Below are 144,179 nucleotides of genomic sequence, written 5' to 3' on the forward strand. Positions count from 1 at the left end.
CAGCTGCCCCTATTTAAGTTTCTTCTATTCGGATGAAGATATGAGATAGTTAAATACAAACAGAATCCGATTTTTAGTCTAAGATGCCCCAATAATGGTACGAATGTATGAATTCTTTTTGTTTTGTTTTTGAATGATATGATACGAGACAAACTCGAATATCTATGGGGAATATAGCGCCATGAGAGACAAACTTTTGATGGGATGAGTAAAAGACTTGATGAAAGAGATAGCTGAAGAAAGGTATCACAACATCCAAGAATGGATCTGAATGAGGTGAGAAATCAAAATATCCAGGAATAGGTCTGAATAAGGTGAGAACCAAGATGTAACATGGTTGTAATGGAACCAATATAAAACATGGTTGTAAGGTGTTGAATGCAGTATAGGGCAAGCAACAAAAAAGATTTGGAAATATTGATCTGGGAATTATCGTCCTCAGAGATGGAGAGATGCCATTCAACAGTTTCTATGGTTTCAAGCTTGGGTTTGAATGAGCAAAAAGTAAACAAAGATATAGACAGGAAAAGAATAAACACATTCTTAGAAGAGAAATAACTTATCAGGAATGTAAATATATTCACTCTTCACAAACATACACTTACCAACCCGTTATACTCAACCTACGATACTCATCTATGTCATCACGTATCTCTCACATAAGCGTCCATCTCTGGAGCATAAACGAGATCATCTCACAACTAAGGTTATCTCTAATGCGAATTCGCGAGAACATCCATATTCTCGCATCGGCAATCTCTCGCGCGCCGTTCAAACACGAAAGCATTAAGTACGGATACCCACAGTGAATGCTAGCTCTAAATCTATCTCTAGAGTTCAGAACCAACAAATTATCATCCTAGATAAGGATTCAAGAAGTTTATCTCTAAAGCACCCCAAATCCCCAGCATAGAGCAAAAATCCAGGATAATATCAACACAGATTTGTAAAGCAAGTTAAACATAACATTATAATCGGTAAATATACATAAGATTCAAGTAAATATACAAACAAAACCCAACCAAAGAGAAATACACAAAGAAGAAGAGAAATGAACCGAAAATCTCCCGGTTTGTCAGCTCCGTTCGACGCTCAATCCACCCCCGATCATCCGTATGCAACCTCCGAAGTTGTTTTCTAAGCTAATTTTGATCTAAGAATGAAAAAATGATGGAGTTGGGACTAAAACTTTCCCAAAACCATAACCCTAAAATGTCTCAAATGAAGAAATATAAAGAAAATTCTGCGCAGGTCCGCTCAGCGGACCCCCTCCGCTCAGCGGACTCAAAATTGCATCAATCCTCTGATTTGCTCCGCTGGAGCTCCGCTCAGAGGACCCCCTCCGCTTAGCGGATGACAGCAAAAGTGAAATCTTGTTTTCGCCATAAGTTGAGAACCGTAACTCCGAATTGCGCCCGGTTCGAAGCGTTGGAAAGCTTATTCAATGCTCTATCCAATAATGAATGAATGGAAACCAAAATGATAATTTGTATCATCCTTATTTTGAGCCTTATTCTTTGATGAATTGGTAGAATTTGCATTCTTGAAGCTTAGCCTTTGGTCTTTATTACTCAATGCTCCAAAGATGCATGAATACCTATAAAATGAATGGAAAACTATTAATTGGTATAAAAGTATATGAAAATACAATTATTCACAAAGTATACGTATTTATACACAAAACGGGGAATTATTCAAACGGTATTAACAAAAGTATCGATAAGTGCCACTATTTACATACACAAAATAAGTACATTTTGGCACTTATCATAAGGGAACCAAGATGAAACATGGTTGTAAGGGAACCAAGATAAAACATGGTTGCAAGGGAACCAAGATGAAACATGGTTGTAAGGGAACCAAGATGAAACATGGTTGAAAGGGAACCAAGATGAAGCATGGTTGTAAGGGAACCAAGATAAAACATGGTTGAAAGGGAACCAAGATAAAGCATGGTTTTAAGGGAACCAAGATGAAGCATGGTTCTAAGGGAACCAAGATGAAACATGGTTGTAAGGGAATCAAGACGAAACATGGTTGTAAGGGAACCAAGACGAAACATGGTTATAAGGGAACCAAGACGAAACATGGTTATAAGGGAACCAAGATGAAACATGGTTGTAAGGGAACCAAGATGAAACATGGTTGTAAGGGAACCAAGATGAAACATGGTTGTAAGGGAACCAAGATGAAACATGGTTGTAAGAGAACCAAGATGAAACATGGTTGAAAGGGAACCAAGATAAAACACGGTTGAAAGGGAACCAAGATAAAACATGGTTGTAAGGGAACCAATATAAAACATAGTTGAAAGGGAACCAAGATAAAACATGGTTGTAAGGGAACCAAGATAAAACATGGTTGTAAAGAGACACATTCGGAATAAACATCGGATAAACAGAGACAAATGAACCAAAGGGATAGATCTGTATTGGATAGATGCCAAGTAAGTTGGACTTGGATCTCAAGGTAAGAATGTTGTTTGCAACAAGACCTCAAAAAATGCAAATGAATATGAATTTGTTCCTATGCGTGATATTGAATGTTTCTATGCATGATGATTGATCAATGCAATCATTTATGACAACTGAGAGAGGCTCTTTTGTGCGGAAGAAAGGGATATCTGATTCCTCAACACATGGAACACTGCCAATAGCTCTTCGATCAAACTTGTAAACTTATAATGAACTGATGATCCTCGGAGAAGGACCCAAAAACTGCTTGAAGGTTCTCTTGAAGAAGATTTCCCCAGTTTGAGTGATTGATGTAGAACAAATTGATCCTGGCTTCAACTTGAATGAGTCTTGAAATGACATCTTTACTGTGCACTTTGAAACACTTGCCCCAGCACGAGTCTTGAAAGGAATATTTTGATAAACCAATCTGAGAATAGCTTGCTCTGAGATAAACCTTGAACAGGACCTTGAATTGAAATGCCCCTGATAAGATCATGGACCAAGTTTCGTCAACCGTTGGAAATTCCTTGATGAGGAATGCTGTTTACAAGCAAAAATGTTTGTTTAAAACTGGTAATCTAAATGCAAAGTTCATGCAAGTTTTTGAAATCAACATAAATGGAATTGTAAAGCAACGGAGAAAGGTGAAACATGGCACTTGAAGTGAAAGGTAAAGCAAATAGATCAAGACAAATGATTGGCACAACTTTTGGAGTCAGATTAATGCAGCCTTGTTCTAGTATGCTTTCAAAATAAACCTGGCCTCAATTAGGACTTTTAAAGGTTATAACGTGGGCCGGTTCACTGTTTCAGAAACAAAGGATATAAGGCTCAAAATTTATAGGTACCCACCCCTTCTTCGTGATGAACTTTCAACCTATGTTCAGTTAATTGAACCGGTGCATTCAGTTTTCAAGAGAACTTGGATTTGCAGCACTTGTATAACAATGATGATTCAGAAGCCAAGGAATTTATTTCGAAATGGCAGTCACTTTTCCTTACAACATTTTGTTGTTTTTGAAGATTTATTGACTTCTCTTTTTTTTTTTCTTTAGATATCCCTAACTTTTGCCTGAACTGTTTTATTTGAGATTTACAGTCAGCGGGATGCCTCAATTTTATTTTTGCCTAAGCCTCCTTCGTAAGTTTTGACTTAGCGAGCTTTTCTTGAATTTTTTTCATTTTTTTCATGCTTTGGAAAGATAGTGATTGTCTTGCTTAATAATTGATGAACCATCATCATCGCTTTTGGTTGACATCTCCAACATTTGTTTGACGTATGCGGAGGAAAGCTTGAGATTGCCACCTTTATTAAAAGGCATCTTAAATGAATCTCTTGTATTTGAATGCACAGATGAACAAAGTGAAAACTACCCATCCCCGGGTTAAAATTGCGGGTTTTTTCATTTTGAAAAGAAACTCCAACTTCGAAGGCTTGGAGGGGTTGTCAAGGGATTAACTTCCTTATTTCTCCAATGTTTGGGATTTGAAACAATGCTTGTACATCATCAGCAAAGTTTTATTCGAAATCACACTAACAGAAATTATGGGTATCTTGTTTTCATCATCCTCCCTCCAATCTTTGCATAAACAACATGGTAAAGAAAGCAAATAGGAGATCATATTTTTTTGTTTTTTGAAAGAAAAAGATAAAGCAGTAAATGAGAATAATTGAATCCAAATATGCAATGCTCATTTCATTAAAATTAACAGTAAGAAATAAACAAGTTTGAAATTCAACAGACATTACAATTGAAATAAATGCAAAAAGTAAAGAAACATGGCATATTGACTAATCAACAACAAGGATGAGCTGTCATGTCTGAAACACATGGCTTTAGGAGATAATCTGATTCTGACTGAAGATTCACTTATCAGGCACTGGAAAAGGATTGTTGATAATGTTTGGAGTACGAGCCGTGAAATCTATCACTTTTCCTCGGACCAACTCTTGCACTCTAGCCTTCAGTGCGTAACAATGCTCTAGTAAGGATAGTTCTAACTTTCAGACTGCGTTTTATCTTTTGTCCATTCTTCTTATTTTTTATTTACCACAACATTATTTAGTTTAAGTGTGAGAACAAATGGACCATGTCTCACAACTTCCACATTTCAAAATACATTATCTCTATGAAGATTATCATCTTCTCATTCCACAAAGAATACACTTCTCCATTAGAGGACAGGGTTTTGTTAATTGAATCGTTAGAAGTTATTTCCTTCCTATTGTGTAGTTTATTCTTGAATAGGAGTTAGACTCTAATTCCACTTAATGAACAAGTGACTCTAATCACAAGCAAATGAGTGAATTGTAAAGTGCAAAAATCATGATTAATTTGAAAAACTATCTTCTTTAAAAATAATTTATGTTAGTACAAATATAAATGTAGTGGAAAATAAGAGAGAAGGAAATAGAGAGGAAATAATTTATTCTTGAGATTTACATTATTAAATATCTTGAACTTTTACGGATATGCAGATGAACATTATTACAAAAACGAGCAATTTTACATAAGCTGCTGTCCAAAATCATATAAAGATTTTGACGGCTGAGCTCACAAATATAATAGAGATTTAACTATGTATTCTCAAGAACCAAACAAAGATTTTATACGGATATTCTCAAGAACCAAAGATATTAAACAAGAATATTGCACTCTTCATGAAAACAATTCAACACCAACACTAGTACAACTAAACACCTTTGATAAATATTTTTCATTCACTAGGCACTAAGAAAACTTTTAGTTAAAGAATATAAAAGGAGAAACGAGTGAGAAATAGAAAATGATAGTAGAAATCTAAATTCTGATGTGATATAAAATGAGGAGAAATCTCATTTATATAGGACAAAGTATAGCTCAAAAATAAAAACGATTATGCATATAAAATAATCAATTATGTAGTTCAACTAAAGGTTTTTAAATGGTGATGTAACTAGTTGTTTATAATCTATATTAATCGATTATGAGGCATAACAAACGAGATAACCAATTAAGCTAATGTGTTAATCGATTATCATATGTATACTACACTCACTAAGGGTTATCCAAGCTAGTAACCAACTAGCTACTAGCATAAAACATCTTCTAGCAATTTTTCAAACTTGTTTGTGTGAGCACTGTATTAGTATCTCATAAGATATTGTTATACTTTTATAATACATTTATCCCTTAAACTCAAAAACAGACGAGTTTTCACAATTCCTCTCTTTTACAACCTCAAAGTTTCAAGATCCATTGCTAAATTAACCATGGATTCAGCAGTACTTCATCTGCAACTTGACTTCTATCTGATGAGGTTTGAGATGACTTCTTTGTTAGACTTTATTACCAGAGGTTGCTAGATCAAAGATCTTCAATGACTTCTTCAAACACTGATTGACATTAGGTGTGTTATCAGCATCAAAACCACCAAGGATCATCTGCTACTAAAATCATCAACAAATGACTCTATTTGAAAGCACATAGCTCCACACTTTATCCCTAAAACCTAGGGTCATATGGAGAAACTATGAAAAGCTTTAGTTTCCAAGTCCCAGTTCCACAATTTGTCCTTTGAAACCTACAGAACTTTTTGTACACGTCAAGACGAAGAAGAAGATCGATACTGAGGCCAGTTTCAAAGCTTCCATGACAATCTTAGCTTCATGCATGGTAGCTAGGACTTAGGGGAACTATTTTTGACGAGGCAAACGGCCCAACAAGACCGGTACAACGCCAAAGGCCTAATGCAAAGTATTTTTGCAGGGGACAATGAGAAAGTAGTTTTTTACTGGAGGACCACACGTCGAATCCAAACCATTGCTCATCATTAGCCATCATATCCAATATGCAATCTCTCGTCTTCCACGTTGGATCCCAATATCATAATTTAAGTTGGCCTGCAGATCATAACATATACTTTTTCATTCATTCTTGCAAGTTACACCTCATTGGCTTCAAAAATTTTGGTGTTTAAGTGATAACTTAGTTGGCACACCCCGCTATGCCAAATTGTAGTCTTGCACCATCATATTCAAAACTTGTGTTTTGTCCTAGGTTTACTGCTCCACCTGGTGTCTACCAAATTGTTTTCTTCATCAATTTTTGGTTCCGTGTCGGAATAATCTAGAAGTGAATGAGTACTTCTTATATTCAATTCTCTCTTTACTCTTTTTATTTACACTATTTCCCATTCAAAAATGAAAATAGAAATTAGAACTGTGAATAAGAGAATACTTATTATCCATACAATACATAGCATGGGGATTTTATTCATATTAGTAAAGATCTTATTCAATACAGTATTGCACAATAATGATAAAACAGACCGAAAATTAAGAGTGCCAATTTTGTAACATTATTACAGGAAGTGTTTTCTTAATATAGATGTAATACTATATAGAGCTTTCAGTGGCATCAACAAGCACAACTTCAAATGGTTCAAAGGGTTCATTATCAGTAAGAATCAAACGTCTTCCGTTCTCATCATCATACCTACCAATATCATGACAAACACCAGGTGGAGCAGTATACCTAGGACAAAAGACAAGTTTATATCCAAAAACATGTTTCTTAATACTAAACAAACCTTTTAAAGTACCATCACCATATTCTTCAACACCACCAATACCAATCGAAAAGCTAGAAAAACCATCTCTAATTACAACCCATTTGGATGATTCAACACACTCTGGCTTCTCTACAAATACAATATTCAATCGTGTTATATCTGTGAAGATTATACCAGGACTTATTCCCGGAATTTGGAATTGTACAGGTAAACCTTTGATAACTTCAGAATAATCTTGAAGTACAGTAGTTGGACATGATGAATTATTTGTTTCGCCAAGCCTTACTCCACCACCTGTTGATCCAAAGATAGCTGGCATAATATAGAATTTTCCACCTGGAAAAATTGGGTTTCCATTTGTGTCTTTCACTTGTTCATCAGTATCTTGTGATAAGGTTATTTGATAAGAAAATAGGAAGAAAGAAAGAGTAATTAATGGAAGCTTCATGATATTCTTAATGATGTTGTTATGCTAATATTGACTATTGGTTTTGCAATTGGTGGCTCAAACATCTGTTATTTATAGTGTTAATTTGCACATGGATGTAAATTAATTTTACACCAACAATCAAATTTTAAATTATTACAATTTTAAATTATTACAATGGCATAAGAGAGTGTTCCTATTAAATTAAAGGGTTAAATACGTTTTTAGTCCCTATAAATATGCGACCCTGCATTTTTAGTCCCTATAAAAATTTCCTTCAATGAATGATCCTTATAAAATTATTATGCACCTAATTTCAGTCCTTACTGTCAAGCCAATATGTATTTTAAAATGATTATTTTGCATACATGTTCATAATGTTTTAAAAAGTTCCTGAAAAAAAAAAAAAACTCAAAATTTAATTTTTAAGTTGGGATTTTCATTACTTTTATCATTATTTTTTAAAATTTAAAAAATTCATATTTAATTTTTCTCGTTTTAAAAAATTCTAAAACTTGGTAAATAAATATTTTACAGTATTCTAAACATATATAAAAATAATTATTCAAAAATTTAAAAATTAAAGGGTAATTAAACAGTTTTTAAAATTTTAGAAAATAGCAGGGACTGGAATTGCATGCATAAAAATTTTAGAAGGACCATTTATTGAAGGAAAATTTTATAAGGACTAAAAATGTAGGTCGCATATTTATAGGGACTAAAAACGTATTTAACCCTAAATTAAAGTATCACGGTATCTTTATTAAATTTAGAAATCAATGGTGTTTATCTAAATTTTGATATGTATAAGTACTATATATTATAAAAGTGTTGCGTATAGGATTAACTGTAGAGTGTGTTTGGATGAAGCATTTTAATGAGGTAATGTAATGTTTTGAGAAAATTTAAAATGATTTATACAAAATTTATTGTTTGGATACATAAATGAAGAATTGTTAAAATGATGGAAAATTTATGGAGTATTTTATCTACGTTAAATTTAATCATTTTGAAATGACTCAAAAAACCAAAGAATTTGAAATTCCTTCATACTCACTCTATAAAATGTATTTGTTACTATTATTTCTTCAAATTTTGCAAATTAGTCCTCATACTTTTCAAAATTACAAAATTGACCCTAAAAATTTTCAAAAAATTGCAAATTAGTCCTTAATAATTTTTAAAATTTACAATTTGGTCCTTCAATTTTTCAAAAATTGCAATTTAGTCCCTACTTTTTAATTTTTTAATTTGGTCCAAAAAACTTAAATTTTATAAAAATAAGCCCAAAATTCTAACAATGAATTATCTTAATACTCCATCCAAACAAAATAATTTAAAAATGAATGGATTTCAATTGAATCATTTGAATTGCTTTAAATTTTAATTTCCTTTAAAATTTCCAATTACCTCATCCAAACACACTCTTAAGGTTCAAGTATACCGTTTTTTGATGAAGTAAAACTTCAAAATTTTCAATACATTATTTTAGCATTTAAAGTCAAATCTTCAAAGTCAGTGATTAAAAAAAAAACACAACAAAAAAAGTGTTTTCTAATTTTATTTATGGAAGAAATTATATTTTTGAGTATTGTTTAGCGGAGAAATAGAGTTTCATTAATGAAAGATAAAATTTGGAAGTGGAATGAATTAAGCTTAGAGAAAAAGTGAATGAATGTGTAGAGCTTTTATAGACAAATATGACTAACTTTTACCTAGGTTTTATATAAAGAACAAAGGTGAAAAGTTTTTCCTTCTATTTTATTTTTAATAAAAATATATAACTTTTTTCCATGGTTTGTAAAAGGAGTCCTGGTGAAAAGATACTCCTATTAAATTAAAACACAATGTATAAATGAAACTGTAGCTTACTTTCCTTCAAAACAGGACGATATCCTAACAAAAATCCATCCGATATAACTTTCACTAACCTCCATCATATCTTCTTCAACTTGTATGAAGTAAGGAAAGAAAACCTGAAACTCGTAAGAAAGCTACACAAAAATCATTTCCTTGACTTCTACACATTTCTAATGCGTGAAACATTTCCATCATGTTACAATAATGTTGTTATGGTTATTGTGGCGTTAAACACTAGAGAATTATGTTGTTATTATTGAGATTGAGATTGAAGTTTTTATATTGTTGTTGTCGTTATTTAAATTGATGTTAAATATATTGTGTTATTTTTTATATTAAGATAAGTATAAGTTTAATGTTGATGTTATTATTGTTATTAAGATCAAAGGTTTTTCTGGAAAAAAAAATTTATAATAGTTTTCTTGAGTTACGACATTTTTTCAACCATCACAAAATTGTGTCACGAAAACAACATCCATATCCTTGAACAAATATTTTTCGGCAAAATATCTTTTTTGGTCTCTTATGTTAACCTTGGGGTTTATTTTGGTCCCTTAACTTCAAAAAGTGTCATATTGGTCCCTTAACTCTTCAAAAGGTGTCATTTTAGCCCTTTTTGTCATATTAGCGTCTGATTTTGCGACCAATTTTTGAGTTTTTCCATCGCTAATGTGACAAAAAGGATTAAAATGACACATTTTGAAGAGTTAAGGGACCAATATGACACTTTTTGAAGTTAAGGGACCAAAATGAACCCTGAGATTAACATAAGGGACCAAGAAGGATATTTTTCCATACTTTTTTAGAGGACAACTAATATATTATAAATAGGTTACTGTAGGAAATTTGACATATAGCAACTAGCACTGTTAGTAGGGGTGGCAAACGGGCATGCCCGCGCCCGTTTAGCCCGCCCCGCAAAAGCCCGCAAATAAACGGGGCGGGGCGGGTATAGTTGAAGATGCGGGCCTAAAACCTAGCCCCGCCCCGCAAAAAAGTGAGGGCGGGGCGGGCAAAGCCCGCGGGCATTGCACCTTTTAAGCCTAAAAACATAAAAATTTATGAAAATGCACATGCCCGCAAAAGCCCGCGTTGAAAACGGGGCGGGGCGGGGCGGTCACATTAGAGGGTGAGGGCTTAAAACCTTGGCCCGCCCCGCACTAAAATGCGGGTAAAACGGACATGCCCAACGGGCCGGGCCCGTTTTGCCACCCCTAACTGTTAGTGATGTTCGTAAACGATAAACCCATGGGTATATATATATATATATATATATATATATATATATATATATATATATATATATATATATATATATATATATATATATATATATATATATAAAAAAGAAAAATAATTTATGAGTTCCGTTTGTATAGGGTTCCGTGAATATATGGTCCCGTTGTTACTTAAGCAAATTAACATATAACTTCCGTAGATATAGATATTATAGGTATAGTCTTATTTTATTTTTTTGCAACAAAATTAACTTCAATGTTTTTTATTATTTAATTTTTTAATTTAATTCTCCTACTATTTCTTTTATGTTTTCACTATAATTTATTTTTCATTTTTTTACTATTAGAAAAATAATCCAGCAAACGTATTTTTAGTCTCCCAATTATTATTTGTTACTACAATAAAAAATCCTCAACCTCCAAAAATTGAGTTTCCATTTGCGTCTTTCACTTGTTCAATGTCTTTTGATAAGGTTGTTTGAAAAGCAAATAGGAAGGAGAGAGGGTAATTAATGTATTGTTCATGGTGTTTTTAAGGATGTTGTTATGAAGATGTTGACTATTAGTTTTGCACTTGATGGCTCAAACCTGTGTTATTTTTCGTTTATTTGCATAGAAATCAATCATGTTTATCTAGAGTATGATATATAAGTATCATATTAAAAAATAAAGAGAAAAAAGTAGTTTGATTTGTGTATATGATGTGCCAGATATAACTTCGTTGACCATTTGGAAGATTTAACTCATTGTTTATATTAGGGATGTGATGCCGTGTACGTTTAACTGATTCATGCAAAATGGCGGAAGATTTGTTTAGCTGGAAATAATGAGTTAATTAAACGTGCGGAAGAAAAGCCATAAAAAATACTGACTTATTCATTTTAATTTATGGTTTTATTTGACTATGTCATGAAGAATAAATTTGCACAAAATAAAATCAATTTAATTTTGTTTGAAGTAAAATTTCTTTTCGTGAGTGATGTTCCATCTATCTTTTTTGGATTTACTAGAAAGTTTAAAGGATATTCTATAATTCTTCTTTTGTACTTAAAGAAAAATATGATTTCTTACGAGAAAATGAACTTCAAATAGATGATGTGTTGTACTCTAGTCAATTTCTTACATAAGTGAATATTAATTCCAGGCTTAAATGCACATTTGGTTTCTGTAAGTTAGCGAGTTTTTTATTTTTGTTTCTGTAAGTTTTTTTTGTTGGTATGAGTTCATATATCTTACTTTTTGCTTGCGGTTTAATCCCTAAAACCAAAATTCGCTGGAAAATCTGCAGGATTTCCTGTGAATTTTCCTGCAGATTTTGATTTTAGGGACTAAAACAAACGCGAAAGTGAAATATAGACGAAAATAAAAAAACTCGCTAACTTACAGGGACAAAGGTGCATTTAAACCTTAATTTCACAAGTGGACACTAGTGCAGAAAGTACTTTTTACATCGGACGAAAAGTACTTTTTACATCGGTCCTGGGCTCGATGTAAAGCCAGGCGATGTAATAAGTCTGAGATATTTTACATCGGGCCAAGGCCCGATGTGAAAATTATCATACCACATAGGTTGAGTTCATATGTCTGATGTGCAAAATAATGCAATTTTTTATAAAAAAATATATACGCCACATTTTATGTTAGTGTTTTTATTGGCTGATTGACATCTATGTTTGGTTAAAACATAATAGCAGTAAAACATAATACAAGTGTAATCTTGCAAATATAAAAAGAACAAAATAGGTACAAGCAAGATGTTATATGGAATGTCATGACATCAACTCCTGACATCGCGCCTGCAGAACTGGATGGAAGATTCAGTTTGTTCTCAACAGATACAGGATATTCGTGGAATATTTTGTAATCCTATGTGACGCAAATTTAAAGGTCTAAAGAATATTTGAAGAATCAGATCAGAAGATTGAAGATTCAGGGAGAATCAGATCAGAAGATTGAAGATTCAGAAGTTTCTAATTTAGGAGATAAATTAGGAAACTCATGATTAAAAATACCTTGATTGTTGCAGAAGATTTCTGGAGATTTGTAACAGCAAGGAGTGCTACGATTTGTAAGCCCAAGTCCAATTGGGAATAGGTTATAAATAGAAATCTTTGTAACCTAGTTTTATAGAGAAAACCTCGTTTAGAAAAGATGTAGTCATTAGGGTTTCTATAGTTAGACCATCCAGGTTGTGGGATGGCTGCATTGTCCTTCTCGAAACCTGTAGGTAAGAGAAGTGATTGTTCTCACTCGAAACCTATAGGTAAGAGTTGAGTATTGTATTCTTGATTGAAGCTGTGAAGCAAGATCAAGTTATTGTCCATTGTTAATTGTGTAAATAGCTGTTGCAGGGTTGTAACAGTTAGGTATCACTAGGGAGTGAGCAGAGGTTCTCTTGTCTTGAATGGATGTCTGAGATAAAGGTTGCATTGGGTAGTGACTAGGTAAACCAGAGGTTGTTTATATGTAAACTTGAGGTTGTTTACATAAAATAATACTACTGATAGTGAAATCTTCTTCCTGGCTTGGTAGCCCCCAGAGTAGGTAGTTAGACCGAACTGGGTTAACAATTAACGGTGTTATTTATCTTCTGCATTGTTTTGTTTGTTTAGTCATGGATATTATGACATCGTGTATAACACTGGGTTCAGAAGTGTTAGCTGTTCCTTTACAGAACCATATAAACTTTACAATCTGGTTATGTTGACTGAGCATATGTGATCCTAGGTCTCATTGACTCCTTCTTAGGAGTAATTAAAAATTGGGGGATCTTTCTGTTCTGCCTCTACTACATTAATAACAGATTAAATAACTTGACATCGTGAAAGACATCCGAGTCTGTCATACGAGAATTTCACATCGGTTTTCATCTTGGCCTGATGTAATAGATAGTGTTTACATCAGTTTGTACATCGGTTTTCAACTCAGTCCGATGTAATAGAGCGTTTTTTACATCGGTTTTCTCAAAGCCCAATGTAAAAAGTTTTCTGTTTTTTAGCATATAATGGTTGTTTTTCCTATTTTTCCATTTCAACCTGTAATTTTTTTTGTACCTAATTTTCCATATAAGATTCAAATACCACACATACCAAAGAGGTCACTATTTTACACATTTTTACCCGCAGCTCACAGACCACATTTAATTGTACTTAATAGCTAAGATATATATATATATATATATATATATATATATATATATATATATATATGTATTCATCAAAATATACAAAAGTATTAATCTAGGATACACAAGTGTACAAAATGATAAAAAAGGTTTACACACGGTTTACTACTACAAAATAATAACATAACAAATATCCAACCATTTAAGTCCTTTCGGCGCACTTGAAAAACCAACACGCATCCACGAGAAACATAAAGTTATTCTTTATATAACTCAAAGAAACATTTTACCCAACGGAGTTGCAAATCATACAAATCTTCTTGTGTCAATTCTGTAGGATCATTAAATACCTACAATACGTAAATAACAATATAGAGTTATTCTTTGAAAATTCACATTAATTTGCAAAACTCAAAGTAAATAACAAATTAAAGTTATTTTATTACCTGCATCCAAGATTCAATTATATTGGCAGAGACAATATCCAACATATTTTTGATCACATAGTATCCACAATCATTGGAGTTATGTTGTTTCCTTATCTACAAATGAAAGACATAATTAGTGAATAATTATCATAAAATTAAATATAGAATTATAATTTACATCACACTTACATTGGGCCTAAGCCATGTAATAGCCTTTTTTCTATTGCCATTTGCAAATTGATGAACCTCAAAAGCACTAATTCAAAAAAAAAAATCCATATAAAGCCACATAAAATATGAAATTACTTTTGTAACAATTTATGTATATATATATATATATGATATATACTATATTATAACAAAATTCACATAAAAGGTAAACTTACATTGAAATAATTTTCTTCGTGGCTTTATCAATATCCCTATGAAGTGAACAAAAGAAGAGCACAGTATTGTCTCTTGGACACATGACTATTAATTGCCAGTGTTGTCTGTACATGTGTATGGAAATACAAAAGTCACATAAAATATCTATGTTATCAAAATTAAAAAATAGAAAACAGAATTTTATAAAAACTTACCTATGAATAAGTGGTAGTAAGTGTCAAACTCAGTTTTACAACATTAACTTATCTTGTACGTATTGTTTAACAACTCCTATAGATTTCGACACATCATCATAATACATACACATAGCAGGGTCCATAAATCCATACACTTCTGATGTGGAATTATCAATACATACACGATGAATATACCTAAATAATTTTAAAATAAACATTAGATTCGAAGTGATGGAAGATATAACCTATTAATAGATATTGAAAGTAATAAAAAAAGAAAATATACTTACATGCACCAAACTTGCAGAGTAGACACGTCAAGACAATGAAAACGCATCAACAACTCTCTGATACACTTAGCTGACATATAAAAATTAGTGGCAGATTTACAATGACTTAAATCCATTTCCAAGTGTTGGTCAGCCATTTTCACAACCATGAGTAACAATCTCTGAACATTGTCAACTTCCACATCTTTTGTGCTTCCTTTTGCAGCTGAACAACTTCCTTTTCCGCTTCCTTCAACTACTTCCATTTTTCAAGGCATTTAGTATTATCTGTGCTTTGCGAAAAACCCATAGACTTAAGTGTCTCCATAAAAGATTGTTCCAATGCCTTACTCTCTTCAACCATCTTTTGATCAAAATCAGCTCTAAGTCTTGCTTCCAATTTTGATGAAAGTTGTTCAAGTTGTTCATTTACATATATATGTTGTCCTTGACGTGAAGACAACCTTCCAAAGTAAGTGCTTTATTTATGGTGCTTTCCAACACCACGAACACGACCGCCATGCTCAGATGTTCCAATGGTTGCTGTTAAGATATCGTTATGTCCATGTGGAATAAAGACCCCTTTTTCAGCTTCTTCAACTAAAGAATCCTACAAAATGCAAAAACCACAACTAAATTCAATAGTTATTAAATAATCACAAATATAATGATACTTGAAGTAATTTCCAAGTTTTACTGACAATTTTCTCCGTAACAGCTTGTGTAGACTTTGATGTGTATTCTCCTCCTTTCTTTTGTCGTGCTCTATTCCATAACTCATGGTGTGACGGTGGAGATGGACTACCATTATCATCTAATGTAGAATCATCTCTTGATTATATCCTTTCATTTTTAATTATCTCCTCGAGCAAGCAATATCCTCCACGAGATAATACATGTGGGTATACATTCCTAGCCATATTTTCCCTACCCTTTCGACTTTTTTCCTATTAATTATAAAATCAAACAGTTATCACTAAACATAATAAAAATGTTATTAAAAAAAACTCAAATATAACTCCTACTAACCTTAAATGCGGGTGTATCTCGAGACTTCAGAAATTCTTCTCATACTTCTTTTTTAATAAAATTATACCTGACACGTGCAGGAGCGAGATCTTTTTTGGGATTATTAACACTACAAGAAAATTAGTATTTTACGACACAAAAATTGCGACAGTTACTTGATAACTGTCGTAATTGGCAAATAGAGACAGTGGTTACGACGGTTGACACCAACCGTCCCTAAAATTCATGTCACGACGGTCAAATTAACAGTCCTAATATTGTTGTTACGACAGTAAAACAACCGTCGGCCCCCTTAACCTCTCATCACCCAATTTTCTCACCAAAAGCTATGTCACGACGGTATAATTAACCGCCCTAAAATTCATTTCACGACGGTAAAACACCCGTCGCGCCCAAATAAAAATGAGTTTTTTAATTTCATGTTATAACCTATTAAAAAAACATGTTTTTTATTTACATTTTAATAAGTAAAAAAATTATTTTTTAATATTGTTCTGTCCAGCTCATACGTTTTCCTTCTCACCCTCACCCTCACCCTCACCCTCACGAACTCTGAGTTGGAAATCTCCCCCAACCTCACAAACTGAGAACTCTAACTCACCCTCTAATCTCATGAAATCAAAAGTCACGAACCGAGTACTCAAACTTACCCCCTCGCCGTCATAATCTCAAACTGTGTCGATTACATCTCCGACGATTTCACGCCTTCGATTTCACCGTTGTCAATTTCACCCTCACCTTATCATTCTCCACTCTTCTCTGAAAATCGAGGGTTAGGGTTTCAACTATGACTTCGATTTTCAAAACCTTCTCGCGAAACCCTTATTTGTGAGAACCATTGACCTACTTTTCAAAAACCCCAGATATTGATGATTACCTCGCGTCGGAGGAAACTTCGAGGAGCCTTTGCCTTTTCTTTCTCTTTCTTTTTTTTCTTCATTTTCTCTTTTCTATTTCAATGATTTTAAACGGTGATTGAATTTTGTAGGAAAAAGCTGCTCTAGCTCATTATCGATATGTTGAGACTCATAAATCTGTTTGTATTCTTTTCTTACGACTTTTTCTTCTTTATTTTAGATTAATCATGGTTTCTTTAATTTTAATTTCAATTTCATGTTGCAGGTTTGACATATGGAAACAACAACAAAGATAATTCAAATAGGGCTCTGTTGTTGCATTTAATTTCTCTTTCATTGAAGGGTTTCTAGTTTTCTCTTTCTCTGAACGCCTCTGCTGTGGTCTTCATCTCAGGTATGTTCCTCATCATTGCTTTTGAACCCATGCATTGAACTATTTATTCATAAATATTTTCAATGTTTTACTAGAGAATTGGTTTTTGTACACACAAGTTTAGAGATTGAAGTGAATATTGTTTTTAGGGTATTTAGGGTCTGTCTTTTGAAGGTATTATTGGATTAGAAATGGAAAAAATATTAGTTTTGTTTGTGTTTGTTAATTTTAATAAGTTTCGGATGTGTTTGTTAATTTAATATAGAAAATGGAAGAAACATTTTTTACGGGAATTTCTGTTTGTGCGTTAATCAACCTTTAAAAACTCTTTGTTGATGGAGTTTCTTGTTTATATACAAGCTATGCATTTTCCTAATTCGATATGCCATAATGTAACTTTTGAATTGTTTCAAGATGGAAAGACTTTGCTTACTGAGTTGGAAGTTTTTGAACATCAAGTTGGACATCATTTTGTATCTCATGTTTGGCTTTCTCTCTGCAACACTCTCAAATCGATCCAAAATCTAACCGTCGATGATTCATCTGACGATTGACGATATTAAATACCTTGTGTTTGCCGGTGGTGGTAGAGAAATTCAGAGTTGTACCAAGTTAGTCTATAAATGAACAAATCTGGTTATAGAACTTTCAATTCAAATGTTCCACATATATAACATTTAGTACCGGTAATGGAAGATAGCAGGTGCATGGTCTCAACTATTTGGATGCAAGTTTATATTCACACCTCTAACTTACGTACCTAATAATGTCTAGTGAAATCAGTAGAAGGACTAGAGATTTACACTCCTCAAACCCATACTGTGAGTTTGATCGTAATTCTCAACCTAGATATTTTTTCTTTTTTATCAATACATTGAAATCAGTAGTTGGGGTTTACGGTACTCACAATCCACCAACCTCTTGTGCCGGATGCTAGTGGTAATGCCATATGGAGTGGATGGCTTACAATTTTCATTCTATGCTATTCCCTTATTTCATCTAGATGGAATAATAATGCTTTTTCAAGCCATGACATTTAATGTAGGTGAAGAATGGAGGAAAAAGCCAACTAGGAAGACTACTGACTGAGTTTTTCAGAATGTAAGGAATCAAACTTAAATAGAAACTGTGTTTTGAAGATTTGCATATTGCTGTTTTACTTGTTTACAAGCAAGGAATCTATTTCGCATAGTTGGATTTAACATTTCACCGTAGTTGATAAGATGTTCTTTGGAATAATGAATAAATTTGAATATATCTTCTAATAGTCATTTGTTTCTCTATTATATAGATAGCAACAAGTTTATTCATGGTCCCCGTTTTGATCCTCCGTCAAAAGAAAACGTCAAACAAATGATGCAGGTACTTTGTTGTTTCATACTGAGACCAAACTATAAACTTGTTTATAAATAAAACTGGATTTTTTATACTGTTAAAATGAATCTATGGGCTTGCTTTATATGAGAGTTTTGGTTCATTTGAGTGATGAATACAAAGTATGTAGTTTTCTCTCTTGAGAAACTACGTGCACACAAAAGTAAAAGTGATGCGGAATCAACATTTAGAATTATTATTCCTATAATAAAATTGTAAAGTTTGTAACAACATACCCAATAGTTATGTGACAGGATGTCACCATGCCTAAAAATTGTTATTTCTATTGTAGGTATTAAAGGGTTTTCATTGAAAACAATTGTCTTTTTGGATACCTTAATGCTATAACCCTTAATGCATTGATTGCTCCATTGTAGGTATTAAATTTTTATGTTCAAGGAACTCTATCATACTGCATTCACGTCTCTGATGCATTTGTGAGCCTTAGAGAATAGAGACAAGAGGTAAGTGACATTTCTTATAAAGTGGCTGAGCCTTGTGCTACTACCACTGGCTAACCTTTGCTACCCCATTTATTAACATTTTTTAAATTAGTTAGAATGTTTTTTATATTTACAATTACATACTCTAATAATATATAATAATATATATTTAGCTACCCCAAACAGGCTTATTTTCAAAAAGTGGTAGAATTAGGAAGGAATGTTGAAAATTTATTATGTGATTGATAAATTTATGTTTTGCCAACAATAAAAATATTAAGACAAGGCTCTAAAACAAAAAAATACGACTAATTTATTTTTCTTTATAGTTGCCCTCTTGGTAGATTTTATGCTAGATCGACCATTGCTCAGCCATGGCTACGACATTGGTGAGCTCTGTCGGTGGTCCTCTAATGTATATTTTTTCCTTTTATTTATCGATTTATGTGTTTATGATTCGCAATTTGTATTGATTTTGGTTTTTGAATTTGAATGATTATGCCTTTTTTAGATGTGAAGTAGTTAGGTTATTTTAATTGCTTCACTATTATTGGTTAGTAATGAAGAAAAACTTTAGTTATAGCAGCAATAGGTTTGATTTCCATTACGTTTTAGTAGTTAAATTATATATTTGTAGGAGTCAATTTCAATCCAATAGTTTTAATAACATAAATTCATTGTAGTATTGAAAGTATATATTCTAAATCATGGGGGTTTATGCCAAAATGTGAAATTTTTTGTTGTTATTGTGGTCATCCTTTTTTTTTTTGGGCGTGTTCATGTTTATGCGATGATTCTCTCTTATGTTTCTTGGTTGAATTAGTATTTTTATGTGTGAAGTGTTGGAATAGGAATGTTGAAGATTAAACATGTGTGTGCTTGTATGGATGTGCTAAACAGAGAGAGGTTGTATGAAGATGAGGAGTTTGTTCAGCACCAAGGGTAACTTCCAGCACTACTTGTATCAAAGGTATTATTATTCTGCTAATTACTTGATCTGTCATCTTTTGTTTAAAATTTTGCGATGTAGATGATATTTGAGATATAATAAGTATTGGGTTACATCCTTTTTTATTAGCCCAACTCCTAAGCCAACCACTAGAAGCCATAAAATTTTTCGTAGCCATAAAATTTTTCGTATCCATAAATTATCATTGTTGGATTTGGAGCTTGAAGGTGGTCTCTTGGTTATTGTTTTGGTATCTGATTTTGATATCTTCTTAAGCTTAGGTCCTTTATTACTTGGGGGAGCTGAATTCCAGTTGATAAAGAATCAAAATCTAATCGTTGTTCTTCGCTCATAGCTGCATCAATCTTGCCGTCATATTTCGCTTTCAGCCACACCAGTATTGTCGTTTTTGTCAGCAACCGGGGCTCACCAATCTAGCAATCGTCCTTAAATTCTAACGTCACCAATCTCGCTGTTGTTCGTAGATTCTGGATTCTCACCAATCTCCTTGTAGCTATTGTAATCTTAATGTTTTTAGTTGACAAGTTAGGTAGAAGAAAATTATTTCTATGAAGATGCATTAGAAATTTTATAGCTACAATTGTTTCAAGTTAATTCTGAATTCTGATGTATTCCGTAGTTAAAATATGTTTGATATTGAAAAATGTCTCTGTCTTTAGTTATTGAAATATGGAGATCACATATATTTCAATTTGAATGTACTAGTTAACATTTAATAATTTTTTTTTTTAAATTAATATATTTAGCGGGGGTTACAAACCTCCTGAATTTGTTTTAAAATTAAATGTAATATAAATAACGACAGTTTATAACCGTCGCAACTAGAATAGAAAAAAGAATTCATATAGAAATTCACGACGGTTTTTAACCGCCGTAACTTTCAATTTATGACAGTTCTTTACCTGTCGCGAATGATAACGACGGTTGGAGTGGCGGTTTTTGCAACCGTCGCAATACACCCTGGCGACACACATTTCTGCGACTGTACAATAACCGTCGTAGATTGCAATTTGCGTCGGTTTTAACCGTCGTAATCTGCTAAAATAGCCGTCGTAATCTACTAATTTTCTTGTGGTGTAACATATTCGTCTGTGAGTTGTGTCTTAAAACCTCTCCATCTCTCTCCGACATATTTAATCCATTCCTTCTTCGACGGATCCTTGATTTTATCATCCTTGTCTTTAACACACCAATCTGGAATAGTGAAATGAGCCTACACATACACTATATGGCATATGTTGTTAGTATATATGTGATTATAAAATATAATAAAGTGTTGAATTTAAAATACCTGAACATCAACCCATATAGCGTCTTTTATCCCATTATCTATGTCTTTCCACTCATCTTTCAAAATACAACATCTCTGCAGAGCAAGAGATGCTATGTAACTCTTAAATTTTGCAGCATTTTTACCAACACCAGTACATTCATAGGTTCTTCGATTAAACTCGACCTTTATCTTTTCACCCATTTGATGAACTTTGTCAATTTGTATCATCAAAGTTGGACCTCTAACTCTTTTTTATTAGGATTACCAGATGAAGAGGACTTGTCTGTTGAATCAGCCATGTATCTGTTTAAACAAAATAAAAATAATTAGAAATCAAATTAAACACAAGATAAAAACAATTAGACATAAAATTAAGCACAAGATAAAAACGATTAGACATATAATTAGGCACCAAATAAAAACAATTAGAAATCAAAGAAATGTCGAATTAACTTATAAAAAACACCTTACTAGTTCTCTCATATCCCTTCTTCATGATCTATGTGAATAGCATGCACATCATCCTCTACATTTTCTTCAATGAAGGTAGGCACATTTCTTGAGAAAGGAGGAGTTTTGGAAATATCAAGATTCACATCTAGATTTTCATCAATATCATGCACCTTTCCTTGTAGAACAACTGACCACCTTTTATTAAAAGGATCTGTGACATAAAAAACTTGTTTTGCTTAAGATGCCATGATGAAAGATTCGTCCGCATAAGCTAACTTGCTAAGATCAACCAGTGTAACTCCAAATTCATCAATTCTTACACCATTAAAAAAAAGAGCCATAATTTACTAAGAGCTTAAATATTTTAAAGAAATGGATGAACAATAGAAACTATATATATTTTTATGAACATGACTCTTAATTAATTTTTGTTAATTGCAAAGATTATGAGAACAATTATGTTGCTATGATGTATGTTTAAGTGTTCCATTATTAAAAAATCAAATTAGTTTCAAACTAGCTATAAGAATTTTCAATAATTTATCCTAGAGAGCAAATAAGCTGAAGCTGTTTTCATAAACTCTTACAAATAATATCATCTCCCAACCAATTCATTCCAAACAGACCCACATCCCATCGGTATTTGCTTCTTAAGTCTTATATTTCATTTAATTTATAATATCCAGCAACAATAAAGTTTAAAATTAATTAGAGTGTAGTAGTAGTTAAATAGAAAGCTTACAGAAAACGATCCCAAGAGTCTATCACGCGTCAAAACTTCAGCAGTCTTCACCCATATCTGTAAGAAAAATATTTAGACTCAATAGCAAAAGTAAAGTTAATTTAGACTAGGAACTTGTTCTCTCTCACTCGAACATTTCACTGAAAAACAGAAATTGATGTTACATGATATAAAACATAAGAAAAAGAGAAAATTGATGTTATATGATATAAATACCACTCTGTTGATTAGGGAGTGTTCTAATACTTCCTAAATGATTTGAAACACTCTTGGTCAATTCATCATGACCTTTATAGTTCTTCCATATGATTTAAGGAGTTTTACAAAATTTAGAGATGTTTAAAAATATTTTTAGGTGAGTGTGTGAGTTGCCTTAGTAATTATAGGTTTACCATTTTTGCTTTACAATCCATTGATCATTGAGACACGAACCATGCGAGCTTTCACACTTTCTATGTATCACAATCTTTGAGGTTTAAAGCTATCTTGCTTGATTCATTATTGATTATTCTATACTTCATTTGGGACTTGATTCTCTTGACTGATGTGACTTGATAAAGCTTATTTGATATAAACCATTATCGGGACTAGCAAAATAGGTGATCATGAAGGACTTCACCAAACTCTGCTTGAACTTAGGTGTTGCCCTTATTTACCTTGACTTTAAATCTTTATTTCACAGAAGCATCTCGGTAGAACATCTTAATCACTACTTCTTGTTGACAGGTGGAGACTTCAAATTATGCCATTAAACGATTCTAATCAGCAAACTTAATTTAGATATTCTTATGGGCATTTGCTCCACTCATAGAAATTGCAACGAACCTTACTTTTAGTTCCTAAAACAAACCACCTCAAAGAGAATGATTTAATCCTAAAAAATATTCTCTTTTTGAGTTAATGATCATTAACCGTGAGTCTATTTGCGGAAACACCACACGAGAATTAAACTCATCAATTCTTTATTAAATATTTCACGAATTATTTGCCATCCCGCCCCATGTCAGCTATCTGACAACACTGAGGAAGAACATCCCGAGTTTGGTCCAACTGAGCCGGATGAGTCTGCAAAATCTCCTCGTGGGTTGGTCTAGGCGGTGTTCCAAGTGCGGTGTGAGTCATGTATGGGAGTGACACTTTATAGTACCTGGTGATATACTCATCGACGCAGCTCCAGTCTACCTCTGATCTGGTCGCTTGAGCCTCATCAGAAACCATCAGATGCTCCTAGTCTGCAAAGACATCATCTAGTTGCCGACGAGTCATGGTGATAGGAGCGCAATTAGAAGGGTGGCGGGGTATTGTCTGCTGGTAGCCAAACTAACGCATGACGCGCTCTGGAAGATAACAAATAATAATGGTCGAACTTCCAGCCAACCATCCAAAATATAGGGCGATGTCATCCCACCGAACCGTTTCACGGTGATCATCATAGAAATAATATCGGACGTCCTCAGCGGCCATGGGGTAAAGACAACGCCTGTAAGGATCCGACACCTAGTTCCCTTTAAGGGGGAAGGCTCTAGCACGCGACATAGCCTCAGTGTAACCCGACACCTCTTCCTAGCCAATAATCCCAGGGAAGTGTCGTAGTATCCAACCTTGAAAAAAATATGGTCATCAAACATATATAATAAACTTTGAGAAAATGTAGATGGATATAAGATTGTTACCATTAAGAGGGTATAGCAGCCAGCCATAGTCCTTGCCTTCTACAGGCATCCCTCTCTGAGTCTGTGGTAGGTGTACGCCAGTGTAGCCGCTCCCCAGTTGTACTCATGAACACATGCGGTATCCAATAAGTATGTCAGGTAAACGACGTCTGTATACGTCGAGCTCGTATCCACAAAGAGCTAAGTTCCTATCAAATATAGGAAATAACATCTCAGCACCCGCTCTCTGTCTATATCCGCCTCTGCCTCATCACAACCAACCTCATGTGCTACATGAAGCTTGGCATCATATATCCGCTACAAGCAATGAAACCTCATATGCATCCCACGGATCCTCTCCACTTCCTCAAGTGCATCAGTAGGATCATCCCCTAGCTCCTCAATCAGCATCTCCATTGCTTCCTCCTTCGTCAGTCTACCGTGACCAAGGAGGGTACCCCTAATAGGTAAATGCAGGAGGCATGCAATGTCGTCTAGAGTAACGGTAATCTCACCGTGAGGAATGGATTATGAATATTTTGGTGATGTAATTTCTCTTGATTCAACATATTGCACAAATAGTTCACATAGACCACTTGTAGTATTCTCAGGGTTTAACCACCATCGTAAAGTTGTGATTTTTGGAGCTGCATTATTATATGAAGAAAATGCCACAAATAGTTTTTACTGATCAAGATCATGCAATGGCAAGAGCACTAATGGAGGTTATGCCTGGAGCTTATCATGGCTTATGTACTTGGCACTTGATGCAAAATTGCATGTATGAATATGAAAATGAAGACCAATTTAAAGAAGGTTGGAGAAATCTCCTTGTAAAATATGATGTGAAAGAAAATACTTGGTTGCAAAGAGTGTACACTATAAAAGAGAAGTGGGCATCATGTTACATGAAGAAAGTTTTTACATTAGGTATGAGAAGCACTCAACTTAGTGAAAGTGTGAATGCGGGTATTAAAGGATTTATGAATGTGAACTTGGATATAATCAAATTTTTTAAGCGCTTTGAGGATGTTGTGGAAGAAAAACGACATAGTGAATTAAAGTGTAAATATGAAGCGCGAAAAAAGATTTCAAGACTAAGGAACTCATATTTAAAAATCTTGCAACAAGTGTCTGAGATTTATACTCCTAGTATTTTTTATCAATTCCAACACGAGTATGAGTTGTTTGAAACATGCTCTGTGAAAAACATTGATATTCAACCACCCTTAATTGATTGTGTTATTACCATGGAAAGTAATTTGGGTGAGTGGCAAGTGTCATTTGATTTGAATAAGAATTCAATTTGTTTATCTTGTCATAAGTTTGAGAGTTTCGGCATACTTTGTTGTCATTGTTTAAGACTGTTTATTCACATGGATGTCAAATCAGTTCCAGAACATTATATCTTAAAAAGGTGGACAAAGATAGCTAGAAGTGAGACTTCAAGTAATGTTGAGGTTAACTATGTGGTGGAAGATGTTGACTTATCCCCAGCTCAACGCTACAAAGAGATTTGTCCTCGCCTTATTAGGATAGCCACTGAAGCATGTAGAAATCCTGAAGCATTCGGTTTTCTTTGCAAAATCACTAATGAATTGGATAGGCACATACTCAAGTTTCAAAATAATCCAATAAGTAGTTCTTAAGTGAATGAGTTTATTGGTGGAGTTAAAGAGTCTACTAGCAACCATGATGATTTGACCCAAGCAAAGGGATTCAAAAAGAGAGAAGGAAAAAGGAATTCAAAACGTCCAAAAGGCTGGGTAGAGCGCCAACCTCCAAAAAGAAAGAAAAATACTGGCTCTAAAGTTTCACAAGTTCAGGTATTATTTAATTATTTATTTCAATTGTTGTCTTTTGTCAATTAAGTAAATTCATAATTTATATTCTTTTATGTCATGCAGCATAATAAGGGGTGTGATTCACAACTTCATGGAAAAGAAAAAGACAATGAAATAGGTGATTCACAAACACAAGTTCAATATGAGGTGTCCAATGCAAGTGCATCTGTTTGGCTCAATAACTCTTACAACATACCATCCATGGTAAGTAAATCTCAATTTGAGTATGTAAACTTGTCAAAAAGTATTTAGTAATTGAGTGGTTTTATGTTTTGTGCAGGAAAATAATAACACAAGTCAATTTGGTACTATTAGTTTTACTATATTATTGATGGTAAATTTTAATTATACAAATTTTAATTTCTATCGAGGTGATTTTTTTCATATCTATATTTAAATTATTAACTTATATCCTTTTAATTATAGGAAAATCTTCATGGAAATGCTTCAGCATTGACCAATTCATAGAGAAGTGAAGAATTGCTTTCTATTGGTTTAATGAACTTCCTACTACATGTTAGTTTGTGTTTTATAATAGTAGTGTTTCCTGCTACATGTGGCAGTGTATTATTTTGTGAAAGATTTTTTAATTTGGGAAGAAATCTTTCAGAATTAATGAATTTATTATATTGTTTTTATTGACAATTCTTATATATGGAAGATGGGATTATGATTCTATCTTATTATAATAACTTTCTGCAACTTTTATTCGTTGATAAAAAAAGATTAGGATAATTTTCTACCATTTTAATTTTAAATTATAAACCCTCTTTTTAAAATTTTATGGCATGTTGATTTTCTACTGGTTTAATAAAGTTTCTGCTACATGATGGTTTGTGTTGTTACATTTTTTTGTAATCAGCAGCAACATTTATAAATCATGAGATTATGATTATTATTATCACAATTTTCATCTAACATTTTTGTAGATGAAAATAATTTTGTATTTACTGATGTAATATCATGTTTATGAGAAGAGAAGAAAACAATTGATCCTAAAACAGTTTTGTAATAAAAAGTATGTATGTATATATCAGTTTCTCTCTCTTCTAACTTTCTATGATAAATCATTTTCTCTCTCTTCTAACTGTTTTTTCTTTTCTTTTAATGTTTAACCATGAGATTAATCAAATGGTTTAAAATTGAACCGGAGGAAAAGCACGAGAGATAAGGCCGGAGAGGATCTTATTCCAATAAATAACTAAGTCTACATTATTATATTATATTTATTTACTATTTATAACAATATTGTGCGACCCGTGCGATACTACTTAATTATTTTCTTTAAACTAAAATATACATTTTTCGATGGGTCGATACTACTTAATTTGTATATATTTTATATAATTTTTTAACCATCACTATACTGTTTTATTTACTATTTATAACTATAATACTTGACCCGCGCGGATGCACACGTACCAGAATTTGTCTAATTAATTATTTCATTTAATTTTTCTACTAAATATACTTTTTTTACATGCCGTGACTACTTAATTTGTATATATTTTATATACATTTTAAAAATATCACTATACTATATTTGTTTTTGTTACTAATATTTATTTATATAATTAAAATAATATTTTCAAATACTATGTTATTAATTATATTTATGAAACAATTTTGTCTTTCTGTTTTTTCATTCTTATTACAATTTTATTTTTATTTTAAAAATAAACAACTTTGGTAAACAATTTGGTTTTTCTTATTTACATTTTTATTACATTTTGATACAAAAGCGTACGTACTATGCCAGAATCCGTGCAAACTCGCAAGTTATTTATTTTTTGTATGATTAAAAAAATAAAAGTAAATATATTTTAAATAATATATGAATCCGAATACGGGAAAAATGTATTTATTTATATTACTAAGATTTATTTATACAATTAAACTAATATTTTCAAATACTATATTATTGGTTGATATTTATAAAACTAACTAATTGCATAAATAATTTTATAAATAATGTCAAAACAAATTTAATATTTACATACGGAAAAATATACGATTTATCCAAATATTTGTAAATATATGAAAAAACTATATTTATGCTCCAAATATAAATAAAAATATTTATATTTTTTTAAAATAATAAACTTTTTGGTTAAACAATTTTCTATTTCTATCCTTTAATTTTTATTACATTTTGAAAACAAAACTGTGAGTAACACCAGTATCTGGGCGAATGCACGAGTATTCAAATTAGAATTTGTGCGAATCCACAGGTTGTTACATTTTTGTATACAATTAAAGAAAAGAAAAATAAATAAATTTAAAATTATGTATGAATCCAAACACGAGAAAAATGTGTTGTATTTTAATTATTTATGTAACTAATATTTTTATTTTAAAATTATTTTTAATTTAAGATATAATATGTTTTAAAATAATATATGAAAAGTTGAAATATATTTTATTTTTGGTAAGACAATTTTTTTATTTTAAAAATAGATATTTTTATTTTAAATAATAAACTATTTTGGTAAAACAATTTTTTTATTTTAAAAATAGATATTTTTATTTTAAATAATAAACTATTTTGGTAAAATAATTTTGTTTTTTATTTACTTTTTTATTATATTTTAAAAATAAAAATGTGCTTACCACACCAGTACCCGTGCGAACACGTGTATCCCACTAGTTTTTTTTTAGAATAATTATATATCAAAGGATATAAAATAGATGGTTATAAATATAGATATTGAATAAAAATAACAAGAATTTATGGCATTTGATTTTATTTGATAATTGTAATTATATGACTTAACCTATTTTTAAAATAAGGTGATTAAAAAAATTAAATTATTAGGTACAATTTTACATATTGATTTCTTATCATTAAGAGAAAATCTCAATTTTGAAAAAAATCTAATACTTTAAAACTTTGATCTAGTAATAAATTTTATATTTCTAATTTTAACATTAAATTCTTTTTCTTTGTTTTGGTTCCATAATTAACCTTTTTTCTAATTACAAATTTTTGTTACATTTCTTAATCAATTACTTTATTAATATTCTGTATATACATACAAATCAATAAAATATCTGAGAGATTTAATATAAATTTGATTTGAAAATATGAAAATAAGGTAATCAATAAAAAATATTACATACTTTATTTATTAATTTATCATAGATATATAATGATTTTCCAGTCAAATATCCTTATTTGGTTATAAATATTAAATACCTCCAATATATCAATATTCGCTTATCTATTATTTTAGAAATCGGTTATTATCATAGTCATGATTTTAGGAAAAAAGTATAATCAAATCAATTTTTTAAAATAATCCTAATAATGATAATTTATAAATTTATTCTACTTTTGCAGAGATTATTAAAAAAGAAAAGTTAATTTTGATAAGCATCAACTTAAATGTTAAAGCTAGAATTTCATATTTCAAATATATAAGTAACCACTTCTCGAAACTATTATATGTATCTTTCAATTCCTTTTGTTTCCATCCACTCCAATCTCTTTCACTTGTTGGTCTTGTGATATAATTTAATTATCTTTTTTTCACCATTCTCAACAACATGGACGTATTTGAAGATTTTGCTTTTGAAATAGGTTCTTGGCTACCAGCAAAGAGTATTTGTAAGTTCAAATCAACTTGTCATTCATTCTCTAATTTTTCAAAAGAAATTCTTTTCATAACAAAACAATCTCAAAATTTGTTTGAGAAAGGTGACACATGTTTTTTCATTCAACCTGATCCAATAACTCAGAGACACAATAAAAAGGTAGAGTTCCATTCTTTACCAAAATACCAACAATCTTCTGGTATTCCTAATCATGTTTTAAGTTTTCTCTCAAGTTCCATGTGTGTCTTAGATTCTAGTAATGGGTTGGTTCTTTGCCACATTATTAATGATGATCCAATTAATATTTTCATATGTAATCCAATTACAAAGTCTTGGTTTCCTATTCCTATTCCAGATTCACTTCAAAAAAACCATAAGCTCGCAAATATGAATATAATGTTAGAATGCTCTTTAGATGACTACAAAGTGTTTCTCTTTGAAAATACATCAGAATGGTTTCCAGCTTGTTATGTTTGCAATGTTTATCATGGGAAGGAAGGTGTGTGGCAAACTATGGAAAACAATTTTTTACCCGGTGGTAGGAGCATGAAGTTCGACATGCATGTGTTTCATAAAGGATCGCTTCATTTTATTTCAGATAGCGGATGTTACTTGTCACGATCAAGTTCGTTTTATAAGCCGTATATAATGTCTTATAATCTGGATAATGGGATCTCATGCATGCTAAAGTTGCCAAGACAAGCTCTAAAAGGTTGTCATATGAAGTGTAACATGGGCATATTCAATTGGGGTAAGGTGAATAGTTCTTATAGTTCTATTTGTTTGGTAAAACTAAGAAAGTGTGTCATTACTGTTTGGTTCTTAAAAGATTATGATTCAAGTTTATGGCAAAAGGTTTTGAAGGTAAGAGTGAGAGCGTTGGGATTGAGGGAGAAAGATCCTAATGTTACAGGATTTACCATTATGAACGGAAATCTTTTAGTTTTTTCGACAGAAGAAAAAATGTATACTTGCGCTTTAGATGATGAAAACTTTATGATGGTGGAAGAAATATGCCAACATAGCTGTGGATTTAACACACGCTTTATCTCCTACTCTGATACACTTCGTTCGTGTGGAACTAATGCTGAAATTATGCCCTGTTAGGAATTGATGATGATGCTGAAATTGCAACAGTTTCAAACTGATACAGCTTACGAACGAGTGTGTTGTTTTGAAAAAAAGTAAGATTGCGGAGATTTTAAAATGCGAGAATTTACAAAAATCAACTTTTCAAACAGATTGCACATGACAATCGATTGATCTAAAGGGGCAATCGATTGCTTTCTTTGAAAACTTGATATTTTACTTTTGAAGGATATTTAATGATAGCTTATGAAACATATAAGTTTAGGAACATTAGAGATGAAATGATGAATGATTTTCTGAGCTACTAAAGCTTATATACATATAAATTGTCATAGTACCTTAATATTCATGATTCAATCTTGATTTCCAAATATTATGACAAATTTATACTTGATTTTAATCTCTTTCTTCTTTGGTCTTTCTTCTAAGATAAATTTTTGTCTTCACTAAAACTAAGCTAAGATATATGAAATATTTTTCACAATCTCCCACTTTTTTATGATGATAAAATATATTGATGGGAAATTTTTTCTTGACACTTGATTGCTCCCCCTATCTTGTATATCTCCCTATTTCTTTTACAATTAATGTTTTTGTCTTTGGTATCCTAAAAAACAACAAACACAACCATCTATCTTCTCCTCTTTTTTGATGTTATCAAAAACAAAAAGAGTAAAATACAATGGAGTATAATAATATAAAGGAAATGTTACATTAGATAAAAGATACTTATCTTTTTTACAAAGATTTGATGTCAATGTTGATATCAAAGTAATGTTCTTCAAATTATATTTATTCAAATAAAAGTTTTAGAACTACCATATCATATGGTGTTATATCTTAAAAGATCATTCTTAAATTGATAATACTAGCATATGATCTTCAATTACCTACAAAATGATTATTAGTTCTTTCTAAGTATCTAATATTCTTTAGATGTTCTTAGGTTAGATCTCTTTCTCACTCATACATATTCACTATAAAGAATACAATAATTTCTTATGTACCAAGTACCAGGAGTATGGTGAAAAATGATAACTATTTTGCCGGTGCTATTTTAAGTAAGATGAAAAAAGGTCGGGGGACTGTGTTTTGGTATTCGAAATGGTTAGGAAATCAACCATTGAAGGAAGTGTTTCCAGAGGCTTTTGACATAGCTAACAACAAGAGCTGCAGTGTGGCCGATGCTGGTTTTTGGAGTGGCTCGGTCTGGAATTGGAACTTGGAGGCTTTGATGGACTGTGCAAAACCGGTTATTCAGAGGCATATGGAGGAAATTATGGAGCTGCTGGCCAATATTACTTTGAAAAGGGAAGCTGTCGATATCTATGAATGGTTGCCACAGGGATAAGGAAAATTTATTATCAGTTCATGTTACTTGTTATTTTCTGATGAGGCTTGTACAGGGTCTGTCATCTCTAGTGTTGTTGTGAAGGCATTGAACAATATGTGGAAGGTTGAAGCTCAAACCAAGTTGTTTTTTTTTTTTGTGTAGAGGGTTCTTCTTAATAGGATCTCTATAAAAGATCAACTTTCCAATCGTAGTATTCTTACAAAGGTAATTGATCTTAGTTATGTGTTTTGCTCGACGCAATATGAGAGTGTTTCGTATATTTTTGGATCTTGTTCTATTGCGGATTATATTTGGAGAATATTTTTTAGTGGATTGGATCCCTAAAAGAGTTGACTTTGGAGGAGTATAAGTCCTTATTCTTTAAATATGGGAAGGTAAAGAATAAAATGAAGAGGAAAATTGTGGCAGTGATTTGGTTAGTATCGGTGTGAAGTATATGGTCAATGAGAAATGATATTATCTTCAATCAGGTTGTCCCTTCCTTTGACAATTGTATGTCGGCCATAGCATTTAGGTCGTAGATATGACTTTCTTCTTTTTGCAAATTAATTGATTATATATATATAGTAACTTTTATACTTGGAACACTCCCCCTCCTTTGTTTAGGGAGGTAGAGGTTTTCCGTCTTGTTGATTGAGTGGAGTATCCATTATAATCCCTTTAATAGATTTATTGCCTATTAAAAAAAGACTGTGGTGATAGGTATATATATATATATATATATATATATATATATATATATATATATATATATATATATATATATATATATATATATATATATATATATATATATATCTGGGTACTTGTGCATGTGCGTGTGTGAGCCAACGGTTGAACAAAATAACCGCATTGATATCCCTTTTATTTTTATTTTAAAATAAATAAAAAAGAAAAGGCGCGCCTTAACGTTAAAGGAATAAAATATTTGAGGGCGCTGAGGTTCGAACCCATGAAAGCATGATAGTATCACCACGGTGAGTTCAATAACTATTATTATATCCTAACAATATTAAATTTTAAAAAATTAACGATGTCACCACGATGTTTGGAATAACCGTAAAAATTGGAAATTGTTATTTGTGCATTTTGTAGTTGTAACACCTCAAATTCTCCCCGAAAATTATAATACGAAAAATATCAGAGTATTTAAAATTTTCAAACAACACATTGGAGTATCACATATCAACATAAAACTTCAACTTGTATTTCATTCAACAATGATACATAGCATTCGAATTAACAGTCAACTATCAGCTTATCTCAACTCAGACAACTTTGAAGTATAATAAGTACCTCATATTATTCAACTTTGAAACAATGGTTATAATAACAACAACTAAAAACATCGACAACATAGAAATAACATTATAAACGACCCCCGAGTGCTACGTATCAGAGCGATACACCAACAGGACTCAATGAAGCAACAAACTTCCACAGCTATACTTGAGTACCTGCCTATTTCTCATGGTAGGGGAAACATCAGCAGCAAGGGTGAGATATCAAACTATATAAATAGGATCATGATAAATCATATATTAGGTAAAGAATATAAATGAATCACCGCCTCACACATCATCAACATAAACAGCACAAAGAACATCATCATTGAATAGTCATGATATCAACATATAAACATATTCAACAAGTCATCATATAAGCATCTTCAACAAGTCAACACATAGGCATCTTCAACAAGTCAACATATAAGCATCTATATCGTCATATAAGCATCACAATGCATAATCAACAACTCCAACCAACAACAACGGACAACGACTCAAATGTGACTCAACTGTGCATATGCATGTGGTACCAATTGAAGCTTCAGCCCCCGTCACCAATTGCCCAATTCAGAGGCACAAGGCATAAGCCTTCGTCACTAGTTTGCCAATCCAGGCCGTCACAGAGTATGCATATGAAATGTGACTCGACAAACAAGACAATACAGCATACTCATCACAATCACATATCGTCACGAGGCATAAGCCTATATCACAATCAATTACCATCTTTACGAAGTAATTCACGTCACCATAATATTTCATCTTCACTTAGTCACAAAATCATCATCACAAATATATACAACATCACGTAATACAAATCATCACAAAACATCGTCATGTTTCGACACATCATCGCAATTATACAACTTCGCATATAAACAAGTCATTACATATATATCCTCATGCTTCGGCATATGACAACAAACATACAACTTTGAGTATTAACAAAATCGTCATAAATATACAATTCACATATCATCAAGATTATTACAATTATCATCACGTTTCGGCACATCAGCACAATTATTCAATTTCACATATTAACAAAGTCATCTAAATCAAAACCATAATTTTCGATCAATTCGTAAGATAATCTCAACATGCTAATTTATCAAGTAAGCCGAATCAACTTCCAATTATCAACTAATTCAATTAGACATAATATTATTTATCAAGACAACATCATTGGCATAACAATATATTATTCTCAACATAAATATTCAACTAAATCACGATTACGATCAAATTCTCAAGATACCGTAATTTACCGATAAACCGAATAATTTATCCAAGTCTAAGTATATTTCTATTAATTAGAATTATTGAAATTAATTCTACTATCTAATTTAATCAACCGATTAATGATTATATTATATTAATTCCAATTTTCATTATATTCTATTCCTAAAATGTGTGTCAATTCCCATCACAAAACTAACATTTATTTATAAAGAATATTTAAATCAAACACAATTTCGGTCGATCCGTAAAATATCACAATTTTAACAAAATAACACCACCACGTTAATCTACTAATTAAATTTATACCACGTAAATTTTCATCAAATTCCAAACAACTAATTATACTGTTTAATACAGCTATTTCGGTCAAACGAAACTGTTTGGAATACATTTGTTCTATAATTTCTATTATTTCACAATTATACTTCATTATACTATACTATGCCATTATATACTTCTATTATATAACCATTATGTACTTCTATTTTATATAACCATTATATATATATATATATATATATATATATATATATATATATATATATATATAAATATATATATATATATATATATATATATATATATATATATATATATATATATATATATATATATATATATATATATATATATATATATATATTAAGTACCATATGATAAAGTAGAAATAGAAGAAAACAAATTTGCAGAATGTACAGGAACATCACATGGTAAAGCAACCTAATGGAATAGCATTAAGATAGATATAAATGATAACAAAAGGGACATCATACAGCAACGTAATTGGAATGAGCTGGTAAACAAAATAAATTAATTAAAGTGATGTTTCATTTCTTCTACATGTCAATCTATAATATATATACTCATTAAGGGGTGGTAAGCAAACACACACAAAGGAGTTGCCGGCCGTCACAGATAGAAGTGCCGACCGTCGCCCACTTCCGCTAACAGGTGCTAAACATTTCATTATTAATTTGTTTCAACAATTTTTCAAATATGCATAGCCTTTTCATATTAATACTAAATTCAATTTTTTTATGAACAACAACAGTGATAGAAACAAATTCAGCACAACACAATGACCAATTTATACCCTAAACCCACATTCAATCCATCATATTTACATATAGGTAGTAAGAATCCCCCTTACCTTAGATTCAGTGCAGCTTTAAGGAATTTCAATGGAGATTTTGAGAAAAATGGCACTTGAGAGCAACACCTAGGGTCTCATTCTTCTCCTCTTCACAACCCTAGCCTCCCTTTTCCTTTCTCTTTCTCGGTTAACTCTACTAGCTTCCTCTTCTATTTTCCAAAATGACAAGTGATACCACGTTTAATTTAGTCATTTACTTCATAATGGGCCTAATAGAAATACACGTACATATTTAATGATCCATAACTTAAGCCCAATATTATTTTCACACTTAATATAAAAATAATACTTCCACTTAAACTCCATTAAAATAAAATCCGATTATTTTAATATACCGACTTATTACTCAATGTCTCATATTTCCGGTCTAATCTTAATTACTCGGAAAATTCCCAAAACGCTAAACATTAACTCATTAATATTTTTAATACTAAAAATATTAAAATCTTCGATTAAATATCGATCTGTTATCCCGAACTAATACAGACTAAATCATCCCAAAATGCCAAAATTTCAATAAACATCTCAATAAATAAATAATATTATTTTTAATATTATTCTTCCGACTATCCGACTAAAATTCGACTTTAACTTAATAAATCCAAATACACCTCTTAAAATAATACCGACAATCATAATTCGACTAAATCCAATATTTAAATCTTTTAATAATTTAATTAACCAATTAATTAAATTCGGGGCGTTACAATAATAGTAAAAGAGAGTCGGGATAAGATGCCACTATTTTTCTTGATGTATATTCAACCAGGGAGAAATGTGGAACTAGAAGCAGATACACGCTTCTTTATCTCTCAATTTTTAGAATATCTAATAATATATATATATATATATATATATATATATATATATATATATATATATATATATATATATATATATATATATATATATATATAATTTTTGTAGGAGTGTAATGGTATTAATATTAGTTTTTTAAGGTTAAAGTTAGGGGTGAGTATATACTAGGCCAAGTAATAGGGACATACGACGTAGTCTACTTAGGTCAAGGTTGGACCAGACTCTTTTTTAAACATAAAAGGCTTATGCGTTATTATAAGATTTTTTAACTAAAAAGGCTATGTCATAGGCCATAAGAAAAGTCTTATACGCCCATCAGATCGACCTATATAAATAATAATGAATAACTTTATTATTATTATCTTGAATAAGTTGAAAAAATCTTATGAACAATGTCTTAAGTTGTTGTTATAAATTATTTTTATAAGCTCTCTTAATCAAATAGTATCACAAAACTTATGAAAATAGGTAAACTAGAATGAGTCAATGAAATAAATATTTAGTCTCATTGATCTTTAAATTTGTTAGTCTGTTTAACATTAGTTGAACTGCTTATTTAAAAATGTTCGATACAATAGACTTTTTAGTAGGCTAATAGACCAATCAAACTTTTGAAAATACTACTTCAGACCTAAAAACTAGTCTATGATAAGCTACAGACCAGACTTTGGATTTAAATTATTTAGTATGTTAAACTTAGTTTTGACAAAACCCAGAATTTTTGAAAATTAAGTTGTCTAAAAACTTAAATCGGCCTAAAAACTAGTCTATGATAAGCTACAAGCCACTGAATAATAGAATGATAGTTTCAAATTAAGTTGTTAGTTTTCCCACTAGAATTTTTGGAAATTAGAAAAAACCCTTGAAATAGTTTAAATTAAAATGGTCAGAGCAATTGGATATTTTTGAGATTTAGAATTGAGAAATTTTAATTTTTTTGTTAAATACAAATTCAAGGATTTATTGGAAATTTGATAGGTAATTTTTTTTAGTATATGTACATATTAAAGTAGTTAAAATTGATAGATATAACTATAGAAATATATTATAAATAACAATAATTTAAGGTATTTAATTTGATTTGGTTTGATTATTGTGATTATGTAAATTGACCTATACTAAAAATAGATTAAATTATTGGGGAAAATTATGAATAATTATTACTTATTTTAAAGAGAAAATCAAATTTTAAACAAAAAAGTTGTGCTTTAAAACTTTCAACTAATAATAAATTTTTTATTTCTAATTATAATTTATTGTTATATTAGTTATTCTTTGTTTTAGTTCCATAATTAACTTTCTTTCTAATTAAAAATTTCTACTATTTATTTAATCTTGGACATTTAATTATATTAAATGTTCAAACTTAAATTAATTGAGTTATCCGGGTAATTTATTTAAGTTGAATTATCAGATTTAGTCGGATTGATTTTTATAAATTCTAAAATTCCATGATGATTTATGATTGATGTAAAAATGATAAAATTTTATAGATTTGTAAATTTTTTTGCATACTATATTTATTAATACCATTTAAATATTTATTACTTTTCCAGTCAATCATCCTGATTTGCTTACAGATACCTCGAATATATCACTATTCCCTTATCACTAATTTTAGGAAGTGGTTATTATTAATAAATAGTAAAAAGGTGTTGATTTTAGAAAAATAGTTTAATCAAAATTACCTTTTAAAAAATTCCTAATAATTAATTTTCAGAAAATACTGTTTGAAATTTATTCTTTTTTTGAAAAAATATTTAGTAAGAAAATTTAATTCTGATAAGCAACGATTTAAATGTCATGGCTAGAGCTTCATAAATCAAATATATAAGTAACGACTTCTCTCTATTTGATACTTACATCTCCATCTTTTCTTTCCATCCGCTCAATTCACTTTTACTTGTTGGTCTTGTCTTATAATTCAATTCTTTTCTTTCACCAATCTCAAGTCTCAACCATATGGACGTGTTTGAAGAAATTGCTTTTGAAATAGTTTCTTGGCTTCCGGCAAAAAGTATTTGTAAGTTCAAATCAACTTGCCATTCATTCTCTAAATTTTCAAAAGAAATTCTTTTCAAAACAAAACAATCTCAAAATTTGTTTGAGAGAGGTGACACATGTTTTTTCATTCAGCCCGATCAAATAAGTCAAAGATACAATAAAAAGGTAGAATTTCAGTCTTTACCGAAACACCAACAATATTCTGGTATTCCTAATCATGTTTTAAGTTTTCTCTCAAATTCCATTTGTGTCCTAGATTCTAGTAATGGTTTGCTTCTTTGTAACATTATCAATAATGATCCTATTAATATTTTCATATGCAATCCAATTACAAAGTCTTGGTATCCTATTCCTATTCCAGAGTCACTTCAAAAAAACCATAAGTTTGAAAATATGAATATAATGTTAGAATGCTCTTTAGATGACTACAAAGTGTTTCTCTTTCAAAATACATCAGAATGGTTTCCATCTTGTTATGTTTGCAATGTTTATCATGGGAAGGAAGATGTGTGGAAAACCATGGAAAACAATTTTTTACCCGGTGGTAGGAGCATGAAGTTCGACATGCATGTGTTTCATAAAGGATCGCTTCATTTTATTTCAGATAGCGGATATTACTTGTCAAGATCAAGTCCTTTTTATAAGCCGTATATAATGTCTTATAATCTAGATAATGGAATCTCAAGTATGCTAAAGTTGCCAAGACAAGCTCTAAAAGGTTGTCAGATGAAGTGTAACATGGGCATATTCAATTGGGGTAAGTTAAATAGTTCTTATAGTTCTATTTGCCTGGTGAAACTAAGAAAGTGTTGTATTACTGTTTGGTTTTTAAAAGACTATGAGTCTAGTTTATGGGAAAAAGTTTTGAAGGTAAGAGTGAGAGCATTGGTATTGAGGGAGAAAGATCCTAATGTTACAGGATTTACCATAATGAATGGTAATCTTTTGGTTTTTTCAACGGAAGAAAAGATATACAGTTGTGGTTTGGATGATGAAAACTTTATGATAGTCGAAGAAATAATGCTAAAATAATGCCTTGTTAGGAATTGGTGATGCTGAAAAGAATTCTATGTAATATAATTGTTATTCTCTCATATACAAAATTCAAGGAATCCAATTACTTTCATTACAATTGCATGCATTTTTAAGTATACTCATTAGAGTTTTCGTATTTTTTGAAAAATTTTAGTATTTCTTATTGGATTTAATCCAAATCCAAAGCATAATTATTTTGGTGTGATATTCCAAGCCCGGAGAGTATGTCGGATAGTTTTTTTTTAATCAAGTTGTATAGATGAAGAATAAATGTTCAAAACACGATTACAAAGGATGGCCGAAACTCAAGCCACAAAAAAAGGAAAATTACACATCAAATAGATTCTAAGATAAGTATAACAAAGGGTTTTTGCTAAAATCATAAAAAATGTGATTGGAATGGGTAGTTTTCCCTATATAAGACCATCTCCAAAGCAAAGCTTTGCAACTCCATGTGACATCTCTAGCATTCCATTCAACATCCTTGAAAAAAATGTCGTTCCTACATAACCATAAAGACCATAAAACGGCTAGCCAAGCACTTTGCTCCTTGCCTCTTTTGAATTTCAAACGACGACACGAATAAAACCACAAAAGAAAGCTTTCTTTAAATCCCACATTTTTGGAATGAGGAAAACCCAACCAACCGGCAATATCCTTCCAAATCCCTTCCACTTTTTGACAATCCAAGAACGAGTGACAAGGAGATTCGGGAAGGGAATTACAAAAAGCACAAAGAAGGTTGGAAGAAGATGGAACAATACCTCTAAAATTGAGCAAATTCTTGGTAGGAATCCTATTCGAAAAGCATCTCTATCCGAACGCTCGAACTTTCAAAGGAACATCATTCTTCCAAAAATGAGTAAAAACAACATCATGTCTATTTGTCGGGCCAAACGGAATTTGTTTCTTACATAGAGCAAGGTAACAAGATGAAACGGAAAACAAGTGATCATCAGTGAGCAACCAATCCGCTAAGTCATGACCGAACCGTTGCGGAAAATCAGCGGGAAGACACCGGGACAGCAGCCTCCTGTCTGCGCCAGTGTTTCTGGCCGCATCACTAGGAATTCCAAAATTGTTCCAGCCCCATAAACCGTTTCTCCAACCGCCCAAGCTCGCTATAGACGCATCCTTCAATAAAGAAGCATCATACAAATGAGGAAACCGGTCTTTAAGAAGCCCCCCTTCAATCCACTGAGATTTCCAAAAGGATGTAGTAAAACCTTGTCCTACCCGAAAAACACAAGATTTCGCAAAAAAGTCTTCCAAATCCCTACCACCTAACGAACAAATATCCATCCACCAAACCGAACACGATTCTTTCTTATCAATCTTTGCCCCTCCCTTCACCGCTCGTAAATTAATATCATCATACTGAGCCTTCAAAATTCGAACCCAAAGTGAGTCCGAGTCTTGTAATATTCTCCACCTACACTTATAAAGTAAAGCATTATTAAATTCTTCCATCCTTTTCAATCCAAGACCACCATTCTCTATCGGAAGGCAAACATCATTCCAACTAATCCAATGCGCTTTTCTCAACTCTTTCGAACCTCCCCACAAGAAATTGCTTTGGATGCTAGTGATCTTCCTTATAATCTTCTTAGGAGCTGTGTAGAAAGATAGACTAAATATAGCTAAACTAATAAGAACCGACATTAAAAGTACAATTCTCCCACCGAAACTCACCCATCTACTCTTCCAAGAATACAACCGCCTCTTGAATTTGTCCACCAAGGATCTCCAAGAATTTAACCTCCTAGGATTGGCACCTATCATGATTCCAAAAAAATTTGAACACCTTCTCTTCTTTCCTACAAGCAAGAAAAGTAGTAGCTACTTTTGGTATTATTATTTTGTATTTGGTTAGCATCGATTGTGTTTTTTTTTTTTAACACAAGTGATTATTGAAAAAAAATATTTACAATTTCTCGTAATTGAAAATATTAAAAATATATTCGAGTAAATTTTTCCATTGTTTTATATAATTTGGGTGATCTATTGTCACTTCTAGGAACTTTTAATTTCTTGATTTTCGTATACGTTCAAAAAGAAAAAGAAAAAAAATCATTCATTCTTATTCGTTCAATTTAAAAAATAATTATCATATTAGAATGAAATATTGATCTTCCAATATTTAACAATACAACGAAATATTAAAGTCAACTATTGAATGAGTATCATATTAAAAGGCCCTAATGATTAAAAAAAAAAGATCAGAGAGATGAAAAGATGCAAATACAAAAGAAGGAAATAAAGAACTGAAATATAAAGCGATAAAGGAAGGAAATAAAGGAAGAGAGAAATATTCTAACGCTTCCGACCGCGCCCAAAACGGAATTGCATAGCAAATTCACTACAACAAAACTGATTTTAGGCAACAACAGAATCGCGGCTTAATGTAAGAAAACCACGGCCTAAAGCTTTAAGGGCCGGTTCTCAGGCGTGGAATAACGGTCATTGACTATTTCTCCGGAGTGAGGTTTTTTCATTTCTACCCACGAGTTCTTAACACCATCACCTAACTATCAAAAATCCACGGTTTAAGTTATAGTTTTTTGGTTACGGTTTTCAAGTAGCAACATTAATTAACCGTTCCAAAAATATATGAAAAGGCAACTGTTATTAATAGTAATAGATAAAACTCGTAGTTTAATCTTTAATTTCATTTTTAACAAGGCACACATAACCGCACCTAAAACATAAGAAAAGTCCACGTTCTTTATGAAGCAAAACATGAAAACGTCGCCTATAGATTGAAAAACAAATCAAATGTAATTGATTTATGTTACTTCCATGTTGTGTACTTTAGACTTTTATAGATATAATAATATAATTTTCTATTGATTTATATGGTGATACATTTTCGGTCATATACCTTCACATTACACTAATAATTATTTGCCAATATACTAAATGATACGAAGCACAATTATAAATTAAAAAATATATCAATATGAAGTATTTTAATACGATGAAGTTTAATAAATTCTTTGAAATGTAAGAATAAATATTTTAAAAAGAAATTCAAGAGTTATGTAACTCCATTAAATAAAACATAATGGTCCATATTTGAATCAATGATGTTCTTTATCACGTCCATTGTGTTGAAGATCATGAGAATTATCATCTTGAAAATTATCATATAGAAGATCCTCGTCATCTTCATCATACTGAATATCCTCGTCGTCATCATATTAAAAATCATCATCATCTTTATCATAATGAAGATCGTCCTCATGGAGATCTCCATCTTGTTCATCTTGAGGATCCTCTTCATTTCTAACCTGTAAATAGGATGAAATATACTAATTTATTACTTGATAATGAAGTTACAATATTCAAAGCAGCATATGCGAAGTTTCAACTAATGGCTCAACATCCACGCAACAATGATCCAATTCAAGCAGTTGATTTTTTCTCGTTAATTTTTTTTTATCCATCCATAAGTAGAAAATTCAAACATTATGAGACAAACTATTGAAACCTAAACAATAACACATTAAAAGATTTTAAAACATAAACTTGGATGAAGACGAACATGTAAGATAATCATTTACTAAGATTTGAAGAAGACAAAAACGCTGCATAAGTTAGGGGTTTCAAAATGAGTGAGACGAGTCACATAGATGTTAGTGTTTCGTTTTGAGAGAGACGAGTGAAATAGATGTATGAGTTTTCTTTTGAGAGAGACAAGTGAAATAGATATTAGAGTTTTCTTTAAAGAGCGAAGGCTATAATGTACTAAGCGAGAGATAATTTTGCTAATATATAAATATGTAACAACTTTCCCCACGTACTGTTGGTAAGACGAACCGTGATAAAATGATTGAACTTTACACCCTGATTAACTAAAAGAACCATGGTGACTTAAAAATATTTAGAGAGATTGAATATTTTTGAGATTTAAATTGAGTAATTTAAATTTATTGAAAATTTGTAGTAAAAAATTTTTTAGAATAATTATATATCTAAGGCTATAAAATAGATAGATATAAATATAGATATTGAATAAAAATAACAAGAATTTATGGCATTTGATTTGATTTGATAATTTTAATTATATGATTTAACCAATTTTAAAAATAAGGTAATTAAAAAAATTACTTTATTAGGTAAAATTTTACGGATAATGATTTCTTATAATTAAGGAAAATCTCAATTTTGAAAAAAATCTAGTACTTTAAAACTTTGATCTAGTAATAAATTTTATATTTCTAATTTTAACATTAAATTCTTTTTCTTTGTTTTGGTTCCATAATTAACCTTTTTTCTAATTACAATTTTTTGTTACATTTCTTAATCAATTACTTTATTAATATTCCGTATATACATACAAATCAATAAAATATCTGAGAGTTCTAATAGAAATTTAATTTGAAAATCTGCAAATGAGGTAATCAATAAAAAATATTACATACTTTGTTTACTAATTTATTTTATATATATATATATATATATATATATATATATATATATATATATATATATATATATATATATATATATATATATATATATATATATATATATATATATATATATATATATATATATATTGATTTTCCAGTCAAACATCCTTATTTGGTTATAACTATTAAATACCTCCAGTATATCAATATTCGCTTATCTATTATTTTAGAAATCGGTTATTATCATTAAATAATAACATAGTGATGATTTTAGGAAAAAAGTATACTGAAATCAATTTGTTATAATAATCCTAAAAATGATAATTTATAAATTTATTCTACTTTTGCAGAGATTATTAAAAAAGAAAAGTTAATTTTGATAAGCATCGACTTAAATGTTAAAGCTAGAATTTCATATTTCAAATATATAAGTAACTGTTTATAAATTTAGAAGGTTGAAAAGGTGCCTTGGAGTGTGGATTAAGGAGGTTTTCGGGTGGTTGGACCTTAAAGTCATAGAGGAGGTAGATAATCTAAATGACTTGGATAATTCTTTAGTGGAGAATTTGGGAGATGAAGTGGACGAGTTGTTTAATTGTAGGTGGGAAGCTTCGAAGGAGCTTTGGCATCTTTTAAACTTGAAAGAGAGCATGCTTAGATTAAAATCTAGGCAACTTTGGTTGAAAGAGGGAGACAAGAATTCTAGGTTTTTTCATAACTCTATCAAGGATAGACAAAGAATAAATTCTATTTCATCGCTAGAAGGAACGAACGGTAGAGTGGAGGGAGTGGTAAATATAAAGGAGGTTCATAGTTATTTTCAAGAGTTTTTCAAAGAAGAGGATTTTGAAGACCCTTACCGGATCTTTTGGCTTTTAACCGGTTGAGCGAGGATGAAGCTTTGTGGTTGGAAAGGTCGTTTTCAGATAAAGAAATTAGAGATTCCGTGTGGGCGTGTGATGGCAATAAGAGTCCCGGGCCGGACGGTTTCACTTTGGAATTTTTCAAAGGCAATTGGGAGGTGGTTAAAGAGGATGTTGGTAGATTCATTTTGGACTTCTATGACAAAGCTAGGTTTGCTAAGGCTTGTACATATTCTTTTATAGCTCTTTTCCCAAAAGTGAAGAATCCTCAATCTTTGTCCGAATTTAGGCCGATTTGTCTTGTTGGTTGCTTGTATAAGATTCTAGCTAAACTTTTGGCGGCTAGGTTGAAGTGTGTTATAGGATCTCTTGTTTCTTGTAACCAATCGGCTTTCGTCCTGGGTAGGAGTATTTTAGATGGAGTCCTTGCGGTAAATGAAGTCTTGGATCTAGCAAAAAGGGAAAAGAGGATTTGCGTCGTTCTAAAGGTAGATTTTGAAAAGGCCTATGATCGAGTTAGTTGGAATTTTTGAGACATGTTATTGGTCGGATGGGGTTTGGTGCTAGATGGATGAGATGGATGGAAGGGTGTATTTTCACCAATACCATGTTCGTTCTTATCAATGGCAGTACTTCCTTGGATTTTAAGGAGGAAAAGGGTTTGCGCCAAGGAGATTCGTTGTCTCCCTTTTTATTTGTTTTGGTAACGAAGGTGTTAACGGCTCTTATAAGGAAAGCCAAAGACTTAGGTGATTTCCGGGGTTTTAAGGTTAGTGCCAACATTGAGGTGGACATTCTTCAATTCGCGGATGACACTATAATTATTTCGAAAGGAGATACCGCCAATCTTTGGAGTATGAAAGCTATTCTAAGAGGTTTTGAGTTGATGTCGGGTTTGAGGATAAATTTCAACAAGAGCTTCATTTATGGGAGTAACGTCGGGGATTGGTTTATAGAGGCGGCCTCTACTTTTCTCTCGTGCAAAGTGGGATCCTTACCGTTCAAGTTCCTTGGTGTAAAAGTGGGCGGTAATCCAAGGAATATCTCAATGTGGAAGAAGTTGATTGCGTTCTTACTGAAGCGGTTAGCCGTGTGGAAAGGTAGGAATCTTAGCTTAGCGGGGCGTGTGGTGTTGATTAATTCGGTGCTAAATGCTATTCCCATTCATTCGCTTTCTATTTATGAGGCGCCCGTTAAGGTGCTTGGTATTATTCGGTCGATTCAAAGCAATTTTTTATGGAGTGGGGGAGATCAAAGGAGATCGATACATTGGGTGTGTTGGGATACCGTATGTAAGCCTAGAGAGGAAGGGGGTTTAGGCATCAAAGATGTGAAAATTATGACCGCAGCGCTTATAAGCAAGTGGAAATGGAGGATTTTGGTCGAGGATGACGCGATTTGGTGTGGTGTTCTTAAAGCTAGATACAAAAATGTTAAACACAAAGTTCTCGTTGGTGATATTTCGGTAGTGGGTAACAAGGATTCTATTTGGTGGAGAGATGTGTTGATCTCCGATAATTACGAGAGGCTTCTTGATAAACACTTTTTAGGGGCGGTGGATGTTAGTGTGGGGAACGGAATTTCCACCCCGTTTTGGTACGCTTGCTGGCTGGGGCAGCAACCTTTGTTCGAGAATTTTCCGGAGGTTTTTCGTGTTGCGGAGGACCACTTAATGTCCGTGGCTGAAGGGGGCCTGTTTGAGGCCAATGGTTGGTCTTGGAAAAGGGAGATGATTGTGGCGCCATTATATGCTGCCTCAGGGACTACTTCGCAAGGTATGGAAACAGTGCTGCAGGATTTTTTGTTAATGCTTCAGCAGACAGTGTCGTTACAGCAGCACGCTAGTGGTGACATCTATGCTTGGAGAGAAGATGCAACAGGTTCTTTTCTGTCAGCCAGTGTTACAATCGGTTTAAAGCCAAATTGTCGGGTCCGGATATTGCTATGGTCACTGTTAAAGCGCTGAATTCTTTGTGCAAAGTTTCTGTCCCTTCTAAAATCCTTTATTTTGGTTGGAGGTGTTTACATAATAGATTAGCTACTAAAGATCAACTCCTAAAAAGGGGAGTTTCGGTGAATAGTGGCGATTTGTTATGTGTTTTGTGCGATAAGGAGGTTGAATCTTTAACTCATTTATGCGGTGATTGCGAGGTTGCTAACTGTATTTGGAGGAAGGTCTTATTCGTTTGGATAGGGACCGACCCGGATCTTTCTTTCGAGGAGTTCCTTAATTTCTTTCTCTTTTGCGACAAAGTGAAGGGTTTGTCCAAGAGAAATATCATGGCGACTATTTGGTTGGCTAACCTTTGGACTATATGGTTGAAGCAGAATGCTAATATCTTCAAGCAAGACCGTTTTAGTTTTTCCGAATGTATGACGGTTATTATTCTTTCTTCTTGGAATTGGCTTTTAGCTAAATACAAGTTAAGAGATCTTTGTAATTTTCATTATTGGAATATTTTATCGCTCGCTTGTTTCGAGCCATAGGAGTTTTCCTCTGTCATATGGTGGTTGGAGTATCCCTTATACTCCGTTGATTAATCCCATTGCTTATTAAAAAAAAAACCCCACTCCACGAAAATTAGAACCTCGTTGATAACGAGGTTATCGGCTTTAGATAAAAATTCAATAAGATCATGATAATTTTGATGATTAGATATTGTAAAATTCATTAAATGATATAATTGACGTGTTATCTAGATGAATTGAATATGTAATTTATCTTTTTGAATGGTAAATAAAACTTTTGATAACATAAAAGAAGGGAAACATGAATTTTGGTCCAACAACACGAAATGTATTTGTAACCTTCTCTATACTCCTGTAGTAAAATATAACTTCTCTGTACACTACTACAATAAACTATACACTTCAACATTGAACATAATCATCAGAAACACGGAAATTAAAATACCTGCCGCCAAAATGGTCTTCTAAGTTTATTAATAGTAAAGAACAGCAATCGTTAATCAACTCCAGCATACAAATGAAAGAAAATTGAACTAGAAGCAATCCAATAAAGAATACTAACAACAAAGATACACTTACAAACATAATAGAAACAATAGCTTAAAGTAAAATCAAATCGGTATTAAGGTACTTAATATAGAGAAAATACTAAAATGTATTATATATAGAGATAATCTCAATCCACCCCTTTAATCTCTCAACCACCTGGCGACATTTCAATTGTGCCCTTGCTGCCTTAGATGCACATCTGAAAGCACATTTTTTTTCAAAAAATTTGTTTCTTTCCGTAGGCGCATCTACGAAACGTGTAAAAACTGAGTGTTCCATAGAAGTACCAACGAAAGAGTCTGCTATATTTTCTAATCACATACATTTCACTCAAAAACTTAATTTTTATAAAAGAATAAAAAACTAAACTATAGTAAATTAAAGTAATGCAATTTAAAGCCAATAGTAAATAGTACACAAAAAAATACATCGTATAAATCGTCGGCCATAGCGTCGAATTCATAACCAAAGTAACATACATAAATGAAATCTAAATATAGATATCAAAAAAGTCACAAGCATCACTACTCTGTATGCCGGACATCATCCTGCGCTTCTCCTCTGTCTCTCGCCCCGCCTCCGCCTCCGCCTATGCGGCCACCACGCCGTTTGCTGGCTACGCTGCCTCTACTGTCAAGTGTCCCACCTGTCCTGAAACCATGTCGATGGTACATATACCTCATCTGTCATGTTAATCATACCTTCCACTACACGCCTGGCATTAGACCACTTAGGGAAGAAACCATCTGCAATGCCTTCCCGCCTCATGTCACCTATCTGACAACACCGAGAAAGAACATCCCGAGTTTGGTCCAACTGAGTCGGATGAGTCAGCAAAATCTCCTCGTGGGTTGGTCTGGGCAGTGTTCCAAGTGCGGTGTGAGTCGTGTATAGGTGTGACACTCTGTAGTACCTGGTGATGTATCCATCGACGCAGCTCCAATCTACCTCTGATCTGGTCGCCTGAGCCTCGTCAGAAACCATGGGATGCTCCCAATCTGCAAAGACATTATCTAGTTTCAATTTTTGATAATTTCTTGTAGTGTATCATGAACATCTGACGATTGCATATAGTCGTACATGTAAGCAAATAGATCCACACGTTTTAGAGGTATTTGACGTACGTATGCCTTAAACAGAGTGTTCATAAATTTTTCTTCTTTTAAACTTTATAAGAAGTCGAGCTCGCCCATTTTTCCCTTTTCCATTTTATTGGCGGGTGATTCCAGAATTTCTGCCATGAACCACTAATTTCTACTTTGCATGAACCACCCCCTTGTTTTTGCAGATTTTAGCTAGTTGGAATTCCTCACTATTCCACTATAAAAAGAAAAGTAATAATTTTATGAAATATTTAGATGATATAAATAAAGTAATATATAAAAATTATTGAGATATTTATGCAAAATAAAATTAAAATTAAAATCGATTGAAATACTTGAATGAAAGATTTTGAATCAACTCTATTGTTCTCTCAACCCTAGCTGTCATCACTTTTCTTCTTCTTCTGTATCCCTTAGAGAGGGGTGGTTTAGGATCGATTTTGATTCAAAATCACCCCTCCAAATCATTCTTGTTTCTCTATTAGTTAAATAAGTGATTTTCACATATATTGTGTTTTTTTTGTGATTTCGTCATTTTAGTGTGTCGTTGTTTGTTTTGATTTCCCGTCTTTGTGCGGTGTATTTTGTTTTTCTGTCTTTGTGTGCAGTGTTCATTTGTTTCAGGTTGACATATGAGTTTCGATCTAATGCAGATCCTATCTATGACTTAGGTGCCATTAACGCTACAAATCTGGAGACATGAATATTTCAGAAATTTCAATATAGTCATAGTTATATTGAGTTTGTTTGCAAATTCATCCTTTTTGTTTTTGACGATTCTTAATTTGTATTGCAACAATGTACTCTATCGATTGGAATGGATGAATATTTTATTTAGTCAAAAAAAAATCTTGACTAATTTAAAACATGAAATATTTAGTGGATAGTGTTAAAGTAAAATATTTGGTGTTTGTGAAAAACTTTCTTGAAATATGATTATTCAATTTAATGAAATGGTCAATTTTAAAATTAAATATTTGCATTTTAATAAAAATTAACATTAGAAGACTCAAATACTTTGCTAAGGAAATATTTATTTTCTTTTTAAAATCTGAAATACTAATATTTATGACATTTAAAATTAAGTAATTCAAATTTTAGAAACACGCAAGTTTAATGACTGATTGGAGAATTTTACAAGAAATATTTTTGGGACAATTATTTATTATATTAAATATAATAGGTAGATATAGATATATTTAGATATAAATATAATTTTATATTAGAAATAAAAAGAATTTAAGGATTTGATTTGTAATTTTGATTACTATTTGATTTTTTTTATCTGATTAGTGATTTAATAGTTGACAAATTAAATTATTGTGAAAAAAAGTTAAAAAAATTATTGATAATTATAAATTTTCAAATATGAATAAATAAACAAGTAGTTTCAAACTTTTAACTATTGTTTTAAATACTGTATTGGAGGTCGAATCGGCAAGAATTTTGGTTCAAAGTTTAATTGTTTCAACTGTTAAATTTATGGTTGAATTGTTTTAAGGTTAATATCATTTTACTCCTATCATATATGCGACTTCTGATTTTGTCCTGTGTAATTTTTTTTTTAACAGCACCCTTGCCATTTAAATATTATGTTCTTTTAGACCTTGGAGTAGGGGTGGCAAAACGGGCCGGGGCCCGCCGGGCCGCCCGCCAAAAATTGGCGGGTTGGGTCGGGATTTTAGGCTCGCCGCTCGCCAAAGCCCGCCCCGCCAAAACCCGCCGCCCGCCATACCCGTTCCGCCAAAGCCCGTCGCTCGCCAAAACCCGCTCCTCCTCCAAAACTCACTCTTTTTTTTAGTTAATTCTAGTAATTGCAATTCTTGATGGTTTATTTTATACACTTATTTATAAATATATGTAATATTTTTTAGAGTAAATTTGTTAAAAAAATTACTTTTATAAAAAATTGTTTTAAAAAATAAGTGAAAAGTTTAATTAAAAGGTAAAAAAAGTATATTAATCTATTAAAAAAATATAAATAAAAATAGGCGGGTAAGCCCGCCGCCCGCCAACCCGCCATCTTGGCGGGGCGGGCATGATTTTGATGCCCATTTTACTTGGCGGGCATGCCCGCCCCGCTCGTTTTTTGGCGGGCATAAGGCGGGGCAGGCGGCCCGTTTTGCCACCCTACCTTGGAGGAATTAAGTTATGTATTTTTATTTGTAATTAAAACTTTTGCTTCTAAATTGTATATGTTAAATAATCGTTAGGTATATTTAATATTTTCATTAGGTTAAACTATTCTACATTGAATAATGTAATATTATATTTACTAATAAGTAATATATTTTAAAATTCAATTAATATTATTTTACATTTATTATTTTATGTTAAAAATTAATTTCCCTTCATTTCAAAATTAATTAAATAGTATAATTTCATTAATTATTATATGTTAAAATGATTAAAAAATATAATAATAAACTGAAATAAATATTAAAATGTGTTTTGATGTACTATTGTTTTTAAAATAATATAGTTTATTATTTAAAAAAAAACTGAACTTTATTTTTAAATATATAATAATAAATTGATATATATTTAAAAATAAATTTAAATTTATTTTTAATATATAATAAGGAACTGAAATTTATTTGTAATATATATTATATATTTGTATAAATTAATATTAAAATATTTGAATAAATTGAAATTAATTTTTAATATATTATAATAAACTGATATTATTTAGATTTTACTATTCATTTTACTATATTTAAACAATAAAATAATCTAAATTTATTAACATTTTAATATATATATATATATATATATATATATATATATATATATATCTATATATATATATATATATATATATATATATATATATATATATATATATATATATATATATATATATATATATATATATATATATTTGTTATTTATATATCAAAATAATAAAAAAATTGACTAATATATCATACTAAAAATAAAAGCAACCTAAAATTATTCAGATTATATTATTCATTTTACTATATTTAAATAGTAAAATATAATAAACAATAAAATAATATTAATTTATTAACATTTTAACATATATTTGTTTATTTATATTTAACAATTATTTAATATATTATTGACTAACAAAAATACATTTTAGAAGCAAAAGTTTTAGAGAAAAGGGGTGATACACTGAAAGTGTAAAATATTTTTTACACGGTTAACTAATTACCACCATGTATTCAATTAAACCATTCTTTTATTTAATTTTTTTTAATGACATTACAGATTAATGACTTTCGATTAGATGAAAATGTAAAACTATTTTACACTGTCAATGTACAAACTTTTAACTCAAAGTTTTAACATATTATTTGAATATTACTGACTAACAATTATCTAATAATTACTAACAATTATCTAACATATACAATTCAGAAGCAAGAATTAAGAAATGGTCCGCTTTAATAAAGAGAACTATAACATAGTATTATAACTTAGAAGTTTATGCAGCTCTTTTGTGTTAAGTAATTTCTTTTTTATAAAGAAAAATATTTTATGTATTGATGTTAATATTGTCATACCCCAAAATTTGCCCTCTTTTATTCAATCAAAAGTCCCTCTATGCATCCTCAATGGTTCAGGTTTCAATGGCTTACTCAGGTCACTCACTTATATATCAAACTTCAATCCCAAGACTTTCCCATTCAAAGGTTCAAATGAGCAATAATCGACTATGTTGACCTAAAAGTCAACTATAGTCAAAGTACAGTCAAACTTCAAGATTTTTGGTCAATATCAAGTATGTGAGGGTATACCAATCATTTGATCAAAGATTGATCATGATTTATCAGTAGGAGCTCAGAGATGAACAAATACAAAAAGGTTCAAATTAGGGTTCCTCTAGGAGAAAGTCAACTCAACTTCGACTGGGCATAACTCTCTCATACTTTATCAGAAATTCCTCACCCAAAGCCTATTCTGAAGGAAATTAGATTCTCTACAACTTTGTCTCTCACAAGCCAAGGCTGGAAATGCATCGTTCAAGAGATATGGTCAAAGAGATTATAGGTCCCCCAAAAAGTCAACAAAAAACACCTTTTTGGGTCAAAGCTCGTAACTTGAGCATAGAAGCTTCAACTGAGATGAAACCAAAGGCATCATTTAGAGGACTCTTTGAACTTTCCAAAAAGTCTTTGGACATGGTCATAGGGCAAATAACAAAAGAGATACATGGTTTAGAAGTTGGGCGATTTTTAAGATGTGCATAAAACCCTAAGTGAAGAATTTTGAATTTCTTGAGTAATGGGCCTAAGATTTCCACTTCAAACATGGTCATGACTTTATAGGAGACCTCTAAATCCATATCCATCCTTTTATAATTTTATTTACTATTTATTTGAATTTTTGTTCATTTAAATATCAAATAAACTTATAAAAAATATCAAAATGAATGGATTAATTTATGTGGATCTTGTTTTAATCACCTAAGGGCCCAAACAATACCTTAAGAAAGGCCAAATTTCGTTCATGCATGGGGGGGAGGTGTTTTAGCCAAAATTAGAAGAAAAATGTCATGAATACTTATGCAAAATTCCAAGGGATTTGAAAGAAGAGGACCAAGCCCATATTAAACCCTAAAGACACTCATATATATTCTAAAATACTCAGCATGAGGGGGGGACGAAATTTTGGGAGAGGAGGCTGCCTCAAGAGACTCTCTCCAAACTTCCAAAAATCCAAGAACTAGGGCATAAGAAATTTCTTGGTCTCAACGAGATGCAAAGCCAGTGGAGCCTTCTATCCTCTTTCTGAGAAGGTATAAGGTAATTCTATGGGGTTTTTAGACACTGAGAATGCATAGGTTGCACGCAGCGTAAGTAATCTTTTCGTCAACATTTTTATTTTTTCGAATCTCTCATATTAGGGCGTTTAAATGTGTTTTGATGATTCTAATGAGTTCCTGAGACTATTCAAGACAGGTTTGAATGATTATTAAAGATCCTGGACGTAAGAATCTCAAAACGCCATTGGTGAGGTGCAAGCATGGAAGAGGTTCGGTTTGCATGCTCCAGGCCGTTTCAGACTGAAATATCGATACTATTAGACTCACCATGCTTCAATTAGAAGATCTGGGTGATCTCTTCGTTATAATAACCGTGGTTTGTTTTAGTTTAATTATGTGTTTATGTTATTGGAACATATTGAAACCATGACTTTGAGTTTGATTTTATACTTGATACAATGTTCCATTTGTTTCGAATTTATGATGGTTGTGTTCATGACATTTAGCTCTACAATTTTGGTTCAAATTTTGTTGGATTTCGTGGAGAATTGAGGAAGTTATGGATGAGTAAAGATGGAGGGATGGAACTCGATCATGGCCGCATGGGGGGGGGGGTTCAAGATTCAATATTGCAGCCCCATGAAGAAGACAATGTGTTGTCACTGCGGGATAGGCCGGTCTGAAAAAGGGCCCCGCGCTGACTTTTATGGTTCCAACAATAATTTAATGCTCGTTTTTTTGGTTATGATTATTCGTTTCAGTATTATTAACAAAAAACAAGTGGCAGTGGGATGGAAGCGTGAGTTTGCTGATGATTGGGACGTCCTGGGTTTGACCCATGCAGAGGACGTATGATTTTTGTGATGTTTTATGCGCTGATCCAGTGTAGCATCCAGCGACATGACACGGTAAGCCCTCAAGCATTGGCCCTTGGATCTTCATCAGAGTTTGATCCAACGCTGCTGGGAGCGAAGGCACATCATGCACCTCCTAGCTTGCCCACATAGGATCACAGCCAGGTTTCTTTATATAATTATTATTATTATTATTTAATTGTTTAGAATTTAAATAATAATTAAGTATGGTTTAATTCAATTTATTTATTTAAATTAGGATTAGGGAAACATAATCAAATTAGGATTAGGATTGTGATAATTATTTTCCTTACCTTTTTCTTCAAAACTATTCGATTTAATTTATTCTAATTTTAATTACAAAAATCACAAAAAACCTAAAGATCAAGGCATTAGGGTTCGTCCAATCCCATTGGTTTTTTAGCCAAAATATTAGGATTTAAATTATTATTCGTTTCGACTAAATTTATTGGTCGCGATGATTAATAATCGGTTAATTTAATTAATCAAATCCTATATATTAAAATAATATTTATTTTGCTAAACGGTTTTAACCAAAGCTATTGGTTACGATGATTAGCATTTTTCCTTAAAAATTCGTTATTATTTTTAATCAAAGCTATTGATTATGAGGGATAACGATAAATTAATAATTATATTAAAATACATTCCATTTGCTAAAAGTGATAATCGAATCAATCGATTAGAATTGCCAGCAATCTTTTACTAATCTATTAATTATGGTGATCAAACTTATTGATCATCGCGATTAATAGTACAAATTAAAATCAGGGTTGTACGCCCAAATCTAAAAAACATCTAAAACACACTAAACCACGACACTACATATTTTCATCTCTTCAATACTGCGATTGTTCAAACTACGATAAGGTAATTCAAAATACCTTCGAACTTTCGCATTTCAAATCACAAACTACGATAGGCCATTCAAAAAGCCTTCAAACCACTCAAATATCTAATTCTAAGGCGTACAATCCTGTGCCCGAACTACGTTGACTCTGATTCTCCATAAGGAGATACGTAGGCACTTGGCAACAAGGCGAGTCCCCTTCCCTAAAATCTCAATTTTCCCCTTATTCAATTCTTTAGTTATAAAACCTTAACTCTTAGCCATAAAACTTGACCCTTAGATTCAAAGCCAATAGGAAAGGGTTGAGGGTGCCTAACACCTTCCCTCGACCTGAATATAGTATCTTACCCTGATCTCTATACTGCGTAGGGTTTCCTATTCGCCCTTCAGAATAGGTGGCGACTCTCTAAGTTAAAATTTTAGGTAGGTTGCTACAGCTGGCGACTCTGCTGGGGACAACCATAACGGTGAATTACTATGCTCCTATAGGTTTTGGCAGGGTTTAGGTGTGGCCATTTTAGGGTTTGGCAAATCTGCCATTTTTTAGGGTTTGGGGAAAGTTTATCTTTTTAAAAAAAATATAGATAAAATTTAATTTTTATTTATTTATTTATCTATAATTTCATTTATTTATATCATTCAAAATAAATATTCGCTATTTAAATAATGTCTGTTTATTTAAATCTTCGCTGTGTATTGCATTTTTTTAATCATAAGCAGCCGGATTTCGAGGTTAGTAAATATTTAAATTTTATTTATTTACTTTCCTCTGCAATTTCATTACTGCATTTGAATTAACTATTTATTTAAGTGAATATTTTTTATTTCTATTGCATTTTCTGGGATATATAAAATTGTTGTTAAACCTAAGTGTGGGAGTTAACTTTGAGATCAATAGGGGAGTACAAATCTCCTACGAATCTCACTGATAATTCCACTCGGAGTGGGTTGAGTATTCGGAAATGTCCAAAACGAGGCTTGACTTTGTTGAGGGCAGGACTGGATACTTGGCTGATCTCTCCGAGAACCTACCCCAAAAATTCGAACCTCATGGATAAAATGAGTTGTTCTAAAATCCGAAGAGACAAAAAGTCTCGGAGGCTACGAACGACCCCATGAGACCTTCTAGAACACTCCCAAAAAAAGGGTAGGCTCCCTAGAGTCGTTACGTCGAACCTATGAACCTAGGACTTTTGTGTTTATGTGCTTATTATGTGTTTGCAACATATATACTTCGAATATCTATGCATTGCCATTTTGCAGGTACTCCTAAGTGGTCCCTAGCCTGTAGGGACACAAATTCCTAAAGACCATGTCTTTCCCACGAAGGACATCACCATCTACGCATCCCCTAGCCTGTGGGGATTTTATTTTTATATCCTTGTATTCTTACAACTACGCGTCCTTCCCACGAAGGACATTTCCATTAACGCACGTCAATTGGCCTCTCGATGGCCATGCGATTCGGTGATTGTCGTGAACGGTCACCCCGTGCTTGCTACTACGTACTCCCTAGCATATAGGGATTTTCTGTTACATCCACGTGTTTTCACAATGACGCGTCCTTTCCCGAAGGACAACTTCACTAGCATGCGTTCGATTGGCCTCTCGATGGCTATGAAATCTAGTGACTGTCCTGAATGGCCACTCCATGCTTATTCCCGTGCACCCTCTAACTTGTAGGGTTTGGATCTCCATTTACACATCACATCCCTAGCCTGTAGGGATTTCTCTTCGTCCATATCGTTCTTAGATAGGTTGTGTTCCGCATAGAGAACCTTCCCACGAGGGACAAATTCATTGGTACACGTTGATTGGCCTCTCGATGGCCTTGAGATTTAGTGACTGTCTTGAACGGTCACTAGCCGCTATCTTCTGCATACTCTCGAATCCAAGGGATTTCCCTTAGCGTGTCATAACATTTATCCTGCAAAGATTCCAAGAGGGTCTAATGTCGCCTCTAAGGCTATCCCTAGGATCATATATTACACGTCTGCATTGCATACATGGAGTTATAATACAAGGAGTCTCTCGCATACGCATGCATTTGCATTGACATACATTTGCATCTACATTTACATTTGCATCTTCACCCGCATCCACACTTACCGCGCTAGCCGATTTCCTGAGACTCGCAAAAAAAAAATAAAAGGATCGTAGACTATGGAGAAAGGAGGATAAATTGAGAATGACCTTAGTCTTACTAAGAAAAAAGAGGATGTCTGTCACCATGCCAACCGCATGTCCATGCCTTGTCATAACAGGATTATGAATACGATAAAGGTTTTCATCGAGCAAGGATCAGTTCAACAAAGAGTTCCCTCATAAGATACACTCAAGATGTATCTAGTCATAAAGGGGTTCATCTTAGAACATATCAAACTTTCAAGGACGCTCTACGATAACCTGGGGCAAGGGTCAGTCCAACTTGGGCAATACCCTAAGCAAAGATGCATAACTACGATGGAGGGAATTCGACATATGTCAGCCCCACACCAAGAAAAAAGGGTCATAGGTGATACTATCCTTAGGAAAAGCAAAAGAGGTTTAGTCAAAGGAAACTCATGAAGTTCCGATACGACGAAAACCCACCGCTAACGATTTATTCCCGCCAGGTTTGACATGTCCAAAGAACATTCGAGGTTGCCCTCACTTCTACAAGTTTGAGAATCTAAGGAGTGAAACAAGGTCAGTGGATCTACAAAGGAGATTATCCCTAGGATCAATAGGTGTTTACCGTGCTCAAAACTTCAACCTCTACGATCGCTAAGTGTCACTCAAGATAAAAGTTGTACCTTCGAATTAACAATTCTAATGGGATGACCATGCAGGTTTTGGAGTCGATTCATTCGCACACTACTACGATTTTCTAGTCGTACACTTCTATTTTTAGGGTTATTAACAAACTTGAGGGAGAATGACGAATACAAATAACTAAGTCTCGCTAAACATATGCTTTCAAGGTAAAACCGAACCGAGGATGTACAGGCATTGTTTCAATTCCCAAACAGTGGAGATATAAGGATGTTAATCCCTCGTTACCCCCTCGAGCCAGGAGTTGGAGTTTTCTTCTACTTTTTAAATAAACCTTGATTTCAACCAGGGGCAGGGTAGATTTCAATTAATTCAATGGTGTATTTTGGTTGCCAAGAGAATCAGTCAATCCAAGCATAAGGTTCAAGCATATCTTCTTCCTCGCGTTCATTCAAGATTGAGGGAGTAATGGAGATAACATTCACAACAATCTTTTTCCTCATTACATCATTCAAGATCGAGGAAGCATCAAAGGCGAAGCTTACAAATCAAAATCGACATGGCAGTCACAGTATTCAATATCCAAAAAAAATCAATATCTCAAAAGGAGCTTTCAAAAGAAAAACGCCCGCTAAGTCAAAACAAAAATTCCATGAAAGAAAACAAAAATGACTTAGGCAAAAATGAGGGCATCCCGATGGACCAAACTCAAAAGAGTTGGTTCATGCAAAAATAAGGGATAAAAAAAACAAAGGTGAAATACAAAGGATAAACTTGTGACTGCTAAATCATCAATGCTTGGATCTCTACTAAGGTTTTTGCTTAAACATAAAAAAAAAAAACGATTCTCTTACAAACAAAGCGCATTCATTGAATTAGGCGAATTTTAGGATCTGGAGAACATCAAGGAGAAAGGGGTGGGTTAAATAAATTTTGAGCCTTATATCCATTGTTTCTTAAAACATGAACCAGGCCAAGTTACAACATTTAAAAGTCCTAATTGAGGCAAGGTTAACCATGAAAGCATGTTAAGCAGGATTTGTTATACTGACTCCTATGTTTGTTAAAACTACTTCTAATCACTATGCTTCTTCAAGCATTCTTTTCAAAACCATCCAGTCCTAATTCATAACGGACTTCGATTTCAAAACTTGCATACGCATTCCATTGGAGCTACTTCTCAAAAAGAACAACACCATCTACGAGTATACACTTAGCATCGAGGAAATCTCGAAATGGGTTAATCAAAGGTGATCATTTCTAATAAAGACCCTGGAGTCGGGGGAACCACATCTAGGGGGTTCTCCTAAACAGGGGCAAAAATTTCAAGGAGCACAGGGGCATACAATCGAGCATCTTATTGACTAGGGGCAGTCTTCCTAAGGTTCAATCGACTTGGGGCACATCTCAAAGCAATCTCAAACAGGGGCATGTCAGACATGGGAAGAATTCAAATTCAAAGGATAGACACTATGGATAACCTCCCATGACCTGGAGATCAGGGGCACACCCTTCAATCTAAACATCGAAGCATATGACAAGGCTATTCCCTGGGGCACTTCCTTCATAGCTTGGAGATCATATGCATCTTTTTCCACTAAACATTGGGGCATTGGGTATCAAACCCATAAGGTGTGGAGAACCTCGAAAGGTTAAAAAGGTGGAGAATTTCCAAAGGTTAAAGGTGTGGAGAACCTCCAAAGGTTAAAGGCGTGGAGTATTTCACAAAATCAAACTGGGGCAAGGCGCGCATCAAAAGGAAAAGGCGTTCTCGCACTTTACAACATCCGACAAATCTTTCTCCTAACTACGATCTTAAAAAAAACAGTATTGGGGAATCGCGCTAGCATCCAACAAACCTGCAACTCCAGTGAGCTATATACGCTTTGGTTTTCAACAATCTATCATCGGAGCATCATACGAATACATACAAGTCATGCATTACATACATTGGTTGATACATTACACCGTAACTTTTTAGGTAGTCTTCTTTAAGACAATCATCGTCATTCCCAAAGAACCTTTTTGGGTAGTCTTCTTCAGGACATTCTTTTCCTAAGTACCTTTTTAGGTAGTCTTCTTTAAGACAATTTGTCATTCTTTTCAGGAACTTCTTCAGGTGGTCTTCTTTAAGACATTCTACGAATATTTCTAGGTGATCTATTCTAAAACATTCACTTCCATTCCAAAAAGACCTTTTCGGGTAATCTTACAGAAGACATTACTTCGTTCCACTCATTACGTCAACCAAGCATACGCATATGCATAAGCATACATAAACATTACAAAGCCAGCATAAGCATAGTCAGGGTATAAGTGCAAGCATGGAATAAACAAGTTCAAAGGGTTTGAGGAGATAAAACCATGAGATTGCATCAGCATTAGCATACATGCATACGCATTAGCATTAGCATATACATATCACAAAAGCCCAATTTTTATTGGCAATCCAAACCATTACAAAGTCCAGTTCCCGTCTGGTAGTCAGTCCTCGTCTGACCGTTTCATCAATAGACATACAACATATACATGTGTAAGCATTCGAACATACGCATTATACAAACAACAGGGGCATGTGCATAACGCATAAGCATGATGCACACGCATTTACAAAACAAAATTCTACATAGGTAAATTTCGCGTTAACACTCGCGGATAACCCTATTGGTGGTACAGGTAAATTCTGCGATAACACTCGCAGATAACCCTGATAACATAGGTAAATTTCGCGACAACACTCGCGAATAACCCTATTGGTGGTACAGGTAAATTCTGCGACAACACTCGCAGATAACCCTGATAACATAGGTAAATTTCGCGACAACACTCGCGAATAACCCTATTGGTGGTACAGGTAAATTCTGCGACAACACTCGCAGATAACCCTGATAACATAGGTAAATTTCGCGACAACACTCGCGAATAACCCTATTGGTGGTACAGGTAAATTCTGCGACAACACTCGCAGATAACCCTGGTAACATAGGTAAATTTCGCGACAACACTCGCGAATAACCCTATTGGTGGTACAGGTAAATTCTGCGACAACACTCGCAGATAACCCTGATAACATAGGTAAATTTCGCGACAACACTCGCGAATAACCCTATTGGTGGTACAGGTAAATTCTGCGACAACACTCGCAGATAACCCTGGTAACATAGGTAAATTTCGCGACAACACTCGCGAATAACCCTATTGGTGGTACAGGTAAATTCTGCGATAACACTCGCAGATAACCCTGGTGACATAGGTAAATTTCGCGACAACACTCGCGAATAACCCTATTGGTGGTACAGGTAAATTCTGCGATAACACTCGCAGATAACCCTGGTGATACAGGTAAATTCTGCGATGACACTCGCAGATAACCCTGGTGATACAGGTAAATTCTGCGATGATATTCGCAGATAACCCTGTCGGTGCAGGTGAACTTGCTAGAATTATAGCAAGCAATCCTATTGGGGTCCACAAATTACGGAGACTTACTAGAACTATAGTAAGTGAGGGGTTCACAAACTACGAAGACTTACTAGAACTACAGTAAGTGGGGGTTCACAAACTGCGGAAGCTTGCTGACCATAGCAAGCCAATTACACAACCAACAGAAGGTCCTCGCTCTTCCTTTTCAGGAACCTTTCCAGGAAGTCTTCTTCAAGACGTATTCCGTCCTTTTTAGGAGCTTTTCTAGGCACACAAGGTTTTTCAAACTATTCCTCAACTGGATTTATCACGTTAGTCCCTCGGCAGTGATCTTCTCCAAAACATCATCAACAAACAAAGGTTTATTTTTCTTTTTTCCAAATTACTAACATACTCCGATTAACATAACTAACCATCATGCATCATTTCAACTAACATACTTCATTCATACATCACGCATATACATACACCGCTCTCATTTATTTTGAGAAGCTCACTGCATCATGCATCATAAGCATTGCATAAAGTCAAAACTGCCTTTTCAGGCCACGCTACGATCAAAATGCGTAGCTCCACAAAAAAAGGAGGAAGAAGGAGGAACATTTTCCCTGGGTGGCATCTGTAAGCCCATCTCCCTCAGAAGTCCTTCTCGACAAATGCAAATTTTAGGGTATTTCAGTGTCCAATCATCTTCCACCTTTAGATCACGATAGGCAGACGTGCCTATCTAATTCTTCAGGTTTAAGAAGATTGAACAGGGGCAGCTGTCATACCCCAAAATTTGCCCTCTTTTATTCAATCAAAGGTCCCTCTATGCATCCTCAATGGTTCAGGTTTCAATGGCTTACTCAGGTCACTCACTTATATATCAAACTTCAATCCCAAGACTTTCCCATTCAAAGGTTCAAATGAGCAATAATCGACTATGTTGACCTAAAAGTCAACTATAGTCAAAGTACAGTCAAACTTCAAGATTTTTGGTCAATATCAAGTATGTGAGGGTATACCAATCATTTGATCAAAGATTGATCATGATTTATCAGTAGGAGCTCAGAGATGAACAAATACAAAAAGGTTCAAATTAGGGTTCCTCTAGGAGAAAGTCAACTCAACTTCGACTGGGCATAACTCTCTCATACTTTATCAGAAATTCCTCACCCAAAGCCTATTCTGAAGGAAATTAGATTCTCTACAACTTTGTCTCTCACAAGCCAAGGCTGGAAATGCATCGTTCAAGAGATATGGTCAAAGAGATTATAGGTCCCCCAAAAAGTCAACAAAAAACACCTTTTTGGGTCAAAGCTCGTAACTTGAGCATAGAAGCTTCAACTGAGATGAAACCAAAGGCATCATTTAGAGGACTCTTTGAACTTTCCAAAAAGTCTTTGGACATGGTCATAGGGCAAATAACAAAAGAGATACATGGTTTAGAAGTTGGGCGATTTTTAAGATGTGCATAAAACCCTAAGTGAAGAATTTTGAATTTCTTGAGTAATGGGCCTAAGATTTCCACTTCAAACATGGTCATGACTTTATAGGAGACCTCTAAATCCATATCCATCCTTTTATAATTTTATTTACTATTTATTTGAATTTTTGTTCATTTAAATATCAAATAAACTTATAAAAAATATCAAAATGAATGGATTAATTTATGTGGATCTTGTTTTAATCACCTAAGGGCCCAAACAATACCTTAAGAAAGGCCAAATTTCGTTCATGCATGGGGGGGAGGTGTTTTAGCCAAAATTAGAAGAAAAATGTCATGAATACTTATGCAAAATTCCAAGGGATTTGAAAGAAGAGGACCAAGCCCATATTAAACCCTAAAGACACTCATATATATTCTAAAATACTCAGCATGAGGGGGGGACGAAATTTTGGGAGAGGAGGCTGCCTCAAGAGACTCTCTCCAAACTTCCAAAAATCCAAGAACTAGGGCATAAGAAATTTCTTGGTCTCAACGAGATGCAAAGCCAGTGGAGCCTTCTATCCTCTTTCTGAGAAGGTATAAGGTAATTCTATGGGGTTTTTAGACACTGAGAATGCATAGGTTGCACGCAGCGTAAGTAATCTTTTCGTCAACATTTTTATTTTTTCGAATCTCTCATATTAGGGCGTTTAAATGTGTTTTGATGATTCTAATGAGTTCCTGAGACTATTCAAGACAGGTTTGAATGATTATTAAAGATCCTGGACGTAAGAATCTCAAAACGCCATTGGTGAGGTGCAAGCATGGAAGAGGTTCGGTTTGCATGCTCCAGGCCGTTTCAGACTGAAATATCGATACTATTAGACTCACCATGCTTCAATTAGAAGATCTGGGTGATCTCTTCGTTATAATAACCGTGGTTTGTTTTAGTTTAATTATGTGTTTATGTTATTGGAACATATTGAAACCATGACTTTGAGTTTGATTTTATACTTGATACAATGTTCCATTTGTTTCGAATTTATGATGGTTGTGTTCATGACATTTAGCTCTACAATTTTGGTTCAAATTTTGTTGGATTTCGTGGAGAATTGAGGAAGTTATGGATGAGTAAAGATGGAGGGATGGAACTCGATCATGGCCGCATGGGGGGGGGGTTTCAAGATTCAATATTGCAGCCCCATGAAGAAGACAATGTGTTGTCACTGCGGGATAGGCCGGTCTGAAAAAGGGCCCCGCGCTGACTTTTATGGTTCCAACAATAATTTAATGCTCGTTTTTTTGGTTATGATTATTCGTTTCAGTATTATTAACAAAAAACAAGTGGCAGTGGGATGGAAGCGTGAGTTTGCTGATGATTGGGACGTCCTGGGTTCGACCCATGCAGAGGACGTATGATTTTTGTGATGTTTTATGCGCTGATCCAGTGTAGCATCCAGCGACATGACACGGTAAGCCCTCAAGCATTGGCCCTTGGATCTTCATCAGAGTTTGATCCAACGCTGCTGGGAGCGAAGGCACATCATGCACCTCCTAGCTTGCCCACATAGGATCACAGCCAGGTTTCTTTATATAATTATTATTATTATTATTATTATTATTATTATTATTTAATTGTTTAGAATTTAAATAATAATTAAGTATGGTTTAATTCAATTTATTTATTTAAATTAGGATTAGGGAAACATAATCAAATTAGGATTAGGATTGTGATAATTATTTTCCTTACCTTTTTCTTCAAAACTATTCGATTTAATTTATTCTAATTTTAATTACAAAAATCACAAAAAACCTAAAGATCAAGGCATTAGGGTTCGTCCAATCCCATTGGTTTTTTAGCCAAAATATTAGGATTTAAATTATTATTCGTTTCGACTAAATTTATTGGTCGCGATGATTAATAATCGGTTAATTTAATTAATCAAATCCTATATATTAAAATAATATTTATTTTGCTAAACGGTTTTAACCAAAGCTATTGGTTACGATGATTAGCATTTTTCCTTAAAAATTCGTTATTATTTTTAATCAAAGCTATTGATTATGAGGGATAACGATAAATTAATAATTATATTAAAATACATTCCATTTGCTAAAAGTGATAATCGAATCAATCGATTAGAATTGCCAGCAATCTTTTACTAATCTATTAATTATGGTGATCAAACTTATTGATCATCGCGATTAATAGTACAAATTAAAATCAGGGTTGTACGCCCAAATCTAAAAAACATCTAAAACACACTAAACCACGACACTACATATTTTCATCTCTTCAATACTGCGATTGTTCAAACTACGATAAGGTAATTCAAAATACCTTCGAACTTTCGCATTTCAAATCACAAACTACGATAGGCCATTCAAAAAGCCTTCAAACCACTCAAATATCTAATTCTAAGGCGTACAATCCTGTGTCCGAACTACGTTGACTCTGATTCTCCATAAGGAGATACGTAGGCACTTGGCAACAAGGCGAGTCCCCTTCCCTAAAATCTCAATTTTCCCCTTATTCAATTCTTTAGTTATAAAACCTTAACTCTTAGCCATAAAACTTGACCCTTAGATTCAAAGCCAATAGGAAAGGGTTGAGGGTGCCTAACACCTTCCCTCGACCTGAATATAGTATCTTACCCTGATCTCTATACTGCGTAGGGTTTCCTATTCGCCCTTCAGAATAGGTGGCGACTCTCTAAGTTAAAATTTTAGGCAGGTTGCTACAAATATATTAATTATTTTTATTTTTTATTTGTTAATTAAAAACTAAAACTAGTCAATATCAGACATTTTTTTGAATTGGGGGAGTATTACAAACCTGATTCCAGTTCTTTGTTTGAGTAGTTTTAAATGGTTCAATCCGATTTTACCACTTTTACTTTAATTTTAACCAATCTACGATATTAAAAGATTGACCGGACCGGGGTCACATTCGATTTTCAGTTCAATCAATTAAATCAGACAATTCGGTTCAAATTTTAAAATATTTCATTGAACTAGAATATGAATTATAATTTTAATTACTTATTAGTGATTTTAATTTTTTTTATTGTTGTTTCCGTAGATGAATTATAATTAATATATAGATTAGTTTTTTTATTAACTTTTTCTATTTTGTGTTATTTCTTAATTTCATTTCTTTCTTTAATTGTTTGATGAATATTATTACAATTATTCTTTGAATCAATAATTAATTTTATATTTATACTTTTTAAATTTTAAATTTTTTCCTTTTTTATTATGGTATATGAAATATAATTATTTATATTTGAATATTTTTTTCTATTATTAATTTTTTTATTTGAAGTAATTTATTTATTTTATTTATTCAAATGTTTGGTGAATATTCTTTTTTAGATATATAATTTATATTTATTCTAAATTTTCAAATAAATATTCCATTTCAAACATTTATATTAGCTTATTTTTAAATTTAGAAAGCAATCATTATATTTTAATAATGTAAAGGGTGCTCATCTCAAAAAAAGTATATCCAAATTTGTTTAATTTTGTTCAAATTAACTGTAATTTATTGTCAAATATTATTTTAAATTTATTCTAGTTTTGCAAAATGTAGAAATTAAGTAAGAAAATATAATTTGGATAAGTATTGGTTTAAATGCTAGCGCAAGGGCTTCATTATTCAAATATATAAATACCCACATCTCTAAACTGTCAAATGTATCTCATTTGGTCGTATAAGATACCCACATCTTCGTTCCTTTAATTTTTCATCCACTCCACTCTCTTCTACTCGTCGGTCTTGTGTTCTTGTTTGATTTTTTTTCCAGCACTCTCTAATTTTTTTTCCAGCGTTCTCTAATGGAAGTATTTGAAGAAATTGCTTTTGAAATAGTTTCTTGGCTACCAGCAAAAAGTATTTGTAAGTTCAAATCAACTTCTCATTCATTCTCTAATTTTTCAAAAGAAATTCTTTTCAAAACAAAACAATCTCAAAATTTGTTTGAGAGAGGTGACACATGTTTTTTCATTCAGCCCGATCAAATAAGTCAAAGATACAATAAAAAAGTAGAATTTCAGTCTTTACCCAAACACCAACAATCTTCTGGTATTCCTACTCATGTTTTAAGTTTTCTCTCAAATTCCATTTGTGTCTTAGATTCTAGTAATGGTTTGCTTCTTTGTAACATTATCAATAATGATCCTATTAATATTTTCATATGCAATCCAATTACAAAGTCTTGGTTTCCTATTCCTATTCCAGATTCACTTCAAAAAAACCATAAGCTTGCAAATATGAATATAATGTTAGAATGCTCTTTAGATGACTACAAAGTGTTTCTCTTTGAAAATACATCAGAATGGTTTCCAGCTTGTTATGTTTGCAATGTTTACCATGGGAAGGAAGGTGTGTGGCAAACTATGGAAAACAATTTTTTACCCGGTGGTAGGAGCATGAAGTTCGACATGCATGTGTTTCATAAAGGATCACTTCATTTTATTTCAGATAGCGGAAATTACTTGTTAAAATCAAGTCCTTTTTATAAGCCGTATATAATATCTTATAATCTAGATAATGGAATCTCAAGTATGCTAAAGTTGCCAAGACAAGCTCTAAAAGGGTGTCATATGAAGTGTAACATGGGCATATTCAATTGGGGTAAGGTGAATAGTTCTTATAGTTCTATTTGTTTGGTAAAACTAAGAAAGTGTGTCATTACTGTTTGGTTTTTAAAAGATTATGATTCAAGTTTATGGCAAAAGGTTTTGAAGGTAAGAGTGAGAGCGTTGGGATTGAGGGAGAAAGATCCTAATGTTACAGGATTTACCATTATGAACGGAAATCTTTTAGTTTTTTCGACCGAAGAAAAAATATATACTTGCGGTTTAGATGATGAAAACTTTATGATGGTGGAAGAAATATGCCAACATAGCTGTGGATTTAACACCCGCTTTATCTCCTACTCAGATACTCTTCGTTCGTGTGGAACTAATTCTGAAATTATGCCCTGTTAAGAATGGATGATAATGCTGAAAAGAATGCTCATGTTACTATTATAGTCTCAGAGAATAAAAATTAAAGGAATCCAACCACTTATATTACAATTACATGCGCGTTTATGTTTACTCCTTAGGTTTTTCTGATTTTTTTAAAAAAATTAATATCATATTGGATTTAATACAAATACAAAGCATAATTATTTTTTATTCCTTAGATTAATCATCTTAATTATACTTCATACTGAATTGAAAAATTTTAAAATATATCCTAATAAATTTGTCCTCTAAATTTTTTCACTGCTTTAGATAATTTGGGAGATCTTTTGTCATTTCTAGGGACCTTTATTTTCTTGTTTTTTTTATTATTTTTTTTAAGAAAAACATATGTCATTCTTATACGTTCAATCTTATATCGATATTTTAAAAATAATTTAAAAATAGAATGGATGCAAATTTTAGTAAAATATATTGAAAATTTAAAGTAACACTTACTAAAAATAATAAAGTCAATGGGGACAACTTCTCTACCCATCAACATAAGTTTGGTAGTGTACCTTCAACCAATTATATGATTCTATCTCTTTTAACACATTTAATTATTTATTAAAATACTACACATATTTGTTATTTTCAAAACATTTTACAAAGGAGGTAACTTTACCCAACTTTTTGAGTTGGGCAGATAAGAATTCATCACCATATATTTTTGTTTTTTTACAAGAATTAACTAAGGGACTACGTAGGCTAACAACACGGTTTTAAAGGACTATACTGTAACTATATTTAATTAAGGGAGTAAAGACAAATAATAAATTAAAGGGTTAAATAAGTTTTTGGTCCTTATAAATATTCTAGTTTTTATTTTTAGTCCCTCCCTACCTTTAGACAACGGTTTTTATAAAAAAAACCGTTGTCAAAACCAGCTAAAACCGTTGCCAAAACCTAGGAGGGACTAAAAATGAAACTCTAATCTTTATAGGGACCAAAAACTTATTTAACCCTAAATTAAATTAAGACAACAAAAGATAAATTAAGCCAAATTAAAACAACAATTTCTCTCTAATTACCCAGCAGATTAATAGTTTTATCATTAATATTTTTAATTATATTACCTATTTTTTATAATTAATAAGAATAAACTTATTAAAATATTAATTAATTTTCTTATTAAAGATAAATTATAAAATTATGTTAATTACTAACAATTTTTATAGTATAACCAATATTTTAATTTTTGTAATGTATATTTAAGAAGTCTTATATTTAGGAAGAAACGCATGGGTTTATAAAAAATTGATACAAGTGACAAGTTAGTGAGACCCATTTTAATAAGTGAAATTCATTAGTGTTGGATGATTAGAATAAGTCAATTGTAGTGTAATTGGTTTTGAAGTGTTTTTGGAAAACAGCTTATTTGAGAAGCTATTTTGAAAAAGCTGTCAGACTACTGCAAAAAAACCAGAAAAATATTTCTGTTTTTAGGCTGTTTTGTTTAGCTTTTGTTTGTTACTTTGTTTAGTGTTAGTAGGCACTATATATACATTTTGTAACATGTTGAATGATTTAATGCCATATGATTTTTTACTCTCTCAGTTAGTCTCTATTCTCTCTAAACTTGATCTTTCCCAATTCTCCAATTTCAACAAAATTATCCATCACCTCCATTGATTCACATACAAGGTTTTGTGCTTGTTCCAACATTTGGCATCAAGAGCTTTGGTTACAATACTATTCCGCTGCAATGTCCGTTTCAAACGACAAGATCCCCACCAAACTTCCCATTCTTGATTCAAAGAACTACAACAAATGGTGCAAACAAATGAAAGTTCTCTTTGGCTACCAAGACGTGCTCGATGTGATTACTACCGGTGTTACCCCTCTTGCTGAAGAGGCTACAGCTGCCCAACAAGCCACTCACAAAGAAGAGAAGAAGAAAGACTACAAGGCTCTCTTCTTGATACATTCTTGCGTCGATGAAGACAACTTCGAAAAGGTTGGTGATTGTGACTCGGCGAAGAAAGCTTGGGATATACTCGAGAAGGCGTATGCGGGAGTTGACAAAGCGAAGGTGGTGAGGTTACAAACTCACAAGAGGCAGTTTGAATTACTTCAAATGGAAGAGAAGGAAACGGTCAACGATTACATAACGCGTGTGACGCGTTTGGTGAATCAAATGAAGGCTTGCGGTGAGTCAGTTTCGGAGGAAAACATTGTGTCGAAGGTGTTGCGTTCTTTAACGGTAAGATTCGACAACATTGTTGTTGCGATTGAAGAATCGAAGGATCTCAAGACCATGACGAAGGATGAACTACAAAGTTCATTGGAGGCTCATGAACAAAGGATGGATGAAAGAGGAAACGATAAGGCAAAAGCGGAAGTGGCTTTACAAGCTCGTTTCAATGAGAAGAATAAGAGATCGAAAGGGAAATGGTCTTCTAGAGATAAGAAGAATTTCCAGAATTTTGGTGAAAAAAATCCACAAAATTCAAGAGGACAGAGAGGAGAAGGAACCTCCAAGGATGGTAGTCAAGGCAACTACAAGCCGCTCGACAAAAGTACCAAGAGATGTTACAATTGTCAAAAGCTTGGACATTTCTCAAGAGATTGTCGTTTCAAGCGCAAGGAGAGTGATGCGGATGAAGCTAAGGTTGCTAGGCAAGAAGTGGATGATGATAACACACTTCTTGTGGTGATTACGGAGGAGAATAATGGCATGGACAGCAGTAGAAAGTTGCTGGATAGCAACTACTGCAGTACCGAAAAAATGCAGAGAACGCATTCGGAGAAAAACGCATTGGTAACGGTTCGAGATGGAGTTCAAGGTAGTGATGAGTGGTACTTGGATTCTGGTTGTTCGACTCATATGACGGGTAGAAAGGATTGGTTCGTGAAGATCAATCAAGCCACGCGAAGTAGAGTGAGATTCGCGGATAACACGACTTTAGTGGCCGATGGTGTCGGTGATGTTTTGATCATGAGAAGGGATGGTGGCCATTCCTTGATCAAAGATGTATTGTATATTCCTGGAATCAAATGTAATCTTTTAAGTATTGGCCAATTGCTTGAAAGAAATTACACGGTTCGCATGGAAAACAAGGTTTTGCGCGTTTTGGACCAAAACGGTGTTTTGATCCTTAAGGCTCCTATGTCTGCCAATAGAACTTTCAAGATTGAGTTGAAAGTTATGGAGCATAGGTGCTTAGCTACAGCTGCAAGTCGTGAGGAATGGTTATGGCACTACCGTCTCGGTCATCTCAACTTTCGTGATCTCGACGCGTTACAAAGACATGGTATGGTGTCCGGGCTGCCAAGGATTAAAATTCCAGCTGAACTATGTGAAGAGTGTGTTCACGGGAAGCAACACAAGAGTAATTTCAGCAAGGATGCGGGTCATAGGACCAAACATCACCTTGAGGTGGTGTATTCCGATGTATGCGGACCGATGCAAGTCAACTCCTACGGTGGCAATCGATACTTTGTCACGTTTGTTGATGATTTTAGTAGGAAGTTGTGGATTTACCTCATTAAGAGGAAGGATGAGGTGTTTGAAGTGTTCAAACGGTTTAAGTCAATGGTTGAGCGCCAATGCGGTAAAAGGCTCAAAACTCTCAAAACAGACGGTGGTGGTGAATTCACATCCGGTGAGTTTATGAGCTATTGCAATGATGAGGGGATAATCCGTGAGGTGGTGCCTCCCTACACTCCACAACAAAATGGCATTGCGGAGAGAAAAAATCGGACAATCATGAACATGGTACGAACCATGTTAAAAGGCAAAAATTTACCGAAAGAGCTTTGGGGTGAAGCGGTATCTACAGCTGCCTATTTGTTGAATAGGTGTCCGACAAAGAAGCTGGAAAAGATAACTCCAGAAGAGGTATGGTCCGGATTCAAACCGAGTTTGAGTCACTTGCGTGTTTTCGGTTCGGTTGTGTTTCGACACATTCCGGGACAGCTTAGAAAGAAGCTTGATGATAAGGGTGAGAAGTTGTTACTTGTTGGATATCATCCTACCGAAGGCTACAAATTGTTTGATATTAGTAGCAAGAGGATTGTGGTAAGTCGGGACGTGATTGTGGACGAAATCCGGACGTTTGACAGCAAAATTTCTGCTGTTTCTGTACAGGAAATCGATTTACCAAATGAGGTAATTGATTTCCAGCCTGTGACAGAGCCCCGTGGTGCTGCTGGAAGTCAAAATTCAGGCCCAGAAATCGATTACCTGGGAGGAAATTTGAATTTCCAGCCTACTAATGATCCTGGACAGCAACCATTCGCAACGGAGGATAGTGAAACGAATAGACGACCAACGAGGCAGAGAGGTATGCCTCAAAGACTCCGAGATTGTGAGGTATTCCGTGATAGCGAGATCAATCATGATGGTGATCTCATCCATTTCGCTTTAATGGCCGAATCCGAACCGGTGAATACGGAGGAGGCATTAAGCGATCCAAAATGGATGAATGCAATGAAGGAAGAGCTTGAATCAATTGAGAAAAACAATACTTGGATGTTGGTTGACTTACCGAAAGGAAAAAAGGCAATTGGTGTGAAGTGGGTCTTCAAGGTGAAAGCGAATCCGAAAGGTGAAATAATCAAGCATAAAGCTCGATTAGTTGCAAAGGGATTTTTGCAAAAGGAAGGGATAGATTTTGATGAGGTGTTCGCACCGGTAGCAAGGCATGAAACCATCCGGTTAGTTGTTGCGATAGCTAACAACAACAGCTGGCCGTTATATCAAATGGACGTCAAATTGGCATTTTTGAATGGTCCACTTGATGAGGAGGTCTATGTTGGACAGCCACCTGGGTTTTTTATTCAAAATCAAGAGGCAAGGGTCTACAAGTTAAGGAAGGCACTCTATGGTTTGAAACAAGCTCCAAGAGCTTGGAACAAACGCATAGATGGTTTTCTTATAGACATTGGTTTCAAGAAGTGCGTATCCGAACATGGTGTTTATGTGAAGTCGGATGCAAGCGAAGGAGTAATCATACTTTGTCTCTATGTGGACGATTTATTGATTACGGGCAGCTGTGAAAGTTATATTTCAAAGTTCAAAGAAGAGCTTATGAGGGAGTTTGAAATGAGTGATCTTGGCACAATGAAATACTTCTTAGGCATAGAGTTCCAAAAGACAAAGTTGGGGCTGCTCATGCATCAAAAGAGGTATGCAATGGAGATCTTGAAGAGGTGTGATATGGAGCATTGCAATGCTGCCACAACACCAGCCGAGGCACGTTTACAGCTGTCCAAGAGTGAAGATGAGCAAGATGTGGATCCTACTCAATACCGGAGATTGATAGGATCATTGCGTTACTTGTGCAATACGCGGCCAGATTTAGCGTTTAGTGTCGGTATTGCAAGTAGGTTCATGGAGAGGCCGAAGGTATCACACTTGGCAGCGGTTAAGAGGATCCTTAGATATGTGAAAGGTACTCTTGGCTGTGGGATTTTATTTCCTGCAAGTGACATGGGCAAAAGTTGCGAATTACTCGGATACACCGACTCCAATTGGTGCGGAGATAAGGATGATCGAAAATCAACGGCCGGTTATGTTTTTATGTTCGGAGGAGCACCAATCTCTTGGTGTTCTAAAAAGGAGCCGGTGGTTGCTCTCTCTTCTTGTGAGGCGGAGTATATCGCAGCTTTGCTATGTGCATGCCAAGCTGTGTGGCTAGTGAACCTGCTGCGTGAGTTGGACAGCAACACGAGAGGAGCTGTTCTGCTGTTGGTGGACAATGTTTCAGCCATCAACCTTGCTAAGAATCCCATAGCACATGGGAGGAGCAAGCATATTGAGATGAGATTCCACTACTTGAGAGATTTAGTAAGTTCTGGACAGTTATGCTTGAGCCACTGCAGAAGTGAAGAACAGGTCGCAGACTTGTTGACGAAAGCGGTTACAAATGATGTTTTCAAGCGACTCGTGGTGAGGTTGGGCATGAAGAACATTGAGCATTTGACTTAAGGTGGTGTGTTGGATGATTATAATAAGTCAATTGCAGTGTAATTGGTTTTGAAGTGTTTTTGGAAAACAGCTTATTTGAGAAGCTATTTTGAAAAAGCTGTCAGACTACTGCAAAAAAACCAGAAAAATATTTCTGTTTTTAGGCTGTTTTGTTTAGCTTTTGTTTGTTACTTTGTTTAGTGTTAGTAGGCACTATATATACATTTTGTAACATGTTGAATGATTTAATGCCATATGATTTTTTACTCTCTCAGTTAATCTCTATTCTCTCTAAACTTGATCTTTCCCAATTCTCCAATTTCAACAAAATTATCCATCACCTCCATTGATTCACATATTGTTCCAACAATTAGTAGTTTTATTAATTTTAATTGTATCAATCTTTTTCATAAACATTATATTTGAGTGTTTCAAAATAATAATAAAAATTATAAATTTATTTTAACAAATATTAATTTATTTATCACTACTATTAATACAAATGAGAAGATACTATTAATATAAATGAATATAGAAGATGTAAGGTGAAACATGAATATTGTAGGAAAATGATTTAGAATTTAAGTTGATGCACTCATAATCCTATATGGAATGAGGTGGGAAGTCTTGCTTTTCTATCATGTTGAAAAAACGAGTTTTAAAGAGGCATGCAGTTAAGGTGGAAATGAATGCATGAGAGAAGTTAAGGAAAGAGGGTGCATCGATGCAAATGGAGAAGTGCTAGGGCTTGGATGATATGCATTTTGCAAAAATGATGAATGCAGAAAGGTGAAATATGATTGGTGAAAGAGAAATGCACATGCAGCAATGAGAAAAAGAACCTAGTGCATAGATTGAAGATTTATAAATAAAATATAGTAAGCCTTAAACATTTCAATATTTGAAAGAAATCTTATCACACTTATTTCATTTATCTATTAGACGTGTCGGTTCATGTTTTCCGGTCAAACATTTCATAAGGGCTATATTAGCTTATCTCTTATATTGGAAATGGTTAATTATTCTCATTAAATAACAAAATGGCGCTAATTTTAAAAGAAAATTATAACCAAATTTGCTAAAAAAAACAAATTATTTTTCGAATATTAAAATTTATTATCATATATTATTTGAGATTTATTCTACTTTTGAAAAAAAATATTCAATGAGAAGATTTGTTTTCCATAAGCAAGGGCTTCATATAAGTACACTCATTTGCAAACAATCTCTTCCACGGTTATTCTTTTTTTCCCACTCCTTCCACTCTCTTTGCGGTCTTGTCCTCTATTCTCAACAACATGGATGTTTGTCTAGACATTGCTTTCGAAATATTTTCTTGGCTACCGGCTAAGAATATTTGCAAGCTCAAATCAACTTGTCACTCGTTCTCTAATTTTCCAAAAGAAACTGTTTTCAAAACAAAGCAATCTCAGAATTTGATGGAAAGGGAAGACACATGCTTTTTCATTCAGCCTGAAAAAATAAGTCAAAGCTACTATAAATTGGTAGAGTTACAAGCTCTACCAAAATACCGACAATCTTCAGGTGTTCCTAATAATGTTTTGAGTTTCTTATCGAATTCAATATGTGTTTTAGATTCTAGTAATGGTTTAGTTCTTTGTCGCACTATTATTGATGAAGAAATTGAATTTTTTATATGTAATCCAATCACAAAGTCCAAGTTTTGTATTCCGATCATTGAGTCCCTTCAAAGAAGCTACAATCTTTCTAATATAAATATTATGTTAGATTGCTCTTCAGATGATTATAAAGTGTTCCTATTTGAAAATATAACAGAATGGATGCAAAATTCTTATGCATGCAATGTTTATCATGGGAAAGAGGGTGCATGGAAGACTATGAATGAAGATTTTTTACCGGGTGGAAGGAGCTTGAATTTTGACATGCATGTATTGTATAATAGAGCTCTTCATTTTATCTCCGATTGCGGTCGTTATTTTGAAAAATCGAGTCCTTATTATAAGCCATATATCATGTCTTATAATTTAGATAATGGAAGTTCAAGTATGCTTAAGTTGCCCAGACAAGCTATAAAGGATAGTCATGTGATGTGTAACATGGGCATATTCAAATGGGGTAAAGGGACAAGTTCGAGTAGCTCCATTTGTTTGGTGAAATTACAAAATTCAGTTTTTAGCATTTGGTATCTAAAAGATTATAAGGCTGGTTTATGGCAAAAGGTTTTGAAAACAAGAGTGAGAGCTTTGGGATTGAATGAGAAAGATCCAAATGTAAGAGGGTTTACAATCATGAACGGTAATCTCTTGATATTTGCTACAGAAAAAATGATTTATAGTTGTGATTTGGAGGATGAGAGATTTATGAAAGTTGAAGAAATATGCCAACACAATTGTGGATTCTATCCTCGGTTTATCTCATACTCGGATACTTTTCGTTCTTGTGGAACCAATGTTGAAATTATGCCTTGTTAAAAATTGATGTTGTTGCATGGAATTCAACTATAAGTGTTATAATGTCTGACATAAATTTGATGAGTCAAACCACTACTACTAGAAATATAGTTGCTTTTATGGTTACTTAGTAGTTTGTTACTATTATTTAAGATATTGTAATATCTAATTTTATTTATTACAAATTCATGATGTAATTTGTTTCATTCATTTCAATTATAATAATTATTTTTCATACAATTTACTTTTTCATACTCTTACGTGCTTTTATTAAATATATATACATTATTTTTATTAAATTTATTATTACTTACATAAATAAAAAATTTATGCAAATCATGATATAAGTTAAAAAAATCAGGAAAAAATTAGGTTTTGAGCTAGTGTCATCTATGTATGATAAATAAATATATGAACATAATTTCAAATAAAATTCTTTGAAGCATAAGCGTAATAAAATGCATAAAATTAAAAATATATATTGTGCATTCAAAATAATTGAATAATTTGTATTTGGAATTATGGCACTTGACTACCCAATAATATCTCCATAAGTATATAGTAAAAATGTATTTACAAATATTTACTTTTTATTATAGAAACTAGGGCTATGTTATTGCCAATAAATTTTGTTCTCTTTCTTCAAAATTATTTTTTGCAATAGCTTAGAGTTTAGAATTTAGCTAGATTCTAAATTTTGGGTTTGCTATTAAATTTTGCCGGTTTTGTTTGATGTTCGAATTAAAAATATTGTGCTTATTTGTCCCTCTTTTAGGTTAAACCTTTTCTTATAAGCAAAAGGGAATATATTAACAAGCACTAGAGGTGCTCAACCTAGACAAGGTTACAAGAAGGAGTAAAAAAAAAGCATAAACCTCCAACCGGATGCAACCGGGTAAAAAATTACCCAAGCAAACTACCTAAAAAACGGTCTCGAATCGATACACCAATCCGGCCAAAGTAAAGTGTCATTCACCTTAGAAAAAGTCATAAACCATTTCCAAGAAATAAATTTGATAAACCCCAACCCATCAAACTTAGATAAATTTCTTTTTTTTGTAATCAAGATATATTGAAACGGGACAAAAGTCCAACAAGATTACAAAAGAGGCTAAGTGAAGCCAAAAGGAAAATTACACACCAAATAGAACTTAAGATAAGTGAAGCAAAGGGTTTTTGCTAAACTTGTAGAAGTTACAATTGGGATAGGTAATATTCCCTACATAAGACCACCTCCAAATGAGAGCCTTACACCCCTAAACCACGTCTCTAGCGTTCCAAACACCATTCTTGAAAATGATATCGTTCCTTTTCAACCAAAGACTCCAAATAATTGCCAACCAAATACTCCCCACCTTTCCCTTTTTTATTTTGAGGATAACACAAGAAGAGCACCATTTAATAAAGCTTTCTTTAAAATCGGTAGCCACACAATGGTTCATTCCCAACCAACCGGAAATTTCTTTCCAAACAATCTCCGCCTCGCGGCAACCAATTAGAAAATGAAAAGAAGACTCGGGGGAGCAACCACAAAAATCACAAGAAAGGTTGGAGGAAATATTAAGAATACATCTTTGGAAGAGAAGATCCTTTAAAGGGATTCTATTAACGAATAACCTCCAACCAAAAGCTCTAACTTTAAGTGGAACTTCTACCTTCCATATAGACGAAAAGGCTTTGTCGTAAGCATTATACGGACCGTAGGGAAAGTGCCTTTCACACATAGCGGAATAACACGAGGACACCGAGAAAACATCCGTTTCCGAAGGAGGCCAGACAGCACTGTCGCTCCCATTAAAAATCACTTCATTCCTACATTTCCAAATAGTCCAACAAAATATTAAGCCAAAGAACCAACCCATATCCAAATTAAATTGCAACTTACATGAATTCTCCAAGCAAGTAATCCGCTCCAAAATTGTTCCGACCTTGCATCTGTGCAAAATGCATTTTTGTTTATATTATTGTATGATTGGGATTTTGTTTGAAAATGAAAACTCCATTGCCTACGGCCTAGCCTACATAGACCTAGGCCAGGCCAATCAGACCTTCAAAAAGGCCAGGCTCAGGCCAAAAAAGTAAGCCTACGATAGGCTGCAGGCCAGACTTAGGCTTTGAATTTTTTAGCAAGCCATACTCAAACATGGCAAAGCCCAACTCGTCCTAGCCTATTCCCACCCCTACTTCCTACCATTAATACAATATTGTCTTATTTCATTTTTAAATTGCAATTACAGTTGTGATTGTGTAGCTGATATGTTGTTTCCTTTTCAGGATTTATGTACATTTTTTTTTGTGTAAGCAAGGATTTGGTTTAAGGGAGAACTAAGGATTCTCTAACTTTTTTACACGATAAAACGGGAAATACCCGACGAAAGAGAAAATTATCCACCAATTACACTAGAAGAGAAAAGAAATAGGATCTTTAGAAAACTCATAGAAATAATAATTGGGGTGGGTAATTTTTCCACAAAAAGACCACTTCCAAGCCATAATCTTTATGTTTCAAACCGTGTCATTTAAACTCCATCCCTCTTCCCGGAAACAAACCCTGTTCCTTAACAACCATAACGACTAAGATGTGGCAAGCCAAATAACATCCGCCTTACTATTCTTCACTTTATGTAACCGAAAAAAGTAATGCCAATCCATAAAACTTGACAAAAATTCCTCCTCCAAACTATCCCATTTCCCCACCCAAAGCGCAATTTCGGACCAAATGTGCTTCACCATACTATACGCAAAAAAAGAGTGATTCCTACTTTCTATACCAAAACCACAAAAAACACACTTGAGATTATCTAGAGAAAGAGAAATACCTCTATACACCAAAAGCTCCTTAGTGGGAAGTCTATCTAGAAATAATCTCCATCCAAATGCCTTAATTTTGAAGGGGACTTCCGCCTTCCAGAGAACTCGAAACGCCTCATCATGCTTGATAACGGAACCAAAAGGAATAAAATTCATCGAATATAAATTATAGCACGAGGCCACCGAGAATACCGAGTCATTATTAAATTCCCACGAGACCACATCCATCGAATTCTCTTCCTCTGGACCTCCATAGAGCAACAACCGGTCATATAACAAACCGATCCTCCCCTTAAATCCGGCATCATCCAAAAAATTCACGGAAATCCCAAAATCTCTCCACTTCCATATACCATCAATCCATCCTCCCATCGCCCCAACCGAAACCCCTTTAAGACGAGAAGATTCAAACAACTCCGAAAAAGCATTCTTCAAAGACTCCTCGTCCAACCAAATAGATTCCCAAAAAGGTGTAGTATACCCATTATGAACATCAAAGTGGAAACAATTAACAATAGGATCCCTATAATAATCTTTTCCAATATGAACAATGTCCCTCCACCAATTAGAAAAAGAAGAAAAAGAATTTTTTGTGCAATTTCCTTCACTATAAACGTGGGAAGATAAATCTCCATACCGGGACTTCAAAATTCTAAACCAAAGTGAATTATTCCCTTGAAAAATCCTCCACCTCCACTTGTTTAGAAGCGCTAAATTGAAAGCCGAAATGTTCTTTACCCCCAATCCTCCGTTTTCAAAAGGTAGATTAACCTTTTTCCAACTCACCCAGTAAATCTTTCTATTTTCATCACCCCCCCCCCCCCCCCCACAAAAACTTTCTTTGAACACTCGTGAACTTTTTCACCACTTTCAAAGGCATCTTGTAAAAAGACATCATGAAAATAGTTAAAGGACTAAGAATAGATTTTTAAAGAGTGATCCTACCTCCCAAATAAAGAAACTGATTCTTCCAACCTCCCAATCTTTTCTTTAATTTGTCTAAAGTAGGATTCCACATTGCCTCCTTCTTTGGATCTTTCCCAATAGGAATACCAAGAAAAAGAAAGTTATTATCCTCCATTTTACAAGAATGAAAATTCGTCGCCGCTTCCATAAAAGAGTTACTAATGTTAATTCCAATCAATTTACATTTGTGATAATTGATGCCAAGACCCGAAACAATTTCAAAAGCTCTAAGAATCATCTTTATAGCCCAAACTTGCTTCCAAGACCCTTCCCCCACAATTAAAGTATCATCCGCAAATTGTAAGAAATCCACCTAACAAGATCTTTTAATATCAAATATACTAAATTCCCCCACTTCAATAGATTGCCTCACAAGCCCCACAAGACCTTCCGCCACCAAAACATATAGAAAAGGAGATAGAGGGTCTCCTTGTCTCAATCCTCTACCTACCCCAAATTATTTCGTGGGACTCCCATTCACAAGCACCGACGTGTTACTATTAAACACCAATAGTTCCATTCACCCCATCCATCTCTTACCAAACCCCATTCTCTTCATCATATATCGCAAAAAAAATCAACTAAATTTGTCGTAAGCCTTCTCAAAATTCACTTTAAATAACAAATAATTCCTACCCTCCTTTCTCGCATAATCCACAACTTCGTTAGCCACAAGCACCTCATCCAACAATTGTCTCCCGGGCACAAAAGCACTTTGACAAGGAGAAACAATCTCATTTAGCACACCTTTTAACATCCCCGCCAAGAGTTTAGCAACCACTTTGTACATGCAACCCATCAAACATATAGGTCTATAATCATCCAACTTTAAAGGATTTAGAGATTTCAGAATCCAAGTCAAAAAGGATAAAGTGATTGCCTTTGAAAGGACATTTCCGGAATAAAAGAACTCGAAATAGTTAAGAAAATCCTCTTTTAAGAAAGGACAACATTTCTTAATAAAGAGAAAAGTCTAACCATCCGGGCCCGGAATTTTATCAACACCACAACTCCATATAGCCTTCCTAATTTCACTCTCCGAAAAAGGTCTTTCCATCTCCACCGATACCTCTATCAAAATACTCTTGAAAATAATGTCATCCAAGAGCGGCCTATTTTCCTCCGATTCCAGAAACTTATTCCTAAAATGATCCCAAACCTCCTCCCTCACCTCCTCAACCGACTCCACAATCTCTCCCCCCACTTGAATGGGTCTTAAATGATTTAAACTTCTTTTTTTCTTTCATCACCTTGTGATAAAAACCGCTATTAGCATCTCCTTCTTTCATCCACTTCAATCTAGCCTTTTGAAGAAGCATGTTTTCTTTTAATCTCAAGTTCCTCCATATACGACAAGAAGCTTCTTTTCTCCTATCCAAATTCTCTGCTATAGATTCATCACCCCCCACTTCTAACATAGAATCGGACAAATTAAGCTCTCGGACCCCCTCCTCCACCTCCAAGTCAATTTTCCCGAAAACTTTCGCATTCCAACTTCTTAACTTTTCCTTGAAAAGTCTAAGCTTCTCTTTAAGAATAAAGTCTCCTCTTCCTTCTACTTTTAAACTCTTCCATTCTTTCTCAACAAAGGGCATAAAAGATTCAAGAGAAAACCATTTGTTATTGAATTTGAACGATTTAGGTCTCCAATTAGCAATATCCGACACTAACCACACCGGGCAATAATCCAAGATATCCCTCTCACCAACCAATTGACCAACTACTCCCCATCTATTCACCACATTAACGGAGACCAAGATTCTATCTATTCTACTCATCGATTTCCCATAATCTTACTTGGATTTACGACAACACTCGGCACTGAAACTTCAATCTCTTCCAAGGTCTTTATATAGCCTTCACCTTTTATAAACAATTCTCCACTCCAAAACTTACTCCAATACTTATGAACAACTCAATGTGGGGATGTTTTTATACATGTTGATTTAAAAACTATACATAACACAATTTAACCTTATAAATTTTAGGGAAAATAGCTTTTTCTCCCCCTGCCATATGGGCGAGGTTTAAAAAAACCCCTCGTAAAAAAAAAAGTTGCATGGATTTCCCTAACTTTTTCAAATTTTTTTAATTTTAACCTTAAGCAAGACACATCATCAAAAATGCTGATGTGGCTTATTTTTTTATTATTTTTAATTCAAACAAAATGCCACATGTGTTTAATTTTTTTGAACAGACCAAAATACCCTCTTTATTAGGTTTAAAATTCGTGTGTCTACTCTCATGCCCTAGCCATCTTCATCTTGTTCTTTCGTTTTCGTTTCTTCGTTATTTTCCCTTTCTTGTTCCTGTTTAGCGTTCTTGCACCAACTTCTGAAACATGACTAACCCAATTTGCTCCAACTCAAGCATTTCTTCAAACCCCAGAATTCCTAAATGCCGCCATAACAAGAACATGAAAATGTTTGTTTCAAAATCGTTGGCAAATCCTTGAAGAAAGTACTGGAAGTGTATGTTCTGGGGATAAGAGGATGATTGCAACTTATTCCATTGGGATGATGAGTTTTTTGGTGAAATAGAGCCAACATACTATCATGGAGGAGGTGTATATCGAATGAGCAAAATAGAGAAAGATCTTACCAACAACATGGAAGATTTGAAGAAAAAGGTTGATGGCTTAAGGAAGAAGATGAATTTTTTGATAGTTGTCGTTGTTTGTACATGCTTTTCATTTCTACTTGGTTCATGTAACAAGTAGGTTGTAATAGTTGTATGGTCCTGTAAGGTTGCAATAGTTGTATGGTCATGTAACATTTTGAGGTTATAGTGAATACACTTTGAACTTGTAATGGTTGTATCACGATTGACCTTGTATCACGTTGCCAAATTGTGTTGTGTAATAAAGTTGGTTGTGTTTGTTACATATAAGTATTTGTTACTTTGGAGTTCTGATTGTTATATAAGTAAGGGCCTATAAGTAATGGTATATAGTTTTGATTGTTTCAAAATAGCATTGTGGACCTCCGTTTTTTTCGTGCCATACCTCTGAGCGGGAGAGATACGTGAACTGACTCTTTTTTATCGCTTATGCTTTCGCATTTTTTGAAAATTCACAGAGTCGCCACCGACCTTTTATTTTATCCAATTAAGGAAAGGTTTATAAAAGAAACAGAAAAAAGACCTTTAAGAAATTCTGGGTAAGGGGGTAGGTTATACAAAGGGAAGGTGTTAGCACCCTTTATATCCATGGTTATCCATGGGCTCTTAAGTTTGCTTAGCTCACTTGTTTTTCGATCATTTTTCAATTGCTTTAGAATGCTCATATGTGGTTTCAAATACCTTTGTAAATTGAATTTTGTAATGATCCTTGTGTTGATGTATACAAAATGTTTGTTTATCTTTCGAAAGATGTTTTGAAAAGAACGTTAACTTTGTAATGATCCGTGTTTGGATGTATACAAAATATTGTCTTTTTCGAAAGTTTTGTTTTGAAAAACAACAGTGTATGAGAATTTTGTTTGTTTTGATTTGAGCAAGCAAACTAGGAGGTCTACCCTGAGTTGTAAGGTCTTTATCCTTATTTCCTTTAAAAATCTATCCTTTCACCGGATACAAACAAAAGGTTCGATTTTGTACTCGAAACAGTGGAATTTTGACTTTGATTTTGAAAAGAATGAGAAGGGATTACCTTAAGAGGTGCAAGTGTGATTGTGTTTATATTCAGATATTTTATCTTTGAAGTTAGTGATCTAACGGTTCAATTTTATCTTTGACATACACGCAGTTTATATTTGCTGGAAATTAAAATGCGGAAATGTAAAGTGCGGAAAGTAAATCTACGCTATTACATCGATTGTGCAGGAAATGTAAACTAGTCTATTTACATGAATTTGACATCCTATACATTTATCTAGGAATTTAAATTGCAAGAAAATAAAAGGCATGTTTTTGGATTCTTTTTTATGATTGATTTTAATTATAATTAATGCATGATTAATTAAATTAAAATGAAGAAAAAAGATGAAAATAAATTTAAACCTAGAAATTAAGTTTAAAAAATGTACAAAATATTTGTCAATTAATTTTAAAACAAAACTAATTTTTTTGGAATTTTTGAAATTGATTTGAAATTGATTAAGCTAATTAAAACATAATTATGCAAATAATTATACAAATAATTAAAACTTAAAGAGAAAATTATCCTAAATATGTACAAAATTAGTTTATAACATATAAACAATATTTAATATAAAGAACAATTTTTTTTATGATTTTTTGATTGGTTAGAATAATTAAAAAGCAAATATATAAATATATACTAATTAATTATGCAAAATATTGAAATTTTGAAGAAAAATAAAATATTTTTATTTCAGAAAATAATATATTATTTTAGAAGTCTAAAAATATTTTTTGTGTATTTTTTGGATTTTTAAAACTATTTTTAATTAATTTTGCAAAGAAAATTAAAATAAAATAGAAAATAAAAGGATACATGATCATGTGTGATTAATCTGAGAGTCCATGGTATGGGGATTCATTCTGATGCGTTGGATGAGTCATTAAATGAGATCAGATGGCCCAGATATTGAGGCACGTGGTAAAAGTTACACCTGCAAAGCACATAATCAGAGACAAATTTAAAAAAAGCACGCGCGCGTCTGAACCAATGGGGGGAAGACACGTTTTCGTCTTCAACCTCCAGACAACACCTTTGACAGTGCTTTTGTAAAAAAGCGCTATAATAAGTGATGCTTAAACCTGCAAAATAGCGAATAGGTGTAAACGTGAATATAAATTTGGCGCGACATGCCCATTCAATTCGTCTAGTCCATACGAATTCAATGGTACCACTTAGAACCTGTAATTTTGCTTATTTCAGAAAGCCCTAATTTGGAGAGTATGAACCCTAAAATGGTAACTTCGTATATAAGCAACCAAACCTTAATTAAATGTCCAGAAACGATCTACACACCACACTAAGTTCAAATATATGTCTACATCTTGCTAGATATGCGTGTGTTATGAGATATAAGTTAGTTTTAGTTTGAACAAACCGTGGCCTAGGTAGCTCGATTTATGAGGTTTCAAGACTTGGAAATGATTGAGATATGTTCAGTGATGCTTGAGGAAGGTATTAGAATGTTTAGTTTGTATGGAAAGTGACTGGAATTCAAAATTCGAATTTGAGATTTCTTTGAAAAGTTTCAAGTGATTACAAGTGTGTTACAAGCAAGGCTTTGTTTCTGAACTTGTCTCTCTTCATTACTGAAGTATGCTAGCCTATATATAAGCATTGAAGTGCTTAAAATCTAAGCTAGAAAGCAATAAGTGCTTTGTTGAATTTTTGACTTTTTCCACATGTGTAGCTTGGCATTTAAGCCACTATGGCTTGATTTTCTTCTCTCCCTCTGCTGTACTTTGGCTTGGGACAGAGTTGAATGATTCTCTTGATGAGTCATGCTTGGAATTCAAGCTATGCATTATCCTTCCATTTTCCTTTTTAAATTTAATCTTATATGTGATAAAATTAAATCAAAAATGGATAAAAATGATGTGGGCTTTGTCTTGGTCGTGGGAGGCCCATTATATTATGGAAATGATGTTTGAACCATGAAAACTTGGCCCCATTTGGAAAAAATACATTTTTGAGCAATGTTGATTTCATGCATTTTCCCAAAATTTAGCCAACTTCAACAAGGTGTAAATCCCTCAATTTTTGTCATATGAAGGAGATCTTGCACTTTTTGGAAACCTCAAAGAGTCCTCTAACCAATGTCTTTGGTCTCATGTCAAAATGATTTTTGATGCTCCTTGTGTGTCCTTTTGAAAAAAGTGTCTTTTTGTTGACTTTGAAAATGACCTGTAATGTCTTTGGTCATATTTTTCAAATGGTGAATGCAATGACCATGGGATCAATTGCATTTGGAAGATAATTGAATTTCCTTCAAAATGAGCTTTGGTTTGAATTTTTTGGATGAAGGATGAGAGAGTTATGACCAGTCAAAGTTGAGTTGACTTTTCAGGCAAAAACCCTAATTTTGAATCTTAGGGTTTTGTTGATTTTTGATCTTTCCTTGATGAATTATGATCATCCAATGATCAAATGATGAATCCTTTGACAAAATATGGACTTTGACAAAAAAATTCATTTTTGACTGTCTGTTGACTTTTTGGTCAAACGGGTCGTCTGTTGACTGTTTGAGCTGCTGACGGTGCGTCTGAGTGAATTGAAGTTTGAAAATTTGTATGATGGTACTTTGAGATATATGGATGTGCATGAAATCCACTTGAGGTCTCAAAAGCTTGTTTCTCCTGTAAAAAGAAGAAAACCCTAGTCAGGGACTGTTTGTGTAGGAGACCGTTAAGCGTACCTGATTTTTGTGCAGTGTTGAGTCTCTGCTAATCGCGTGATATTCAGAAGACTTCTAGAACAAAAATCTTGGAATTTTGAATTGTAAAAGATTGATTTGATTGATGGTACAAAACACTGAGAATTGTACTGCCAGCAGTTTGGCTGTCAACTGACTGTTCAGGTACAGTCTGAGTTTCCTGATTCTGCGCCTGCAAAAAGATTTAACTCTGTACCAATTGTGTGAGTACTATTTATCTGTAAATAAATAAATAGCATGTGTGAAATAATAAACAGTATTTGGCGTTTGCGTAAGAATAAATTCAACTGCAAGCCAAATTACTGTATAAGAAAAATTCTAAAAACTAAGTATTTCATATGTCAGGATATTTGTTGAAATAAAAATCCATGATTATATGAGACTCTTAATTTTCAGATTGGAGTTTTCTTGAAAAAAGATGCGGGCAAATTTTGGGGTATAACAAGCATGTTCCAAAACAAGTAATGGTACATAAGTAATGGTAACAAAATAGCATGTTTCAAAATAAAATTACAATCACAATGACACATTATGTGCCTTACACATTAGTAGCATTCATAGCAGCATCAAAATAACATTACAACCAAAAGGTTCAAAATAGATAATAAAGCACATTATGTGCTTAACAAAAGATAGAAAACAAAGCACACTATGTTCTTAATGTTCAAAATGAAACAACATGAGACCCTATTACTGAGTCATTCTCCTAGCAATATCCTCCCACTTGCTTTTTTCTTGTTTGAATTGTTGATAGTAGGCTCATCATCAAAAGCCAAAGGAGCATCTGGGGTTGAACCTGGCCCACCAATTCTTTTTGCATTCCTCACTTCTTTCAACCTCTCACTGCACCTCTTCCTTCTCACAATCTGAGCACTCTTCTTCTTATCAGGCCTTGGTGCAGGCTTTTATGCAGGATCTGGTACAGGCTTTGGTGCATTTTGTGTTGCAACTGGTTCAGCAACTGGTGCAGTCTATGTTGCAACTGGTTCAGCAACTGGTGCAGTCTGTGTTACAACTGGTTCAGTCTATGTTGGATTGTAAACTTGTGATTGTTGTTCTTCAAATTCATTCATCATCTCGTCAAGTAGTGCATCTAATTCTGGGTCATTTTCTGGTTCAGCAGCATTATTTGGTGCAATATTTTCCACAGTTGGTGCAGTAGAATTTTCTAGTGCAGATGTAGAGGGCTTGGACCTTGGTTTCTTCCTCTATATAACAAACAAGCATAAATAACAAGCATAAAATGAAAAGCATAAAAACAAGCATAACATAACTAGCATACCTTTCTCTTCAATGCATTAGGATTTTGCTCCTTGCTCTTACACTTTCTTGAGTTATGACCAAGTTTGTCACACTTTGTGCATCTATATGCCACACCAAGTCTCCTCATCCTTGAACCACTTTCATATTGTTCGCTAAACCTCAACTTTTTAGGCCTGCTAGGTCCCTTCTTATATTGAGGTGGCAACATTTCCTCAACATCCACAGTAGGTCACATGTCCATGCTATTGATTGGAGAAACATTATTTTCATAGCATGTTTTGTAAGCATCTCTAATATAGCAAGGGTCAACGAATGTTTCAGGTTCCAAATTTTGATATTGCATTGCTGATACAGCATGCCTACATGGGATGCCCAGAAGCTCTCAAAAACCACATGAACATGTCTTCTTTCCAAGATCAACAACAAACTGCAGACCATTGTATGGATGATGTACTTGCCACAAATGTCCCATACTCCATGTTGGTATCCATTCTCCACTCAACATAGTTTTTTTATCTAACCTTTTCCTAGGATTAGGCATAACATTGTGTTTCCATTTGTCAAGCTTAACTAGACTATTGGTTATCCTATTCATTAAATAGTTTCTAATCCATTATAACATTGTAAGTATTGGTTTATCCCTATCTTGCAAAATAGTGCTATTAAAATATTCAGTCAAGTTATTCATCAAAACATTACATTTAGGGTAAAAGCTAAAGTAATGCTTACACCACAACTTGGTAGGCACTCCCATCAACCACTCCCATGCTTTTTTGTCCATCTGCTTAAGTTCATTCATCTTTTTCTCCCATGCCTGAAAGTAAGTAGCTTTGCCAACTCCCATCAATAGGTCCCTAATTGTTGCTCCACCACCAAACTTCTTCTTGAAATTTGCATATAGATGTCTGAGGCAAATTCTATGTTCGATATGCTCAAACATCTCCTCAAAGACACTCACAAGACCCTGAAATGGAAACAGGTGACATATTATGTAATGAGATGAACACATATTTAGATCTAGTGAATAATTGCATAAATATCTAGATCTGTATACCTTATGATGATCTGAGATGAACACATATTTTCTTTCAAAACCAATTTCTTCCATGAGCAACTGCATAAACCATTTTCAGCTGTCCTTAGTTTCAGTCTCAACTACACCAAAAGCCAAAGGATAATATTGGTCATTTGGATCCCTTGCAATAGCTACTAGTAACTGTCCTCCATATTGGGTCTTAAGGTGGCACCCATCTACTCCAATAAAAGGTCTACATGCCTTAGTAAATCCTTTTTTACAACCATCAAAGCAAACATAAAACCTTTCAAATCTTGATTGTATGGTTGGCAATGGCCTCAAAGTGTTAATCTTGACAGTATTACCAGCACAATGCTTGTTTAGCTCAGCTGCATAACTCCACAGCATGTTGTATTGCTCCTTTGCATCCCCTTTAATGATTTTCTCTGCCATTGATTTAGCTCTCCAAGCCTTGCCTAGGATTATGCCAACTGAGTATTTTTGGCGCAGTTCAGAAATGATTTCACTAACTTTAACTTTACCTTGTGACTTCGTCTTTTCAACAACTAGTTTATATACCCATTTGGCATTAGCATATCTGTTATTTAATACCCTTGCACATGTGTGTGTCCCCACCAAAGTTTTTATTTGATAAGTTTCTCTGTCCCCCACTTTACTACACAAGGCTAAAAAACCACAATTACCCTTCTTACACATTACCCTAACCCTGTAGCCCTCATTCTTGACAAATGTTATATCTCTTCTATTTAACACAGACCACTCCCTAATTGCATCCTTAAATTCAGCCAGAGATTTGAATTCCATACCTAACTTGAATTGGAAGTCCTTGTTGAGAAGCTCACCTCTGAATTGCTCATACTTTGACTTGGGGGGTCTCTCATCCTCCTTCTCACTTTCATCAGGGTCTGAACTATCCAGCTCTTCGCTATCATAATCAACCTCACTCTTTCCAAAGTTATTTGCATTCCTCCTTGAAGAAGTTCCCAACACAGATTTTGGAACCATAACATTCATCTTGGTACCCCTCTTTAAGGGTGACATCTTCTTAGGATCCTTGGATGCCATCATCTTGAACTTCAATGATTTACCATTTACCTCAATGCTATTCCTACTTACAGGTATTTCTACTTCCACTCGCTTAAAGTGTTCATCTTCTACTTCACATGCTCTTTCTTCTTCACTGTCATCAAATCTTATGTCATCATCATCAGTAGTGTCATCTTCACTGCAGTCATTAAACATTTCAACATCAGGGTTCAAAACCTTGGTCCTAATGTCTTGAACCCCATGTTCTATCTAAATGTGTCCATCCACTTTACAAGACATGCAGTGATTGGCAATGTCTCCAGCTTGTGTATCATCAACAACATGAGTTAACCCTTCGTCCACTTGTGGAATCTTCCTCCAAAGCCTAAAGCCATCATAACCCCTGTCTTTGACCAAACCGACAACTTCAAAGAAACACCACTTATCAGAGTCTTGACCTTCAATGATGGTTTCACTCCCTCCCCTATAAAACGTGTGATTTTCATGCACAAAATTTCCTCCATGATGAAAGATTACACTGAAACAACCCATTTATGCAAATACACAGTAATCTATCAATGTAATATCTAACAATGCTACTTCAATGACATTTCCACAAATGACCGTAAATATCGTACCTTAAGGAAGAAACGCGCCCTGATCCTTGCAAGAGAACACTTTTGAAGTTGAAGGAGATGATGAATGTCACGCACACTGTAGAAACCAAATAGTTAGGGTTTGAAATGAGAGTACTGAAATGTGCCTTATCCCTAATAAAGAGGGTATTTTGGTCTGTTCAAAAAAATTAAACACATGTGGCATTTTGTTTGAATTAAAAATAATAAAAAAACTAAGCCACATCAGCATTTTTGATGATGTGTCCTGCTGAAGGTTAAAAATTAAAAATTTTGAAAAAGTTAAGGCAGTCCATGCAATTTTTTTAAAGGGGGGTTTTTCAAACCTCGCCCATATGGCAGGGGGCGAAAAAGCTATTTACCCTAAATTTTAGGTTTTAATATATTTAGATTGTACTTTACTATTTTTAAAAGAATACGTAGAAAAACTATTGATAGCATACCTATAACGTACCATCTATGTATACCCTTCACATACTCAATTATTGATGCGTTACATATTGTGAATCCAAATTCAAAGTGTATAAAAGAGCACAGCCTTTTTCAGAAGCCTTTTAAGGTGTATTTGACAAACAAAAACCTAGGAAATAATTGTGTTACCACAGAAGAGAAACAACAACAACTTTCTTGAAAAGATATAAAGAAATTCCAAAATTTAAAAGAGATAGACATTTGCTAAGATAAAATTATTTAATGATACAGTATAAGAGATGGAGGAGAAATGTTGTTAGGATAAGGAAGAAATTGAAAGAAATATTCAGATTCATCTTAAGACCATTTTGGATCAAAACTTCTAAGAGTTAAATATGAAGGCTATACCAGCTTTGAGATCACCTCCTCTAGTTGATGTTAACAGTGCCTTACGTTCTTCTGCATCAAATTATTCTCCAAATAATAATTAAGATTAGAATATATTAAAATTTACATTCTTCTAATTTTAGAGCCTTCAAATAATAATTTTATTTTAATTATATTACTTTATTTTATATATCATGAATGATGATATATTGATGAAGATTTTCCGTCATTCAAAAATAAAGAGACGTATATGTAGATGTAGAGATGTAAATGTTTATGTTTTTTTATAAATTGAAGATGTTATTTTAATCAGGAATGATGATTGACATTATAAAATGTACATTATAGATGTCATTTTAATTGTGAATAGTGATTGACATTTGGATATATATATATATATATAAGAACATTAGAATGAATCACCAAATCTGCAAGAACAGGTCCCATAACTTATGTAACACACTCTAATTAGAAGATTACACTTGTTTTTGAGCTATTATCCAAGTGATTAGAGCATTGTCCAAGTGATCATTTCATTTCAAGACTAAAGTTAACACTTTCATTCTTGTAAAGCGACTTTAATCACCACCAACTCTTGCTTGGAGTTACTACATTGTTTATTCTACACCAAAAGCATTCTAAAGCCAACAAGCAACACCCTAATGTGTAGAAGAGTCACCCTAAGTTATGTATAAAGCATTGTAAGTACCATGGAAACCATAACTTTCTCCTTTCTTCACAATAAGCAAAGTGACACAACTTGAGCATGGGAACTCCAAATGGTTTGGAATTTCCCCCCACAGACCATATTTTGTGCCTATAAATAGATATCCTTGCCTATGAAATCAAACACACAGAAAATATCATTTTCACTACTTCACTTGAAAGCTCCAAATTTGTCACTTTGCATAAACTTAGCATTTTTAAGTTTCAGGCTTTTTCTGTGTCAAACAACCTTTCAAATATCTTCTAAACATCATTTGGAAGCTGTTCATCATCCACACCCATCCCAAAAACACCTCTAACTCAGAATCACGTCCAAATCACTATTCTTACATATCTTGAGCCTCAAACACCAAACTTCCAATTGGCTTGAGCACTTTCAAAATTAGGACTTCGGACACCTTCTATACATCAAATAGAACTTGTCCAAACCCTCATTGCTCAACTATAATCACTCAAACTCCATAGCCAAGCTTAAGGTCAGAGCTCTGCACATTGAGTTGGTCAGAGGGATTCATTAAGTCTCAAGGCCAAGTAAGAGTTGGAATAGACACAATTCTGGAAGTGCTCTAAAGCATCTTTTGATTTCCAGTTTTCAGAGGTAAGCCATTCAAACTTAAACTATCTTATTTCTGCATCCTTTTTAATAAAGCTCGATTCTATCTTGTTTGGAATGATGTGAGTCAAAAGCCCTCAAACCATTGCCATTTATTCATTGTATATATCTTTTAATTTAGTTTTGAAAAATTAGGGTTCTTGAAGTTTTCTGAGAAATTCATGAGCTACAATTTGAATAAAGTTATGAATAATACATGGTTGAGTTCGTGTTGAAATTATGAACATATTTCGTATTTACATCATTGAGAGTGGTTGCCTAAATCATAAACATAATTTTCTGAAAATTAGTTGGGCCAAGGTTGAAGATGAAGTTCACTTTGAACTTAGAACAATGTTTTATGTTATATATGAAGGAGTGAAAAACACTTAGAAAGGGGGGATTGAATAAGGGTTGTTTCTTTTTGGCAGATAAAAATAATGAACACAATTATTTTTATCCTGGTTCGCTTGAACTCAAACTACCTCCAGTCCACCCTCACAGGTGATTTACCTCCATTGAGGATTTAATCCACTAATAAAAAATGATTACAATGGTTCTCCACTTAGATCAACCTCTAAGTCTTCTTGAGTCTACAGATCACAACTTGATCACTCAAGGAATTTTGGTTTACAAAGATATAATCAAATACAAGAGATTAAAGTTGCTTCTAATAAAGCTGTAATCACCAAGTGATTTTTCTCTTAAGATTAAGTTCTAAGTCTCACTAAGAATATAGAAGATTGTGAGTTTGAAGATAAAGATTGCTTCTTTGGTAGTGGGCTTTTAGCGTGAGAAAGTTCAGAGTCAGATGATGAGATTGTAAAGAATGAACGTAGGCTTTCTTTCTAACGTTTCTCCTTGCTGACTTCTTCCTTTTATAGGCATGAGAATATGACCGTTGAATAGTACTACATTTAATTCTTTATGTGTACAGTACAATGCTGCATTTAATGTTTCACACTTTTGTCAATTACCTCGAGCCTTGCATTAACTGCTACTTCTGACTTTGCCTTTTGTAGCCATACTTCCAACGTTCCTTTTGTCAGACGCACAGACTAGACTTTATAGCTTTTCATCATTTTCTTTTGTACTAGATTCAGACTTTGCAAGTCTCTTTGAATATCAGAGTTTCCAGTGTTTGGTGCATTGTTAGAACTTCAGCGCTTTAGCCTTTTGGAAATTCTTCAGAGTGTGATACCTTTAGAGCTTCAGTACTTGCTTCTGCTTGACATGATCTGATGTGGCCATCCAGAACATCTGGGTCATAGCATTTGAAGGCTAATGTAGTGCATACTCTTTTGTACTTTTCCTGAAATGGAAAACGCAATTTATTAGAGTACCACATTGCCTTATACAAAATTCATATCTCATGTTATCATCAAAACTAGAAAATATGATCAGAACATTTCATGTTCTAACAATCTCCCCCTTTTTGATGATGACATAAACATATAGAATTGATATGAATTTGTATCCAGAATAAAGATGAAAACAGATATAGCAATGTATACTAGTCAGAATGAATAGAATAATCTCCCCCTGAGATTAATAATCTCCCCCTGAAACTAATACCAGAAGAATTTAATTTAAAAGACTTCCCTGAGTATTTTCCATTTCAGAAGAGACTTTCCAGTTAAGCTTTTTCATAAGATGATTCAGAGCTTCCTTTTGGACAGCATCAAAGCTTGAATTTTCTTTAGAGAACCATAGTATCAGAGCATGGCGTATCAAAGCATCAACATTTGTTTGCTTCAGATATTTAGAATATCATTCATTATTTTTAAGATCTTCAGAGCATTATATTTCTGCAAAAACTTTCAGATACAAAGCTTTGCATTTTATGTTGAGACTTAAGCCCAGCAACTGATATAATAAAATCAATTCAATTAATATGTTTCTCCCCCTTTTTGTCAGTCATCAAAAAGCATAAAAAGATTCAGATGAACAAGGCAGATAATGAAAGGGAAAGAACAAATTTCATTGAAAATAAAAAAGAAGATACAAAGCAGATGCAAAAAACACAAGATAACTCCCAAAGACACAAGACTCAGACTAAGAAAACTTAAAAGCTAAGAGGGCTAGAATGTTCATGATCTCAGCAGTATCTTCTGCTTGCTTCTTAGAAGTCTCTTCAGACTTCTCCATCCAAGTCTTGAACTCTTAGTTTGTATCATCTTGCTTTTCCAGACGGTCAAAGACAATCTCTTGATTCCTCTGAAGATCCTTCAGAGTGTTCCACACTTCAGAAGATGGTGAACCAGCAGCAGAGGAAGGAGGGGCTTGAACCATTGGTTGAGCAACTGGATTAGAGTCAAACCACGAGAACAGAGTCTCCATATCACCAGTCAGAACAGCAAAATCCTTAGGAGCGAAAGGAAATTGTTGTGGCTTCCAGACCACCATGGGCAGAGGATTATCCAAATCCATATCATCAGCATCTAGCTCCATCTCATCAACTTCAGATGCAAGAGCACCGGAAGATTCAGCTTGCAGAGTGTCATACCCCAAAATTTGCCCATACTTTTTCTCCTATTTCAAATTCAAATTAAGGTACAAAGCTCAAAGACACCCTCTCCTAAACAAGGCTCAAGGAATTAAGGTTTTGTTTGTTCTGAGGGAAAATCAATGAACCAAAGGCTCCAAGGCATACCATATGGTCTATGATACTCCACACTACTTCCATGACAAAATACAGATCTCAATTCAAAGAGTTGGTCACTCAATTGCTTAGAAAGTCAATAGTCGACTCATTTGACCTAAAAGTCAACTATGGTCAAAGTAAAGTCAAAACTCCTGATTTTTTGTCAAAATTATCATATTGAAGTATCATTCACCATTTGATCAAGAATTGACCATGGTTCATCAAGGAAAGATCAGAAATCAACAAATCCAAAAGTTTCTAAATTAGGGTTTTCATAGGGAAAGTCAACTGAACTTTGACCAGCCATAACTCCTACATGGAACATCAGAAATGTTCCATTCAAATCTCATTTATAAGGAAATTGAATTCTCTACAAATTTTTCTCTCACATGCCAAGTCTAAAAATGCTTCATTTAAGAGATATGGATCAAAACATTATAGGTCCTTTTCAAAGGTCAACCAAAAGTCATCTTTTTCAAAAGAGCACACAAGGAGCATGGAAACTTATTTTGATATGGGACCAAAAACATTGGTTAGAGGACTCTTTAAGGTTTCTAAAAAGTCCAAGAACTTGTAAAAATGTTGAAGTATGAGGAAATGGCAAGGTGTACAAGTTCACCTATTTCCAAGGACATATGTGAAGAGAAAAGGTCCAAAATTCCAAATATTTCCAAATGGGCCTATATTCTTTTCATCCAATCTTCATCTTAAGCCCATGCACGCCCCAAAACAAGAGTCTTGTCATTTTATTATTTTTATTAATTATTTTATGGTTTTTTTGGCTTTAAATCATAAATAAATTATGTAAGATAATAAAATAAATGAGAAATTTGATTTGCTTGGATTTTAAGTCAAAGGAATCAATCAAATATTTTTCCCTTAATTATCCAAGGGATGATTGGAATGAGAAGATACAATATTGGCCATAATTAGAAAGAAAAAAAAATCAATTTCCAAATCAAATTTTCCATGATTGATTCACAAGGATTTGGACCAATTTTATTGCCCTAATTCCAGCTCTTATAAGTACTGAAACGTTCCAGACCCCTAGTTTACGAAATCTGCAGCTCCAAGAACCCTAGCAAGTTTCAAAAAATTTCAAGAAAACTTGAATTTGGTTATGGCATTAGAGAGCAATTCAGAAAGATTCAAAGATCCCAACACATTCAGTGAAGATCGTGGAAGCTTTCTGGATCATCACCCAGCCTTCAAACACACAGAATCGTCCTCAATTCATCACGGTTTGCACACTTTTAAAATCATTCGATTAGCTTTATTCATGCAACATCAAGGAATTTAATTCATATATTTGTGTTTAGTATCATGTGATTATCGATTCTGGAAGTTTAATCGAGTTCTTGTGTTCTTAATAGCAAGATGCCATAATTAGGTTTTCGAAGCTTTTTTAGGGATTTTTGATATAAGTGTTTGTTGACCAAATTGATACCATAATCAGATTCGTGAGAGTCATACGAACTCAAGGGCACCCTCGCGAAAAAATTTTGTGCCCTTTAGGTTGCATTCGCTATTTTGCAGGTGTTAAAGAGCAACGTTTTATAGCGCTTTTGTGAAAAGCGCTATTAAAGAGATGGTCTGAGGAAGAAGATGAAGAGGTGTCACTCCCCCATTGGACGAAGTTGCGCGCGCGTTTGGTTTGAATCCGGACAGATCCAGTGCGTTAAGACGCATGTGATCTCGTGTACCTTCACGCTGCTAGCCATCAGATCACCAGCCCAGCAGATCCAACGCATCCAGAGCTGCGTGACCACCATGCTCCCTCAGCGAGCGCCGCACCAGATCAAAACTAAGATTTTCCAAATTTTTTTCTTTTTATTACATAAACCTTTTTATTTATTCTAATATATTATTTTATATAAAAAATTTCCCTTTTTAAAAAAAAAAAACTCTAAAAAATCTTTTTTTTATCTTAACCTTTATTTTATTTTTATTCTCGATTATTCAATTTTTATTTTTATTTTGTTTTAAAATAGTTAAAAAATTGTTTAATTTGTTTTAATTAATAATTTATTTTGATTAATCAATTAAAATATATATTTTGACATCTTAAAATCCATATTTTATTTTGTTTGATTTAATTAATTAGGTTAAAAAACCAATAATTAATTAAGTCTGATTTTCTCTTTTTATTCGCGCCCGATTAAGGATTTAGGAGAATTAGCCATACACTGAAAAATACTTCTTTGTGTATTTTTTCAGGGCAATCTTCAGATACCTCCCGACTGTGCGCCACGCCTGTTACGAAGCTAAGTCCCGATTTAATCTTTATTTAAATATTTGTTATTTTATTTTATTTTAGGGTTTGCCTTTAAGTATAATGAACTCCGCCTACACTCACTTCTTTTTCTGTCTGCCTTTGCTTTGCCAATTTTTCAAGGTTAACCCCGAGGCTACTCCCGACTACGAACCACATCAGATCAAATCAAAAGCTAAGTCCTATTTCATATTCATTTTTATTCATTCTATTTTATTTTGCTTTTTTTCATCAAATTAGGTTTAGCCTTAATTGTTATTGAATTAGCCATACACTCACTACTTTCTGTTTATTTCTCCCTTTTTCCAATTTTCAGGGTTATCCAACCGTCAAAGCTCAATAGTCGGTAACCCTAAAACCCATTTGATTTGCTTTCTTTAATTATTATTTATGTTAAACCTCTTGCACTGCTGGTCCACTGGTTTCTTTTTCCCCTTCCCCATAATATTGTATCTGCTTCGAGGTTGTATTGTGTGGCCTTGAAGGCACTTAAACTGTTATATTTTAATACTGCGTGGTTAGTAATTCTAGGGAGTGTAACCGTTGAATTGAATTAGAATAATTAATTATAAGATAATTTATTCTGAATCTGGTCACGTGATTGTTACACACACGCACCTTTTATGCTACCCCTCTTGTTGCCTGTTGTCTGTTGCCTTGTGTTTTAATGCAGAATAGCCAAAGTCCCTCGAATACGAGGATACCTCAGCGATGTTGCCCTCGGTTCATTCAAAGGTCATAAGTCCCTAATGATGCTGCCTTCGATTCGCCAAATATGACCTCGTCCCTCGAAGTTGCCTACGAAGCGCTGAGGTATCCTTTGGTTGCCTAAACGAAAGGCTATTTTGATCCTTCCCTTAGACTACCTGCCTCTCTATGGCTAGGGACATTCTTATGGCGAACGATAATTCGACGACCCTTCAACATCCAAACGAAAGACTTTCTGTCCCCTTATGGCATGGATAGACCCTTTCACCCTGAAAGGCTAAAGAACATTTTTCATCTAACCAGGTAATTGCTCCTAATTTCCTTGCTCTGAAAATCTTTTTCTACTCTATTTTCTAAACACTCTCAAGGCTACGCTCATTTACGAGCTAAAGTCCTTGTTTCTTCTTCTACATTTCTTTTCCAAACGAGCAAAGCAATTAAGAGCCCATGGAAAACCATGGATGCAAAGGGTGCCTTACACCTTCCCTTTGCATAATTACCCCCCGAACTCAGATTTTATTTAAAAGGTTTTTCCTGTTCTTTTAGCCTTTCTGATATTTGGATAAAATAAAAGTCGGTGGCGACTCTTGCTTAACCGCGACATTTCTTTAAAAGTCAGTTGACCGTATTACAGAACTGGCGACTCTGCTGGGGATTTTCTTATAAAAGACGGGTTACCTTAAAAGTTTAGGAACACTTAAATGTTTTCTATTGTTTGCTTTACTTGCTTTATTTTTCAGGGTTGTTTTGGGAATTAAATGAAGGACGAATCCTACACCCGGATTCAAGTACACTTAAGATAGGAGCGGCATAGTCATGGAGACCCCCCTTGTGCATGCTTGGGGTTGGTCAAAATGAAGTTCACGCTTGAGTTAGGCCTCCACTGGTTATTGTGTACCTCTTTTGCATGAGAGAGGTTTATGCATGTATCTTTGGGTGCGTCGGAGCTCAGGGACCTTTAGTCACCTTTAACCCTCTTGACTTTTAGGAACGTAGTGGGAGGGCTATTCTTGGTGCATGCCAAGTTATCGTCGCGACCCGATACAAAAGCTCAGATAGGTTTCTTCCTAAAGTATCATTGCGTGGTATGCATGTGCCATGTTCGAGGGTGCTTTAGAGGGGGCTGACAATTCTGAGTCACTTGGTAGAACCCGTTGCTGATATCATCTTTATCCTTAGACATACCTTTGGGGAAGGGTATCTCACATGATCTAAACTCCATGCAAGCTGAGCCTAAGGAAAGTGTGTGACTTGTGTGACTTGTGTGACTTGTTTGTGTTTGCTACTAACGTTGGTTTCCTCGCAGGTTTTGTTAAAAGGACTTGTTTTCCCTTACTATCTCACGCTATGCCTAATGAACTGTATTCGCATAACATCATGGCATCATGACATCATAAGCATAACATGATTTAACTAACCCTTTCAAGGATCTTAGGAATTTAGGGCGCACAATTTCAGGTGCCCTTATCAAAGACTGAATCCCTATCAAGGGGCAAGAGGATTTATTTTCCTCTAACCACATACCTTCCAATTCAGAGACTCAGTACCTATCAAGGGGCAAGAGGATTTATTTTCCTCTAGCCATATACCTTCAAATTCAGAAGTATCTCGAATCAGAGGCTATGACCCACTCGATATGGTGAGCATGATTCTCAAAGAAGGACGTTCAAAAACAAAAGTCAGATTCTTCAGACGAAGAAGCTGTGACTAATCATTCTCTAATGTTGCTAACTAAATTCCTAAAAATCCTTGAAAGCACTGCATCTGCATTCATAACATCGCATCACAGGTTTCTACAGCGGGTTTCTCACCTCCTCGCTGTTTATTTCAGCATCATGAATCTTGAGCAATCAGTCAAAGACCTTCAGGCTCAAAATGCTGAATTCCAAGCCTTGATCCTGAATTTGTCCAAGGGGCAAGAAGAGTTGAAAACCATGCTGACTAAAAAGAAGAAGAAGGGCAAGAAGACTTTGGTGAAAAGGTTTAGACCGATCCTGCAACTCAGGGATGCCGAAGTCTCCGAGGACAGTGACGAAGATGAGCAAGATGATGATGCTAGTGTCAAGACTGATGTAAAAAGTAACCATGATTCTGCCAAGCCTTCTGAAGAAGAAGAGGATTATTATCATGAGGACGAACATCCCGATGACAAATACAAGTTGTTGGAAGAACGTATGAAAGCCATGGAAATTCAGAAGATACCTGGACTGGATTTTGAGGAACTAGGACTCATCTTTGGAGTTGTTATACCTCCGAAATTCAAGATTCCAACTTTTGCAAAATACGATGGAGTCTCTTGTCCTAAACTACACTTGAGGTCTTATGTGAGAAAGGTTCAGCCTCATACTGCTGATAAGAAGCTTTGGATCCATTTATTTCAAGAAAGCCTATCAGGGGCACAACTCGAATGGTACTATCAATTGGAGGGTACCAATATCCACACGTGGGAAGATTTGGCAACTGCTTTCTATATGCAATATCGATACAATGCTGACCTCGCGCCAACCCGCATGCAGCTACAAAGCATGTCTATGGGCTCTAATGAAAGCTTCAAAGAGTATGCTCAAAAATGGAGGGACTTGGCTGGCAGAGTTCAACCTCCATTGGCCGATAGAGAATTGGTCGATATGTTTATGAGCACGCTGACTGGTCCTTTCTATAGTCATTTGCTGGGAAGTTCATCATCTGGATTCACTGAACTTATACTGACTGGGGAACGTGTCGAGAATGGCATCCGAAGTGGTAAGATTCAAGCCGCTACATCCCCAGGCGTTACAAAGAAGCATCCCAATGGGAAGTCAGAGTCAAATGAGGTATACGGTCAGAAAAGGAGTAACCATGACCAATCTGTGGGGGCAGTTCTGATCTCCACACCGGCACCTCAAAAAGGTCGTCAAAACAAGCAAGACATGCCTAGGCGTCAGTTCACGAAGATCAATATGTCACCGGCTCAAGTATTACAACACCTGTTGAAGTCAGAGTTGATCACTTTAAAGGATCCCCCTTAGAATCCTAGTACTTCTGCTCGTAGCTATAATCCTAATGTGAGATGTGCATATCACTCCAATAGTCCTGGTCATGATACGAATAGCTGCTGGACATTGAGGAATAAGATCCAAGATATGATCGATGCCGGGGAAGTTGAATTTGATCCTCCTAAGACTCCTAACGTGACTGCTAATGCTGTGGATGGCTAGAAGGAGGAACTTTTAGATCATTAGATTTACCTTCATTTGCAATTTCTTTCTTGTTTGTTTAAACATTCGACTTATGATAGACATTATCTGTTTTAATAATCATCATCAGTGCATTGCATATGTTTGTCTTGAATAAATTATTTCGCTATCACTCGTTTTAAGTTGTGTATTTACTTTGCATATGTTTTGTGTTTATTCAACTCCTGCTAAGCTGTAAGCCTTTTGAGGGAGGATGACGAAAACAATACCGCAACTTCATACAATATGCTTTTGAGCAGACTACGCTGACGAGGTACAGGCATTGTTTCTATTCCTAAACAATGGAGATATAAGGATGTTAATCCCTCGTCAACCCCTTTGAGCCTAAGGAGTAGGAGTTTTATTTCTTGAACAATTTAAAACCTTTGATCATAACCTGGGGCAGGGTAGTTACTCAGTTAACTCAGTCATGCTAGTACGCTTTATATAAATAATGATGGGTTCCCGAAATCATTAAGTCAGGCTGTCATACCCCAAAATTTGCCCTCCAGATTTTATTTTTTTTAGCGTAAGCTTTGCATATCATTTGCATCTTGTCATTAGGATATTACTTAATTTTGCATTTATTCAGAAAACCGAAAAAATATTTAGGTTCATGTTACGCATTTAGTGGTTTTTTAATTTGATAATATTTTTCATTTATTCTACTAACTTTCTTAGGTTGATAATTTTTATTCTTAATTCATTTTAAATTTAATTTGAATTTTTGATTTAAAATTAATAAATTATTTTTGTCATATTTTATTATTCGTTTTGGGTTTCTTTTATTTCAATTAGGTGGTGCAATAGAGGAATTCCTTGGTCCATTTTGTGGAAGGCCCATTGCGTGAAAACCCTATTTTGAGTGCTATAAAAAGAAATCCTAACCGATTCTCTAAAAAAAAAAAATTCAATCCTACTTTTCTAAACCTCATTCACGTGCAAAATACAAAACCCCTATTTTTGGTCTTGTCTATACTTTTCTCAAAAAGTTCATACACCCTTTGTCGTAAACGTTCACCAATCCGGTCACAAATAGAACTTGTTTCCATTCACAAGCTTTGAACACAAATTATACCTCCCATGCATCATTGTTAGAATAAGTCAAAGGCCTATATCTTTGAAAAATCGCCAGTACCATAGCCATGCCCGAATCGCCATGTCCTCCAACCGATTCTTCATCGTCCACCATCCTCATCAATACAGCCTTCGCACAAAAACGTCATCAATCCAAAACTACAGATTTTGCAATTCACCGAACTACATTAACAAATACAGTGGGATTCTCTTTTTCTTTCTTTTGCAGGGAATTTTATACGAAGTCGGAGGAAGGATTCCAAAGGAGGAGATTGATCGAACAAAAAAAAACAAGACTCACAGCCGCAGAAACAAAACCGTGAGCACACGTTCATTCATCCAAATCCGACGCAGCACCTAAATATTTCATCGACACTCTCTTCAGTTACCGATCAGCTCCGCGCCTGCAACCACCAACATACAACTCAAATTGACTCCATACCTTTAGTTCCAAACTCAGAAACAACAAACGACCTGCGACAATTTACATCACCATCTCCGAATCCGCGACATCGAAGCATCAACATCACTGCGGATCTGCCACTACCATCGCTTAGCCTCGCCGAAAACAGCCGCTGCTCACTTCTCTCGCCGTCGACGAAATCCGATTGACAACACAGATCAAGCTCAGCAACACAAACCGCGAGGTCCCGGCTCACGCAACCATGAACACACCACCGTTCAACTCACCGTCAACCATGAAGCACCATTCATCAACAATTGCGGTACGGTTCGTTTCTAATTCACTCTATGATTCACGATTGGTTTTGGTTTGTTTTTGTTTATTTGAAGATTTATTTTTTAGAGAAAGATGAGAAATTGAAAGGGAGATCTAATAACTCATGAAAATAGGAGAAAGATCAGCGTGTAGGTTTAGAAGTTTGTTCCATTTGTTTACTGATATAATAAATGGCATGTATTTGTTTTCTTATTATTTTATGATAAGCCACATGTTTCTTACGCATTGGTGTGTTGTTTATTTTGAAAGGTCAGTTCCTTTGGTTTTGAATTTAATTATTTTTCTTCTACTGATCAATGAAGATACACCGCCCAGGTTCGCCTTATTTACCATTCATTGTTCCTACCTTTAACTGTTAAGGCTTAGTCAAATAAGTGTCCTAGATTTTAGCATTGATTTGTTAGTTGATTTACTAAAAGTTTGTTTCCTTAATTTTAGTCAGAACGTGGGCTGTAGAGTCAGTTACAGCATTAGGTTTTTCTCTATTTATTTGTTGCACTTCCACATGAATAAAATAAGTCATTCCAGAACTGTTATTTGCAATCTAACAATCTGGTATCAAGAGCAGTGACTTGAGAGATTTAATAACAGTAGGAAAACACTTGAGGGAGTGAAGAGAGATGGGTTCGGAAGCACACTTTGCAGCAGCCTCCATTCCGAAGTTTGACGGCGACTACGATCACTGGAGTATGGTCATGGAGAATCTCCTTCGATCCAAGGAGTATTGGGTAGCTGTTGAATCAGGCTACACAGAGCCGAAGAGCATGGATGGGATGACGGCAGCGCAAATAAAGAACTTGGAGGAGATAAAGCTGAAGGATTTGAAGGCTAAGAATTACTTGTTTCAGTCGCTTGACAAGTCAATTCTTAAGACGATCACTCAAAAGGAGACATCTAAACAGCTTTGGGATTCCATGAAGTTAAAGTGTCAAGGAAATGCTCGAGTGAAGAGAGCTCAGCTCAATCGTCTACGCCGAGACTTTGAGGTCTTAGCGATGAAGCAGGGTGAATCAATCACTGATTATTTTGGTCGAGTAATGATGGTTGCAAACGACATGAGGAATTATGGGGAAGATGTGGATGATGTCAAGATCGTTGAGAAGATTTTGAGAACCCTAACTGATAAGTGGAACTACATTGTTTGCTCCATTGAGGAAGCCAAGGACATAGATCAACTATCTGTGGACGCCTTGCAAAGTTCTCTGCTCGTTCATGAGCAAAAGTTCAAAGAAAGTGGAGAAGATGAACATGCTTTGAAGGTAACTCATGAAGAGAAATATGGTGGAAGAGGACGAGGAAGAGTTGTTTTTCGAGGAGGTCGGGGACAAGGCAGAGGCAGGGCTAGCCAACTGAGGAATAAGGAAACAATTGAGTGTTACAAGTGTCATAAGCTTGGACACTTCCAGTACGAGTGCCAAGCAAATTTTACAGATTTGGAGGAATCGGAAGAGATGGTGCTAATGGCATATGTTGAGAAGCTTGGAGGCAATCGAGATGTTGTGTGGTATATTGACTCTGGGTGCAGCAATCACATGTGTGGTGATTCATCACTCTTCTGTGAGTTAGAAGAAGGGTTCAACAAGGTAGTTAGATTGGGAAATTATGCAAGCATGAACGTTGTTGGAAAAGGAAGTGTTCGGTTGACGATAAAAGGCGTGAATCACCTTGTACGAGATGTGTATTATGTGCCCGGTTTGAATAATAATCTTCTTAGTGTTGGGCAGCTGCAAGAAAAGGGTTTGGCTGTACTAATACAGTCAAATCAGTGTCGGATTTTTCATCCAACAAAGGGTTTGGTATTCCAAACCTACATGACAGCGGATCGAATGTTTGTGTTGCTATCGAGCACTCAATCAATCAAAAGGGAAAGCAAGGAAGAGTGTTTCCAAGCAACCACTGAAGACGTGGCTCACCTTTGGCACCGAAGATTCGGTCATCTCAGCTACAAAGGGTTGAATACTTTGCAAACAAAAGGCATGGTGACTGGCTTGCCAAGTTTCTCTAAGGGTAAAGTTGTGTGCACTAATTGCTTGAAAGGGAAGCAACATCGAGATGTAATCCCAAGGAGAAGTACATGGAGAGCATCGACAAAGTTGGAGCTGGTTCACGCTGATATTTGCGGCGCGATTTCTCCGGTTTCAGAGGGAAACAAGAGGTATTTCATTTGTTTCATTGATGACTATAGTAGGAAAGGGTGGGTGTATTTTCTTGCTAATAAGTCAGATGCATTCACTACCTTTAAGCTATTTAAAGCTCTTGTTGAAAAAGAAACAGGCCTGTCCATTAAATGTCTATGAATGGATCGTGGAGGTGAATTCACATCAGATGAGTTCAAAGAATATTGTAAAATGAATGGGATCATGAGGCAATTAACTGCTGCATATACACCGCAACAAAACGGAGTCGCGGAGCGGAAGAATAGAACTGTGATGAATATGGTGAGGAGCTTATTGATTGAAAAAAATGTTCCAAGAAAATTCTGGGCAGAGGTTGTAAACTGGGCATTCTATGTTCTTAATAGATGCCCAACATCATCGGTGAAGGAAATGACGCCAGAGGAAGCTTGGTGTGGGGTGAAGCCTTCGGTTGGGCACTTGAGAGTCTTTGGTTGTGTGGCATATGCTCATGTACCAGATGCTAAACGAACAAAGCTTGAAGATAAGAGTCGTTGTTGTGTTTTTTTTGGTGTAAGTGAAGAATCAAAGGCATACCGACTATATGATCTTACCTCCAAGAGGATCATTATCAGTCGGGATGTCGTATTTGAAGAAGATGGGCAACAAAATTGGGAGAAGAGCTCCGAAGAAGATAAAACGTTTGATTTGGAATGGGAAGATGAGAAAAGTGAAGAAAGGGAGGAATCGAGTGATGGCGGTGAAGAAGAAAATGCAGCTGATGGTAATGAAGAAAATGCAGCTGATGGTAATGAAGAAGAAAATGCAGCTTCTCCAGTGACAAAACCCAGAAATAGAAGAGAACCGAGGTGGATGAATGACTATGTCACCGGTGAAGGTCTTTCCGATGAAGAGGTACAAACACACTTAGCCTTGTTTGCTCATGCTGTTCATTTTGATCCTACTTCATTTGACGAAGCAGTAAAGGAGGAGAAATGGAGGGCAGCCATGGATGCAGAAATGAGATCGATTAAGAAGAATGGAACGTGGGATCTCATGGAGCTGCCGAAAGGAGCGAAAAAAATAGGAGTCAAATGGGTGTACAAAACAAAGTTCAATGAGCTTGGAGAAGTAGAAAAATACAAGGCTCGCTTGGTCGCAAAAGGGTATGCTCAGGAATACGGAGTTGATTATGAAGAAGTATACGCTCCTGTAGCTCGTATGGACACGGTTCGAATGATTTTGGCACTTGCTGCACAAAGAGGTTGGTGTGTGTTTCAGCTGGACGTGAAGTCGGCCTTTCTTCATGGGAAGTTAGTTGAAAATGTGTATGTGGATCAGCCAAGAGGTTATGAAATAAAGAATGAGGAGCAGAAGGTATATAAGCTTAACAAAGCTTTGTACGGACTCAAGCAGGCACCGCGAGCATGGTTCAGCCGAATTGAATCATACTTCAGAAAGGAAGGCTTTGAGAAGGAGGATAGTGAGCAAACTTTGTTTACCAAAGTTAAACAAGGTAAGTATTTGATCATTAGCTTGTATGTTGATGATTTAATTTATACCGGAGATGATGAAAAAATGATGTTTGAATTCAAAGAGTCCATGATGAAGGAATTTGATATGTCAGACTTGGGTAAGATGAGGTATTTTCTTGGTATTGAGGTAGTTCAGTTTGATGGCGGTATATTCATCAGTCAAACGAAGTATGTGATAGAAGTTTTGAGAAGATTTGGGATGGAGCATAGCAATCCTGCTGAAAATCCAATGGTTCCTGGATTTAAAATCTCCAAAGATGAAAATGGGGTTGAAATGGATGGTTCATTTTTCAAGCAACTGCTTGGAAGCTTGATGTACCTGACCGCTACGAGGCCGGACATAATGTATGCGGTTAGCTTATGGAGCAGGTATATGTCAAGGCCTACAGAAGTTCATTATTCTGCAGCAAAGAGAATTCTACGTTACTTGCAAGGTACGACAAAGTTTGGCATTCTCTACAAAGCGGAAGGAAATTTGGAATTGATTGGCTTTACTGACAGTGATTATGCTGGATCGGTGGAGGATAGAAGAAGTACTTCAGGTTATGTCTTTATGCTAAGTGGGGCTGCAGTAGCTTGGTCTTCTCGAAAACAACCAATAGTAACATTGAGTACGACGGAAGTCGAATTTGTAGCAGCTGCGGGAAGCTGTTGTCAAGCAATATGGATGCAAAGGGTGCTGAAGAAGATAGGCTACACGGGAAGTAGAAGTACTGTCATTTTTTGTGACAATAGCTCAACAATTAAGTTGTCGAGGAATCCGGTGATGCATGGCAGAAGCAAGCACATTGATGTGCGCTACCATTTCTTAAGGGAGCTTATGAATGATGGAGTAGTGCAGCTTCAATTTTGTGGTACAAGGCATCAGTTAGCGGACATCCTCACCAAACCGCTGAAATTAGAGTCATTTCGGGAGCTGAGATGGAAGCTTGGAGTCTGTGATTTTTCAGAAGTTAACTAGCTGCAAATGCAGTCTAGTTCAAGGGAAGGAATGTTAAGGCTTAGTCAAATAAGTGTCCTAGATTTTAGCATTGATTTGTTAGTTGATTTAGTAAAAGTTTGTTTCCTTAATTTTAGTCAGAACGTGGGCTGTAGAGTCAGTTACAGCATTAGGTTTTTCTCTATTTATTTGTTGCACTTCCACATGAATAAAATAAGTCATTCCAGAACTGTTATTTGCAATCTAACATTAACTAATAATTTATGGGCTATGTGTTTTTTATATTTTTCTTAAATTAATAATTATTTTCTCTACCATTTATTGTTTCTATTTTTAACTAATAGTTTTTAATGGGCCATAGGATTAATGGACTATGTGTTTTTTTAGATTTTTCTTAATCAAGAATTGTTCATATTATTTCTCGCCTTGTTCCTCCTTTTCTGTTTGCCTTTGCCAATTTTTTAGGGTTAACCTCGAGGCTACTACTACAAACCATATCAGATCAAATCAAAAGCTAAGTGTTGTTTTTACCTTAAATATTTATTTTATTTTATTTTGTCTTCTTTATCAAATTAGGATTAACCCTAGTTCTTGTTTGAATTGATAATGCACTCACCCCTTCTTTGGTTTCTATTTTTCCCACCTTTTCAGGGTTTGCCAACCGCCAAAGCTCAAATAAACAGTAACCCTAAAACTCTTACCTCTTCTATTTTTTGCCTAATTATTACTTATGTCAAACCCGCTGGATTCTTATTCCCTTCCCCATATTCTTATGTATCTGCTTCTAATCTGTATTGGTTGGCCTTGAAGGCACTTAAATTGCTTTATACTTTCTGCTGTGGTTAGTAATCTTAGGGAGTGCAAGCCTTGAACTGAATTAGGATAACTAATTACAAGATAAATAACTGAACTTAATCACGTGATTGTTGCACCCACGCACACTTTTTGGGTAACCTCTTTGCTGCCTGTTGCCTGTTGCCTTGTGTTTTCTTGCAGAATAGCCATGTCCCTCGAATACAAGGATACAGCAATGTTGCCCTAAATTCATTCTCAAGGTCATAAGTCCCTAATGATGCTGCCTTCGATTCGCCAAATATGACCTCGTCCCCCGAAGTTGCCTACAAAGTGCTGAGGTATCCTCTGGTTGCCTACGAAAAAGGCTATTCTGATCCTTCCCCTTAGACTACCTGCCTCTCTATGGCATGGGTCAGTCTTATGGCGAACGATAATGCGATGACCCTTCAACCTCCAAACGAAAGGCTTCCTTCCCTCTCATGGCATGGATAGACCCTTTCATCCTGAAAGGCTAAAAGAAACCTATCATCTAAGTTTAAGGTAATTGCTCTTAATTGCCTTGCTCTGGCTAAAACTGTTTTTTTCATATTCTTTCTCATAAATCTTCAAAAGGGCTACGCTCATTTACGAGCTAAAGTCCCTATTCTTTTTCTTCTACATTTCTTTTCAAACAAAGAGCAAAGCAATTAAGAGCCCATGGAAAACCATGGATGCAAAGGGTGCCTTACACCTTCCCTTTGCATAATTACCCCCCGAACCCTATTTTATTTAAAAGGTTTTTCCTGTTTCTTTTAGCCTTTCTAACTTGTTTGGATAAAATAAAAGTCGGTGGCGACTCATGCTTTACCGCAACATCTCGATAAAAAGCCAGTTCACCGTATTACACAGGCAGTCAACATCTATCAAAAGAAAAAAGCTATTAAGTCAAAACCTATGAAGGAGACTTATCAAAAAAAATATCAAAACATCCCGCTGGCTGTAATCTCAAAATAAACAGTTCAGGCAAAAGTTAGGGATAACAAAGTCAAAAAATAGGTCACTACAAAATCCTCGACAAAAGAGAAAAAGAAAACGTTACAAAGGATGACTGTATGTCCAAATAAACTTCCGATACTTTAACCATCATCAAATATCAATGTTAATACTTCAAGCTTTGCTAAAAGCTGAAACGCAAAGTTAATTGAGCATAGGATCGAAGAACATCACGAAGATGGGGATGGGTATAAATAAATTTTCGAGCCATTATCCTTTGTTTCTTAAACCGTGAACCAAGCCACGTTACAACCCTTGAAAGTCCTAACTGAAGCGTGGTTAGTTCGAAAGCATAATGTCACCAAAAGGTATCCCGACTCCTTAAGGTTACCAAAAATGCTGAGTTGATACTTCTTTTACAAACATCACGTTTTTATAAACATCACGCTTTTACATATCATGTTTTAATGTTTTTCAACAAACTCAAGACAAGACATATGCATTGCATATCATGAATTCATTATTAAACATATTTTGCTACATAATTTCGAATGTTAGCATCAGGAAGAATTTACACATGGTACAACTAATGACAGAAAGTTATCTCGACAGACAAAACCACTTCAGAAGCAATGTCTCTTATGTATACAAGGGGGAATGACATGGTTTACCCAATCCACCTGGGGCTGTCAGGTCAAGATTCCAAAAAACCAGGGGCATACACCCAAGTGGATCTACAGTTACTTCCTAATCAGCATGGGGCATCATCCTAAGTCTATGATTACTAGGGGCATGTCAACCATAGTACCCACCTCATAAAATCCTCGCGAGGCGAATCTCTTCAAATTCCCTAATAGTAGGGGCAAAGTTGTGCAACACCTGTTTTGGCACTTCGATCAATACTCATTGGTGTGTCTCAATCAACACAAGTCCAGGAATGGCAATTACTATAATCACTGGGGGCAATAGCCAATGCATCCACGTCTTCCCACATAGCCGGTTTCATAGGATCATATCCCCACAGAGTAATCATTAAGAATATATCTTCAAATGTTCTCACCCCAACAAAGACTTAGTTCCTCAACTGAGTTTATATCTTTGACACTGTCGGTTCCCCGATACTACTCTCTTCTCCAAACAGGGATATTCATCTCTCTTATCCCCAGTCAGGGTACATCAAGATCAATCATTCAAAAGGCTCGCATCCCCAAGCAGGAATCATAAATCCCCAACTGAGCATCTTCAAAACAAGATCAGACAACAAAATCACAATGACACAAAGATCTATTTTCTCAATCAAGACAGGATAAATCATATTCTGACATCATAAACATATTGCACGCATTACCTCATAATAAATTCATACATAACATGCAAGTTTCTCATTTATTTTGAGAAACTCGTCGCATAATACATACATCATGACATTGCATAAAGACTAACTTTACCTTACCTTTTTCAGGATACAGGAACAAGCAGATGAATAATATCTCTGATCTAATTCAGTTACTACGAACGGTACTAACACGATCATCTCTCCAAGATCTAATTCTATCATCACGAACGGTGTAGACACTATCAACATTCGAAGATATAATTCTATCTTCGCGAACGGTGTAGACACGATCAAAGAAAGAGAAATACTTAATCATAACACTCAATTCAGAAAAGATCACGACAACTGAGTCACGGTAATGAAATCACGACAAATGAGTCACGATAATGGAATCACGACAATTGAGTCACGATAATGGAATCACGAAAACTGAGTCACGATGATGGAATCACGACAACTGAGTCACGATAATGGAATCACGACAACTGAGTCACGATGATGGAATCACGACAACTGAGTCACGATGATGGAATCACGACAACTGAGTCACGATAATGGAATCACGACAACTGAGTCACGATGATGGAATCATGACAACTGAGTCACGATAATGGAATCACGACAACTGAGTCACGATAATGGAATCACGACAACTGAGTCACGATGATGGAATCACGACAACTGAGTCACGATAATGGAATCACGACAACTGAGTCACAATGATGGAATCACGACAACTGAGTCACGATAATGGAATCACGACAATTGAGTCACGATAATGGAATCACGACAACAGAGTCACGATAATGGAATCACGACAATTAAGTCACGATAATGGAATCACGACAACTGAGTCACGATAATAGAATCACGACAACTGAGTCACAATAATAAAGTCACGACAACAGAGTCAGGGTAATGGAATCACGACACTGGAGTCACGACAGTTAAGTCACATATCTATTCCCTGTATTCAATTCAAAAACAATCACGGCAATGAAGTCACGACGATGAAGTCACGGCAATCGAGTCACGAAAATACGACAATGGAGTCATGACAATAGAGTCACTACAATTAATTCACTTCACACTCCCAACATCCAGATGGCATCTGTAAGCCCATCCCCGATAAATTTTATGTCAAACGCCTGAATGGCATCTTCAAAACCCATCTCCGACAAAAGTCCCTACATCAGCAAGGGCAAATTTCTTGGTATTCTAGTGTTCAATCCTCTTCTACCTTCAGATTCCGACAGGCACACATACCAATCTACATCCTCAGGTATAAGAAGATTGAACAGGGGCACAGAGTCTTCCATTTCTTGATTTCCTGCAGAGTCTTCCAATGACCATAGTCCAGAGTTAGACCAGCAGGACCAGGAGCTTCAGACACCCAAATATTTTGAAGATTCAGAACATCATCATGCAGATCTTTGGTGAACATCTCCCAGAGCTTTCCAACAGCCACATGATCTAACTTGTGATTAAGAGCAGCCTTCAACCTACTCTATAACCTGTAGTTAAAAATCTGAAAACAAGTATCAACAGAGGGTTGGGTTGAAGAGGGTCGGATGATGGTTATTGGATCTTGGGGGTTGGAGATGAGATAGGGTTCAGATGGTCTATCAGGAAGAAGATATGAGATGGTTGAGAGGGGTGAGGTGGTTTCTTCATGATCAGAGTCAACAATAACAATTGTTGGATCATAAGAAAGTGTTGGGTTGCGAGGGTGATGAAGGAGAGAATCAGAGGATGAAGATTCAAAAAAATCACAGAAGACAGGAATGTCAACTGCTGGTGGAGGGTCAGATATTGGAGAGATTGGTTGAGATAGAGGTACAGATGAAGTGGGTTGAGGTTGGGGAGCAGAAGATTGAGGTTGAGATGGTTGAGGTTGAGAAGTGGAGAAGATGTTTTCAGAGGGTATGGTTGGGAAGATAACAGTGAGAGGTGGAGGGTTCAGAATTTGTGGTTTAGAGTGAAGTGGTTGTTTGCCTTTTGAGGTGGTGGATGAGGATGGAATTTCAGAAGATGGTTGTTTTTGTTGTGGGGGAAGTCCTGGTACAGAATCAGATTCAAGGATAGAGTCATCTACTTGATCTCTGTCATCTATCAACTTCTTAAGTTCTTCAGATGTTCTAGGGATTTTGAGAGAGAGAGGGTATGTTTTTTATACTTGTTCAGAAATTTTAACAGATGAAGGTACAAAAGTAGATATAGAAAAACCTGAGCTTTTCTTCTTCTTCTTCTTCTGAGGGTTGGAAGGACCATCTCCAGTAGTCTTTCTCTTCTCCTTCTTCTTCTTTTTATCCTTCTCCTTTAAGTCAGCCAGAGAGGGAAGACTTCTTCCATGTAGCCACGCTGGATCAAATTCTGAGCCGTCTCTTAGGCAAGACTCCAAATAGAAGATGACATAGTCTGGATGTTCTTCCTTGAAGAACAGCTGAAAGTCATCAACTGGGTTTCTTTTGGACAGAATATCACTGACCACTGTTGGAGGAGAAAGGACCTTTTCAATCAGCTTTATTTTCCTCAGAGTATGGGCAGTCAGAGTACTCCCACAAACAGTTGTCAGATCTTGAACTGCGCCAGCTTCCTTCAGAGCATCTATCAGACCACTCTCTGTCAGAATGTCTGATATCAGCCTACCCATAGGAATGGTGTTCCTCTTGACCTTTGGATATTTTATCCTTTCTGGCTCTCTTGAATCCTTCACATGGTTCCACACATGATGGAACAGAATGTGAGGTAAGTAAATCCTCATACCCTTCCCAATGCAGTACAGAAGGAACCGCTGGTCTTGATTGATGTAGGTTGCAGAGACAGAGGCAGTGTTTTAAAAACCGGACCGGACCGGCCGGTCGGACCGGTCGAACTGAGAACCGGCCAGGTAACCGGTCTAGTTCAATAGTCAGATCGGGTATGCCATCAAATCGGTGGGAACCGGTGAAAACCGGTAAAAACCGGGAAAACCGAGAAAACCAGAAAACCGGCGGTTTAATTGCTTTTTTTTTTTTTAAACTTTTTTTTTAACATTTATTTTAAACTTTTTTTTAACTTTTTTTTAAATATATTTAGTAGTGTATTACTTAAATAGCATTCTCACATAGTATTTTTCGTTAGTGACAAATTAAAAACTTTATTGTCTATTTGTTATCTTTGCTAATAAATTTTCTTAAATAGCATAAACATATTGAATTTTATTTGATTTTCTTTTTAGGAGGATCCTATTTTGAATTAAATTTGGTACACATTGGAGTTATTTGTTATAAACTATTCAATTAGATTATGTTGTAATTAGACTTTCTTTGCAGTTAGACTTTGTAAATTTTTATTATTTTGTTATGTGTGATACCTTTGTTTAAAATTTGAATTTAAGTTATGAAATTGTGAATTTATGATATGATATTTTTAAAAAATTTAAAAGCTAGTTATATTTTTTTAGAGACTGAATCATCTGGTTCGACCGGTTTTATACCTATATAATGACAGGTCTATTCAACCGAGTTATCCGGTTTAATCCGGTTTGGTCGTGCGGTTCGACCAATGACCCAGTGGTTCGACCGATAAACCAGTGACCCAGTACCCTCATCGGTTCGATGAACGGTCCGGTTTTTAAAACACTGGACAGAGGAATTTCTATGGTTGATGCTACCCAGAATGATCTTTTCCCAAACTCTGTATGGAGGCTTCAAATGATTGGTGCTTGCTAAACCTTGACCAGATGTGAAGATTTTTGGGTAAACTGCTTCCCAGTTTGTTCTTCCAGCAATAGCGCCAGTTACTCCTCCCAAACCTTTGAGATTCAGTAACTGCCTTATGAGATTCTTAGTAATAGAAATCTCTTGCCCTAACACGAAAGAGATGATAGCTTTGGGAGTTAGGGTAGCATGAATCCAAAATTCCTTTACTAAATCTGGGTAAACTGGTCCAATGAGACGATCAAAGTAGTTAGCCCAGCCTTGAACCATCATGTTTGATTTGATGTTGAAGTTATGTTCTTGAAGATTGTTAAAGTCCACCATTAGTTCACAGAGAACTTCCAATTCTGTAAACGGAATCAGACAAGTTCTTGTTGGTTCGATGAATGCTGGTTTCTGTTGTCGTTGAGAGGCATGTTGTTGTTGTTGCTGTTGCTGAGATGAAGAAGGGTTTGATGAAGACGAAGCCATTGATGAAGAGAAGTTAAGAATTCTGGGTTGTTTGGGTTTAGGGTTTTGGTAGAGACGAAATAAGGAGCAGAAATGTATAAACCAAATGAAGAGAATGAAAGAGTGAAAAGAGAGAAAGTGAAGATGAAATGAGTTTATATAGACACGGACTTGAAAATAAAATGCAATGAAGTTCTGAATGCAACAGTTACAGAATATGCATTTATAATGAAAGACGTTAATGGGGGTAACGTAAGATTTGAAAAGATTTTGCACAGTTACCTAGGGCGGCGTCTCATCAACTGCACGCATGCTTGTCCCTTCAGATCAGATGAACACGTGGTCATCATCTTGGGGTAGCTGGTGACAACTGTTTTGCTTTAAAAGAAGTTATGAGTCATACTAGGCACATGAAACGTTAGAGATAACAATTTCAGAGTGTCCTTATGAATAAACACAATCAGAACATCTGATAATAAGAAAACATGAAAACGTATTTCTCAGACTAAAACATATCAGAGCTTCACACTCACTTCATCTGGGCATAAGTCCATACCAATATTCTTCAGAATAAACTTAAACCTATCTTCAGCAAGGGGTTTTGTAAAGATATCCGCCCATTGATGGTCTGTATCTACAAAGTTTAAAGAAAGAACACCCTTCTGAATATAGTTCCTAATAAAATAATGTTTAATCTCTATATGCTTAGCTTTAGAATGTAAAATAGGATTTTTAGAAAGACAAATAGCAGAAGTATTATCATAGAATATAGAAATGTTACTCTCATATATCTGATAGTCTTCTAGCAGACTTTTCATCCAGAGTATCTAGGTACTACATCCAGCAGCAACTACATATTCAGCTTCAGTTGTAGACAATGCAATTGTGGATTTTTTCTTGCTATACCAGGAGATCAAATTTCTTCCCAGAAACTGACAGCTTCCAGAAGTACTTTTCTTTCAACTCTATCTCCAGCGTAATCAGCATCACAATAACCTACTAAGTTGAATTCTTCAGATCTTTTGTAAGAAAAACCAACGTTAGTAGTACCTTTCAGATACCTAAGAATTCTCTTAACAGCAGTTAAGTGAGATTCTCTAGGATTTGATTGGAATCTAGCACACAAACAGACACTGAATAAAATGCCAGGCCTAGAAGCAGTCAGATAGAGAAGAGATCATATCATACCTCTGTAGATCTTCTGATCTACCTTCTTACTTACCTCTTCCTTACCTAAAATGCTAGTTGGATGCATTGGAGTTTTAGCTTCCTTACAGTCTGATAATTTAAACTTCTTCAGAAGTTCTTTGACATACTTAGTCTGATGTATGTAAGTCTCTTCAGAGGTTTGGTTTATCTGAATGCCTAGAAAGTATTTTAGCTCTCCCATCATGCTCATTTCACACCCTGCCTGCATAGACTTAGCAAAATCCTTTCCCAGAGAGGCATTAGATGTTCCAGATATAATATCATCAACATAAATTTGACAAATTAAAATATCCTTTTTAAAGGTTTTACAGAAGAGAGTTGTGTCTACTTTTCCTCTTGTGAAACCATTATCTAGAAAGAAAGAACTTAATCTTTCATACCAAACTCCGGGAGCTTGCTTCAGACCATATAATGATTTCTTAAGTTTGAAAACATGTTCTGGAGACTTAGAGTCTTCAAAACCAGGAGGTTGGTGAACATAAACTTCTTCATCTATATAACCATTTAAGAAGGCACTCTTAACATCCATCTAATACAGAGTGATGTTATTCTGAGTGGCAAAAGAAATTAACAATCTAATAGACTATAACCTGGCAACTGGTGCAAAAGTTTTATTATAATTAATACCTTCTTGTTAACTATAACCTTGAGCAACCAGTCTGGCTTTGTTTCTGATTACTTCACCTTTTTCATTTAGCTTGTTTCTGAACACCCACTTTGTTCCAATAATATTGAATCCTTTAGGTCTTGGAACTAAATCCTACACATAATTTCTAGTAAATTGATTTAGCTCTTCTTGCATTGCAATAATCCAATCATTATCTTCCAGAGCTTGATCAACAGAGGTTGGCTCAATCAGAGACACTAATCCAAACATAGATTCTGCATTGTTCTTGAGAAATGATCTTGTTCTGATGGGATCATCTTTGTTTCCAATAATGACATCCTCTGGATGAGCTGAGATGATTCTTGAGGATCTTCTGACTGTTGGTTCTTCAGATATTTTGAGATTCTCTAAAGAAGCAATAACTTGATCTTCTGAATCATTCTTTCCTCTGGGCTCTTCATGATCTGGATCAGAGATGTCTATATCTGCAAATTTCGCATTCTGCTTTGGCTTTTGAATGCCAAGCTTATCATCAAATATGACATTGATTGATTCCTTAACTATCAGAGTTTCAGTATTGTATACTCTGTAGCCCTTAGAGCGTTCAGAATATCCAAGAAGAAAACACTTCTAAGCTTTGGAATCAAACTTGTTAAGATGATCCTTAGTATTCAGAATATAACAAATACATCCAGAAGGATGGAAATATGAAATGTTGGGTTTTCTGTTCTTCCACAATTCATAAGGAGTCTTATTCAGAATTGGTCTTATGGAGATTCTATTCTGAATATAACATGCTGTGTTAATTGCTTCTGCCCAGAAATGTTTAGCCATATTAGTCTCATTGATCACGGTTCTGGCCATTTCTTAAAGAGTCATATTCTTTCGTTCTACAACTCCATTTTGTTCTGAAGTTCTAGGACAAGAGAAATCATGGGCAATACCATTTTCTTTGAAATAAATTTCAAAGAATCTGTTCTCAAATTCACCACCATGATCACTTCTGACTTTTATGATTTTACACTCTTTTTCAAATTGAATCTGTTTGCATAAATCAAAGAACACAGAATGTGACTCATCCTTGTGTTTCAAGAACTTTACCCATGTCCATCTGTTGTAATCATCTACAATGACCAATCCATATTTTTTGCCTCTGATTGATGTTGTGTTGACTGGTCCAAACAGATCAATATGCAGAAGTTCTAACGGCCTTGAAGAAGAAACAACATTTTTAGATTTAAAAGCAGTTTTTGAAAACTTCCCTTTCTGACATGCTTCACAAAGAGCATCTGATTTATATTTTAGATTAGGTAGTTGTAATACGATGAACTGACTTTAAAGAAATGTCGCGGTAAGCAAGAGTCGCCACCGACTTTTATTTTATCCAATTTAATAGAAAGGCTAAAAGAACAGAAAAAAAACTTTTTAAAAGACTTTGAGTTCGGGGGGTAAGTTATACAAAGGGAAGGTTTAAAGCACCCTTTGTATCCATGTTTATCCATGGGCTCTTAATTGCTTAGCTCACTTTTGATTTGTTTGAAATAATTGAAGTGTCGTGTGTGAATAGTAAAAACTTCGTTAAGGACTTTAGCTTGTAAGTAAGCGTAGCCTTGTTTTTGAAAGTATTTGAAAAGGATATGTGAAAAGTATTTTGAATTTTGAATTGAATGTGAGCAAGCATTTAAGAACACCTACCCTAAGATTGTCTTTCTTGTTCTTTAATTCTTTCGGGCGAAAGGGTCTATCCATACCATGAGAGGGCAGGAAGTCTTTCAATTGGATGTTTGAAGGGTCATCGAGATATCGTTCGCCATAAAATTGTCCCTACCATGTAGAGGTAGGTAGTCTTTAGGGAAGGATAGAATAGTCATTAATCTTTTTAGGCATCATGCGAGGATACCTTAACAATGGGGACAATCATCTTATTTTTCCAAGGCAACATCGAAGGACTAGATGATTTTCAATCTCTTTAGGCAACCTTGCTTTAGGTATCCTCGGAATCGAGGGACTTGACTATTATTTAAGGCAACAGAATCATAAGGCAACAGGCAACAAAGGCAACAGAGAGATTACCCTAAAGGTGTGTGGGTGCACAATCACGTGGTTAAGTTCAGTGATGTTATCTTGTAATTAGGTGATTCTAGATTAATTACAGGCTTGAACTCCCTAAATTACTAACCATGGCAGAAAATAAAAGAGTTAAAATCCTACGCTATTACAATAAACACCTGCGGGGATGGGGAAATTAAAAGGCGGAAAAATTAACCTAATCTATTACAATAAAACCCTTATAGGGTAACAGAAAAATGAAGGCAGAAAATAAGAGAGAACAATAATTAATTTATAATCTTGAGCCTTCATCGTTCCTTGATCAGCCCTGAAAGTTACGAATGAAGAACAGAAAAGTTAGTGCATGAAAGTTCTATTTAACAAACCCTAATTTAACTATCACAAGCCACAAGGGCAAATCAGAGAAAAATTAAAAGACGGATTAAAGAGGTTTTTGAAATCAAGGTTAACAAACCTAAAATCAATTATTGGTTATAAACCTAATTAATCAGTTAATTAAAATTATTTAATTAATTACAACCTAAACCCAATTTAAACCAATTAAAATTATTAACTAAAACCTTTAATTAAATAAATTCAAATTAATTATATTAAAAAAATAATAATAATTTTATAAGAATTTATTATTATTATTTTTTAAGAGTAGTAAAAAAAGATTATTTTAAAAAAGAAATTGTTCAAAAAAGAAAGAAGAGAAAAACAATTAAAATAAAAGAGAAGTAAAGAAAACTTAGCGTGAGATCCAGTGTGGTTGGCTTGCGAGGTTCCATGGTGTGCCAGCGCCTTCTCATGCATTAGATCTGGAGCTGAGATGATCTGATGGAGGAGAACGAAGGTGCGTCGTAGGCTTCGCATGAGCTGTGCATACTGGATTCTATAACTAGAAACAATTGTTAAAAATAAGTTAACGGGGCAGGGCGCTGGGGATCGAACCCACCCCTTCTAGGTAAATCGAATCCTCTCTCTGCCACTTGCTCTGGAACTGTTTCTTGTTAGTAAGTCATCTTAAATATAATAAATATAAAACAATGAAATAATGGCATAGTCAAAAGAAAAGTCAGACTGGCCCCACTGCCTTAGGTAGCGACGAATCAAGAGAGGAGAGAGGATTGGCTTCTGTTGACCCGCCAATTGGAAGAAGGAAGAGAGGGATCTGAATTATTGACCAGCCAATGAGTGAGCATTGCGTGTGGCCCACTACTATTCATCATCTTCAACATTTGGATCTTGGTTTTAGCTACAGTTTCTGCTTCCCCTCTGATACGAAAACGCTGCGAATGGTCGTAGCTGAATCTGGACATATGAAAGCTCAAAAAAACAACGTTAGTCAAACGTGAAAAGTACCTAGATCCCCTAAGCCTGTTGCACCCCAAAATTTGCCCATTTTAATTTATTTATATCTGGCTTATTGCTTTACAATCATTCGCATATTAGGTCATCTAACATCATGCGTCATAATTAATAAAGTTGGATGTGGATCAAGTATTTTGAAATATTAGGGTTTTATCCCTTATGCTTGAGCTTAACAAATCGTTCTGAGTAAGGATGAAGATTTAGAGTCTATTTCTCAAGTTAATAATCATAATATATTCATGGGAATTGGGATTTGTCTATGGTATTCCTTGCAATCCTCTTGGCTTACAATTATCAGTTCTATAGTGGATCGTGCATCTTCTTTATATTGCAAGCCATTGGTTTTATATTGGTGCTTCTATTACAAGTTATGAAGTTGATTTACTTGAGGAGGCTAAAAGTGCAAGTGTGGATCGATTCTCGATTCGACATGGCTCATTCATATAAGTTTGGATCTATTCTTTGCCTGTATCACAAATTGGACGGAGCACCGAATCCAAGAGAGAAGATTTGACTCAAAGAGCAAATTGGAAGGAAAATACAAGTATGTCATTATTAAAAACAAATTCATTACAAGAATGTACATGTCCAAAAGGTGCATTATTCCAAATCCATTCATTACAACCTTCCAAAACTTCATTACAAAATCACTACAAGACAATTTTAAGAACCATTACAAGATACTACAAATCCTATTATCATTCTAAGGGTATCTCGAAGTCAAGGCTTTTATCCGTCAACCATAAATTCTACAAGAAAACAAAGGTCATCCTCCATTATTTATAAGTGTCCAAGATCATACAACAAAAGTCATCCATTAAAAGGCATATTACATCAAGAGATCTAAGCTAAACCATCACTGTCCTAGTCTTGATATGTTGCTGTACTGCTGCCTCAGAAAATGGTGAAAAATTGCGACCTCCATCTGAACACAAGTCTCCACGATATTGTGATATGTTGCAGCAGCACTGTGTGTATCGAAACCGGCTTCCAAACTTATCCATAACAGCCCTGCATGTACCATAAAACAGTCAGCCCTGCACAATCATAATACCATTCATCCATACATTATTATCAAATTCATACCAGATGTATATTCAATTCAAAACCAAACAGAACCTATCATTTTGTAACCATCTTAACATACCTCATCAACTAACAGCCAAATATCTTTTAGTATTCAAACTAGCTGCTGTCAACAACAGAAAACCAAATACAATCCAAACCTCTATAGTATTTAACTTCCAAACAGAAGATAACAAACCTTTACTAAATATCAGCAACTAACCTTCTTCAGAATTCTAACCTTTTAACTTTCCTAACACCTAACAAATTCCTAACAGATTCTTTACAACACCCTAACTGTTATAACTAACTTTTGTAACCCCTTTCTAACAACCTAGGCAATCTCCTAACAGCATAACAGTTTGTAACTAACCACTTAAAACAGAATTCCTAACCATATTCACAACCTAACGGAATCCTAACAGATTTTTGCTAACAGTTAACAAACGTAACAGAATTTATCAACTACCAGAAACAGAATATTAACAGAAAAAATAAGAGAGAACTCACCTGTATATGATTACCTCCTTCTGCAGCTTCAGCCTCTCTCTCTCTTCAACATACTTGATTCTTCACTTCACCACTTCACACATCATTCATCTTCTCACAACAATCTCTCTGAACCTTCATTACTCACTCTCTTCACCTCTACGATTCAATCATCATCATCAATCATCATCATCCCCATTCATCTTCTTCACGTTTCCAAGATTCAATCTCAAAAAATTCTCTTCATCTCTCCAATCTTCAACCTGAAAAAAACTCAGAAAAAGCTTCACAAAACCTTCATCGATTCATCACCAATCGCACATCCTCCCTTTCTGCAACATCCAACGACAACATCACGATCTTTAATCATCATCAATGTAGCAACGATCATCGCGAACAACAACTCAGAGAAGGCAAGGAAAATAGAGTGAATCGAGAGCGATATACACCTGAACCCGTGAAGAATATTCTGGTTTTCTCTGTGTTACCGTCGCCGTCGTAGTACCACCGGAGCGTCTCCAATTGATTGAATTGTTTCGAGGTTAAGATGAGGTATGAAGCCGATTTGCAGTTGTTTCGTTCATGGCGGAGGTAGGAGAGGAGAGGACGAGATCGAAGGTGAAAATCACGGCGGATTTGTTCATCGGAGTTGAGAATTGATCGGAGAAGAGATCTTGAGAACAAACACAAGAGAGACGGAGACAAGAAGAGGTCGAAAGATCGAGACGGTGGCGCGAGAGGTTCGAAGCCGAAGCAATCTTTCCGGCATCATCTTCGGCCGCCGCGTTGCCTGAGCGTGAGGAGAAGGAAGCTTCACGAAGAAGCTGAATCGCCCCAATGTTTGTAACCCTAATCCCAATCCAATTTTGCTTCTTTTATTTATTTATTTTTTTTTTTACTTCTTTTATTATAATTAATTTGTTTTTTATGAATACTGATAATAATTAAATGGATCAATAATGAAATCTGAAACCAACAATTCCTTGGGCCAGATTCAACTTCACACCCCCTATGGCCCGGGTATCATCTTGTTTTTTTTGCAGAATGATTGTAATAAAAAACCTGTATGGGGCCACTTCTTTGGGCCCTGCGCCTCATTCTTGCTTTTTACACCTCCATTTCAGTCTTACACCCCCTGAGGCCATCTATATTATTTGATTGAATTCATGTTTTAATTAGTTTTTTACTATTTCTTTTAAATAAATAAAAACTAATTTTTCTATCATTTTTAGACTTTGATGCACAATTTTGTCACAAAAAAAAATGTACATAAAAAATATTAGTTAGGCTAATTCTTCTTTTTTGGCTTAGTTAGCATTCTTTTTCTTCATAAAAAATCATAGAAAATAAATAGTCCCTTAATCCATTTCGTGCCATATTTTGACTTGTTTCGTCTCACGTTTTTGTACTAATTTTGTATTATATTGTGAATTGTTTTGTACCATATTTCAAGTCATTCTTTTAGTCATTTTTGCACTAATTTTGTATCATTGTTTACTTGTAATTTTTACTTGTAATTTTGATCTTTGCTTGTGCTTGTAATTCCATTCATTTACTCCTAACTTTAGGTAGAGGCCATGATAACATTAGGATTTAGGAATCCCCTTTCATAACACTTAGGCTAGTTGTTCATTTTAGGCTAGTTTTCCTTCTTTTCTTTTCAACTTTTAAAATACTTAATAAATATCGATGAAGATCATACCGTTACTATATTTCATAGTAAGAAAGAAATGATTGAGGCGTAGGCCTTGATGTATGTTCTTTCCTACTTAGCGGAGAAGAAATGATTGAGGTGTGAAGCCTCGATGTATTTCTTAACCGTTGTTTAGAGAAACGATCGTGGTGTAGGCCTCGATGTGCATTCTCTAAATATTCACAAAAGAACTCTTTTTGTATCTCCTTTACTTAGCGGAGAAGAAATGATTGAGGTGTGAAACCTCGATGTATTTCTTAACCGTTATTTAGAGAAACGATTGTGGCGTAGGCCTCGATGTGCTTTCTCTAAATATGCAAAACAAAACTCTTTTTGGTATGATCTAAGTCACAAATTAATTTCCCATAAAAAAACACCAACCAAAAACACTTCAAAATATCTAATAAAGGCTCAGAGCTAATCAAAGTGAGGAAGTGATGCGATGCCTTGTAGTAGGTTTTCGTCCATCATGGAATCACACCTAAAAGACACAAACCAATTTTATCTCTTCTCTTTCTTGCCTCCGAGGCATTCTTTCTCTTGCCTTCAGGGCATTCTTTCTCTTAATCGGACACGTTATTTCCGCTCCATTCCCAGCTTAAGACTCCAGAGGTCGAGCAGCGGAGTGCGAATGTAACTTCGTCCACTAAAAAACACAAAAAACAAATAAAACTAAAGAGCCGAACTACGGCGCTCTGATTCCTGAAAAGGATACGTAGGCATTAGGTCGCGGGGCCTAAGCGAGCACAACTATTTATAAACCTTATTTTCCCCGTGTTTCTTTTTCTTTCATTTGCATGCATTCCCTTAGTAATTAAGCTTTAGATTTATGCACCCTTAGAATAGAACAAACATAAGTGGATCCTGTGGAGTACCTGTGGACCGTCCTTTCGGGCCATACCCCTCCGTGGGTGGGATACGTGAACTGACTCTTTTTTGTCGATCGGACGCTTTCGCGTCACTTTTGAAAAAGTTTACAGAGTCGCCACCGACCTTTTATTTTATCCAATGAAGGAAAGGTTTATAAAAGAAACAGAAAAAAGACCTTTGAGAGATTCTGGGTAAGGGGGTAGGTTATACAAAGGGAAGGTGTTAGCACCCTTTGTATCCATGGTTATCCATGGGCTCTTTAGTTTGCTTAGCTCATTTGCTTTACTTTTCAATTGATTCGGAATGCTTTACCTGTGTTTTTGAAATACCTTTGCAAATAGAATTTGTAATGATCCTTGTGCGGATATATACAAATACTTGTTTATCTTTCGAAAGATGTTTTGAAAAGATCGTTAATTTTGTAATGATCCGTGTTTGGATGTATACAAAATATTGTCTTTTGGAAAATTCGTTTTAAAAAAACAACAGTGTATGAGAATTTTGTTTGTTTTGATTTTGAGCAAGCAAACTAGGAGGTCTACCCTGAGTTAGGAGGTCTTTATCCTTGTTCCCTTTAAAAATCTATCCATTCGTCGGATATAAACAAAAGGTTCGATTTTGTACTCGAAACAGTAGAAATGTAACTTTGATTTTGAAAAGAGTGAAAAGGGATTACCCTAGGAGGTGCAAATGTGATTGTGATTGAATTCAGATATTTTATCTTTGGAGTTAGTGATCTAACGATTCAGTTTTATCTTTGACATACACGCAGTTTATAGGTGTGCTGGAAATTAAAATGCGGAAATGTAAAGTGCGGAAAGTAAATCTACGCTATTACATCGATTGTGCGGGAAATGTAAACTAGCCTATTTACATGAATTTGACATCCTATACATTTATCTAGGAATTTTAAATTGCAAGAAATAAAAGGCATATTTTTTGGATTTTTATGATTTATTTTAAATATAATTAATGCATGATTAATTAATTTTAAAATAAAGAAAAGATGAAAAAATGATCAAACTTAGAAAATAAGTTTAGAATATGTACAAAATGTTTGTTAATTGATTTTAGAACAAAACTAATTTTTTTGGAATTTTTGAAATTGTTTTTGGATTTTTTAAGTTAATTAAAACATAATTATATAAATAATTACACAAATAATTAAGACTTAATGATAAAATTATCCTAAATATGTACAAAATTAGTTTATGATATATAAACAATATTTAACACAAAGAACAATTTTTTTATGATTTTTTGACTAATTAAAATAATTAATAAGCAAATATATAAATACATACTAATTAATTATGAAAAATATTGAAATTTTGAAGAAAAATAAAATATTTTTATTTCAGAAAATAATATATTATTTTAGAAGTTTAAAATATTTTTTGGGGAATTTTTTGAATTTTTAAACTATTTTTAATTAATTTATCAAAGAAATTAAAATAAAATAGAAAATAAAAAAGGATACTTATTCAGTGTGGAAGTTGACTGAGGGAGCATGGTGTAGCTGCGTGTGTGAGGCGTTGGATTGGAGATTGAATTGATCCAAGGGTTCAGATCTGAGGTCACATGAAGCACATGATTAAAGCAAGGCATGGGATTAGTGGGAGACCAAAGTCAGACTGGTCCCCACCCTCGCCTGCATGGACCAATGGAAACAGAGGAGAGAAGGTTGAAAAGTTGACTGACGAACCACGCTCGGACGCGTGGTCGTCTTCAACCTCCGTCCCATGCACTTTTTCCAAACCTGCAAGAACACACGTTAGCAACATATGAAAACAACCCAGATCCACTAAACATGATGCCCTGAATCCAAATATGTCATTAGTTTCGTGGTTTGATGCTCATAGCTATAGGTTCGAAGATGTTAAAGTATGAACACTCATAAGCTTATGTTAATGGCATATGGCTATCCTCACGTGGGAGTTGGCATGTTAAGGCCCAGATCATTTGCATAGGACCTTATGAGCATGATAGGATGGTTGGTTAGCATTGAAATCAGTTGCATATACAAAAACGAAAATAAAATTCATATGTACATGAAGAGTATTATATGCTTTATACGACTCTCATGGGCCTGTGTTTAAAGTTCAATCTTACTCTATTATCTTTGAGAAGATGATTAGAATGCTTGGTTTGTATTAATATTGATTGGAAAAATTATTTTGAAAATTACAAAGTATGGAGATTTTTTGAGAATTTTGAGAGGTTTGTGGCTATTCTCTTGCTATCTCTTCGTGTCCTCTTGTTGTGGAGGTATGATGCTTCTTTTATAGCCCAAAGTTGCTTGGAACTCAAGCTAAGAAGCTTTGTTGTCTTTGTTGAAAGTTTGATTTTTAAAATATTAAAAATCTTTGAATTGTTGACCAAGCTTGACTCCATTCAATGCTCTTGTCTTGCTCTTCAATTCTTGCAGAAAAAATGAAGATTCCTTGAAGTGAGTCATACTTGGAGGCCAAGCAACCATTATCCATGCATTTTCCTTTTAATTTTAATCTTAAAGTAAGATAAAATTATGCAAAAAATGGCCAATAAAGATGTGGGCTTTGTCTTGGTCGTGGGAGGCCCATAGTAACATGGCAAAGATGTTTGGACCATAAAAACTTGGACTCATTTGGAAAAAAAACATTTTTGAGCAATGTTGATTTCATGCATTTTCCCAAAATTTAGCCAACTTCAACAAGGTGTAAATCCTTCAATTTTTGTCATATGAAGGAGATCTTGCACTTTTTGGAAACCTCAAAGAGTCCTCTAACCAATGTCTTTGGTCTCATATCAAAATGATTTTTGGTTCTCCTTGTGTGTCCATTTGAAAAAAGTGTCTTTTTGTTGACTTTGAAAATGACCTGTAATGTCTTTGGCCATATTTTTCAAATGGTGAATGCTATGACCATGGGATCAATTGCATTTGAAAGATAATTGAATTTCCTTCAAAATGAGCTTTGGTTGACATTTTTTGGATGAAGGATGAGAGAGTTATGATCAGTCAAAGTTGAGTTGACTTTTCAGGCAAAAACCCTAATTTTGAATCTTAGGGTTTTGTTGATTTTTGATCTTTCCTTGATGAATTGTGATCATCCAATGATCAAATGTTGAATCCTTTGACAAAATATGGACTTTGACAAAAAATTTCATTTTTGACTGTCAGTTGACTTTTTTGGTCAAACGGGTCGTCTGTTGACTGTTTGAGCTGCTGACGGTGCGTCTGAGTGAATTGAAGTTTGAAAATTTGTATGATGGTACTTTGAGATGTATGGATGTATATGAAATCCATTTGAGCTCTCAAAACTTGTTGCTCCTGTTAAAACAAGAAAAACCCTGATTAGGGACTGTCTGTATAGGAGGCAGTTAAGCGTACCTGATTTTTGTGCAGTGTTGAGTTTCTGCTAATCATGTGATATTCAGAAGACTTCTAACACAAAAATCTTGGAAATTTGAATTGTGAATGATTGATTTGATTGATTGTACAAATCACTGTGAATTGTACTGTCTGCAGTTTGTCTGTCAACCGACTGTTCGTGTACTGAAGCAGCAGTTAAAGTGAAAAATCAACCGTCAAAGTTAATTTTCTTTTTTTTTTTTTTTTTGTTGTTATTTTTGTTTTTGTTTGGTGTGAAGCATGAAAATTTATTTACATGACTTGTTAGAAAACAGAAACATAATAAATAACTGATATTTACGGTATGCGGGCAAAATTACCGATAATAACCTGAAAATTATTTAATGCACAGAAATAGAAATATTTGACTGGCAGAAAATACACAAAATATTATCTTAGTAATTAAGCAATATTATGACAAATAGCACAACATTTAATACTGACAGTACAAATATTACATACTATATTGAACAGTACGACGAATGAACGGTACATTTAAGAAATAAGAAATACGGCAAATTTTAAGAATGACGATTAATGACCCATGCTATGAACAATAACATGTAGATGATTGGGAGCATAGCCATTGCAAGTCCACACTCCTCAGGACTATGCAGGCAGAAGAAAGTCATGATCACCGTAGCAATGGTGATGACTGTAAGAAGTAGTGTCTCTATCCATTTTGCCATTCTTGTTAGGGAAGAAAAGGAGATGGATATGAGATAGGAATTTGAAAGATGAGTTAGAATTTGATGTGAGATTTTATGGAAGAAAATGAGAGGTATTTATAGAATGGAAAGAAGGATAGAGACGTTGGGGAATAGCGTGATTCCGTACAAAAGGAAAATTTGAGTGGAAGTAAGATTTGAAAGAAAGTGGAGATAGTGTTGGAAAAAAGAGAGATTTGATTTTTGAAAAAGAGATTTGAAAAGATTTTTGAAAATAATGGAATATAGTACAAAAATTAGTGGGAAACAAAAGATAATAATAATCTACTTGTTACCAGTACAGTCTGAGTTTCCTGATTCTGCGCCTGCAAAAAGATTTAACTCTGTACCAATTGTGTCAGTACTATTTATCTGTAAATAAATAAATAGCATGTGTGAAGTAATAAACAGTATTTGGTGTTTGCGTAAGAATAAATTCAACTGCAAGCCAAATTACTGTATAAGAAAAATTCTAAAAACTAAGTATTTCATATGTCAGGATATTTGTTGAAATAAAAATCCATGATTATATGAGACCCTTAATTTTCAGATTGGAGTTTTCTTTGAAAAATATGTGGGCAAATTTTGGGGTATAACAGTTGCCCCTATTCAATCTTCTTAAACCTGAAGAGATTGTCTGAAATCTGAGGGTAGAAGATGATTGAATAAATAGATGCCCTGAAAATTTGCACTTACCTTGATCAGCAGAGATGTTGGAAGTTGCATTTGAATGTTGTCTGTGAAATGTTGTTGGCAGATTGAAACATTACCTGAGATGGGCTTTCGGATGCCACCTGGACAATGTGTTGATGGTTTGTTCATCAGAATGAATCTGTTGATTATATCTTGATGAAGGATTTGAAAGTCTTTGTGTTGACTGTTTCGGAACCGTCCAAGGTTACCGCTTTAAGTCTTGGAGGATGATTGCTACGGAACTTGTCCAAAGTTTTTTCCGATTTAGATTTTGGAAGTTGATCATTATGGAACCGTATGAGGTATCGCTTTAGATCTGCAATGTTAAATCGTTCTGGAACCGTCTGAGGTATCGCTTTAGATCTGCAATGTTAGATCGTTTTGGAACCGTCTGAGGTATCGCTTTAGATCTGTAATGCTAGATCGTTGTGGAACCGTCTGAGGTATCGCTTTAGATCCGTAATGCTAGATCGTTCTGGAACCGTCTGAGGTATCAACTTTGATCTGTGATGTTAGATCGTTCTGGAACCGTCTGAGGTATCAACTTTGATCTGTGATGCTTGTTTTTTGAGTTGGTAAGTAATCAGAATGAATCTTTGGCTTGATTATATCTGAGAGAACCGTTCATGGAATTCAGGTGAACACGGCATGTGATTGAGAACATCTTTGTTGAAGATATCTGCCTACCTGAAAAATCAAGTTAGTGATATGCAACGTTTATGATGCATGTAAATGTGAGATATTCCCGGAGAAATATGCATGTTACGTTGTGTATGAATATGCACATGATGCATGATGTATGATGTATGAATATGTGAATGTATGAATGTATGAATGTATGAATGTATGAATGTGAATGTGAATGTGATGCGTGTCAAGCTTCTAGTTGGAAAAATAAATTCCCACTAGTCAGCTGGACTGTGATCGTTGATGATCTTTTGTCTTGCTTGAGTACCCTCGTCTGGGAAAATTCTTTGAGAACCCGGGTATCCCGTTGAAGGATCTTTGACTACTGCTTGGGGAACCAAAGGTAACTGGAAGTTCTGATGCCCTTTCAAATGGGAATGAGGAAGATGCATAATCCTCCGATGCACTATCTGACCAAGTCCGGGTGCGGGGATCACACCTTCTGAAGATAGTAATCTGGAACAAACCTGCTGGGGAATAAGACTTCTTTTGAAGAGAAAATCTTTTTGAGGAATTTGCTGAGAAATGCGTTTCTCTTGGTAATTTTCTTCTGATGGGATAATGTCCAGATGATCGGGACATTTCCTGAATGCCCTTCCTGTTTTTCCTGGTAAACATCAATCATATTCGAATGCATATGCTCATTCAAAATTATCATTGGGATGCTTACGTATTTAAACAGAAGAAATGAAAATAGTGATTTTTGAAAGAGCTGCATTGAAAAGAGCCATGATAGGCGGGTTAGCACAGGGAGACAACAATCCTAGAAGTAGGAAACTGTCAGAAAGTTTTGAAAAATATTTATGAAAATAAATAGCTATGTGAAAATGATCCAGTCAAGTTTCAACTCTGCTATTGCCAATCTGTCTTCGAGCATCTCATCCCTCACTTGTTGGAAGAAAGTGATTAGACTGATCGGTGTCTTTGAGGTGTTGAATCTTGATGGTGAGTAGGCAGCTGAACGGAACACAGTGGTATGCTTCATTCCCTAACTTTTGCCTAGGCCGCCCTTTCAGGTTTTCAGCCTACCGGGATAGTATTTGTTTAGTCTCTAATTTTTGCCTGGACCGCCCTTTCGGGTTTTCAATCCACCGAGACGCTCATTTTTGCCTAAGTTGCCCTTTCAGGTTTTCAACTTAGCGAGCTGTTTTTTTCTTTTTAAGAGAAGTATTTTTTGACTATGTCAGCATTCACAGGGTGTGGGAAATCCTCGCCATCCATGGTGGTAAGCAACATGGCACCGCCGGAGAATATTTTCTTGATTATGAATGGTCCCTCGTAGGTGGGAGTCCATTTGCCTCTGGGATCACCTTGTGGTAAGATGATGCGTTTGACAACCAAGCCACCAGTTTGGTGTTAGGAGTGAATTAATGGTAATTTCATGTGTTAATATAAGTGATTTATTCTCTAAATAAATGCAAAATTTTGATAGATCCATAGGTTTTTAGTAAGAATTGAACTGAAAAGGTTTAGTTCGTGTGTAAAGCAAATCGAATCACTTGTGGGTACTATTGTTGCAGGTTTAGAGCTGAATTGAAGCTTGAGAAGAACATGAGGAGGAAAGGAAGCTGGAAGAGCTGAGGGCAAGAGAAAGAGTGGAGTTTTGCAAAGGGCGCGCCGCGGAGGTTCAGTGAGGCGCCGCGCCAAAGTCTCTGTTTTTGATCGCGCCGCGCCAGCCCGATGCCGCGCCGCGGCCTCGGCGTAAAAAGCCCAAAGTTTCTATTTAAAAGCCCTAGCTTCCAAGTGAAAAAGGGAGTTGTGTTGTGCGAAATTAGGAGAGCATTCTGAAGGTGCAGCCACAATCATCAATTGAAGACCAATTCTCTATCAAGCGAAGACATTCCTTTGATGAAGATGAATTCTTCCATTAATCCTTGTGTGTTCTTCATGTCTATGGAGAGCTAAATCCCTCTTGTTGAATCTAAGGTAGTAGTTAATCTATGAATATACAATACCATTAGTTAATTCCTGTGAACAATTATTTGAATTCATTATCAATAAGTAATCTTGCCTTTATTATTAAATTATCGTTTAATCTTTGATCGAAAGAAAGGATTTAACTTTTGCCCTAGGTTACTGTATTGATTCAATACCAATCCGCAGAGATGGGATTGAGATTGGGTTTTCATAATTATCGTTCTTAATTACTGTTATCGTTATTGATATTTGGAGAGATCGAATCTCGTACCGGTAAAAGCTATCTAGTTTGATTTGCAGAGATGGAATCTTATTTGAGGATAAGTGAAGATAATGATTCATAAAGTTGTTCAATTGGGAATTAAGTAATAATTGTATAGGAATAGATTGATGAACCCTAAAGATTCAACATACTTCTCTAATTGTTAAACCACAATTCATTATTTGCATTTAGTTTATTTGTTTACTTTTGATAATATTAGATTATAAACCAAACAAACCTAATTTTCCTAACTCAAAATAAACAACTATAGAAAGGCAGTGATATTAACCAATCCCTGTGGATACGATATATTACCGAAAATATTTACCCACAAATACTTTCAACATTTGGTATGCTTGACTTTTGACTTTTTTGTTGAAGGCTTTGATCATACGCTTTTGGTATAGCTGACCATGACAAATGGCTGCGAGCCTTTTCTCATCAATCAAGTTTATCTGGTCCAACCGTGTTTGAATCCAATCGTCTTCGTCTAGATTGGCTTCTTTCATAATCCTTAAGGAAGGAATCTGGATTTCGATTGGGAGAACTGCTTCCATACCGTAGACTAACGAGAATGGAGTTGCCCCTGTTGAAGTACGCGCAGATGTGCGATAACCATGAAGAGCAAAAGGTAACATCTCATGCCAGTCTTTGTAGGTTACTGTCATCTTTTGTATGATTTTCTTGATGTTTTTGTTGGCGGCTTCGACAGCGCCGTTCATCTTTGGTCGATATGGAGAAGAATTATGATGTTTGATCTGGAACTGCGTGCAGAGTTCAGTAATCATTTTGTTGTTTAGATTCGTGCCATTGTCAGTGATGATCTTTTCGGGGATGCCGTACCGACAAATGAGATTGTGCTTGATAAACCTGGCTACCACATTCTTGGTGACAGAAGCATATGAAGCTGCCTCTACCCACTTTGTGAAGTAGTCAATAGCGACCAGGATAAAGCGATGTCCGTTGGAAGCAGTAGGTTTGATTTCTCCAATCATATCAATACCCCACATTGCGAAAGGCCAAGGAGCCGTCAGAACGTTTAATGGAACTGGAGGTACATGCACTTTGTCGGCATATATCTGGCATTTGTGACAAGTTTTGGAATGATGATGGCAATCTGTCTCCATGGTAGACCAGTAGTAACCTGCTCTCAAGATCTTTTTAGCCATTGTATGTCCGTTGGAATGAGTACCGAAGGTACCATTGTGTATGTCTTCCATGATTTGTTCTGCTTCCTTCTTGTTTACGCAACGAAGTAAAGTCGAGTCATGGTTGCGCTTGTACAAAGTTCCATTGCTTAGGAAGAATTTGGAGGCAAATCTCCTTAGAAACTTTCTGTCGTTAATAGATGCCCCTTCAGGGTACTCCTGGGTTTCGAGATACCTTTGTATTTCATGGAACCATGATTTGTCTTCCATTTGTTTGGTATCGATCTCATTGCAATAGGCTGGTTCGTCTTGCCTGTAAATGGTGATCATAGGAGCTTCGTCGTCCCAATTGACTTTGAACATGGATGACATGGTAGCTAAGGCATCAGCTAGTTGATTTTCTTCGCGTGGGATGTGTTCGAAAGTGATCTCCTCGAAGTAAGGAATCAAACTCAACACATGTTCTTTGTATGGAATTAGATTTGGGTGCTTTGTGTCCCATTCCCCTTTGACTTGGTAGATTACCAAGGCCGAGTCTCCGTAGACTTCAAGGAATTTGATTTTTAGATCAATTGCAGCTTTGAGACCCAGAATGCATGCTTCGTATTCGGCTATATTGTTGGTGCAATTGAAACACAATCTGGCGGTGAAGGGTGTATGACCTCCTGTGGGGGAAATGATCACAGCTCCGATGCCATTGCCGAGCGCATTAGAAGCTCCGTCAAAAACCATAGCCCATCGGGATCCTGGTTGTTTGTAGTCATTGACTAGCATAATGTCTTCGTCTGGGAAGTCAAAGTTCAATGCCTGATAATCATCTACTGCTTGATGAGCTAAATGATCAGCTACCACACTTCCTTTGATTGCTTTTTGCGAAGTGTATTGAATGTCATATTCTGTTAGGATCATTTGCCATCTTGCAATCCTTCCAGAGAGAGCAGGTTTTTCGAACACGTATTTGATTGGATCCATCTTGGAGATCAGGAAAGTGGTGTGATTTAGCATATACTGTCTTAGTCGGCGAGCCGCCCATGCTAAGGCACAGCAAGTTTTTTCGAGTAGTGAGTATCTTGTTTCACAATCGGTAAACTTTTTGCTAAGATAGTAGATTGCGTGCTCCTTTCGACCGGAATCGTCATGTTGTCCGAGTACACACCCCATTGAATCTTCTAACACAGTTAGGTACATTATCAGAGGTCTGCCTTCCACAGGAGGTAACAAGATTGGCGGTTTTTGAAGGTATTCTTTGATTTTATCAAAGGCTAACTGGCATTTGTCATTCCATCTTTCCACTTGATCTTTCTTCAGTAATTTGAAGATTGGCACACAAGTAGGAGTCATATGGGCAATGAATCTGGCTATGTAGTTTAGACGTCCCAAGAATCCTCTGACTTGTTTCTCGGTACGGGGTATAGGCATTTCTTGAATGGCTTTGACCTTGGCAGGATCAACCTCAATACCTTTACTGCTGACGATGAAACCTAAGAGTTTACCGGATCTTACTCCAAAGGTACACTTGTTCGGGTTCAGTCGCAATCTGTATTTCTTGAGTCTGTCAAACAGCTTGTGTAAATGACTCAAATGTTCTTCTTCGGTGTTGGATTTTGCGATCATGTCATCGACATACACCTCTATTTCCTGATGAATCATATCATGAAATAGTGTTACCATTGCTCGTTGGTAGGTAGCTCCAGCATTTTTTAGACCAAAGGGCATTACTTTGTAACAAAAGGTTCCCCAGGGAGTTGTGAAGGTTGTTTTTTCCATGTCTTCGGGTGCCATCTTGATTTGATTGTACCCTGAGAATCCGTCCATAAAGGAGAATACCTTGCATTGTGCGGTATTGTCAACTAGTACATCGATGTGCGGTAAAGGGAAATCATCTTTAGGGCTTGCCCGGTTCAGATCTCTGTAGTCTACACACATTCTGACTTTCCCGTCTTTTTTGGGTACAGGCACGATGTTAGCTATCCAAGGAGGATAACTTACAACTTTTAGGAATCCGGCATTGAATTGTTTTTCAACCTCGTCTTTGATCTTTTTTGACATATCAGGCTTACTCCTTCGCAGTCTCTGTTTGACCGGAGTGCTTCCTTCTTTGATTGGCAGGCGATGAACTACAATGTCCGTGTCAAGGCCAGGCATATCTTGATAAGACCAGGCGAATATCTCGGCGTAGTCTTGCAACAATTGAATCAGTCTTTGCTTGACACTGTTTTCTAAGTCAGCCCCAATTCTGACCTCTTTCTTTTCTTCGTCACTGCCCAAATTGATGACCTCAATCGGCTCCTCATGAGGCTGTATGGCTTTTTCTTCTTGTTCTAGAAGTCTTGCAATTTCTCTTGACACTTCACAATCTTCCTCACTTTCGTCCTCAGTTTGGTAGATCGGATTTTCAAAGTCATGACGGGCAATAGCAGAGTCGTTATTGACTGGATCCAGCGTGTATGTGAATCTGCATGGTAGATATGTGAGTGTGTATGAAGAGAAAAACATAGCTATTTGAAAGCGAATAAAGAAAGAAAAAGGATCACAAAATTTTGAACATGCAAGCATCCCATGATTTTATTGAATGCACATAATCATGATATGACAAACCCTTTTTATAGAAGGACCGTTGTGCTAAGGCACACGGCTTTCAAGCTCATGGTTCGATTGTTCAGGAACCACTTTTATCTTTGCACAAAGAAAACAGGAAATGGCATTTACTCCTGATCAAAGGAGATCACATCCTCTGCTTTCCAGTTGTTCAATCAGGGAGCACCCAGCTGTTCCAGTTGCAGTTGTTCTTTTCGTCTTCCGTAGCATTGATTCCGCTAGTGGGAAAATGCGTAGGTAATTCCTCAGGATAAGTTGGATGATTTGTTGGATATGAGAATCCAGGTGGAGGTCCCTCTATTGGCTGAGCGAGATGCTCGATAAGGCCGTCCCATGCAGTAGGAATGATGTTTTGAATAGAGACTTGTGCATCCTGATAAGGAGTGTACTGTGACAGAAAATAACCTTCGTTGTTTGGCATCTTCCTGGCTTCTTCAAGAGCGAAGTTGTCGTCGTACTGTTCGTCCCATCCAGTCGGGACAATGTCTTTGATGGGAGTTGAAAAGCTCGGAGGAGCGGAATATTTCACCATATAGTCGTATTTGCCGCTGGGTTCTCCTAGCGTGTCCCATACTTCTTTGGGTGGATTTTGATATTGCTGAGTGACGGGACTTGTGATACTTCCGTCATTTTGATTACCCTCTTCTGTTGGAGTAAGATCTTCCAGAGCAATGTAAGAATTCTGAGGTGTGATATACTGGTAGTTGTAACCGTCATTTGGTCCTCCCACAGCATCCCACATTCCCATGGTAATGGGTGGAATTTCGTCTGGATATGGCTGAATGATGTGGTTCAAGTATGTCCCTTCATCATCAATGGCGTTTACTTCTTGGCTGGCGAAGTGTGATATTAACCCTTCAGAGCGAGGATTTTGATCATTCTTTTGATTTTCACCATTATAGCCCAGACCTAGCTTGTCGGACTTGTAGGGTATATCAGGGAGTTGTCCCCACACTGTGCGATCACCCTGTTCAATCATGGCTTTGGCATCTTTGAGAGAAGCCATAGTTGTAGCTGGAGTAGCAGGAATATGCTTGGTGGTAGAGATATCTGGAGATACAACCTCAAAAGCTTGATACGGAGTTTCGATGGATTCGCCCTCCATCTCAACATACTTGTCGTTGCTCAAGTGACTGACCATATATTCTTCTTCGCCATAGACTGTGACAACCTTTCCTTTTACTGGGTATTTTAACTTCTGATGCAGGGTAGAAGTTACAGCGTTTGCCCCATGTATCCAAGGGCGTCCTAGTAAACAGGAGTATGTTGGAAGAACGTCTATTACGGAAAAGATAACATCGAAAGTTTGAGAGCCCACTCTGATTGGGAGCTTAACTTCTCCGTACACCGTTCTTGTTGACCCATCGAAGGCTCTTACAACCACATCACTTGGTTGTAGCACAACTCCTTTGAAGTCAAGTTTTTCCAGTATTACCTTTGGTAACACGTTTAGAGAGGAACCATTGTCTATTAGCACATGAGACAGAGTGGTGCCGTTGCATTCGATAGAGATGTGCAGGGCCTTGTTGTGATTTCTTCCAGCAGGAGTTAGATCCACATCAGAGAAACCAAGACCATTGGGCACTGTAAGACTGGCGACACAATTCTCAAATTGGTCGATTGGGATTTCTTGAGGCACATGCGCAGCTTGAAGGAACTTCATTAGAGCTTTAGCATGAGCTTCTGAATATTTTAGCAGAGATAACATTGAGATTTTTGAAGCAGTATGCCCCAGTTGTTCGACAATATTGTAATCACTTTTGCAGATGATTTTCAATATTTCGTCCATCTCTTGCTTTGATGGATCCTCAGCAGTGATCTCTACCGGATTTTGAACTGGTTCGATCAGTGGCTCTTTGCCTCGAGTGTTGATATCTGGAATAGGAATTGGAACCTGGATTGGACTAGCAGCAATATTTGGAGAAATTTCTGGTGAAAAGATTCTTCCACTTCTCGTGATCTTGCTAGTGCCTGCAATGTTACTTACAGCTGAAGTAGTTAGTGTTGCGTCCTCTTTAGTCGAGGGATCCTGCTTAACTCCATGAATGTAAACATTAGTGTCATATCCCCATGGGACAGCTTTGTCTGAGGAGTATGGAAATGGAGTTGGTCTAGCAATGACTACTGATGCCACTTTGAGTGTAGCAGAAAGTTTGAATGGAGCCTTGGTAGAGATTTTGAATGGTAAGCTGGAGATCACTGAGACGTCTTCCATTCTTATCCCGTTGGCAAAGACTTTGCCCAACATGTCCATAGAAGGGAGCCTCTCAAACATAATGATACGGCGATCCATGTGTTTTTGAATTCCCATCTTTAGATTTTCACAACCATTGGGTTGGCGTGAGCAATAAAAGCAGTCGGGATCACAACCTGGAAAGTAACCAGCTTGGATGAACTTTCTTTTGACTTCGAGGAGTGGAATTGATACTTCGTTCACATCATAAATGTAAACTGTGTCTATGATAGCATTAACAGTTTTGTCATGCTTTGGCATAGGTGCTGTGATGACATTTGGAGTTTCTGGAGGATCGAACTCAATTTCTCCAGCATCTATCATGTCTTGGATTTTATTTTTCAGGGCCCAGCAGTGATCTGCGTCATGTCCTGGACAGTTTGAATGATAGGCACATGTTGCATCAGGGCGATAATTCAGAGAAGAAGTATTGACATTCTTCGGAGGACCCCTTAATGTGATCAGATCCGCTTTAAGCAAGTGCTGCAATGCCTGAGAGATTGGCATGTTGATTTTAGTGAAATTTCTTCTTGGTGCATCTGGTCGATGCGTATATTTTGGCTGTTGATCTTTTTGAGGTGCAGATGCGGAGATCAGAACTGCCCCTACAGATTGATGCTGTTCATTTTTGCGACTTTTCTGAATTTGAGTTGTATTGACCTCATTTCTCCCACTGATGGGCCTTTTTGTAGTACCAGAGGTGGAACCTACTTGAATTTTTCCATTTTGAATGCCACTTTCGACACGTTCCCCGGTCAGTATTAGGTCAGTGAAACCTGATGATGAGCTTCCCAGCAAATGGCTATAGAAAGGGCCAGTTAAAGTGCCCATGAACATGTCAACTAGTTCGCGATCAGATAAGGGTGGTCGAACTCTTCCAGCCATATCTCTCCACTTTTGTGCATATCCTTTAAAACTTTCTTTTGGTCCCATAGACATGCCCCTTAGTTGAGTACGGGTTGGTGCAAGATCAGCATTGTATTGGTACTGTTTGTAAAAAGCAGAAGCTAATTCTTCCCAAGTATGAACCTTGGTATTTTCCAGCTGATAGTACCACTCGAGTTGTGTACCCGACAGACTTTCTTGGAAGAAGTGAATCCATAACTTGTTATCTGTTGTATGAGGTTGTATCTTCCTCACATAGGATCTCAGATGTAGTTTCGGGCAAGAAACTCCATCATATTTTGCAAAGACCGGAACTTTGAATTTTGGAGGGATAACAACATCCGAGATGAGCCCCAGATCATTGAAATCTAAGCCAGGTATTTTTTGTATCTCCATAGCTTTCATACGATCTTCCAGCTGTTGGTATTTTTCATCATCAGGTTCGTCCCCAGAGTGATCATCTCCTTCATTTGAAGAGAGAGAGGGTTTAGCAGAACCCTGGTTGCTTTGATTGTCTTCTTGTTCATCATCACCGACTGTTTCAGGGATCGGTGGCTTTGTGAACTTTTTGACTGGAATTTTGATCTTTCTTCTCAGGTGACTCACACCTACAGATCCTTTAGGCTTCTTTTTCTTCTTGATTATCAGGGCTTTCAGTTCTTGCTGCCCCTTTGCCAGTTCCAGAATTGCCACTTGAACTTGGGCATTCTGTGCTTCGAGATTCTTGATACTTGCCTCGGATTCCATCTCTTCTGACTGAAATAAACAGCGAGAAGATGAGAAATCCGTCATGTGAACCTGTTATGCAATGTGTATGACTGGATGCCATGTGTATGCAATGTATGAAATGCAAATGCAATGTATATGAATGCAATGTATGAAATGTATATGCAATGCATGAAGTGAAATGTGTGTGCAATGTTTCAAGGATCTTAGAGTTTAGATTTGTTAAAGAAGAAACAAACGTTAGTTAATCAATTTATTTCTTTTTTTTTTTTCTGCTTCTTTTTTTTTTGCTTCTTTTTTATTTGCCTCATTTGGGCTTACAAGACAGAAATAAAATGGAATGATCCTTCAGGTCTCCCGTGGACGCTTTCTCTTTGCCCCCAGGAATGTGTTGATCTGTTGCTCTTCTTGAAGCTGTCCGGTGAGCTCCAATATCCTTCTCTCATAGTCTTGACAGTATAATTTGAAGGTGTCTCTTTCCTCTTTGAGTTGAACCCAAGATTTTTGCAACTCTTCTAGGTCAGTTGGCATGTCCGGGTGTAAAATAACTTGAGGTTCGTATCCTTCGACCTCTGGCTCAATAGTCACAGGTAGAACAGCAGGATATGGCATAAGGAGTTTTTGAGCATGAGTGCGGACCCATCTGAGGTAAAGTTCCATAGGAATAGAATTCCATTGCCCCAGAGTTTTGCTTTCTATTCTATAGACACTGTCCCAAGCCTGTATGAATCTTCGTCGGTGTCTGTGAGAATCATTCTCGTAATCAAACACAATGCCACGGATAATCATGTCATGAGGACCGTTGCTTCTTGCATATCCGAATTGGCGTAGAGCTAGAGAGGGATTGTAGGTGATACCTCCTTTAATGCCAAGGAGTGGCACATTAGGGTATTCTCCACAATGATCAATGATAGTAATGTCTCTTTGAAAGAAGTTGTTCCATCGGATATCTGAATGAGATAAAGACATGATTCTGTAAGACCATTGTGCTCTTTGTTCATTTCTCAGTACTGATCGGGGAAGATGACATGTAAACCACCTAGCCAGCAGTGGTATACAGCACATGAGAGTTCCTCGCTTCTTCGTGGTACGAGTGTGTAGAGAGTGTAGGATGTCTCCCAGCAATGTTGGTACCGGGTTGCGAATTAGGAAAAGGTTGATGATGTGTACACTTATGAACTGGTCGGAATTAGGGAACAAAACCAACCCATAGATCAAAAGAGCCATAACTTCTTCAAAAGCTGGATAACTTTTGTTTTCTAGCAGTAGTCGAGCCTTTTCCAGTAAGAATTTGGCAAGCAAACCCTCAACTCCACTCTTTGTTTCCCAATTGGATTTGATTTCTGACTTTTGCAGATGTAAAGCAGCAGCAATGACTTCAGGTTTTGGTTTTCTTTCTAAACCAGTGAAAGGTAATTGATCTCGGATTGGTAATCCAATTAATTCAGAGAATTCTTCCAAAGTGGGTACCAACTGGTAATCAGGAAATGTGAAGCAATGATGTTCAGGGTCGAAGAACTGGAACAGGACCCGTATCATGTCTTCTTCAAACTTTGAGGTAACCAAATGGAGTAGGTGACCATGCTTTTCAGTGAATTGAGCATTCCTGGGGAATTCTGCTACCAAGACTTTGAGTTCAGACGGTACCGTTGAGATGTTGATTCGGATGTAATCTTTGGTGGCGGGAGCCATTACCTGCAAAAACAAAAGTAAACTCTTTGATCCTTGAAATGTGTAGTGAAAAATGATGTGTTTATGATGCAAACATGTGGCACACAAAAACAAATCAAACAATAGCCTTAGGTTTAAAGGCTTGCATGAGGTTGATAGGTGATACCCTCCTCTCTGAAGTTGAGTTGGTTGAAAACCTGTCCTAGAATAGTATTCGGGTTCTATGATCCTTGGAGACAACATCTCAATACGGCGCTCGGACGGCCGATCAAGAATATTCCTCGAGGATAACTAGCTTCGATCAATTTCAAAGCTAGCCACTTAATAGGCCACAAGTCAAGTTCAACTAAAAGGTTCTAAGACAAATTAGTGTTAATGACACTTCGGAAGCCTAATATACTCCTTGATCGCTTTCAAGGGACATCAGTATAAACCAAAGTATCACACTAACGATGACTACCAGATCAACCGTATCGGTACATGCCGTACAGTTTCCTTGGTCTATTGTCATATACTTAAGGTATCTCGAGATTCGGGTTAGAATCTTTCACACAAGCAAAGTACCCAAGCAAACCTGTGAAAAGTAAAGCAATCAGATCAAACAATTGAAAACATCGAAATGATCTATACTCTAAAGGTAACCCCTTTTGAAAACATTTTGAATTTGTATTCCCCAGCAGAGTCGCCAGTTCTGTGGACCGTCCTTTCGGGCCATACCCCTCCGTGGGTGGGATACGTGAACTGACTCTTTTTTGTCGATCGGACGCTTTCGCGTCACTTTTGAAAAAGTTTACAGAGTCGCCACCGACCTTTTATTTTATCCAATGAAGGAAAGGTTTATAAAAGAAACAGAAAAAAGACCTTTGAGAGATTCTGGGTAAGGGGGTAGGTTATACAAAGGGAAGGTGTTAGCACCCTTTGTATCCATGGTTATCCATGGGCTCTTTAGTTTGCTTAGCTCATTTGCTTTACTTTTCAATTGATTCGGAATGCTTTACCTGTGTTTTTGAAATACCTTTGCAAATAGAATTTGTAATGATCCTTGTGCGGATATATACAAATACTTGTTTATCTTTCGAAAGATGTTTTGAAAAGATCGTTAATTTTGTAATGATCCGTGTTTGGATGTATACAAAATATTGTCTTTTGGAAAATTCGTTTTAAAAAAACAACAGTGTATGAGAATTTTGTTTGTTTTGATTTTGAGCAAGCAAACTAGGAGGTCTACCCTGAGTTAGGAGGTCTTTATCCTTGTTCCCTTTAAAAATCTATCCATTCGTCGGATATAAACAAAAGGTTCGATTTTGTACTCGAAACAGTAGAAATGTAACTTTGATTTTGAAAAGAGTGAAAAGGGATTACCCTAGGAGGTGCAAATGTGATTGTGATTGAATTCAGATATTTTATCTTTGGAGTTAGTGATCTAACGATTCAGTTTTATCTTTGACATACACGCAGTTTATAGGTGTGCTGGAAATTAAAATGCGGAAATGTAAAGTGCGGAAAGTAAATCTACGCTATTACATCGATTGTGCGGGAAATGTAAACTAGCCTATTTACATGAATTTGACATCCTATACATTTATCTAGGAATTTTAAATTGCAAGAAATAAAAGGCATATTTTTTGGATTTTTATGATTTATTTTAAATATAATTAATGCATGATTAATTAATTTTAAAATAAAGAAAAGATGAAAAAATGATCAAACTTAGAAAATAAGTTTAGAATATGTACAAAATGTTTGTTAATTGATTTTAGAACAAAACTAATTTTTTTGGAATTTTTGAAATTGTTTTTGGATTTTTTAAGTTAATTAAAACATAATTATATAAATAATTACACAAATAATTAAGACTTAATGATAAAATTATCCTAAATATGTACAAAATTAGTTTATGATATATAAACAATATTTAACACAAAGAACAATTTTTTTATGATTTTTTGACTAATTAAAATAATTAATAAGCAAATATATAAATACATACTAATTAATTATGAAAAATATTGAAATTTTGAAGAAAAATAAAATATTTTTATTTCAGAAAATAATATATTATTTTAGAAGTTTAAAATATTTTTTGGGGAATTTTTTGAATTTTTAAACTATTTTTAATTAATTTATCAAAGAAATTAAAATAAAATAGAAAATAAAAAAGGATACTTATTCAGTGTGGAAGTTGACTGAGGGAGCATGGTGTAGCTGCGTGTGTGAGGCGTTGGATTGGAGATTGAATTGATCCAAGGGTTCAGATCTGAGGTCACATGAAGCACATGATTAAAGCAAGGCATGGGATTAGTGGGAGACCAAAGTCAGACTGGTCCCCACCCTCGCCTGCATGGACCAATGGAAACAGAGGAGAGAAGGTTGAAAAGTTGACTGACGAACCACGCTCGGACGCGTGGTCGTCTTCAACCTCCGTCCCATGCACTTTTTCAGACAGATAGCGGGGGTTTTTAACCCCCTCTATTTCACGATACAAAAACGTTATTTTCGGTAGCTTCCCAAACCTGCAAGAACACACGTTAGCAACATATGAAAACAACCCAGATCCACTAAACATGATGCCCTGAATCCAAATATGTCATTAGTTTCGTGGTTTGATGCTCATAGCTATAGGTTCGAAGATGTTAAAGTATGAACACTCATAAGCTTATGTTAATGGCATATGGCTATCCTCACGTGGGAGTTGGCATGTTAAGGCCCAGATCATTTGCATAGGACCTTATGAGCATGATAGGATGGTTGGTTAGCATTGAAATCAGTTGCATATACAAAAACGAAAATAAAATTCATATGTACATGAAGAGTATTATATGCTTTATACGACTCTCATGGGCCTGTGTTTAAAGTTCAATCTTACTCTATTATCTTTGAGAAGATG

The 144,179-nt window shown here is 34.9% G+C and overlaps 6 protein-coding genes, 1 long non-coding RNA gene and 1 pseudogene across 8 annotated transcripts; 6 read left to right on the forward strand and 2 right to left on the reverse strand.

Moving 5' to 3' along the window:
• Positions 1–5,629: 5,629 nt before the first annotated feature.
• LOC131647652 (kunitz-type trypsin inhibitor-like 2 protein) lies at positions 5,630–7,458 on the reverse strand. Its single transcript, XM_058917522.1, has one exon. It carries the CDS (start codon positions 7,456–7,458, stop codon positions 6,835–6,837), a length of 624 nt encoding a protein of 207 aa, XP_058773505.1. The 3' UTR covers positions 5,630–6,834.
• A 9,031-nt stretch (positions 7,459–16,489) lies between these two features.
• LOC131647653 (uncharacterized) lies at positions 16,490–20,572 on the forward strand. 2 transcript variants are annotated; one of them, XR_009297893.1, is made up of 7 exons: positions 16,490–16,984; positions 17,071–17,199; positions 18,224–18,279; positions 18,470–18,540; positions 18,930–19,016; positions 19,847–19,965; positions 20,226–20,572. It is a non-coding gene; the product is annotated as an uncharacterized LOC131647653 (long non-coding RNA). The 2 variants fall into 2 exon arrangements; XR_009297894.1 differs by having other exon boundaries at positions 19,896–19,965.
• A 4,181-nt stretch (positions 20,573–24,753) lies between these two features.
• On the forward strand, positions 24,754–26,397 carry LOC131650854 (protein FAR1-RELATED SEQUENCE 5-like; annotated as a pseudogene).
• A 3,078-nt stretch (positions 26,398–29,475) lies between these two features.
• On the forward strand, positions 29,476–30,630 carry LOC131650855 (uncharacterized). The gene has a single exon (XM_058920563.1). It carries the CDS (start codon positions 29,476–29,478, stop codon positions 30,628–30,630), a length of 1,155 nt encoding a protein of 384 aa, XP_058776546.1.
• Positions 30,631–38,431: 7,801 nt separating this feature from the next.
• Positions 38,432–39,505, forward strand: LOC131650856 (uncharacterized). The gene has a single exon (XM_058920564.1). The coding sequence runs from the start codon at positions 38,432–38,434 to the stop codon at positions 39,503–39,505; it is 1,074 nt and encodes a 357-aa protein (XP_058776547.1).
• A 27,290-nt stretch (positions 39,506–66,795) lies between these two features.
• On the forward strand, positions 66,796–67,950 carry LOC131650859 (uncharacterized). Its single transcript, XM_058920565.1, has one exon. It carries the CDS (start codon positions 66,796–66,798, stop codon positions 67,948–67,950), a length of 1,155 nt encoding a protein of 384 aa, XP_058776548.1.
• A 7,230-nt stretch (positions 67,951–75,180) lies between these two features.
• LOC131650860 (uncharacterized) lies at positions 75,181–76,335 on the forward strand. Its single transcript, XM_058920567.1, has one exon. It carries the CDS (start codon positions 75,181–75,183, stop codon positions 76,333–76,335), a length of 1,155 nt encoding a protein of 384 aa, XP_058776550.1.
• A 2,553-nt stretch (positions 76,336–78,888) lies between these two features.
• Positions 78,889–80,329, reverse strand: LOC131650861 (uncharacterized). Its single transcript, XM_058920568.1, has 2 exons — positions 80,071–80,329; positions 78,889–79,658 (listed from the first exon to the last, which is right to left on the reverse strand). Exons 1-2 carry the CDS (start codon positions 80,327–80,329, stop codon positions 78,889–78,891), a joined length of 1,029 nt encoding a protein of 342 aa, XP_058776551.1.
• Between the last annotated feature and the right edge of the window lie 63,850 nt (positions 80,330–144,179).

Source organism: Vicia villosa, linkage group LG2 (assembly GCF_029867415.1).
Source record: "Vicia villosa cultivar HV-30 ecotype Madison, WI linkage group LG2, Vvil1.0, whole genome shotgun sequence".
In the NCBI taxonomy this organism is placed as follows: Eukaryota; Viridiplantae; Streptophyta; class Magnoliopsida; order Fabales; family Fabaceae; genus Vicia; species Vicia villosa.

Excerpts from the sequence above, each read along its gene's own strand:
- LOC131650860 (XM_058920567.1), top strand. The coding sequence starts at position 75,181 with ATGGATGTTTGTCTAGACATTGCTTTCGAAATATTTTCTTGGCTACCG.
- LOC131650855 (XM_058920563.1), top strand. The coding sequence starts at position 29,476 with ATGGACGTATTTGAAGATTTTGCTTTTGAAATAGGTTCTTGGCTACCA.
- LOC131650861 (XM_058920568.1), bottom strand. The coding sequence starts at position 80,329 with ATGATTCTTAGAGCTTTTGAAATTGTTTCGGGTCTTGGCATCAATTAT. Across the intron at positions 79,659-80,070 it reads TCAGTTTCTTTATTTGGGAG|ATTATTATAGGGATCCTATT; the intron begins GTAGGATCACTC and ends ATATTGGAAAAG.
- LOC131650856 (XM_058920564.1), top strand. The coding sequence starts at position 38,432 with ATGGACGTGTTTGAAGAAATTGCTTTTGAAATAGTTTCTTGGCTTCCG.
- LOC131650859 (XM_058920565.1), top strand. The coding sequence starts at position 66,796 with ATGGAAGTATTTGAAGAAATTGCTTTTGAAATAGTTTCTTGGCTACCA.
- LOC131647652 (XM_058917522.1), bottom strand. The coding sequence starts at position 7,458 with ATGAAGCTTCCATTAATTACTCTTTCTTTCTTCCTATTTTCTTATCAA.